Below are 124,504 nucleotides of genomic sequence, written 5' to 3' on the forward strand. Positions count from 1 at the left end.
CTTTGAATCACTCCATTCTACCTCACCCAATCGGACTTGAGCCTTATACACAGTAGATACTGTATAAATGGTGATTCAGTAAATGTTAAGCCCTGTTCTAGGCACTGAGGACCCAAAGAAATACAAGGTACCATTCCAGCTTTATAAGAACTCGCAGGCTAACAAGGAAGGAAGGAATTTACAATATTGTATTGCAGATATTTACAACAAGAACAAGAGGAAGACAATTCTTGACCATGTCCAGCATCCCTTAAATCAGAAACTCTCTATCTGTGTGTGTCTGTGTACATGTGCACATGCATGTTTGTGCATGTGCACAATAAACCCCTTTGGCAAGCATGTGAACCCATGGATCCTTTCTCATAATGTTTTTGAGTGCATAAAATACATAGGATTACGAAGGAAATCAGTGGTAGTGAATTACAATAGTTAGAATATTAATGTGATAATATAGCAGTAGATGTGCTTATTTGTTAATGTGTTCTATAACAAGATCCATCACGAACCTAATAACAATCATAACTTTCCTGATGAATGTAAACAGTATTTTGAGACATTTGTAATAAAAGCACAGATTTTAAAATGTCCATAGTTTCCACTGGAGACAAAATCACAGGTGCTAACACTGCTTAGTTTGTTGCTCACATTCATAATGGAGGGAAACACTAAATTTCAGTTAGAGGTGATTGAGATAAAGTTGAAACTTTTTTCCAAAGACATTTATGAACTCCCCTCTTTGAAGGTCCCCCACCCCACTTGGGGCCCAGGTTAATATTCCTTGATTGAAATAGCCCAATTGTTAGGGAGGGATAGCACCTTAGATGGCAGAGAGGCGGTGTGGCTTGGATTCAGAACTCGGCATGGTCTTTAACCTTTCCGAGCTTCAGTTTCCTCATGTGAGAAAGGAGAATAATATAACATCCTAACAAGGTTATGTGAACGACACAAGCTAAATATGCAGACATGTGGATAAGCCACTTGTACACGTGTGAGGTGGTTGTATTTGGTCACTGCTGTTGTTAGGGAGCCTGTCTCATCATTGCTATGGTGCTTCCAAACCTATTGCCCAGACATATGGATGGCTAATGGCTGGCAACTGGGGGACATGGATTTCTTACAACCTCTTCCTTCCACCTCTGTGGTCTTCATATTCCCTCTCTTGCCATTTCACCGTTGAAATTCCTGGTGAACCGTATTTTCCTGGAAAAAGGAGGGGACTTAGGATTCACTGGGTAATAACAGGAACCTGGTAGCTCATATTTGGGGTGAAGTAGGAAAGATGATTACAGTAAAAGACTTGGATTCTTTTCTGGTCTAGCCAGGGAAAGAATGAAGCTGGAGGGAAAGTGAAAATACTAAAAAATCTTCCTTTTTTTTTTTAAATAAGAAAAGAGAGGGAGAAAGGTAGGTCACTGACCACTTAGGGAGTCAAAATGGTTTGAGGGATTGGTCTAGAGAGCAGGGAAGTACTGACAGCGTAAGGGACAACTACTATTCGCATCACAGTCTGCATGTGGCTCAGTTCCTATTGAGCCACCTCCGTGGTAGCTAGCATGGTCTAAAGTGCCCTTTCACAAAGTGTGTTCTAAGTTTAACTGGATGTTCCCAAGTTTACTAGTCTCTGGAGTCACCCTTTCCTTTAATAATTAAACAAAATGGCTCACTTCTCCATCCCACGTACTGCGGAAAACTTATCTCCCACCCTAACGTTTCAGCAATTCCGGAAGAGAATGTTTATACCTTGCAGTTACTCCCCTAATTCCTGCCTCCAGTTCGCTTCCCACTCACCTCTACTGATCTCACAATTCCTGCAGCTGCTGCCTCTCTCTCTGTTTTGCCTGATGTGTAGAACTGTTCCTTCCTCTTTGATTCCCCAAGACACCATTAACTCAAGGCCAGTGACTGGAAAAGACTTAGCTAAAGGTTTTGGGATTGTGGCGGGGAACTACTTCACAGAATAGGAAACAGTTTAATTATGAATATTAGATATCAAAGTTCTATGCCCATCTCTACCCCAGGGAATGTCTCCTGGCCATCTTTCTCCATAGGCTCTACTGGCTGCATGTTTCATGAATTCTTCCAACTTTCTCTGGAGACTTCCTTCTCCTGTTTTCCTCTTCTCTGAATTCTGGACTCCTCCAAAAAATGAAAAATTCTGATAGTTTTACTTTACAAAGTAAATGGTTCTCCAATGGTCTGAATCGACTTACTAGGACAGCCCAAGGGACCTCACCTTTCCCAACCAAAAAGGCTCACTGAGGTATTAGAGTAAAAAGAAAGATTTTCTCTCTAAAAGGAATTATTCTGTTCTATTAGAGTCAAGCTACAGAAAGCACTTTTTCCTTGACATACAGTAAATTGCATGTATTTAAAATGTATAATATGATACATATTGATGATATTGTGACCATAATCAAAATAGTGGACATATCCATCACCACCAAGTGTCCTTTTGACCCTTTGTAATCCCTCTTTCCTGCCCCTCTCTCCCTCCTCCATGTTTGGGTAATTACTGATCTGCTTTATTTTTATATAATTTACTTGGTATTTTTTAGAATTTTATATAAAAGGAGCACTGGTACACTTTTTTGATCTAGCTTCTTTCATACAGTATACTGATTTTGAGACTCACTCATGTTGTTGCAAGTATCAAGTCTTCAGTCATTTTATTGCTGAGTATTCTGTTGTGTGAAAATACCACACTTGGTTCATCCGTTCACCTATTCATGGGTATTTGGGTTGTTTCCAGTTTTGGGTTATTAAAAATAAAGCAGCTATGAACATTGTGTATGTATAAGTCTTTATATGGATATGTATTTTCATTTCTTGTGGGTAAATATCTAGGAATGGAGTGGCGAGGTCATTTGGTCAAAATTTCTGGCAAAAGCTAAACTATTTTCCAAAGTTTTTTAGGTTCCACTTACAAATAAAATCATACAGTATTTCTCTTTCTCTGTCTGAGTTACAATGTTGATTTCTTAAAAGTACCTCAGTTGGTTGTCAATCCCTTAGGACTGATGTTAAGAAAGAGCTCTATCGGTCATTGTGTTGATGCTGCGTTGTGTCTAGTCAGTCAATTTGGGCAGTATCTCTTTAAGCTGTTAATTCTTTCTAGTCATTATCATGGGATGTCTCCTTTTAATTACGTTTTCTCTAATATTTTCCAAAAAGGTTTGTAATTTCCTACATAGGTATTCCACTCTTTTTTTCCCCTTAGATTTATTCTTAAGTAGTTTGTAGTTCTGTTGTGATTATAAGTTAAGTCCTTTTTAAAAAATTTAGTTCCTAATTATTTGGTTGCTGATGCAAAGAAATGCAATTGACTTTTATTGATCTTATATCCAATCACTTCACTAGACTATTAAAGTAGTTTTATTAAGTTTTTTACTTTGAAAAAATTTGAAATCCATAGAAAACTTATAAGAATTTTACAATGAACTCCCACTCTTCCTCCACCTAAATTCACTCATTGATAATATTTGCTACATTTATCTCCCTCTCTGTTTGCATGTATACTTAACATAAGAGATTATTATTCATATTCTACTTGTGTAGCATCATTTAAGAGTAAATTGCAGAGATAATGACCCTACATTCCTAAAAAATTCATCACATATGTATTGAGAACAAGGACAATCTCTTACACACCACAGTGCAACTATTAAATTTAGGAATCTCTTATTATTTCTAATTATTTAGATTATTTTGAACTTTATGTATAGGCAATCATATAATCCACAAAATAATGTCAGCTTTATTCCTTCCTTTCTACTCTTTTTGCTTTTAATTGTTTCCTTGTCTTGTGTCATCTAAAGCATCCAGTACAGAGTGGAAGTGAAGTGGTGGTAGTAAGCATTTTTGTCTTATTCCTGATTTCATAGCATATAACCAAACACATTTCCTCATTTAGAATAATTTTTTTGTGTTTTTTAGGAGTACCTTTTATCAGAGTAAACAAGTTCTCTTTTAATTACAGTTTACAAAGACTTTTCTCTTCCCATGAACAGGTGTTGGATTTTATCAAATTACATTACTATGTCTATTAATATACCTTAAATTTTTTCTTAATTGCTTACAATAATGAATAACATCTATTAATAATATTAAAGCATCCTGCAATCCTGGGACAGACCCATATTTGTCATGGTTTATTACCATGTTTATAACTGTTGGATTTAATTTGCTAATATTCTATTTAGAACTTCTGCATCTTTAGTTATAAGTAAAATGAGTTTATAACCTTTCTTTTTTGTACTGTCATCTTGTTTTTGTAGGGTTATACTATAGTCATAGAAAGACATTTTACTCTCTGGAAGAGTTCATTGAAAGTTTTGTAGAACTCACCTATAAAGACATTTGGGCGTTGCATTTTCTTTGGGGTAAGGTTTTAATTACTGCTTGAATTTTTTAATGATCAGACTATCCAGGCTTTCCATTTTTTTTCTTGAATCAAGTTGGTAGGTTAGATTTTTTTCAAGAATTTATCCATTTTGTCTTATTTTAAAAATATATTTGCAAAAAATTATTTAATTCATATGTAATTCATATAACATAAAATTCCCCTTTTAAAGTGTAAAATTCAATGGTTTTTAGAATATTAAGTTGTGCAACCCACCATTATCTAATCCCAGAATATTTTCATCACCCTAAAAACTTCATAATCATTAGTAGTGACTCCCATTTCTTCTAACCCCCAGCTCCTGGCAGACAGTAATCAATTTTCTGTCTCTACGGATTTGTTTATTCTGAATATCTCATATTATGGAATCACATAATATGCGCCCTTTTGTATCTGGCTTCTCTCACTTAGCATAATGTTTTCAAGGTTCATCCATACTGTAGCATTTTTAAATAAGATTTTGTGTGAACATATGATTTTGATTCTCTTAGGTATATACCTAGGGATGAAATTGCTGGGCCAAATAGTAATTCTATGTTTTAACTTTTTGAGAAATTTCCAAATTGTTTCCCAAAGTGGCTCTATCATTCTACATTCCTCACCAACACTTGTTAGTTTCAGTCTTTTTGATTATAGCCATCCTACTTGGTATAAAAACGACATGGCAGGCTGGATTTGACCTGCAGGCCTTGATTGGTGACCCTCGGTTTATGTTATATTTAGAAATCTGCTAAGGATTGTTTTGTATATATTTTATGTGTCCTTGAAAAGAATGTATGTCTTCTGATGGCTGTATATATTTATTGAACTTAATTGTATTGTTCAAATCTTCTATATCTTTGTCAATTTTTTTTTCCTGTTTGCTTGACCTAACAACAAAGAAATATATTTAAATCTCCTCTTAAATGTGGATTTGTCAGATTCTTCCAGTAGGTCTAACAATTTTTGCTTTAACTTCTAAAAGGCCAATTTATTAGCATTTTAATGTCTTCTTTATAAACTGAGTTTTTAACATTCTTGTAGTGACCCTCTTTGTCTAACCAATGCTTTTCATTTTAGCCTACATTGTCTGCTATTAATTCGCCAGCTTTCTTTTGGTAAGTATCTACTTGGTATATCCCTCTTTATCGTTTCGCATTCAACTCTCCTATTCTTATGCTTTAGATATACCTCTTCTGAATAGCATTTAGCAGTATTTTTGTTTGTTTGTTTAGTACATTTACATTTCTGTGATTATTAATAAGTATGTAAACTTCTTTCTACTATCTTAATTTTTATGGCTATTTTAATCTGTTTTTCCTCTGTTTTCTTTTATATTGATTTACTTTTTCTCCTATTTTCTCTTTTTGGGGGATATGAGGGGGTGGGAGGTTGAAAACTATATCTTTCCCCAAAGAAAGCAGATATTTCAGCATGCCTTAATGCGCTTTTGATTTCTCCTACCCCTGTAGCCCATCATGTTGACATTGTCTAGAATTTTGATTCTGTGTTATTATTGATAAACTTTCACTTATTTGACTACTTTCTACAGAAGTGTTTTCAAGGAGATCCTTTCTGTGGCAAACTGAGGGTTTATATGCCTGAAAATAATTTTATTTATGCCCTCATATTTGAGAGACAATTTGAATGGATGTAAAATTCTAGAGTCAAGAATTCTTCCCTTCAATTCATTAAATATATTACTCCATTGTTTTCTTATCTCGTTGTTGCCATTGAAAAGCCTAATGCCAATCTATTTCTTGTTCCTTTTTGGGTTTCAGGATTTTCTCTTTGTGTTGTCTGTGATATTCTATAATGTGGGGTGGACTTTCCTTTCTATCTGTTGTTTAACACTCTGTGGCTCTTTCAATGACCTAATTGTAAGAATTTGTATCTGTTTTTTCTTCAACTATTTCCTATTTGTGTTTATTTTCCTCTTCTTCTGGAATGCCTATTATCTAGATATTGGCACTTCTTTCACATTGTTTAACTTTTCTATTTGTTTTTATTTCCCTACCACTTACTGGGAGAGTTCCTCAATCTGATCTTCCAACTCAGCAATTCATTCCTCAGCTGTATCCATTCTAATAGAGGTATCCATCTGTTCTGTGTTTGTCTCTTATTTTCTTAACAGTATTTTTCAAAGAAGAAAAGTTTTTAATGTTGATGAACAGATGTCTAGTTAGTTTTGCCTGGTGAGCTTACATTCACCAAAGGGTTACCCACTACCGTGTCTTGGAGTGTGTATTGGGTTAGAGCCCAAGGCTGCAGCCTAGTGTGAGTCAGTACCAGTGAGTTCCTGGAGAAGAGAGAGGCAGATGGAGAGCCCTGGCTCCCCAAATCCACAGTTAAATATTCCTGTTACCCCCAGGTATCTCCCTTGGGCAAGATTTTAGGGGTTGGCCTTTAGTCTCTTAGGGAGAAGCAGTACTGGGGAGGAAACCTCTCACTGGGTTATCATGTACCAGCCCTTAGGATGGATGAGTGAATGCCTGAAGCTAGTCAAGCCTCACATACTTTCCCAGCCCTTTACCCAAGCAGGGCGTATACCCTGATCTTACTGCATGGGTCCCTATCTGAGATATTCCTGTCCCTAGTGAAGGACCAGGAAGCAGTTGTCTCAGGTCATATGCAGGGAGAGGCAGGAGCAGATTTTAAATCACTCTTCTCAAATCATCACCATTTTTCACCTATTAGAAACAGACATTTCATATGGTGCAATTGATACACATGGGTATGGTTGTTTCTGTTTGTGGCCGTGGTGATAAAAATGGGATTCTACTCTACACATCACTCCACCATTCTGTATCTAGCTTTTTTGGCTTAGCAACACATCATGGACATCCATTATGATTTATGCAAAATTTTTAATAGCTCCTTATAAGCCTAAATAAAAAAATACTCACCAGGTACCCCAGTGCTGATTAAAAAACACAGTACATTTTATAGTGAACTGTGGAGGGACGGGTCAGGTTTGGGCACAAAAATAAATCTGAGAGGGCAGAGGAAAGGAGATTGGCTTTTCAGGGAAACAGACAGGTCAGCCAATGTCCCAGGTCAAATCCATCTTCTTGGAGCCACCTGGCATTTCCTGTGACACCTAAAGCACTTAGTGTAAAGCAGTTACTGCTCACACCATGGCTGCTTGGCTCATTTTTTCCTTGGTGTGTGTGCTTAATCTGTGTTCTGTCTATCAGCACTTTGAGAGCTTCATAGTGCTGCCCTCCCTCTCCGCACCACTCACCCACGTCCTTTGCCTCCTGTGCTTGGTATATAGAAGGCAGCACTTACTGAGTCAAATTGGAAATCCATCTCTCCTCTCAAAGAGAGCCAGAACTATGTGTTCAGCCTCTGGGCCCCCAGTTCTAGCCTGTCTGAATATGAGTCTGCTTGTGAGGTCAAGGAATGCTTCTGGGGGGAGCACGGGGTGCACTGTCCTGGGATTGAAGCTTGGATCTGAACTGTTGGACAGTGTCTGGAGTTCTGCACAAAAGAGAATTGAATTGTGGATCAGCTGGGAGGTTATTGTGATAGCCCTGGTGCCCTGCGCCTCCAGGGGACTGGAACCCTGTGGGAGCACATAGCTGGCATTTTTTTGCTTGAGATTAGGAAGTCTTTTGCTTCCTCTGTGTGGAGGCTTGAATTCAATGGACTGTTGTGGTAGGATGGAGTCTTTTTTTTGGTAAAAATAAAACAGAGATTTGGCTCCAGTTGTTACGAGGTGGTGGGCAAATGAGCTCTCTCTCTGGTGTTTGGTGGAAAGCCAGTTTAAGAGCATGTGGTCACATTTTTGCCCAACATCATCAACAGCATAAGGAAGCTGTGATTCCAGCCTCAGAGGAGTGAGCTTTTATCTCGATGTGACTCTCCAAAGACCGTCTTTATGCAAGAAGTGTCAGAGCCCCATTTCATAGTAAGTTTCTTTTGACATTTTTGTTTTGATTGAAGATAAGTTTCTTATCATCACTCAAGAACTGACATCATCTGCAGAGAGTGGTATCCAGAGAGCCTTCCCAGGCCCGGGAGGTAATGAGTGGTGATGAGGTGACCAAGCTGGGAGGCAGGTCCCGGTGTTGTATTTCTTCCGGGGCTTCAGTCTGGCTCTCCCAGAAATGGGCTAGTCATCCCCCTGCCTCTTCCTCGTGTTGTGAAGGGCATGGGGAGAGCATGAGAGTGGAAGCTCGAAAGAGAGTTTAGGCTGCTCTTTTACCTTCTGCCACATTTTGTTTTCTCTGGGTCTTTTGTTAGCATATTCTTTGGAGCAGAACTTGTCTAGGGTTGTCTTAGGTTTCTCAGTTTACAGAAGAAACTGCAGGTAGACTGAGGAGGGTGGACTGGAATTAGATGTGCAGAATGGTTAAATGAATGTGTGAGTGAACACACAATTGGTTGGATGTGATGAGGAACCTTTGAATGACATAAGAAACATGTTCTGAGGACTGTTTCCTCCAGAAACTAAGTAGATCCTGGCTGCAAAGTAGTTAATATCCATAAGCAATGATAGTTTAAAAATATAGTCCAAAAATTTCTTCCTAACCAGACAAGTCATGGATGTAGGACTTAAAAGAAACGACATGGGAAGCGTGTCAGTGAGCTACGGAGCTTCAGAGACTTGGGCTAGAGTTAGGAATCAGATCCTTGTAACCTTTGTTTAACATTCTCCAGAATGTGGGCCAATCCACAAAACTGCCCTCATGTCAACTGGCCCAGCTGAAGGGCACGTGTACTTGAAGTTTCTACCATATTCATTCTTGCTTTAATAAAAGCATTTATAAGTCTAGGGTCTTCTTTTATAGTTTGGCTGGTCAGTGACTGTGTCTTCACTAAGAACCCTGGATAAGCATGATTATCATCCTTGGGAGGTCATGGGAAAAAAAGAGGATTTCTTTGTAAGAATCCAGAGAACTAAGACCAATGAAAGGAAGTCAGAAGGTGGCAGATTTCACCTCAGACATGACCAGCCAACAATGGAAAAGGCTACTTAAAAGGGTAACATACCACCTCCCCAGCTCTTGTCTTGCATGGAGTTGGGAGGAGGATATGATGTGCTGGGTTCTTTCCAGCTCTCAGAGAATATGCTTTTACCTCCTGGAGTCTCATGCCCGTAGCAATTAATCTCTGAACTGCTAAAATCCTTGTATTTTATCCCCCATCCTCAACCCCGTCAAACAACTTGTCCCGTTTCTCTCTACGGCCACAGAGCTTATCAGGCTACTCTCAGAACATCATCTATGAATTCCTCTTCCACATGGAGTGTGTGAGAGAGTGGGAGAGGACCAGGACCCATTATACTTTCAGTGAGTGAATCCATTTGACTATAGGCATCTCGAGCATGGCTCTCAACTTCTGCAGGTTGCAGAACGGCGAGGAGGGTTTAGGAAACACAGATTGTTAACTCTGTCTCCAGTGTTTTCAATCTGATAGGTCTGCAGCAGGGCCTGAGAAATGTGCATTTCTAAAAAGTTCCTGGGTAACGCTGCTGCCACTGGTCTAGGACCGCACTTTGAAAACCACTGCCCCAAAGGATAGAGACCCAAGCCAGCCTACTCTCAGTAAGGCCCAAATCTGGAGGGGCCAGATTATATAAGTATTAGGGCACATCCTCCTCCTTCATCCTTCTTTCCTGTTCTTTTATCAAGGCTCATTTCTCTCAGCCTCAGGGGCCTCAAAGAAAACCTTGGCCCAGACCAATGTGTCCGACATTCAAAGTCAGTTCCTCTGGGAAGCTTTCCGTGCACTCCCAGGATTAGATGCTGTGGCCCCTGTGCTTCCTCAGTAATGGTAACTCGTGTGACTTAATTAACCTGTCTCTCCCCAAGAGACCGTACGCTTCATGAGGGCAGGATTTAAGAGCATTAGGAAAGAGGTGAAGTGGCTAGGTGGAGGGGCAGTGGAAGGTCACCCCCAGGATTATGGAAGAGGGTGGAAGAACAGGGCTTTTTGTCCTGAAAGAAGTGCCTATTGAAGGGATGAGGAAGGAAGGAGGTGGCCTGGGACAGTCAAGAGGACTACCCCAGCTCCATCTGGCACCAACCAGAGGTCTACCTTTTCTATTTTTTCCAGCAATATAGGCATTTCATTTCTCCCCAGATTTTAAAACCTGCATTGGTTTTACTAGCTCTGAGCTATTTGCTACCTCTAAGCCTCAGCTATTGCACCCATAAAAAGAAAAGGTAAAGCCCCAGGGTGGGAGAGATTTGAGTTCGAAACTCAGCTCTCGGGGGAGGGTGTAGCTCAGTGGTAGGGTGCACACTTAGCATGCACGAGGTCCGGGGTTCAATCCTAGTACTCCATTTAAAAAAATTAAATTAAATTTATTACTTAAAGAAAAAAAACAAACCCAGTTCTCCTTCTGCTGTGTTTCCATGAGTACCTGACTTAGCTTCTGTAAGCTTCAGCCTTCCCAGGCATAAAGAAATTGTTTCTACTTCCTAATGTTGTTGGGAAGCTTCTGGAGTCAATGCCCATGTGCACTTTAGCACAGTGCCTGGCACGTATGAGGGCTCGATGTACATGGGCTGCCATTGTCATCACCATCTTCCCCATCCTCTTCACCACTGTCACCATTCCTGTCCCCCCAACCCAAGGTTTCTATGCGGTCCTAGTGGGACAAAGAACTTTATAACCATAGGGCACCATCTGAATGTCAAGGGCACCACATGCCCCAGCCCCTGCCCACGAGGCCTCAGTAACGTCCTCTTCATTGGAAACAGGGCCCGTGCCCTTCCTTCTACAGGACGCTGGAGCAGGCTCTACCCCTTCCAGTCCTTTGGTGACTCTTGATACAGTGACAAATGCATCTTTTGTCCTCTTCTGTTCCCAGGACTCCAACCAACCATAAAGAACTGTTACCCAGAGCATTGTTCCCGAGGAAGAAAAGAGCCACACACCCACCCACACCTGCTTCGTGCCAAGAATCTACAGTTGGGTTGCAAGGCAGCATATGTTGTCCTTTTGGAAAGATGAAAGTGAGACCAAGTGAAGAGCCAGCAGAAGTGTCTCAAGGCATCCCAAGGCAAGTGGGCAGCCAAACCCTGGTGGTCTCACTCCTCCCCGAGCCGCAACCTCCCCGGCCCTTTGCATTAGGTAGCTTCCTGTCCTTCTCTGTAAAATAGGATGAATAAAGAGATACTCAAGTTTCATGGTCGCAAAGGGTAGATCCTGGAGTTTAAACCCACTTACTTGACTGATGAGGCCCAGAGAGGGACAAACACTTTCCCAGGGTTACACAGTGATTTCTAACTGGACCCAAACCCACTCCAGTTAGGTCTTTTTGTTTAGAGAAACTGGGCTAATGCTATCTACAGTGTTTTTATTTTGTTTTTTGTTTTTTGTTTTTTTTTTTTAAGGGAAATGCTGTCCTGGATGTTCATTATAGCTTTTAAAACATTTTTTTCTGGGGGGAGGTAATTAGATTTATCTATTTTTTAATGGAGGTGCTGGGGATTGAACCCAGGATCTCATGCATGCTAAGCACATACTCCACCACCTAGCTATACCCTTCCACTCTCACCATGGCTTGATAAACTGTAAAAGGCCTCTCTCCCCCAAGTACTCATTTGCTCTTCTTATTAACTTCCATGCCTGAACTGATGCTCTGCTGTTGAGGGCAAGTGTCCTACAGAGGTTGAGAGTGCAGGAGCTGGAGCCAGCCTGATCTCAAATTTCAGCTTTGCTACTTACCTGCTGTGTGACCTTTGGAAGTTACTTGACCTCTTTGAGCCTCAGTTTCCTCATCTGTAAAATGGGAACTACTACTTACAAGAGGTTCTTGTGAATTAATGTCTTGACTTATTTGTAGGGTGCCTGACAAATAATATGCCCTCTATAAATACTTATTATAATTACCTCCAAGTGAGTTGCTTAAGAGAAAGATGGGAAGTCAGTTGATTAGGGGGTTCATGCTCTCTGACAAAGAGGCTAAAATGATAGAAAGAAAGCATGACTGAAAACCAACAAGGAATGCAGCCATTAGTAGATGCAAGTGAATTGTGGGTTTTCCTGTTATTAAAATGCTGGGATATTAGGATCCCTAATTCAGGTAAATGACACAAGAGATGAAGCACCTGTTTTGAAATTGTTTTATGATGGTGACTGTGCCAGCCTTTTTGAGAAGGGCAACACTTGACTTACACAGATGCTTGGATTCTGAGGAGGGAGTTGAGAGAGAGAAAACCAATGGGCTCCCAGGGGAATCGAGTGACAGGGGCATACCAGCTCCTGGCAGGAAGTAGGGTGTGCATGCAGAAGGAACATTGTGGGCCAGTAGAAATGCCACCACTTTCTACAGGAACTCTGGGCCAAGCAGTCTCTTGACAAAAAGCAACTCTGCTTTGAATGACCTTCAAAGCAAGTGCCCTGGGCCAGTCCCGAGGGTTCCTTTTTCCCCTCACTCCAGTTTCCTGGGTAACAGCAAATAGGAAGCCACAGAAGAAGGATGATAGCGTAATCTTCTTTGTTATATGACAAACCCATGAGGTCTTTAAAAAATAAATACCAACGGAAAGATGTAAGTACATTCTCTGTAAGGTAGCTTTGGTGATCCAGGGTAGTATTTGAAATAGACTTGGGAAGCTGCCCTGGTATCAGAAAGGAAGGCAAGAGTGCATGTGGAATCTGTTGCTGAACTGCTTTAAATGCTAGTGGGCAGCTCAGCAGCTCCTGTAGGCTCTCCTTGCAGGGCCTGGAGCTGGGCAGCATGTGAGTCACCCACTCCAGCATTCAGGAGGCTGAGGCTTGAGGAGGGTGGATGACATGACACAGGCTCTGGAAGAGAGGCTGTGCATGGAGTGGGAAGAAAGAAAGCTCTGGCATCTGTAAGAGCTGCACCTATGGTTGTCTCCCCATATCCTGCTGTGTGACCTTGGGCAAGTTACAGCACCCCTCTGAATGTCAGCATCCTCATCTATAACTTATCCCCCTTGTATTATTCCCCTTGAATGGTGTTACCAGGACCACATGAGAAAAGGTGTGAGAAGTGCAATCAATGTTGTTAGTGCTCTGTGAATGCAACTCTTTCTTCTTGTGGCATTATTAATGATTATTGGGCAACAAAATTTCTTTATGGCCAGCTGCCATTCAGGCAGTGCTAATAGCTCCCTTGAGGGATCTAAGTGATTCATGTGATCTTCACAATGACCCACTGAGGCAGACAAGAGAGCAGTTGTTATCAAGTGACAACTGAGACTCGGAGGGATGAAGCATCTTCCCTGAGATCATGTAGGTAACAGCTGGTAGACCCAGAACTAGCGCCAGCTCTCTGACTCCTAGTTTAGGGCTCTCCTTCTACAGCCTGCTCCTAGAGGGCTCAGTTATCTACTGCTCCATTAAAAAGCCACCCCAAAGATTTGTGGTTTAAAACAATAAGCTCATGATTCTGTGTTACAGCACTTTGGTCTGGGCTCAGCTGGGTGGTTGTGAAGGAAGACACGCTTCACCTATGTATCTCCTTATGACTTACTTCTGGTCACTAAATGGGTGAGATTTCTTTCCCAAACTAAGCAATTCTGTGACACTAGAATTATAGAATGTCCTATAATTTAACTCAGTTCTGACACCATCTACCAACCCCACAGGTTGAGGAGACCATCTCCCCACTTCCCCACTTCGGTGCCAATCACAAATCCAGGTTGTCACCTGTGCTTCTGACAAATTGACTGTAGATTGGAGTTTCCCATAACCCCCAACTCAAGTTTAATTAATTTGTGGGAGCAGCTCACAGAACTCAGGGAAACAGTTTACTTAGTTGCCTACCGGTTTATTATAAAAAGATGCAACTCAGGAATAGCCAGATGGAAAAGATGCATAGGGCAAGGTGTGTGATAAGGGGTGCAGAGCTTCCATGCCCTCTGTGGGTACACCTCCCTCGCAGCACCTCCACGTGTTCACCAAACTGGAAACTCTCTGAACCCCCATCCTTTTGGGTTTTCAAGGAGGCCTCAAAATACAGGCATGGTTGATTAAATCACTGAGCATTGGTGATTAATTCATCCCCTAGCCCCTGTCCCTTCCCCAGAGTTGGGCCAGAGGCTGCAGGAGGCTGAAATTCCAACCCTCCAATCACAGGATTGATTCCCCTGGCAACCAATCCTATCCTTATTAACATAGACTCAGGTGTGGTTGAAAGGGGCTTGTTATGAATAACAAGACATTCCCTTTTATCACCCTGGAGCTATTTCAGGAATTGGAGCTATTTGAGGACAAAAGACCAAGTATTATAATAGATTCTCCCGCTGCTTTTATCACTTAGGAAATTACAAGGGTTTTAGGAGCTAGGTGCCAGGAACAGGGACAAAGACCAAATACATATTTCTTATTGTAAATCACGATATACAGTGGTTCTGCAGATCTGAGCCAGATGTGCTAGTCTCGGTCAGGCTCACGCCTGCATCTCAGTCAGCTTTCTGGCTGGCTGGGGACTGGCTGGCCTAAGAGACTCAGCTGGAAAGGCTGTTTCTGCCCTGTTGTAGCCTCTTATCACCCAGTTGGCCAGCTGGAGCTTCTTCCCATGGCAGCAGTGGCAGGGGTCCTGAGAGCAGCCAGAGAGAGTAAGCCCTTCGTATGGAGGCACTTTTCAAGTTTTTCTCTTGTGGCACAGTTGCTATTGTCCAATTGGGCAAAGCAAAGTCATTGGCCAAGCCTAGGCCTTTGTGGATGGGAACTACCCAAGGGCATGGATACAGAGAGGCCTGTCCATGGTTACAACAATCTGCCATGTGTATGTACAGTGAGCAGGGGGAGAGGGTGAGTGCCAGGCCTCCAATCTTTATCCAACCTAGGATTCTGTGCCACGGGCTGGAGGTTGGTATTCTTACTCTGAGAAGTCTTCTTGGATTCCTAAATTGACATAATTCAAAATTTAGTTCCTCACTCTTTCCGCATCACAAAACGGTATAACTGCTCTTTAATTGTTTTAAGCTCTGCAAGGGCAGAGACCATGTCCATCTTTCCCACTACAGTGCTCCTAACATCTAGTACTAAGACTGGCATGCAGTTGGTGCTATATGAATACTTGGTCAATGGACATTTGTGTAATTTCTCCTTTGAGAATTACAGAGAGGTGTGTTCTCGTGTTTCATAATGGGGCTGTATCTGGCAGCCTGATACTCCAACCTGGGCTTCTCAGGGTTGGAATCTCTTGCCCACTATGAGTTGGTAAGGGTAGATAAAATAAAACATTAATAATAACAATAATAGCCATTTATTTAGTACTTGCAGTTGCTGCTTATTAAGTACTTACTGCATGCTAGGCTCTCGGCATTACCTAATCTGCCACACCTATCAGGAGTGTTCCTAGACTCAGCTAAACCTTCAAATTCAAAGACTGTTGCAGCCACACTTGGCCCCATTCTGCGTGCAAGGCTGTAAGACAGGAACCACAGCTCACCGGCTGGGCAAGTCTGGGTGCTCCTTTCTTGAGGGAGTCCGTGCAGCAATCCACAGATGGGAGGAAACAAGATCTCACTGGGCAGGTGCAAGATTCCTTCTGGCTTAAAAATCCTCCTGTCCCAGAGTCTCTTGTAACAACTCCATAGAAGGGGAGGGTATAGCTCAATTTGTAGAGCATGTGCTTAGCATGTACAATGTCCTGGGTTCAATCCCCAGTATCTCCATAAATAAATAAATAAGCTTCATTACCTCCCTCCCCGCAAAAAACAAACAACAACAACAAAAAACAACTCCATAGGAGCATCTTCCAGGGTTCCTGTAGGGGACAAGAGTCACCTCTCTCATGGAAGCCCAAAGCTATGGCGTTTCATTTAGTATTTACAGTTCTTCCAACTCAGAAGCAATCTACCAAGCAAGAATCATCTTTATCATGACACGTTGCTCAGAGATACTTTTGGCCCCCACCAAGTAAGCAGGGGAACAGAGCTAGAACATGAATCTAAGGCCAAATTCTAATGCAAAAAAGGAAAAGACAATTAATTCTCACCTGTTATTATCCCCACTTTACAGACAAGGAAACTTAGGCTCAGAGAAGTTCAGTAGGTGGCAGAGCAAGGATCGAACTCAGGTCCCAGGCTGCATTACTCTTTTAACTGTTAGCCTGTCCAGCATAATTAGGAGAACATCCTTTTATAAAAACAAAGTTAAATCATAAGTTACAAAGCAAAATGTATGTTGTGCTTAGATCATGTTCTGCTTTGGACTATGCCAGGTCAGAATTTCAGTAGCGCCAAATTGATGGAGCATCTGTAGAGCAAACTAGTAGAGGAACTGGGATAAAACCAAGAAGGCTTTACACGCCCCACCAGGGCTCTCCAAATCTTTTCAGTCATGCACTCCATTAGTAAAATAATTTTGCAAACATATTCCCAAATGCATGTATTTTAATTATTTGGAGATTATATACATGTAGGGATTCCATGCATGTGGAATGTTTAGAATAGGCAAATCCACAGAGAAGAAAGGAGGTTAGTGGTTGCTAGGGGCTGGGGAGAGGAGAGAGTAGGGAGTGACTGCTGAGGGTACAGGGCTTCTTTTTGGGATGATGAATTAGATAGTGATGATGGTTGTACAACCTTATGAATATACTAAAACCACCGAATTATATACATATTTTAAAAGGTGAATCTTTTGGTATATGAATTGTATCTCAATTTAAAAAATTATATACATTTAGTAATGCACTAAAATAATGTGTACTTTATAAAGAATAGTCTAAAAAAGTTATAGGGTAAGATTTTAAGTCATGAATAAAAGTTCTGCTATTGTCTTCCCTCACCGCAACCAATTGTCCCATGTTTTCCCGGGGGACCCACAGCTTTAAACCACCTTGAAATAGGCTGTGCCTCCAATTATAAGCCATTTATGGTTCTCAGTAAAATCTGTTTTTGCTGTCACACTGTTCTGAATTTCAGTAAATTTGCTAATCAGTCAATAAGGATAATAGTTAGTATATTTTGAATACTTAGTGCCAAGCACTGTTCTAAGTGCTCTGCTTATGTACACACATCTCATTCTATATGGCTCTATTATTACAGTCATTAGCCCCACTTTGCAGTTGAGGAGACCGAGGTTTAGGGCGGCTAAGTAACTTTTCCAGAGTCCAGGCTATTTCGTGGCTGAGCAGAGCTCCAAGCCAAGCAGCCTGACCTCGAGGCTGCATTCAGTGCCTACTGTGTGTACAACTGAGGACACACAAAGTCCCTGCACCCTGGGAGAGTGTCCTCTAATGGGAGACGGGGGAGTAAATATCAGACAAGTACTGACATTTTTAAGTTCTCTGAAGAATATTTCACAGCCAAGTTCTGTGTTTTCTCTCTTCTGGAATCTCTCGAGATGGAGGAATTAAGTCTGAGCTTTAAGTCAAATTTTGTGTAGGTAAACAAATAACAAAGCAACCCCACAAATTTTGTTTGCGTCTCTGAGCTGGGCCAGGGAACGTTTGGGGTGTCAGGGGTGCCAGGTATCCCGCCAAGACCAATTCTGGCAGAATTCACCAACCCTGAGCCATTGGGATTCAGTGGCTGGATGCCCAGCTTACGCCAGTGTTTGGAAGCCTGGATTCTTGGCTCATCCTCTTAGAACTGAAAAGGCCTCAAATCGTAGGGAGGCTTTTGGATTTGCTGCAGCACACTAATCGTTAGGCAAATCACATAATATTTGTAAGCTGTTCACGATATGGTAGAGACTTAATAAAATTGCTATGAATTCTGACTTAGGCTATTTGACATTTATTGACTAGGGGTTCTTGAGTTAGCCTTTCTGTATATGAATTATAAGCTCTCTTCCCAGTATAACCAATAAAAAATGAGCTCTTGATTAATCGGCATGAAAAGATTTTCATAATATATTATCCCATGGAAAAAAGTAGTTTCTAAAATTATACCAGGGTTCCATTTTTGTGTTGTTATTGGTATGTAGTTATCTGGAGAAAAATATAGGGAAGGGTAGATACCAACATGTTAATAGAGCTTATTTCTGTAGGAGTAAAGCTGATTTAAATGTTTTAAACTACTTGCCTGTATTTTCTAACATTTTTTTGTGATGCGTGTGCATTGCTTTTATAATGAGAAAAGTAACTTTTACCCAGAGATACTCCCTAACCTGTTTAAATTAGACAGGGGAAAGAGTGACACTGTGACAAAAATCACACTTCTGAAATTTTGACCTTTTAATTGTCTTGGCTACTTTCCATTCCTATTTGATTTCCTCCCCAAAGCAGCATATTTCAGACCTCTTTGTAAGCAGAGGAGGCACCACCTGCAGACTAGGTTCCAGGAATAATATCCTGCCAGAAACCTTATGATATTTTACTTGGGATTACAGATCCTTCTGGAAACAGGGGCCTGCACTCTGCCCCTGGTCCTCAGTATCTGGATCTTTAGCCTCCCAGCTGATGAGGACAGGAACGAGGCCCTGATGTGGCCTCCTTTGGGTTCTGCTTTTCTCCAGGCATCCCAGCCCCTGCTGCTGAGGTCAGAAGAGAAGAAAGGCCCCGGGCATAGCCGCTGTCCTCCCACCATGGGGCAGAACTGCCAGCGAGGATGGGTAAGATCTCTTCTAGCTTTTCTCTGACTTCACATGGTCACGTGCACCACTGCCCACTCAGCCCACTCTCCCTGGCAGGTGTTAAGTGAGGGTCCATTTTTTAGGAGGAAAGCCCCAGACCAATAGCACTGCAGGGACCTGTTATGAAACAAGACAGGAGCCCATCAGATCCAGCAACGAACTCTCTGTGCAGTTTAATTGTCACCTGGGCCTGACAGATCCTGACCAACAGGAGCCCAGAAGATCATTCATGTAACGCCTCTGGTTGATCACTTCTTAGACAGTCATGCTGCAAAGTCATGAATGTGTGATGAAAACGGGAGCGTGGCTTTTTCTCTCGAAGTGAAGCCTCCCTTGGCCAGATTTTACGTTGCCAGGTAAAAGCAGAAATCCATTCTTGCCTCTTACGGAGAGCTTTGCTTCTCCCCTGGATGCTGAAACACACCCTGGAAAATGTTTACAGGATAAGTTATATTCTTCTGAGTAGCTGGCTCATTTTAAATTAACCTGTGCTGCAGATGGCCCCCCTGGAGCAAAGACTACAATTGCTCCCTTTTTACAGTTTGGGAAATTGAGGCCCAGTGGGGTTTAAGTCCAATAACAAATGCAGGGCCAGTGCCCTGGGGATAGAAACTCTCTCAGAACAGCATCTCAGTCACTGCTGTGGCCTGGCTTGTTGGCTTTGTGAAGACTCTCCCCAGGTCAGTTCTTGGATCTCAAATTAGTTGCCAAAAAGCATCTAAAAGTGGGGAGGGAGTGCAAGCTCAAGGAGGATCTGCGCTGACCTCCAGGTGAGAGGCCTGGGCTCTGGGAGGGGGTGCAGTGAGGTGTGCAACTTCCCCTCAGTCCTGCAGGGTTTAAGATGCCCCTTTCATCATCTCTGAGAAGGGCTTTGCAAAGTGCAGCCCAGACACATTCTTCCTGCCCCCAGGCCACTGAGAGAACTGGATTCAATCCTGTTTCTAACACCCAAGTGGAAGCTCAATCTTAGTCTCTCTTGCAGAATCCAAGGCACCTATTTGGATATAGTGGGACTTTCTGTGGGTCCTGAACCTCTGACGCCTCACCCTTCTCTTTTCCTCCTTTATTCCACAACCATGGTGAGACAAGTTTTGCCAGCTCTGGGGAAGGAGGAGTCCCTCCGAACTAGGAGGTTTGTCTGGAATGTCATTGCCATCTCTCTTGGTCCCCACTGTCCCCTTCCTGTGCCCCTGCCCAGCTTTGCCAGCCCCAGGCAGAATGCCACTGAGCATTTAAAACAGGCCACCAGCCTCGGAGAGGTGGCACAAAGCAGCCAGTGTCACAGGCGCCACGTGGCAGTCAGCAGGCTTGGGCACTGGCACTTGGAGTTTAGGGTCAATCTGTGGGTCTAGGGCTGGTCCTCTGTTTTACCTGGGGGTCCAGAGAGAGGAACACCGACTTTGGGTCTCAGACACAAGCTGAAAACCAAGAAGTTGGAAATCTCAAGCAGCAGGGGTAAGCTGGAACCGTTGCCCTTTGCCTCCGTATAAGTCCATGATCTTTCCTGCTGCTGCTAACACTTCATGAGCAGTGCCCTGTGCTGGCCCCTGCCCTTTACATTGTCTCCTTTAATTTTCACAAAGGCCCAACAAAGTAGGTATCATTCCGATTTTACAGATGAGGAAACTGAGGCTTCGTGAGGTTAAATTACTTGCCTAATTTTGCACAGCTGGTCAGTGGCAGATCCAGGACAGAAACTCAGATGTCTGACTCCAAGCCTGTGCTCTTTCTACCTCCGTCAAACTCAAGGCTCAGGGCAAAGCTTGCCACTCTGACTGTAACTTCCTTAGGACAGTTATATTTCAAGTTGTTCCAAGCTTAGAAATGGTGTGCTCTGGATGTTGAATTGCTACTCTGAATCTAAGGAAGGACCCAAAATTATATGGTCCGTTCAGTTTCTTTCTCCTGGTCTCCCAGGCTATTCCAAGTCCCAGGCAGCATCTTTTTTTAACAGTTTTTTTTATTGAGTTATAGTCATTTTACAATGTTGTGTCAAATTCCAGTGTAGAGCACAATTTTTCAGTTATACATGAACATATATATATATTCATTGTCACATTTTTTTTCGCTGTGGGTTACCCAGACAGCATTTTTCACTGTGCCCTACTCCAGATTCTCATGTAGACCTGCCACTGAGGTTTCATTAGAGCACTTTAAGCAAGAAGTTTGCTTTCATTGGTATCAGTGTAAGACCTAGACTGTTTGAGCCTTGGGCATGTGGAAAACTCGCCTGGATTGTCCTCGTTACTTGATGCCTTTTCTTGCTTTCCTAAGCTTCCCTAGGACCATGATTTCTATGGGGCGTCTTTGATTTGGGGCCTGCTTAGAAGAGGGCATGGCTCTTAAGTTCATGAACAGCAAACATGTATTGAGCATCTGCTCTATGTGAGGCAAGACAAGACGTACTGAATAGTAGTGACTGCCCAACAGGGAGGATGCATGGGTTACCCAGGATTCTTACAGGGACTGGCTGCATGTCTCTGGGCTGCTATGCCACCTTCTAGAGACCTCATTCACCCTCCTTGTAGCGTGGGCTTTCCTCTTGCACTCTGTCGCTCTGAGTTCCCTTCCTTCACACCCACCGAGAACGGGTCCTAGGAGCAGCAAGAGAGGGCAAGCTCCAGCACAAGCGCTTTTCAAGCCACCGCTTGCGTCATGTTGCTACTGTCCTACTGGCCAAAGCAAGTCACACAGCCCATCCCAGAGTCACTGTGGGAAGAGACATGAGAGCATGGGTACAGAGCCGAGAGGTGAACTGTGGTGGCTGTTTCTTGCAAACAATTTAGTACACCCACCTTATCCCTTCAGCTGCCATCATGAAGAAATCCACGTGGGTCTCTCTCTTGATTGGTAGCTGCTCCCAAGACCTGTGAGGCATGGGAAGTTGTCAGAGGGTTATGGAAGGGTGGGATGCTAACCGAGGACGGTTCCTTCCATGCTCATCTGGGAAGCACTTCATTCTACAGTCTTGGGGACAAAGTAGGGCCAGTTGTTCAGCAAGGACAGACCCCTGTGCTCCCACAGCAACCCTACATGCCTCTGCAGCGGCTTGGCCAGCCCTGCGCTTTCGTTGTTGATTGACACATCTGTTTTCTCTGGTGGACTGTGGGCTCCCTGAGGACAGAGCCACTGTTGTTTTTCATCTTTGAATCTCTACCTCCTGGCACAGTGCCTGGCACATTCGTAAGCACCTAATAAATGTTGATGTGAATAAATTTGAGGATCAGACATTTCTGAGCTCTGTGCATTTCATCCAGAGGATCATTAATCATGGTAAAATTTGGTTAGCTATTTCAAGGTCACCTGTAATTACTTTTACTTTCTGAGTGTTATTGGTTAATTATAAGCACCAATATGTTGTGAATGCAAGTTGCTAAGATGCTTTTATAACACCTTATTTTGTCTTGTCTGTCTTTAAGGGTATAGCAGCTGAAAAGCCAATCCAGCCCCCGCTTACTGAAAGTAAGGTAAGAAACCTAAATGTTCTTTCCATTTCCTTCTGTAACATTTTCTGTAAAAGAGACATATTGTGTGGCGATTCTCTTTGGGAATTCTGATCATGGTGTTAGTGAGCCAAGCAGCCCTGCAGTGGGTTCCTGGGGTGAGGACTTACCCCTAACTGCTCCTGCTGGGCCCAGCCACCACTACAGGGCAGGGACTTTCTGAGGGGCCTTTGTTACCAGGCTCCCTTCTTAGACCTTTCTTGGAAGCAAAATGCAAGGTGTCAGAGCTAAACACAGGGCCCTCCTGCCTTGCAGCTGCGTGGCATGCGGGAGAGACTCTGGGAGAGGGAATGTCTTTTCCAACGTGCAGGAACAGGCATGCCAGGAACTCGGCGCCCATCCCTTCTGCACTGGAACATGGACAAGTTTCAGATCTTCCTAATGGCATTTCCCATATAGTTCCAAAACAGAATTTGTGATGGCCCCCCCCCCCACCCTCCCTCCCATTCCCTAAGCTGGTACTTTACTGTGTCTTTAAAATTGCAGGAGAGTGGAGCTTAGGTGGGTTGCTTCATGCTCTTTAAGAGCCAACTTGCTGGGAGAAAAGTACAGTAACTTTTGACTTCTGCATCTGGGTCCATTATCTGGTCCCAGGTGAGGCTCAAGGCTGAGTCTGCATTCACAGCTACCTCTGCCGTGATCCTCATCCCACTGATTGAACAGCGATATTCTTGATCTTTCAAAAAAGAATAAGGGTCTCCAGCCTCTGAGGACTTACAGCTGAGAAGTGAAGCTCAATATGCAAAAAAGAAAAAAGTTACAACTTAGGGTGACATGTGCCTTAAGAGCCAGATGAGAGAGGAATCAGCTCTGTCTGGGGTGAGAAGGAAGTTTGGATAGAAGAGGTGAGATTTGCTGAGGCTCTTGGTTGAAGAAGGACTTTATAAGGCCAGGAAGGACTTTCTAAGCAGAGAGAGCAAAGCCTGTGAAGGATGGAAAGAAACCTGGAGATAACCACTACATATAAAAATAGATAAAAATCAAATTTCTCTTGACACAACATTGTAAAATGACTATAACTCAATAAAAAAATGTTTAAAAAAATCAAATTTCTCTGTATACCCAGGGAACTATATTCAATATCTTGTAATGATCTTTAATGCAAAAGAATATGAAAACAAATATATGTATATATATGCAAGGCTGGGACATTATGCTGTACACTAGAAATTGACACATTGTAACTAACTATACTTCAATTAGAAAGAAAGAAGAAGAAAGAAAGAAAGAAAGAGAGAGAGAGAGGAAGGGAGGAAGGGAGGGAGGAAGGGAGGAAGCAGCCTGGAGAGGCTGACTGGTGTGATGCCAGTGAGGAAGACAGGAGGGCAGGCTGATGAAGTTGGGTAGGGCTGACATTGGATGTCTGGTTAGGCAACCCTCTCGACAGGGTCTAAAAGATCTTTAGGCTGAGGTGTCATGAGATTAAATTGTGTTCTGTCTGGCAGTGGCAAGATCTTGAACTTCTAGCCTCCAGAATTGTAAGAAAATAAATTTCTATTGCTTAAAAAAAACACCAAAAACCCAAAAAACTTTTAGTCAATATGGCAACTGAATAGGCCTAGGGCCACCTTTTGGTAAAGTGACTTTGTGGCTCATTAAGTGAACACTCCTGATATAGCTTAAGGGAAACCAGCCTTGCACCCAAGACCAGGAGCTGTGTTTCTCTTCCTCACTTGAGATGGAAACTAACAAATACAAGAATTATATTTAAATTAAAAAAAAAATCTGTTGCTTAAGCCATCTAGTCTGTGGTATTTCATTATGGCAAGCCTCGTAAACTAATACAATACCAAAAGAACCCCCAAAGTGGAAACAACCAGGTGTCTATCAACTTATAACTGAATAAGCAAACTGTGATATATCCACACAATGAAATATTACTCAGAAATAAAAAAGACTGAAGTATGTACTACAACATGAGTGAGCCCTAGAAACATTATGCTAAATGAAAGAAGCCAGTCACCAAAGATCACAGATTGTATCATTCCATTTATGTGAAGTGTGCAGAATATGCAAACCTGTAGAGACAGAAAATAGAGCAGTGGTTGCCCAGGGCTGGGGTGTGTGGGAGTTTGGGTGAGAAGTGGCAGCTGATGGGTATGGGGTTTCTGTTTGGGATGATGAAAATATTCTAAAATTGATTGTGGTGAGTACCTCACAACTCTGCGATTGTAGTAAATATCATTGAATTGCACACTTTAGGTGAATTATATGGTGTGTGAATTTTATCGCATTAAATTTTTACCCCTTAAAAAGCATTCCTTTTTTCATAGCTGAGAAGTATGAAGTATGGATATACGACAGTTTGTTTATCCACTCACTTGCTTGTGGACATTTGGGTTGTTTCTAGTTTTGGCTATTGCTAATAAAGTGCTATGAACATTTGTGTACAAAGCTTTGTAGGAACATATGCTTTCATTTCTTTTGGATAAATACCCAGGAATGGAATTCCTGGGTCATGGGGTAGGCATATACTGAATTTCGTTAGAAACAGCCAAACAGTTCCAAAGTAATTGTATCATTTTACATTCCTATCTATCTCATCCGTTTTCATGTCTAACATAGACATTTAGGTGTGTTTTATAACAAACCTAACATATTAGTACAGTAGTATGCATTGATAGTTGTAAATAAATATACATATTATTGAGATATTGGGATATATTATTTGATGTATGAGCAAAACATTTTTATTACAAGCTCTGTAGCCTGGGGTGAGGAGAGAGTAGATACTGTGCTATTTTTGTATTAGTTTCCTAGGGCCACCATAACAAATTACCGCAAATGTGGTGGCTTAAAATAACAGAAATATGATATCTTACAGTTCTGAAGGCCAGAAGTCTAAAACCAAGGTGTCAGCAGGGCCGTGCTCCTGCCACAGGCACTAGGGAACTTCTTGCACTCCTGGGGGCTCCAGGCATTCCTTGACTTGTGGCTGCAAACCCCTCTCTAATCTCTGTCTGTCTTCACTCTGCATTTTCCTTTTCCTTCCCTATGTCTTCTCTTCTGCCTCTTAATCAGGACAGTCCTTGGATTTAGGGCCCACCAGTAATCCAGGATGATCTTATCTAAGTTAAGGATCTTGAGATTACATAAGAAGACCCTTTTTCCAAATTAGGTCACATTCACAGGTTGTCGGGGTTAGGACATATCTTTCAGTGAGGGGGCGGGTGCACCATTCAACCACTATAGTCCTGTTCTAGCAGAACAAATGGGCAGGAGAGGACTGATTCAAGAGAGTTTAATTTGTTCTGTTGTGTTTGCTCTCAAGGCATATACAGGTATAGATACCTATATATGTTTGGTGACAGAGTAGATGTGGGGCATTTGGGGGGAGAGCTCAAAGATGGTCAGGTTTCTAGCTTGGGTGCAGGGAGATGGGTCTGCCTGGAATACTCTTTTCCCAGGAGAGAAGAGGAGACATGGGCATGGCATGCTCCTTCCTTTTTTTCTGGTTTCTGCTTAAATGTCACATCCTCAGAGAGGCCTCCCCTATCCATCCTATCTGAAATGATACTTATATGCTCAGTTAGGATTACAGTTGGCTGGTAGTAATGGAAAACCTCAAAACAGCACTTGGGTTAACACATTGGAATTTCATTTTTCTCTCAGGCTGTAGAAATCTGGAGGTAGTCAATGTGGGGCTGATATAGAGCACCTTGGTGACAGGGATGCAGGCTCTTTCTAGTTTATTCTGTGGTTTTGTGTGGCTGCCATTCCCAAGGTTATCTCATAAACAAGACGGTTCCTGGATCGCCAGCCCATCGTCTATACTTCATGCAGCAGGAGGGAGGGAGGAGGAATGGCAGAGGGAAAGCTGCACAATCTTAGGGATGGCTCCCGGAAGCTACCATAAGACACTGTCACTTTCCTCTTGTTACCGAATCGTACTTGGGCCCTCCTGCCCCCCTCGCTAATACTGACACTGGGTTGTAGTGAATGAAGTACAGCGTTTACTGTGGGGCACCAAGGAGCAGCCCATGCTCAGAAGACCTGAGCTCCCCAGTGGCTTTCTATCAAGGGTTTTTGAACATTAGGGGTGACAGTTGCTGGGTGTGTGATCAACTACTGGACATTCTTCTGATTGGTTGGTGGTGAAGTAACAGGGTGACGTTTCAGGAATTGTATTCATCAGCCTTCTGGTTCCAACCAGTCTAGAGTCTATGTGCACATGCCCGAGTGGTCAGCATGTAGTTACTGTCCTCCTCTGGTAGTTTCTGCAGAACCACTCAAAGATACGCATTTGCCTCAGATCGTGATCTGTGTCCCTTCAGGAGACTGTAGTTCTAATCATTAGCTGCCTGAGTCTGCTCTCTGGAGCTCAGGGATGGCCAAACAAGGAGGGGGAACATGCAGGGGCTTGTGTCTGGGAAAGCCCTGCAGGGTCCTGCTCAGTTTCAGTCCCCTCTTTTCTTTATATTCCTCAATCCTTAGGGGAACAGGTACAGGACAAGAAAGAGAATAAAGTTTGGGTAGAAAAGTTAATAATAAACTCTGCAGGGGAACTCGGTTTTAGGGGTACCCGGCTTCACTCTCTGGCCAGAACTTGGTCCCACGGCCACATAATTGCAGGGAAGGCTAGTCTTTATTCTGGGGGGCCCAGATTCAGTTTAAACTTAGAGTATTTATTAATTAGGACAAAGGGGAAATGGCAGTTGTAGGGTGTAGCCGTGTTGCCTACACGCTGCTGTATTTTTCCTCCTAGCATCCGACGTAAGGTACATTTAATTTGTGATTTGTTTACTGTCTGTCTCTCCCTACAGAATGTGGGCAGGGACTCTGTCTTGCTTACCTGCACATTTCCAGTGAACTAGGAAGTGCTGGGCACATTAAGTGCTTCTCAAATATTTGTTGAGTGAATAAATGACAAGTCGGGGAATCGAGAAGAAAGTAAATTGAAGAAGAAATGACTGTGATGGGGAACAAATTGAATTTCAGGTGCCCATAGGATCTAGGAGTTGATGTTTACAGGCAATTGGAAATATGGGTCTGGAGCTCAAGTGAGAGGTGGGGGCTGGTGCCCTTGAGAGTGATTCTTGGAGTAGGGCATACTGGCCTGGCGCCACAGAAGACTGAAAGTGGTGGGAACACTCAGCCAGCTCAGGTGAACTGACCAAACTAGACGCCCCCACCCCCACCCACTGGGAAGGGCAAGTGCTTCCATCCCTTATAGCTCCCCACTCTGTTATGGGGACTGGCCTCACCACTTGGTTTGAGAATGCCCTTTACAGGAGGGCTCTGCAGGGCCAGGATCCACATGCCATGTTTTACAAGTTAACCAAGAATAGCTTGGTACATTAGGGGAGAAGTTCCCAAACTCAGGTCCTTTGACCCATCTGGAAATAAGGACAACATGGTTAATGAATATCCCACCTTGTCAGAGCAGCAGGGTAATCCTGAGCCTGACTACCTGGGCTCAGATCCTAGCTCTTCCATCAGTAGCCATGTGACTTTGGAGAAGTCACTTAATCTCCTTGTGACTCAGTGCTCTCATCTATAAAATGGGGATAAAATTAGTATTTACCTCATTGGGTTGTTCCGTGGGTCACGCAGGCTAATATAAGTTAAGAATTTAGAACAATACCTGGTATGTACTAAGTTCTACCTAAGTACTACTATGATTATAAAACCAAAGGTATTTAGTTGAAAAAGCTACTCTTATTTTTGCTTCTCTGGGTTAAACATCTTTTCCTTTAGGAAATTATGGTGGCAGGAGATGGAAATTATGATTAAAAAAATCCTCTCTTAGCAAAATGAAAAGTCAGTGCCTAGGTTTTGTTTGTATATTTAATTTGCTGGTCTGTGAAATCCCGCAGCCTAGGAGCCCCACCGAGGTACTGACCTGGACTCTCCTACGTGAGTATTTCTCTCTCTGTTTTGGAGCCGATACTAAGGGGCAGCACTGAGGACCTTTGGTTGGACTGGTGAGGACAGATGTGTGTGGGCACTGGGGAGAACTATCCTAGGAAACTCAGGGTAACCAGTAGAGTGATTTAAGATTGCTCTGTTCCAACAAGATACTGGTTTTCTTTGGGGAAATAGCTGGCCTCAGATAAGGAGCAGGGCTGAAGCCAGGCAGGCCTCAGCAGTCTGGTTAACCCTTCTTCTTCCAAGCATTATTCTTTTTGCACAGGAGGCTTGTCAGGTTCAGAGGCAATGGAGTGAGGATGAGATGTCCAGGAAGTGACAGGGTTGGACCAGGCTTTCCTTGGCTTCCCTGAGGGGCTGTCATCCCCAAAGGGGAACAGAATCCTTCTTGAGAAGAGACTGAGCAAGGTGTCTCTTGGTGGTGGTGGTGGGGCGGGCGGGGTGGGTCAGGCCCTTTCTGAGCCAGGTAAATAGGTCAGGGTTGAGCAAGGGGCAGGCAGGCAGGGACTTTAATGATACCTGAGAGGATTGGGACTTGGGTGAAGCAAGAGAGGTGCCTCAGGTGCAAGATATGCGTGCAAAGCCTCTCTTGCCTTATCTCAGTTCCAGCCCTGATACCTGAGGCCTCTGGCCTGTAAATTCCAATTACCAGTTGAAAGTTTAAATACCTACAGCCATGTGCACCAGTGACCAGGTGGGCTGGGTGGGGCCTGGGGCGAGCTGCAGCACCCCTGCCTTGTTCGAAGGGGGCAGTGGTGCTCACTGTTAGCTGATTGTTGCCCGTGATAACATGGGCCCTGGGTGGCTAGACCTTAGGTGCCAGAAACTTGGATTTTAAAATGAAATCTCCCAATTTTCAAGTGTTAGCTCATATTTATAAAACATTAGGTGAGCCAAATAGGATGTTTTAGCCAGGTGGTTGCCAGTTTATAACCTTGGTTATGATGCTTTTGGAGGGCAGAACTTTGGGCAAATGAGAGAAGGACGGAGGCAGGCTGAGAATGTGATTTTATAACCTCAGCCACTCCTTACCAGCCTTCTCACGCAGGAAGCAGAACTGTCTGCAAAGCTGATGAGAAAGTCACAATGAACTTCCATCCCAGTGTGCTCTGGATCTGCAGAGCCACTAGGACCCTGAAGGAACCACCACTGGCAGCATCAAAAAGAGACTGCTAAAAATACTACCGTAGAAAGTCAGGGTCTAAATCAGTCATTCTCATTCCTGGTTATATACAGGACTCACCTGGGGAACTTTTTTTTTAAATAGAGGTACTGGGAATTGAACCCAGAACCTCACGCGTGCTAAGTGTATGCTCTACCACTGAGCTATACCCCAAACCTGCTGGGGAACTTTTAAAAGGATGTTTGTACTACATTCCAGATCAACTCAGCCATCACCTCCAGGGCTGGGGCCTGGGCATCAACATTTGTAAAAGCTCTCTGGGTGATTCTTTTGTGCAGCCAAGTTGAAAGTCAAAAATCTAAATAGTAGAAATGCTGGGTCATGCTCCTTTCCTGGTTCTTCTTTTCAGAATGTGCTGTGCACCACAGGGCCCCCCACTGTGTCAGGATGCCAAGATACTGCCCTGGTGTGGGCACTGGCCTTAATTTTTCTTATTCACTTTCTCTTTAAGATCTTAAACAAGCTCTAGAAACTCCACAACCCTCACTGATTGATTAAGTGGGGATAATGATATTTGCCCTTCTAGCCTCACCAGCCCGTTATCAGGAGAAATGAGGCAATAAATGAGAAACTACTCTGTAAACGGTCAACATTATGCAAGCACAGCTGTTACAAGTGTGCTGCCAGATGCTGGGGTACAGCTTTGATCCACTGCAGAGAAATTTTGGATTAACATTCCTAATGCCTTGGGTCCCACGTGAATTGTTACATTCTGACTTAGCTGTAGCCTGCATTCTCTTACCAGCAGGTGTGTTTGGTGGGTTGGCAGCCAGGCACTGTCTGACCTTCCACCCCCAGCCAAACTTGCACACAAGGAAGCCCAGTTAATGAACAGAGAAACCCAGGGGACTTCTGGGATAGTGGTGGACCATCGAGAAGATGCACGGAGACCTGTGGAACTAGACTTCCCATGGTCCAGGTCTTTGCTGCTCTTCCTTAGGGTCCAGGGAGTAATCAGCAGAGGGGCTTGGCTGGGGTCCACGAGCTACATGACAGCACAGAAGAGGTGGAATAATAAAGAAGTGCAAGGGGTGATAACTGGCATGACAGAGAGGGGATGAGGCCCAGTTCTGAGCCCAGTGGGGGACACAGCATGGGCTCTGGCCTCAGAAAGCTGTCTGATTGGGGCAGATAAGGCCGCCCCCTAGAAGACAGTCAATATCAGGCAGACTGTCATGACTCAGTGTTACTTATCTGAGACCCAGGCTGCGGCGAGGTGGTGGGGAAGGATGGACAGAGCACTGGGTGGGCATTAGAACTGGGTCTGAATCCCAAATTCCACCACAGCCGGACACTCGGCAAGATGGCCCACAGGCTGCCTCTCAGCTTCCTAGTCTGTAAAGAAGAGTCTTGTTCTAGATCTAGATGGACTCTGAGCACAGTCCGAGTTTGTTCTTCGGAGCGGCTGAGGCCTGGGAGACTCCCCCCAGATAGTATCATTATGAACCAGGAACAGACAGGTTTTCTGACATCCATCAGACACACTACCTACATGGCCATAAAGCAAAATTGGGTGAATGGGAACAATTTGGTTGTTCTCAAGTGTCATTTGAGTGAGTAGCCATGGTCAGGGAGGGCGTTATGGGGAGGGCAAGAGAGCTGGGCCTTCGGCGAGAGGGACTCTGGTCAGGAGGAGGCGAGTAGAGAGGGATGAGCAAGCAAGGAAATATGAGCTCAAACAGGATGGACTTGGTGTGGGTGAAGGACAGTGGGCAGTGGCCTCGCTGTAGAGGAGGAGATAAGTGGGGAAGAATGGAGACGGATTACAGAATGCCTCAGACACCAGGCAGAGATGTTTAAACTAGCTTCATCAGGAAGGAGGGGGCTATCAAGGGATTCGGGGCAGGGTTATGATGTAATCAGGCTGCTTTTTAGCAGGAATAATGTGGCCGGGGCCTCAGAATGACTTGGATGGCAGGAAGCCAGGAATCAGGAAGGACAGCTAGGACTGTTGTAATATTTCTGGCATGGGCTGATGAGGACTGAGGGTTGGGAGGATGCAGCGGGGCAGGCCTAGAGATACTTAGGCTTTGGGGCATGGCTGCGTTCAATAGGTGGGGAGGAGTGAGTCACCTTGAGAAACAATTCCTCAAAGGCCAGGAAAGAGAAAGCATTGGCAGCCTCCTTGCCTGCAAACAGAACATCTCAGGGTAGCCTTGCTATTGGTAGTGTAAGCTTCTCCCCTGGCTCCAGCTCAGATAATGTATCTCAGTCATAATGGGGGCTTGGTGATGATGCTAGCCGGGCCTGGGTTAAGGGGTATATATGCTCCTGATCACTGCACTGGGCTAAGTCCGCCTTCAAGTGTCAGGCCCTGTGCTGAGTGTGGGAGACAGAGCAACTAACAAAGCACAGCTCTTGATCCTTGCAAGTCTGGCAGAATCACATCTGCAGGACTCAAATGACACTTGAGAACAACCAAATCGTTCCCATTCACCCAATTTTGCTTTATGGCCTTGTAGGTAGTGTGTTTGATGGATGCCAGAAAACCTCTCTGTTCCTGGTTTATGATGATACTATCTGGGGGCAGATCCAGGTTCTGTGCGACTTGGAGCTTAAATAATTTGGGGGAACCTCTTTGGGAAATAATTCAAAACAGCAAATATAAAATTGCTAGGCCTTCTCAGGGCCCAGAATCTGGGGAATGCAAGCGAGAAGCCCTGAAGTGTAAACCTCATCAGCTTCCCAGTCAATCTTATGATAATACCTACCATTTATTAAGTGTATTAGCATAAGTAGGTATTTTATTTGTAGTGTTTCACAGCAACCAAGGGAGGTGGGTGGGCATTAGTATCTCCATGTCATAGATAGGGAAGCAGGGTCAAAGAGGTGATTCAGGATGCCACAGCCATAAAACCAACGGGTGGGGGCTCTGGTCTCAAGGGCCGCAACTGAGGTCCTCTTCAGTTGATAGCAAAAGTCACACCCCTGAGGTTCTTGAGGGGTTTTCTGGACCTAAACCATCCCCTCCTGATTCCACTGTACCTTTCTTCTGCCTGGTCAGTGGTCCCCAGTATCCAAGGCTAGGGTAGAGGGATTGAACTCTGGCCATCTCAGGGTACCACATGGTGCAGCTTTGGTCTCAGGATCATGGACTATTTAGACAGAGGGGCTATATACAACTTGAAGGACAGCAAACCCCAGGGGTGAGCACTGGCTTTGAAAACACACAGATCCAAGGTCTAATCCTGGATCTACAACTTTCTGGTTGTATAGCAAGACACATGGCTTCGGTAAGTCTTCATGTGCTTACCTGTTGAATCAGAGTAATAACCACTTCTTTGTATTTTGAAATGTATTATGCGTCCTCTTGTAAGGTAGTAAAGCTCCTGGTGGTGGTTGGCACACAGAAGCAATTAATCTAAGAATCTTATGGTTGCCATCAGTCTTAGTAGCAGCATAAATATGATTCCGCACTTCCCCTTCCGCTTTTAAAGACGAACGGTTTCCTAGGGATTCCTCTCAGCTCGACAAACTTCCTTCGGGAAGTGAAAAAGGTGGCACCTAGAAAGGGCACCTAAACTGTTCATCAGACTCCAGCGAGCTTGAGTGCCCAAAAGAAAGAGGAAGCCCGAAGGATGGGGCCAGGCTGGGGACTGCGGCTCAAGTCCCGCCCAGCTGGCGTGCGCCCTTCGCGAGGGCTGCAAGAACCGGTGACTCAGGGGCGGGCGCTGTGGGGCGTCGCTCTTGGTTTAGCAATACAAATCCGCCAGTCGGAGATTAGGCCTGGAGGCGCCGCAGCATGGGTGGGCCGAAGGGGGCGGGGTGGAATGAGGTGATGCCCTGTCGGCGAGGACCCAGGTGGGGCCCCGCGCTCGGCCCCCTGGGCCCGCGTAAGCTGGCTGGTGAGGGGACCCAGTGCGAGGACCGCGAAGCCTCCGGGATCTTGCTTCTGCCGGCACAGTCCCCGCTCGCTTTCCACGCCCACTTCTTCGAGCCACTTCCCGGCGTCTCCCCTTCCGCGGAACTCCCGGGGGCGAGCCCTCGTTTCCGAGGAAGGGGGCCGCCCCTTCTAGGCTGCCCAGTTCAACAGCAAGCCAGGCCCAGCTGTGCCTCCTCGCGCGCCCCGCGCCTCCCCGCCCAAGCAGGGCGCCACCACGCGTGACGGTGCGCGCGCGACAGAACCTCCCGCCCCCGCGCCGGCTTCCTACGTGGGGGACGTGCAGGGAGATGCCCGGCCGTGGGGGATTTCGCGGCTTCGCCCGCCCCCTTTGCGGCGCTGGCTGGAGCGGCGGCCAAGCCCCCCCGCCCCGGCCCAGCCGCCACCGCCACCGCCCGGCGCTGCAGAGGCGCGAGGCAGCCAATGGGCGCCGAGGAGGTGGGCCGGCTGGCGGCTGTCACCCTCCCGGGGACGGGAGCGCGGAGACTGGGAGCGCGCGAGCTGCCGCCGCGCCCCAGGTCGTGGGGGAGGAGCCGCCGGAGGAGGAGGAGGAGCCGCCGAGCAGCCGCCTGAGGACCACTGCTCGCCCAGGCTGCGGAGGACAGACGCCGGCCCTACGCCTGCCGCCCCGCGCCCCCGACCGCCAGCATGATCGCCGCGCAGCTCCTGGCCTATTACTTCACCGAGCTGAAAGATGACCAAGTCAAAAAGGTGAGCCCCTCGCCGGCGCCGCCGCCGCCGCCGCCCAGCCCTCTGCCCGCAACGTTGCATTCCGGCATCCGCTCGCCGCCGCAGTCGCTTCCATCCTCCCGCGCCCAGCCTCCCCCAGGCCAGCATTGGTTGGACTATAGGGCGGTGGGGAAAGCTTAGCCCTTTGATTTTCCCCGGGATTGTGTGTGTGTGTGTGTGTGTGTGTTTTCGGAGGGGAAGACCCCCGAGACTGGGCTGCTTGCTGCAGTGTCCTTGAAATGGGCTATGGATGTCAAATGGGCCTCCAGGCCATGCGGGGAGGTGGCTGTGTGGGGACTGGTGGGCTGGTCCACAGGGCCTGTTTGGTACGGTCCAAGCGCTGTGGGTGGAGGAGTGATCGCAGAGATGCTGGGGAGGTGAGCGCGCAGCAGGCGGGGGTGCTGGCTGGCGGCCAGGCATCCCATATTTGGGGTTCCCGGTGAAGGGCGTCGGGTGCCCGGGAAACCTGTCACCCCAGCTCTCCCAGCTTTTGCGGCTGCTCCTTAATCTGAGGACGGGGTGACCCGCATGGCGTCCCGGAACAGGGAGGGGCGCGGAGGCCACCGGAAACTTTGCTCACAGGCCTTAGGTCTGGGGCGGTATGTCTGAATGGAATTTTTTATTCCTCTACGTGACCACTCTCTTAAGCTGTAATTTCCAGGCAGCCCTGGGAGCTCAAATAAGGAACTGGTCTCTTGAGTCGGATGGAAGTATGCTTGTGGCATGTGTGTACTTGCACAAGGATGCATCTCCCTACCCTGAGGTGTTGCTGCCTTCGACTTCTGTCTGGCATAAAGTACTGTCTGCTGGCAGGTGTTAAAGGTGTATCTCTCCCTTATGGTAGGTTTGGCACTAAGTTTTTGAGGAACAACCTAAGCTGCAGGGAAAGACGCCCATTTTATCAGTGCCAACCCTGGCGCAGGCTCCTGACCCACCCATACCCAGCCTGGGTGACAGTATTGCTGGGGTAAGCTGGGGTGGCCAGCAAAGTCAACCTGACTTTGGAGTTCAAACAAGGGAGTGGTACCTACAGGTGAAAGTTAGGAACCACAGACCTGCAGCCACAGGATGTTTGGTGCTCTTCCTCTCCACCCAAGACAACCCCCTGCTCTGGCACAATAGGAAATAGGCCTGCTGAGGACAGTGACCTCATCAAGGTCATCTGGGGAGTTAGATGGAAAGCCAGGGCGGGACCCAGGTCTCCGCCTCCCTCCACTGGGAACTTGACCGAGGCTCCTCCTGGAAGTCAGCTGAGGGGGAGGTGCTGAGACAGAGGCCTTGAGGATGCTGCTTGGATCCTGGGTCCTGTGCTGAGTGGAGACCAGAGTGGGGTAGTAGAAGACAGGCCGGAGAATCTGCCATGGTCCCTCATGGCTACAAGTGACAGTGACTCTGGAGTTGTCAAACTGTGGAACTGGTGCTCACTCCCTTGGAGCACCCTGGAGCTTCCTTCTGGCCATGATCTCAGGGAGCTGTGCATGCCAACATGTGCATTTCATGAATTTTCTTCAATACTGTATATGACTGATGTTCTTCCCATTTCACAGTGGGGGTTTAAGGCCTGGATGAGTTCACTGCCTTCTCCTTGCACGTGATGCCCTCTGTAGCTCGAGACAACAGACCACTGAGATGGGGACCCGGATGACCTTGTAAGCCTCCAGCACCCACACTACTACCATCTGTGTGGTCGCCAGGGACCAAGTTGGGTTAAGGTTTGGACTGCCCTTAGTGGAACCTGTTTTTTCAGGCACACAGTGTCTAGCGTGGCCCCAGAGCCCTCCATTCCTCATGGTGGCCTGAGTCACATTCTATCCACTAGGCTCCTGTGGGCATTTTTGAGTGTGTGGCTCCTGAATCAGTTGATCCTCAAGTCCTTTCTCCTCTGAGATTGGCATTCTGAAATTCCCTCCCCGCCATCCCCTGGGCTCAGAACCTTGCTGGAGGAGGGTCTTGAGGCCAGGAGAGTGTCCAAGGTCAAGGAGAGTCTTAAAAACAAGATAGCTTTCTTGCACTTCATGGAGTTCTGCTGCTGCTTTCTGTGAGAGGACTGTGTGGATTCCTGGCAGGGTGTCACCTTGGCCTGCATCATGGGCTGCATGGCACTGCCATCTGTGAGTGTGATCTTCAGGGAGCTTCCTAGGCCTCCTGAGCACATAGTAGGCACTTGTTCTGATGGCCTAGTCTGTTTTCCTGGCCCCTACTTGTGCAGATACGAGGGGACTGCATCTGCTCTCCTGGGACTCAGGACTTATTAGAATTAGAGATCAGCCCTTCCTACCCACTACTTGCCCTGAGAAGGGATGGGTGGTGGTGTAGGACTCCAAGCCCTGTTCTTCCTGCGGAAACTGGGCCCTGCCTTCGACCTGATGAAGCCCCATTGAAGCCAGCCCCTCCCACCCCCCAACCTGTCTGCGCGGGCAGCCATGATGATTCAGCCCTCTAGCCCAAGCAGCCTCTGGGGCTCTGGACACAGCTCTGCATCCTCTTGATGACGGACGATTAATCTTCGTCTGCCTTCTAACCCTCTGGTCTGGGAATAGGAGTGGGGAAGATGGGGATGGTGCCAGAGGAGGTTTGTGGGGTTGCTTAGGACACAGAAGTGATCATGAAGGGGAATCATTTCTCTCCCCATTACCTATGAGACACCTCAGTAATTCAACCTCATAAATATGTCCTGGGTTGAAACAGGCCAAGAGTCTGGCTTCCTAGCATGGAGTCCCATTTTCCAGACTGTGTTGGCATAGTGTTGGTTGATGGCGCATAGTGTTGGTTGATGGCGTACTGTAAAAAGGATGCCCTGGTATTGACTGAAGTAAATACAAAACATAGATTTCCCTTTCACTCTTCTGGTGCTTTTGGGAGGAAAAATAGGCACACGTTACTTGTGAAAGATTCCACTCATCAGAATCCCAGATATCTGTTAATTCTACAGCTAGAGCCTGGGTCTTTTGACCTCCAAGTGACTTTTAACATGCCTCTTACCTCGCCTGTTCTTTCCACTTAGGTTAACCCTTAGGTGCCTGGAGGAGGGTGAAGAATTGCGTAGTGTTCTGTTCCTTGAGGAAAGGAAGATGGGTCTAGCAATGTCAGAACTTGGCCTCTAAAGAAAGACTAGATTTCCTTTCCTCCAGGGTTGTCAGAATGGTGAGCACATGCCAGTGGGTTTTCTGTAGGAGGGATCCTCATGACACTAAGGGATCCCCATAAGCAGGTGAGCAACAGGTGTGATTTGTCCAATGGCTGAACCTTCAGAGTCCTCGACTGCTCAGCCCAGCAAGGTAGAGGAGAGTATGCTTAGCAGTTAAAAGGCTACCAAGTTCTGTTTCCTTGGAGCTTGTGTCCTAGTGGCAAAAGCAAATATTTAAAAAATTGCCCGTTTCCTTTTTGCTCAGGGTTGAGAGAGAGAGATGAGCTTTGGAAAATTATGGAAAGTGTCTCGTGCACCTTTCCATCTGCTGTTATACAAATATCCAGTGAGAGCCTTACTCCGAGGTGAATCTTCATTTCATAATCCCTGTCCCCTCTACCTTGAATATTCCTTGGAGTTCTCCCCCAGGAGAATCCCTAACACTTCATTTGGTTTGATAATTTGGGACTGTCGTGAGCAAATAAACTGGGAAAGCGGGTGGGTATGCGGGACTCTCACATCTGGCCATGCTGCGCTGTCCTCCCACACGCCTCCTGTTTTCTGGAGAAGGCATGAGCAGCTCTCTCCTAAAAAGATGGATTTGTCTCCATGTGTGTCTGCAGTCAGGGATTCCTGCCTGATGGAATTAGCCACTGGAGTCAGCTTTGAACACACCTGAGGATGCCCTGGGGAGATATAGAGAGGCAGCCACATACCTCTGAGTCCAGGAAGCAGTCATGGCTACACAGCTGGCACCTGCATATTGATTTGAGAACCTTCAGAATCAAATCTGATCATGGGAACTTAGTTGTTTCTTCAGAAAATGTTTGAGTCGTTTATTATGTGCAACGTATTGTGCTAGGCTGGGGTGACAACTATAAGCCTGGTAGAAGTAGTTCCTGTTCTCATGGAGTGTAAATAATTATTTGCTGTCGTATGGTAAGTGCAAAGTGCGGAATGCTTTGAGAGCTGTAGGGGCCAGTGATCAGATTTTGGGTGGGAAATCACCAGCTTAGGAGTTGCTTAAAGCCAGGCTTTAGATGTACAAGAGGAAATAGTACACTTAGTGTGTAAGGGAGAGTCAAATGGATAGTTACCAACATGTAGCTTTGCTTTCTCTCTTTTTAATGGTTTGTTGTTGCTGATCATTCTCAGACCCCTTATGGGTGCTGTATCAGATATCAATTATGTGGGTAGGTATATACGTACGTATATGTCTATGTGTCTGTCTATATCTGACAATGCACACGAACATACTACATGCAGGTGTGTGTGTGTATGATTTCATCTGATCTTTTAACAACTTCAGTGAGGTCGTCAGGACAGGAAGTATTAGAAGTGCTGTCCCTGAGTGCCCCAGGGCAGCTCCCTCCCCCTGCAGCTCCTCTCCTGGACATCCTGCTGCTGGCCTTGTGTGCTGCAGACAGAAGGCAAAGAGATTTATTCCCCATTTAGAAACAGCCACTGGAGGCTCAGAGGAGATAAGTGACTTTCTCAGGGTCTTAGAGAATCTGGAATGATCCTGAGGGCTATTCTTACTCTCCCTGCCTCTTTCTTCTAGGAGAAAACCTCATCTTTGTTGATTTTAATGATTTAACTTGGAATCTCTATTTTAACTTGCTCCCCTACAAATCAGTACATCTGAGTTAATTTTTTATTGGAGGTACATAAAAAATTTTGAAGTTAACATAATGAACACTTGTGTATCCATTATTCAGCGGGAGAAAGTAACAGACATGATTACAATTACATGGCAGACACACTGAAACCCCTTCTGTGCCTATCTTCAGTCTCATTCGTGTCTCCTTCCAGAGGTGACCTCTGTCCTGAATTTGGTGTTTATCATTTCCTGCATGTTTTTATACTTTTATTACATATCATGTATCTATAGGCAGTTGTAGTGTTACTTTATATGGTTTTAACCTTTTGTAAATGGTATTATCCTATTTGTATCCTTTGGCAACTTACTTTTTTAAACTCAACGTTGTATATTTGGGAATTCTTCCATGTTGATCCATATACATCTGTTTCATAAATTTAAAATGCTCTATGCTCTTACATTGTGTGAATACACCAAACTAATTTACCTATTCTTTTGATAGGCATTTGGGTTTCTGATTTTTGAATTACAAACAGTGCTGCAGTCATCCTTCCGTGCACATGCAGGTTGCTATAGGCTCTGGGCTGTGTGTCTAGGGGCTGGAATTACTAGGTAGAGGAGTGTATGCATCTTCCTGTTTTCAAGATTTTGCCAGATTGCCGTCCTCCGTGGTCATGCCAGTTCCCACTCCTGTCAGAAGTTTGTACAGGTTCCCATGGCTCCACGCCAACCCTTGGTACAGCCAAACCTTTAACATTTTTAATAGATAATTTTTAAAGAGTCCGTTTCTTCCCAGCTATTTCCATTCACATTACAGCATTTGAGCTTGGCTTAAAATTAGCCATTTCCTTATCAAGCAGAGCCCTTGTTGCCGAGTGTTACTGAGTGAAGTTGACAACTTTCATCACGGGCAGTGCCCACCCTGTTGGCCGTTTGCACTGTGCCAAGGAGGCGAGGAGATGCAGAGACAGGCTCTCGAGAGCTCTCTGTGTCCCCTTGTGCTCCAGTGTGACTCTGTTAAACTTTCTGGGAATTAAAACACACACGTGCTTTTTGCCTGCACACCCTCTCTCTTCCTGGGTGGATCTGACCCAGGCAGGGCTGGCTTATCAGTCCCCTAAACATTTCTCTGTTAGAGAACACAGGCCGGCAACCTTGCTCAGACTCTTCCGTAAAAGGAGAGGGTGACTGTGCCCCCTGCAGCAGGGAAACTGAAATGTGAAGTCTACAGCCCAGCCCTTTGTAAGCAGAAGCCAAGCTTGCGGTGCCGGTGCCGGCAAGAGACAGGAAATGTCGGATCACAAATGTTCACCTGATTCCATGCTAGGTTACGGGCTCACGCTGAGGCCTTGAGGGTGCCTTGGAGGGAGTGGTGCATTGAATGCCTACTAGGGGCCTGTCTTTCCTAAAATAGATCTTATTTAATCATCAGTAGTAATAACACTAATCTGAAACCAACATGTAATGCCGTTCACATGTGCTGCACCGAAGGCCTTAAATCCCCATGCCACCCCTGTGCAGGTGAGCTCCCTTATGATCTCCACTTTTGAGTGAGGACCCTGAGGCTCAGAGAGTAAACAGAAGAGCCAGCATTCAGGCTCATTGATCTGCTGGCAGAGCCCTTGTTTTTTTTCTTTTTAATTGAAATAAAACTCACATACCATAAAACTTACCATTTTAAAGTGTACAAGTCCGTGGCATCTCGAACATTTACAAGGTTGTGCGACCGTCTCTACCATCTGATTCCAGAACATTTTCATCTCCCCCAAAAGAAACCTCTTACCCTTAAGCAGTCACTCCCTATCCCTCCCTCCACCCTGGGGTCTACTAATCTACTTCATTATTATTATTTTTTTTAACGGATTTGCTTCTTGTGGACATTTATATGAATGGCATTATACAACATGTGACCTTTGTGTCTGGTTTCTTTCACTTAGCATGTTTTCACGGTTCATCCATGCTGTAGCATGTATGAGTACTCCAGTTCTTTTTGTTGCTGAATAATATTCAGTTGTATCTACACACCACATTTTGTTTGTGCATTTCTCAGTTGATGGATATTTGGATTGTTTCCACTTTGAGACTGTTTTGATGCTGCTGCTGTGAACATTTGTATGCATGTTTTCCCTGTGTGGACATACGCTTTCATTTCTCTTGGGTGCATGTATAGGAGTGGAATTGCTGGGAGAGCCCCTGCTTCTGTCCACCTGAGGAAAGCGTCATCTCCATGTAGAAATGAGGAAACTGGGGCCCCCACGTGGTGAAGTGACTTGCCGACAACCACAGTGATAGGGACAGAAACACTGCCAGGTCCCCTGATTCAGAAACCTGTGTTCCTCCCATCATTCCTCATCCAACTCTCATTTTGCTGTTTAGGGAACAGATCTAAGGAGGCAAAGAGCTGCGGGCAGGGCAGAGCTGGGCACAGGACCCTCCAAGTTCCCCCAACTCCCATGTCCCTTTCTTCCCTGTCGTCCCCAGCTACCAGCACACCAGCTTGCACCTACTCATCCCTACCTCCCACCCCTCTACTCCCTAGCTGCTCAGTAATGACCAACTCCTTACGCTTGGGAAGGAAACTGACCCAAGAAAGTCTTTACCATGAAATATCAGGGATATTCTCTGAGTTTCAAATTTCTCCCTCTACCCTTTGTCGGCTTCCCCCCATCCTGTTTGCATTTAAAAGAGGACACTCAGGGAGGCCAACGCTTACCCTGCTAGAAGACCCCCTAATGCTCCCTGCGATGCCCACTTCTAGAGATTGTTCTAGCATTCTCTCCCAGCCTCTGCCTGGCCATACTGTAAGCAGCTGATTTCTTTGATTGTTTGGCACATGGGGTTAGCCTTTGGCCACGTTACTCAATCTGACCCCGTTTCTCTGATGTCCCCTGGTGCCTCGCAGGACCCTCTCTAGCTTGGTGGGGTGAGTTGAGTAGGAGACTCTTGTCCACCATTGTAACAAAGACACCACCATTACGAAGTTCTGTTCCATTTTCATAATACTTTTACATTCTTGATTTAGTTGAGCCCTTCTGCAAGTTTGGATGTAGGTATTTCTTCTTGCAGCTTACATGTGGGGCAGGAGAGCCTCAGGAAGTAGAACTGATGTGATCTTGGTGGCCAGAAAGCAGTAGGGCAGGGATGGGGACACAGTGTCTGACACCAGTGGGCAGCTGTCACTGTGTGTGCAGATCCAGGACTTCAGATTTTCAAAGCAGTGCATTGCAGTGACCTCCCAGCAGAAATCGTTATCTGAAGCTCCCATGATGGGGATGCGGTTGGAGTGCTAGGGCTGTGCTGTCCAGAGCAGTAGCCACCCGCCACGTGTGGCTATTGAGCACTTGAAATGTGGCAAATTTGGCTTGAGATGTGCTGTTGAACAAAAAATACAGGATTTTGAAGACTTGTATGACAAAAAGGTATATAAAATAGCTCTATTGATAATTTCAAAAGTATTGATTACATGTGGAATTATTTTGGATATATTCGGTTAGATCAAATGTTATTAAAATTAATTTTACCTGTTTTTTTTTAAAAAATGTGGCTACTAGAAGATTTTAAATTAAGTAGGTGGCTTGCATTAATTCCTGCTGGAAGCACTCTGCTGGTCCATGAATTTTGTGGCTCAGAAGTTTGGGCAGAGGTACTCTGCATTTAAAGAAGTGGGTTCCTGGGGTTCTTTGGGCCTCAGTTTCCTCATCTGTAAAGCCAGGGGGCTGGAATCTGTTACCTCTAGAAGATCCCCCTAGCTTGAGCAGTGTTGTTAGGGGGGAATCGAGCTCTCTGGGCCTCAGTATCCTTATCTGTCAGATGGGGTAAACGGCTTCTGCTGTGCTATCTGCCCACTTATCAAATCAGAGAGTGGATGTGGAAACACTTGGAAAGCATACAGAACTGTACAGATGCCAGATGTTATCATTGTTGTTCACCCAGAACACACCTGTAGGCTCCTGCAGAGGCCTGGTCGGGGAGTGTGGCTTCCTGAGTAACAGAGGGTAAGGCGGCTAGAGCGCCGAGCCAGGGCAGGGATCCTGGGTACCACTCTGCTTTGCCACCACTGGATTCTGAAAAACCTGTGTTCTGAGGAATCCACATTGTCACAGATCTCCTGTGCCTACCATGTACGAAGACAAGAGGGCAGTTTTCATTATTACTCTTTTACTGATGGAAAAACACAGAGATAGAAATGACTTACCCAAGGTTATAGCAGGAATTTGTGCGGCTGAAGGAGGCCTGAGGATCCTTTGCTTATCAGCCAGGTCTGCTCCCACCACTGCGGTAATTGCAAGCCATGGCTGTGGGGTCTGGTTGTCTCTTAGTGAAAGCAGGGCTGTCCGTACTTCAGATCCTCTCTTCCCTCCTATCTGGAGTCACCTGGAACATTGGGATGTGTGAGTTTGGAGGCTGGCCCCGGCCCAAGCCATTGACCATGAGGCCCGGAGTGAAGCCTGTTGTTCTTGCCCTGCCACATTCCAGGGCTGTTCTGTTCCCCTTGAGGGACCAGGTACCTCCATTAGTTTTTGCTAGTTTAGTGTGACAGCTTTCTTCTCGTCCTGGGCAACGGCTTGGTCTCCCACCAGCAGAAAGCACCTCTTAGCAGGAGCCAAGGTCACCAGGAGGACCTTGAGCATGACCTCATGGCCTTATGCCATCCTCCTAGGAAAAGGAGTCTGGGGAAGTAGGGAAGGAGCATGGGAGTAGGGGTCTTAAGCCAGAGCCACCCTGGGTGCTGGGTGCTTAGGCCTTTCTGCATGGTCCCAGTTCCTCCCCTGTAAAATGGGGCTGATCATGCCCACCCTGCAAGTGTGCAGACTGGATTGGGGCAGGTGGAAATGCCTGGCAGGGCCCTCCTGATTTGTTGTGACTAAATAAAAGTGTTGTATGAACAATTCGTGGTACTTAATAGGTGCCCAGTCCACGCTCACTGAAACAGAACAGATCAGAAGCATAAATAAAATAATAGATGAGGCACTGAGAGCTGTGTCTGAACCTTGAAAAAGAGACTGGGGAAAGGGAACCTCTCCTTACAGTGTTTCATCCTGCCGAAGGGGCCCGTTACACTTCAGGGATGTTCACACACACAGCTTTCACCCGGAGGCCTCTAAAGTGGAATTTATTTTCCTACCTTTCCTCTGGTGACTTTCGGGTATTTGGTGGCCTCTGGGAGCCTTGAATAGTGGAGACTCCTGATTATCTGTAGGGCTTTTGTGCCTCACTGGGCCTTGAGATACAGATGTCAGGAGAGGAAATGGGGATCAGAGAGCATGTGGAGCACTTCATCCCTCATGGAGGGCTGTTGGCTCCACGCAGCAGGTCACCTTGAAGCTGAAGTGGGGGGCCTAGTGCTGGAGAAGGGCTGGGTTATTCAGGGAAGAGGAGTCTCCAGCCTTATCTGAGCTAGCAAACCCTTCTGGGAAGACCTCCCGGGCTAGGCGTCACTAGAGGCCTCCCTGCCTGCCCAGCAGAGGAGCCACTAGGTAGGCCCAGCCGAGAAGCCACCCGAGGACACTAAGGGGATACAAGGGGCCTGAAAGCATGGCCGCTACACCCCTGGCCCTCATGGTCTAGCTGGAGGCTTGGACCGTGCCTGGAGAGGACTGTCACACTGCACTGTGTCCACCGGGGTAGATCGCTTCCCACAGAGTGAACACAGCTGGCCGAGGGGATGCGGAGGAGAGGAGCAGCTGACGTTTGGGCGGGCAGATCATGGTATGCCCTTCGGAGGAGGTGAGTGTGGAGAAAGGAGCTGGGCGCAGAGGGGCGTTTACCGGCCTAGCCTGCTGGGCGGAGGTGGATCTGTGAGGAAGGGCCATCAGGGCTGCAGAACCTCTGTCGGGGCCCCAGCTGCCTGAAGGCCAGAGGATGCCAGGAGCAGATGGTTCCTGTAGGGAACACACAGGGTCCAAAGCGTCTCCCCTTGTGGCCAGTGTCTTCCCTGCTCAGAAATCAGCTGCCAAAAGCAGGACGGAATGGTAGGTTCCTCCGGCCGTCACCCGCAGCATTGAGGTGGGGCTGGGCAGGCAGGAAGAGGGGTGGGGATGTGCAGGAGGAGGGCTTGGACTGGCACACACCACGGCGGAGGGTCTCACTGGGCCAGGACCTTTGGGCTCACTGTGGCCTTTGAACTTCCTTCCCAGGATTGTGTGAAAGGGGAAATGAGCAATTCAGATAGCCTGTAGCTGCTGGAGGGTGAGCGAGGCCTCCAGAAACATCAGGCTGGAGTGATGTGTTTTCTGCAAAGCAAGGGAGCCAGGCTGCTTCTGCAGTGGATGGAGCTATAGGCATTAATGCCACCCATGTTCCCACTTCTCCCTGCTCTCAGAAGCCCCAGGCCTGGGTTCTCCTTGGGCTGAGCAAGAAAGGTACAGAGGAAGCAGCATAGGAACTTGGTATCCATCCTGGTTTTCTTGCTGACCAGCTGTCACCTTGGCCAGTCGAGTAACCTCTCTGGCCTCTCATTTTTCCTTGGGGCATTGGATGGTTGGCACCTGCCCTGCTTCTCTGGACAGGATAGTTTAAGGACCAGCATGTGAAAATGCTGTACAAAGTAGAGGCCTTTATAGATCAGAGGCAGGTGAACATACCCACATTACAGATGGAAAGACTGAGGTGCCTGCAGGGTGGCAAAGCTGGAGTCTGACGTGGGTGTCTGCATCGCCCTGTCCGTGCCCCATCGCTGAGCCATGCAGGGTCCTAAGAAAATCTGAATGTGGCTATTAGTGTAAGTCTTAGAGGCAGTTTCCAGAGGAAACAGGAAGGTGGAGTTAAGGTTTCAAGGGAGAAAGTGTTTATAATATGATTCCATTTTTGTGAAATGAAATAAAAAAGTCAAGCCCTGTACGTATGGATGTGTGGGTAGGAAAACTGTCCTAGAACATAAAACTCTATTAGCAGAGGTTTCTCTAGGAAGACTGAGGGAAGAGCTCAAACTTGTGACTTTTATTCGTTTATGAATTGTTTGAATTTTTTAATAATAAGTGCATATTGCTTATTGTTACTACGACTTAGTTAAAAAAAAAAAAAAAAAAACAACAGCCTGCTAAAACAGTCCAAATGTTTCAGAGGACTTTTGCCAGAATCTTTCATTTGCTATGGTTTCGGGCAAATGGCCAACTACCTTTAGTTTTCTCTTTACAAAATGAGTCAATAACGTTGCATAATCAATGCATTTCTCTAGGTATTTAGGTAAAAGGAATTAGGGACACATGATTATGAATTAGACAGGGAAGTGAGGGAGATGGATTCCCTTTTGTTCATTTAGATGGGAGGGTGGGAAATGTTTTGGGCACATTATTAAAATTCTTCCAGTAGTTCTCTGAGGTAAAAGTATTATTATCCCCATTTCAAAGTAAGGAAGGCATGACTCAGAGAGGTTGGGTAACTTGTCCAAAGTCACACAGCTAATAAATGGCAGATTCTAGGTTTGAACAGTTCTCTTCATCCACATCCTTGTGTTCTTTTCACCGTATGAGAAAGAATGGAAATTCATAAGGAGAAGCCCAAGATGAGAGCTTAGAAGACCTGGAATCTAGATCTAGCTGCCACTTACAAACCATGTGACTTTGTGTGAGTCATGGGCCTCAATTTCCTTGACTATAAAATGGAGATAATGTTATCTTTCCTGCCTGCTTCCCTGAGTGGTTGTGCCGGGAGAAGGGAACTAACACATTGAGCACCCGCTGCATGCCAGGCACCTGGCATCCACAAGCTCCTTTCTTCTCTTTCTGTGACATCCAGATGGGATCATGTGTCTGAAATCCTGTGTATGAACGGCAGAGCCTTCTGCAAACATGAGCTCTTACTAAAATCATCTTAACCACCCAGGGCTGTTCTTCCCTGAGTCAGTCTCCCTAAGAAAGAGAAGTGGTTCCCGATGTTGAAATCTCTGCCCTGCCCTTAAGCAAGAATCCTTCTTAACCCTTTACTGCCAGCTCCCCAGTTTCCTTTGCACGTTAAGTGGGAAGTCCATTTTAAAGGCTTGTGCTGGGCAGCTTCAGTCCCACCTGTCGTTCTGCCTCGTCCTTGATCCTCATGAAAGAGCAGACGAGAGAAGGAGGGGAAATTTTCCACAGCTGTGCCCTCTTCCACAGATGGTCAGGATGCCCAGGTCACCAGTGGTTATGGTGCCTCCTGCCACGACTGCTCTGTGCACTCGGGCATGTCCAGTCTTGAATTGTTTTTTTGGTGCGTGTTCTGTTGGGAGCAGGAGGTGGGGCTGGGGTCGGCCACAGAAATGTTTGCATTTAAACTCATGTAGGACTTGGTGAGGAGGTCTGACATCTCCTGCCTCTGGAGCTGCTGAGACTTTCCAGGCCCTTTTGGTTTGCAGACAGCCCAGGACCAGTATTTGTGCAGTGTTAGGGCACCAGTGCCTGCCTTGTGCAGCCACCCTTGTGAGAAGGGCCCTCCCCCTCAGGTGATGGTGAGAGATACCCTAGGGGCTGGACAGGGCCCTTGTAAGTCTCAGCTCAGAGTCTGCAAGACCCAGCTCAGCGTATGGTGTCTGAGGTCCTGGCACCTCCCCATTCCCTTCCCAATCTGACCCGAGTGCTGCATGCTTACGTCAGACACCGTGTGCGAAAGTGAGCCCTTGGGGACCCCCAGGGGTGTTCCTATAATGGACTCCTGGGAGTCCCTGTCTCTGTCTATGACAGATGTTGTAAAGGCTGAGGCTTGCAGCTTGAAACCCACCAGAACACGTGCTGTGCCCTTCTGTCACCAAGAGGTAGGGCTGGGGGTTGAAGGCACAGGGGGCTTCTTTGGGCACCAGTGTTCAGCCAGAGCAGCAGAGTTTGGAGGCAAGTCCTATGAGAAGAGGAGGATTGTGGAAGTGTGAGTGTGAGAGAGGGAGGGAGGGAGAGGGGAGAGGAGAATATCTGAAGTTGCTGCAGAGCAGAGACAGAAATAGAAAAGCTGAAAGGACCACAGACTTTGGTGGTCCCCCCAAACCAAAAGTGGTCCTTTTCCAAGCCTGCATCCCTCCTCCTGCTCCCCCCTCCTGGGCTTCTGGGCCCACCTGCTGCAGGAAGAGCGTCTCTTGTCCTGGGTTCTTGCAAAGATCTGGAGCAAACGGGCAGAGGAACCCTTCCTTTCTCCCTCCCTCCTACCCACCACTCATTCTTAGCTTCTTTCCCAACCAGGCAGGGGCATCGGTCAGCTATGTTTGCTGCATATGGTAAAGAAATGTGTTTCTCTTTTTATTTCCCTACCACAATTCCAAATCAGGATGATTATGACTGTTAGTAGAAGAAAATAATACTGTGTATGTAGGAAAAAAGACTTAAGAGAGTATACCTCCAGAATGCCTCCGGAGAATATATCCCCAGGAACGTACCTCCTGAACGAGAGGAAAGAGGCCCCTTGTGCAGCGAGGTGCTGGTGCTCTGAGCCCCTGGGAGATGCTACACGTGTCTCTCGTGCTTTGCTGCAGTGCGTCCTGGGCCGCTTAAAGGGCCACAGTCTACGTGGTGCGGGCCTGCTGAGTCTTGCACCAGGTGCTCGCCTGGCCGGGCAGTGTGGTGGGTGCCTGGCTAGTTCAGCTTCAGGATCTGCGCTGGTTCAGAGGTCCCTCCTGAGCTCCAGAGGACCAGGAGGGTGCCCCTTGGCTTATTCTCCTGCACCTGAGATCCAGGAGGCCTCGAAGTCAGTTCCAGCTCTGCCCTAAGCTGTACCCTCTTTCGGGCCCCAGTTTCCACATCTCTTCTGAGGGGGTTTGTAGCACGTGGTGCTTCATGAACCTGAACCACAGGGGGACAGCCCTCCTTCCTCAACACTCGGAGGCCAGGGTGTCTTCTGTGCTGCTGGCCTGCTTTCTTGCTTGAGGTTCCAGGCTCTCTTTGGGTTTGACTTGGTTGTCCTAAAATGTTGGGGTTCTGGGATTGCTGTCCTTGTGCTGAGATGCACCTTGAGTTAGGAGGCAGGATCGCTCTGGAACCATTCTTTTCTTAGAAGCTTCTCCCTGTCCAGCTAGAAAGCGTCAGCTGCTTTGCTTGGGCCTGACCTCTGAAGAGTAGGGGGACCGGCCTTCCCCAAGGGATGGGGACAGTTGCAGGAAGAGCATTGGACTCACAGATGTGAGACCCGACACCCCCAACTGTGTGCTTTGAACTAATCACTTAGCTTTTTGGGGCCTCAGTTTCTGTATCTATAAAATGGAGATTAAGATTATTTCCCTGACAGGGTCGTTTTGAAGGTTAAATGACCTACTGGATGTGAAAGCACTTGATATACTGTAAACCATAATGTAATTATACAGCATTATTCTAGCATCCGGCAGTCATTGAATTCCTCTTTTGTGCCAGGCAAGTGGGTAGTTCCAAAGATCTATTCAACATGTTTCCTTTCCCTGGGGAACTCGTGAGTTATCAGAGGAGATAGCCATGCCAGTAAACAGATCATGGTGACATAGGGTGAGGAGTGTGGTCGTGGAAACACGTCCAAGGTGCTGGAGCAGCCCTGTGATGGTGACTGCCTGCTCTGCTCCTGCTCACCCGTCCCCTCCCCAACACACAGCCTGATCTTTCTGAAACGTGTCTCATTGTTGAATACTCACTAGAGTCACATTCAGAGTCTAAATTTGTTCTCCTGGTTTTTAAGGCTCTGCACAGTTTAGCTCTTGACGGTCTTAGGCTGTGTGCTCCTTCCTCGCGCAGACCACCCTCCCTCGTCTTTGGCCTTCGCACACCCTCTTGCTTATGCCTGGATGTGCTCTCTGACATTGCCCCTCCTGGAAGCCTTCTCTGACTTGTGCTCAGTAGAGCCCCATGTGCTTCTGTGGCTGCTCACACTGAGGCTGTATCGTGACTGCCTCTCCCCGACCAGCATGTGGGAGCCATGGCAGCAAGGGCTGCTGATTGGTGCTGCCAACCTGGGGGTAAAACAGAGCATGTCTCCTCCTAGGGCCGTGATCTAGCCATTTGTTTCAGCTCTCAGTGGTTTCTGATTGCCCTTCTCTGTGTTGCTTTATCATGAAGGGGAAAGGAAAAGGGGGTTGCAGTGGAAGAGATGGGGGTGGGGGCAGGGTTGTCTCTGGCTGCAGAGGACCCTGGGGGACTCCTTCCAGTGCCCTAATGGTCCATGAGGCAGGAGACTGGCAAGGTCTATGGAAACTGGATCCAGAGGCTGCCCAGGACTAAAATATGCAGGAATGACCTAGGACTAGGGATTCTGTGTCCTTGAACAGGACATTTCCAGCCACCCTAAAAACTAAGCACGAGATGCCATTCTCAGAAGCAAATCAGTATCAAAGGTCTTTTCAACGTCATGGTCATAAATCTGTCTCTCCATCCGCTGGGAGCTTGCTGTGTGTGACGCTGCATGTGAGGCACTGGGAGGTCGAGGTGAATGGGGCAGACACTGTCGGTGTGACAGGTGTGGAACACAGTGGTCCAGGCTAGACCATGTGACCAGTTCTGAGGGAGGCGTTATCTGCAGCCTGAGGGACATCTGCAGGAGGAAGTGACATTTGATTTGAACCTTGAAGAGGAAGTGAGATTTGAGTAGCTAGGAAGAGAAGGAAGGGCATTTCAGTAGGAAAGCCTGGGCATCTCCCAGGAATGCTAGAGGTGGCTTGACTGGAGTTCTGAGAGCCTGGAGCCACACCTGCAGAGCATAAGCACCTTAGACATGGGAGGCATTGCAAGGTTTTGAGCAGGGGAATGAAGTGACCAGGGTCCAATTTAAGAAGGAAAATGTGGCAATGGTGTAGAGGATGGATTGGAAAGGAGAGAAGTTGAAGATGGAAAACCATTACTTTGAATGCATCAGGAACCTGGAATGCAGGCACATGGTTTCCAGGCTTCCTAAGGCAAGGATGACAGAAAGAATGATTGGTGAGACAGAGAGACGTCCACAAGGTCAGGCGCCACGAGGACGATGTCCAGCCTAGAGTCAGACACATAGTAGGTGCCCAGTAACTACTCTTTGAGAGAGTAATTGGGAAGATACTCTGGAGCAAGAAACCTCCAGTGACAACAAGGGGGCCTGAGGTTAGGAGCCCGGGATCTTTGAGGAGAGTGGGGACCCAGGAGGAGGAGCAGGTCAGTTCAGTCCTGTTGAGGAGGGCATGGTCTGACCTGGGAGTGTGGGCACGTTGGCCCTGGCGTACAGGCATGGGAACTTGGGCTGTCCCATGCCTTCTGGGGGTTATGGGGTTAAGATCTCTGTGCCCTGGGACTGCCACCCCATGTTCTGAAGGGCTCCAGCCCTTTGACCACCATTCCCACCTACCTAGAAGTCAGGCCCAAGGAAACCCACCTGCACCACTCTCTCACCACAGTAATGACAGCAGATGCTGATTGAGCACTTTCTGTGTTCTAAGGGCTTCTCCACCTCTTTGATTTCACAACATTCTGTGAGTTAGGTTCTGTTTATTACCTCAGTTTTTCAGTTGAGGAAACTGAAATTCACATAGCTATTAAGTGATGGAGCTGGGATTCAAACTCCAGGTGGATGGCGTCAGTGGATGGCCCTTGTTCTTACTTACTCTCTGTGTCTCTGCCATCCATGTGAGGATGAGCCAAGAGGAGGGAGTCGTGTGGAGGCTTAAGGTGCCTCCGGCATGTACTTGGGGATCGAAGGGCAGCATCCGTGTAGTATTCGGGGGCTGGAAGGGACCGTGGAGGTGCATTTTACAGGTTCATTTTACAGGGGAGGAACCTAGGCTCAGAGCATTTGCAAGCCTGCCCTGAGCGACATGGTTGATGGCAGTTGAATGACCTCCCATCATGTGATGTGCCAGCATGGGTGTTCCAGTGCCCATCGAGCTGGACTGTCTCAAGCAGGCAGGCACCTCACCCTGCCCTGTCCTCTCCCAGCCAGACTGGAGCTGAAACAACCTTCCTCAGCCTTGGCCTCACTGTCTTTCCTTCTCATCCTTCCCCCAGATTGACAAGTATCTCTATGCCATGCGGCTCTCTGATGAAACTCTCTTAGACATCATGACTCGTTTCAAAAAGGAGATGAAGAATGGCCTCTCCCGGGATTTTAATCCAACAGCCACAGTCAAGATGTTGCCAACGTTTGTAAGGTCCATTCCCGATGGTTCCGGTGAGTTTCTGTATTACCCAGAGATTGGGCTCTGAGGGCTAAATGCTCTGTGAAACCCTCCTTCCAGCTTTCATTTATTCATCATTCCATACATCTGTTGTCCCATCCATCCATTCGTCTGTCCATCCATCCATCTCTCCACCCATCCATCCAGTGTGTGTCTACCGAGATTCCACCATGTGCTAGGCGCTGGGGGTCCCATGGCTGGACTGGGCTGACCTGCCTTCATTGGCCTGAGTGGCTAATGACTTGTAATAAGAAACATGGTGTTTATGGATCTCACAGATGTTGTGTGAGTTACTCCAGTACATGAAAGGCTCCAGAACAAATAAAGAATCTCTCCATCAGGGCACCAAGGCCTCCCTTTAATGCCCCAGGTAAGTAGCAATCCTAGTGGCCACAGAGGTCTCAGACTCAGATGGGAGATTCAGGTCCCCATTTGAATAAATTTCATATATGCTAACTCAAAGTGGAGAAATGGTGAAGGAAGGTAGAATTGGGGAAAAAAAAAAAATTATCCTGTCTGTCTGTATCTATGTGGTTCATGCCCTACAATGGGAATTTGGGGGCTCCCTGAGGATTGTCAGTAGCCCCTCCCCAGAGGAGTGGCCTCCGTCCCTGCAGTGGGCAGAGTGGAGGCTGAGGGGGCACAGCCTGGCCTTGGCCTGCTCAGTGGAGGTCGTTCTGTCTGGCTGACCCCAGCTTGGTGTACACACAGCAATCCCTCTCCGAGCCCTGTTCTGTGCTCTAGGCTGGCGTTTACCTGCTGCATGTAAGGGAGGGAGAGAGACACTGAGAAAGTCAAGTTTCTCTTGGGGTTGAGAGTACACACCCCATACACACTCCTGCTGTTTCTTCCCTGCTCCGGAGGCTCTTTTAAAGCTGTGACTTGGGGCGTCTGGTATGTAGTCTGCACAGTGGACGTCAGGGAAGGTGCAGCTGTCGCAGCTGATGTTTACGGAAGATGGGCAGGTGCGCGGCTTGCAGGAGCCGACTGGGCGCAGTGGGACCATCCTACTGTGCCTGCAGCCGGCCTTTAAGGTCCTGATGAGATTGGGACGCCAAGGGAGGGCATTTGCTCTGTGGCCGCAGGTACACACACGTTGTGGCATTTATATCTCTGATGTTTCTTGACTGTTTAAAATTGACCCCACTTTTATCCTTTTGTTTTCCTTGAGGTCTTGGTCACTAGAAGTTTAGTGGTTTTTTTTTTTTTTTTTTTTTTTTTTTATAACTACTGAAGAGATTCTGGTCATCAGAGTAACCAGACTGTGGTGTCCCCTGGGTTTTGCTCTGATGTCTCCGGCTTTGTAGTTTGCTCCTGCTTTTTCCCCAGCCCTGGATGGCACCCGCATACAGGAGTGTTTGCGTCTTTATAGGAGTTCTGCAGGAGAGGTGTGACTGTGCCAGCTGTCCGCTGAGAGAAGAGAAAGGGGAAGTGGAGGAGGGGACCATGGGCAGCCCCCAAGGACCCCTGCTCTGGCTTTGCTTAGAGGCCTGAGAAGGATACCCAATCCTGTGTGATGGGCCCAGGGCTGACACATCCCATGAGAGATGCCTTCCCTTTCCTCCTGAACCCTGCGCGCCAGCCAGCTCCCCTTCCCAGGACTGTGTGTCAGCAGCGGTGCCCTCCCTCACGCTTTCACATATCGTTGCCAGGGCTGAGGGGCTCAAAGTGTGATCCACATACACTAGTAATTAGCCATTTGTGCCCATTTTGCTGCTCTTCAGACAGGACCCCAAACTCATACTCATTTGGGAAAAACAGCATTCTGCCGTCCCCTCTTAGAGATTCAAAGCAGACACTAACATACTAAAGGCCCTGAGCAGTTCTGCAGGAAAGGAACCTGTTTAACCCAGCCTTTTCCCCAAACCTATCTGACTTCTCCCCTCAACATCTATTACTTATATTTCATCTATTTCTAGACACTTTGTAATTTGAGTGCTCTGAACATCAGCCATGCGTTGTACAGTAGTTGCATCTTTGTCATCAGCAGCATTTTCTCTCTTCGTATTACATAAAATAATGAAGTGTCCACCATCAGTGGTGTCTTAAATGTGATGACATATGTGGTAACACGCCCATGTTGGGAAACACCGTCCTAGGGTTTGTGGAACTGGAGCCGGCAGCCTGGGCCCCGTGTCTCCTCCTGAGCCTCTCTCTTCTGTGCAGATGGGGCCAAATGTTTAGGGCCTCTCAGAAGCACAGAGCAGTGCTGAGAACGGGAGGAGGAGGGGGAGGTGCAACCAAAGCCCTGAACCACGGGGCCTCACCCTCCTGTGCATGAGGGCTTGGGTCTGCAGCCCTGCACTCAGAGCCCTTCCCCACCCCGCCCACCTCTGCCCTCCCCAGTGACTGATTCTTCCACCCTGTGTTAGTTTCCAGGGCTGCTGTAACAAAGTGCCACGAGCTGGGTGGCTTTAAACAGCAAGAGTAAATTGTCTCACAGTTCTGGAAGCTAGAAGTCCAAGTCAAGGTGTCAGCAGGCTGTGCACCCTCTGAGATGCTGGGTAGACGCTTTCCTCATGTCTTCTGGCTTCCGGTGGCAGCTGTCAATCCTTGGCCCTCCTTGGCTTGCAGCTGCATCTCTCCAGTCTCTGCCTGTGTCGTCACATGGCCGTTACCTCCTGTAGGTAGGATACCTGTCAGATTAGGACCCAAACTCATGACCCCCTCTTAACTTGGTGACACCTACAAAGACCCTATTTCCAAATGAGGTCACATTCACAGGTACTGAGGGTTAGGACTTCTACATATCTTTTGCGGGGTGCAGTGCAACCCATAATACACTCTACAGCCCTTCTCCCTATGATTTCTCCTAATATTCATAGGTGGGCTCAGATCATGTGCCCTGGAGCCTACACTCCCCTTGGAATGGTCCCTGCAGCCCCACACAGACATTGACATTGATGCCAAGGCCTCGGATACCTGACTCCGGTCCAGTCCCTGCCCCTTTGTGACAGAAGTGCCTCCTCCTCCATCTCCCCTGCATTCGTTTGTCAGCCAGGAGCCTAGAGGTCCCCTGGAGTAGTCAGAATGTGGGTTTCCTTCATAGTAAACCATGGTGCTATTCCCTTTTTGGAATGTTAATTACTGCTTCAACAGTATAATTAGTCAGTGACAGAATTAGTGGTAATCCCAAACCACCAAAGGATAAATTGGACTCACCGAAGTGGAGAGATGCCCTTGCTTGTTAAGTGGTGATGGCGCTTCCAGGTCAGAGGGAGAAACAAGCCTTTCCTGCTGACCTTGTCTCTGGTGGACCAGACTCAAAGTTTTGAAACTTTACTGATTTTTTGGAAATGTATCAGCCCATTTTTATTAATTTTTTCCCCTTTGGACATTTTTTTATGGACAGTGGTTTTCCTTTAATTGCTCTTCAGTGATTTATACATTAGATTTTTTTTTTTTAAACCCTAAAGTGGCTTTTGGCTGCTGCATATTCTTTTTGAAATAGGAAAGGTATGAATAATAAATTAAGGAGGAAGAAATTGAAACCTTTTTAATCTGATGACTCAGCTAAACAGAAGCCCCTCCTCAAAGCTGCCCAGGCTCCCGGGGACAGCTGCCCGCCTGCATCTAGCCTCCCTCAGAAGACCCAGTTTGCTCTGCGTCTCACTGGTGAAGCCTCCTCTTTTTTCTCCTCTTCTCATTTATCACTAAGGGTATTGTAAATACCAATTAGATTGTAAGCTTCTTGAGGGTAAACTGAGTGAACATTTCCTTGTTTCTGCTTCATGGTTCCTAGCACATTCTTTACCCAAAGAATAAGTTAAAAAGCGTTTGACTGCAGTGCGGTCACGGTTAATTTGGGGCCCAAAATATACATAGTGCTACTGTCCAGACAAAGGAAGGAAAAGACTTCCTTTTCCCACAGCATTTGGGCTAGTCTCTGTCTGTTTCCGGAAACACTGTCTGGGAAGATGGTTGGATTATCTCGAAAATTCTCTCCATCTGAGAGATCCCCTGAATGTCCAGCATTTTGGTTGGGTTTTTGCCGGTTTAGACACTCATTGAGTAGCTGGACTGCAGACGGGAGGAAAGCTTTGTATCTCATGCACAAAATTAAGTCATGGAGCAGGGCAAAGGTAGGCATTTCATGAAAGCAGAGTTTTTGTTTGCCCTGTATTCCAGCGCAGGCCTGGGCTCAAGAGAGACATCTGTCCTCGTGTTTGTTTTACCTTATTTGCCGGTAATAATGGCTGTCATTAGAAGGTGGAGAGTTGCCAGGGGCCCTTCAAATGTTTTGTTTAATGAGCCTGTCTAGAAGGGCAGTTCTCCTGGCTTCAGTGGAAATGGGAACTGTGGGAAGAAGTCTCAGCAGGGACAGGCAGGAAGGTTGAGGCCAAAGATTTGAAGAGGAGGTTAGAGGGAAGCCAACTGCTGCAAAAAGAGGCTGAACTTGAAATTAAAGGGAAAAAAATAAAATGGAACCCCAGAACACTGGATTCATCTCTGGCTCCATGGCTTATTATCTGTGCAACTTTGGAGAGATCACTTAACTTCTTTCTCTAAGCCTCCATTTTCTCATCTGTAGAATGAGCGTGACAGTCCTGCCCTCCCTCACAAAGCTGTCAAGAGAATCAGATGAAAGTGCTTTGGATCATTATTGTGACTTAATAACTAACTTTGTAAGAATTCTTTGGGAAGGCCTTTCCCAACTTATGCGGCCAGTCAGAAGAACCCTGCCCATCAGACCTAAATGTGTAGGTCTGGCCCTGGAGGAAAGACTCTGTGTTTCAGACTTCACTGGCATCCCTGTTATGTTATGGAGAAGGAGGCAGAAAAAAAGAGGGAAGCAAAGGCAGGCAGTCTCACCCCCAACCTCACTACCCCACAAAATGTGGATAAGCCCACAGACTGCCGCTCTAGTGCCTCTGCAGTGGGGTGGCTGGACGCCACAGCTCTGAATGGGGAAAGCAGCTGAGATCTAAGGGGAAGATAGATCCTTTACGGAGGGCAAGTTGGTATTTGGGGGACTCGTTCCCTAAGAGTGTTGAACTCAGGAGACTTCTGGTTATAGCTGAAAGAAATCTAACTCAAAGTTGTATAAGAAGAAAAAGGAAAATTCTAAGTTCACATAACTGGGAAATCTAGTCATAAGTTGGCTTCTGTAATCAGGGACTCATCTGTCTCTTATTCTGTCAGTCTTTGTGTTGACTTCATTCATAGGCGATCTCTCCTTTATGTTGGCAGAGGCAGCCCCGGCAGCCCTAGCTGACATCTCAACTCAGAATTAGAGATTCCAGAGCTGGTTTTGGAGAGGGCAGTGATTGGCTGATGTGGGTTACATGCTCATCCTAAACCAATCATGATGGCCGAAGTGGGGGACTCTGGATGCCCCTGAATCACACATTGGTTCCCTTGGAGCTGGAGCAGGGAGTTCAGCCCCACCTCCAACTTCAGAAGAAAAACAGGAGGTGTAGTTATCTAAAGAGATGCTAGACAGCAAACAAAGTTTACCGGAAGTCTTGTTGCCCTTACCAGAAGTCATTCCTTGGTGCTCTTTGCCTGGCAGAGGATAGGACTGAACAGACCATGCATTTGACCCAGGTAGTCCTTACTGAACTAGCAGCAAAAATGCGCTGATTTGCCTGACATGTGCAGGACTCAGTACTTGGGGAGGGAGGTAAGCATGTTAAATTTTCCTTGCCCTCAAACTGCTTATCATCCAACTGAGGGACATAAGGCATATATACATAAAAAATAATGGGCAGCACAGTATTTGCAAGTACATGAGTGACTAAGAGAAGGGAAGGGCCCTGGCCTGGCCACAGATGTGACCACGAGCAAGTTGTTCACCTGGCTTGGTTGGAGCTTCCTCATCCATAAACCGAGAAGGTGAGTTAATATTTGTCCCATGTTTCCTGAACTGCAAATGTGATTTACAGAAGAGATGCCAACTGCCATTTCCTTTAGCAATCACAAACTCACCTTTAGAACCAGGGTCACTGCTCAGGGAAGGATCAGGAGCTGCACTGGGCTTGACAGTGACCCCTTGTAGAATGCCTTGAGGGAAAGGCCCCCCTCAAATCCATCAATTGCCACTAGCAGATGTGTGGAGTGTCCACTATTTAGCATTGTCCTGACACCTCAAGGCCACCTTTTCTGGTCTCCTTCTCTGACCTTAACTCCCTGGGATCCTATTGACCTGTGCTTGTTAAAAAAAAAACCAGAGCGGTAGAGAGCTGGGGTGGACAGATCACAGCGGGAGGCTTGGATGGGGCAGGGGTCTTGCCTAGCTGCAGAAGCATGGGCCAGCCCCATGCACCCTGAGGCCAGGTTCCTTCCGGACCTAGAGGCATCTGAGACCATTTTCACTTCTCTTGCCTGAAAAACTTCAGACCTGGGTCCTGCAAAGGTGCTGCTTGAAACCTGACCCCTTCCTGCATGAAGGGCTGAAAGCTCTTACCTGTTCTGTGGTGACACTGACACCAGTAAGCAGGAGATCCCCCGCCATCACCTGGAACTTGAGCACAGGAACCTGCTTTTACTTAGGCCTTTGATTCAACTGAAAATGAGACTTCCGACCAGGCTGGCAACTGAAAAATTCCTCTTATTTTAATTCTTCTTCTTCTCCTCCTCCTTCTCCTTACTCTTCCTCTCCTCCTCCTCCTGTTGATGTACACCAATCTCTTTTTTTTATTAAGTTGTGATTAAAAAGCCAGTGTAAAACATGAGATAAATAAAAAATTTTAAAATTAAAACAGTAAATAAATTAACAAGTAAAAATGTTGAAACGAAATTAAAAGCAGCCATAATTTCATCCTAGCACGGTATTTGCTTTTGTGCCCTTTATTTCCCTGTGCACAAGTGGTTTCTCAGTGTTTACCAGACTTGAGTTTTCAAAGAAAGCAAAACAAAATTAAAGCTGCAAGGAGTCACGGGCATTGAAGAGCCCCAAAAGAGAAATGTAGCTGTTCCTGTTGTGCTGAAGTCTCACTCTGTTGCCATCCTTGGGGATCCTTGTCCCCAAGGTCTGTCCAGGAGGCAGTTTTATACAACAGTTAGGAATTTGGGCTTTGGATTCAAATCCTGGCTCTGCCACTCACTGGCTATGTGCTTGTGCAAGTTACCTAACCTCTTCCAGCCTTTACTTGCTCATCTGTAGAATAGGGATCATAATCATACCTACTTTGTAGGGTGGAGAGGGCTAAAACTAAAGAGAGGCATTTGAAAGCATTTAGTGACTAGAGTACAGAAAAGCTCAACGAATGATGGTAAAATAAAGTACTTTTTGATGTTATGGTAATTCATCCTCATGAGAGGAGCCACCTTATACCGAATTCTTTTTTTCTTCTTTTTATAAACCTGGTGGTAGTCTAAGCACCATGGAGGTTAGGATTCTGAGGGGAGCCTAAATAAAACCCTCAACAGATTTGGACAGCTTACAAGTCAGGGTCAGAATTTCCCACAAACCTGTGACACTTGCTTCCCATCATTCTCCCTTGGTCTCTTTCCTTTGGACACAGGAGCAGTTTAAAACTAGCGGCATCATGTGGTATATCCAGATGGTGGAATATAATTTGATCATAAAAAGGAATGAGGTACTGGTACCTGCTACAACATAGGCAAGCCTTTAAAACATTGTGGTAGATGAAAGAAGCCAGCCACAGTGGACCACATGTTGTATGGGCCCATTGATATGAAATGTCCAGAGTAGGGAAGCCTCTAGAGATGGGCAGTAGATTAGTGGTCGTTGGTTGTCAAGGGGGTTTGGGAGGAAATGAGGAATGACTGCTAATGATAGTTTCTTTTTAGGATGATGAAAAATTCCTAAAATTATGTAGTGCTGATGGTTGCACAACTCTGTCAATGTACTAAAACCTTTAAACTGTACACTTTAAAATGGATGAATTGTGTGATAGATGAATTATTTCTCAATAAATCTATTATTTAAAAAAAAACAACCAACCAGTGGTGTAGCTGCTTCCTGTTTAATGAACAGTAGGCAGAGCTGCCTTAAATGAATGAATAGGGCAACCACCCTTGTGATCAAGCAGCATCAAGCATTTATTGAGCCATCCTGGGTGCCTCAGGCAGATGCAGAGAAACCTAAGTTGTGGTTCTTCTCTCGAGAAACTTGAGAGGATAAGAATAGAAATTCAGTGTGAGAAGTCTTTGCTTCATTCATTGATTCCTTTATCACCCTCATTAGTCCAAGTATTTGTTGTGTTCTTACTATATGCCAAGCACCATTCTAAGTTCCAGAAATAGAGCAGCGTGTCAGAGCTTACAGTTTGGTGGAATCAAATACAAAGATGTGTCAGCTTTATAAAAGAGAAGCTTAAAAAAAAAATTTCTTAAAGAACATAAAAAAAAAAAAAAAAAACAAAACTCAAGGGACTCAGAATAGCCAAAACAATCTTGAAAAAGAAGAACAAAATTGGAGGACTCTCACTTCCTAGTTTCAGGATTTACTACAAAGTGACAGTAGCCAAGACAGTGTGGTATTGGTTTAAGAATAGACATACAGATCAGTGGATCAGAATTGAGAGTTCAGTATGTGAATCACATCTCCATAAAACTGAGACTTTAGAAATAAATCCATATATTCATGGTCACACGGGTGCCAAGACTTCTCAGTGAGGGAAAGAGTAGTCTTTTCAACAAATTGTGCTGGGACTTAACAGTGGATATCCATGTGCAAAAGAATGAATTTGGACCTCTACCTCATACCATATGCAAAAATTCACTCAAAATGGGTCAAATACCTAAATGTAAGACCTAAAACTGTAAAATTTTTAGATGGAAACATAGATATGAATCTTTGTGACCTAGGATTTGGCAACAGATTCTTAGATATGACACCGAAAGCACTAACAACAAAAGAAAAAAATAGATAAATTGCACTTCATCAAAATTAAAAACTTTTATGCTTCAAAAGTCACCATCAAGAAAATGAAAAAACAACCCACAGAATGGGAGAAAATACTTGAAAGTCATATGTCTGATAGGGACTTATGTCTAGAATATGAAGAACACTTACAACTCAACAATAAAAAGTCAAATAAATATTTTTTTAAATGAGCCAGGGATCTGAATAGACACATCTCCACAGAAGGTATAACACATGGCCAATAAGCACATGGAAGGGTGCTCATTGTCATTAGTCATCAGAGAAATGAAAATCAAAATTAAAAAGACATACTAATGGGTGTTAAAGATATGAAGAAATTGGAACCTTCGTGTGTTACTGGTGGAAATGTGAAATGGTGCGGCTCCTTGGAAAACTGGCAGTTCCTCAAAAAGTTAAAAATGGGTTATCATTTTTAGTAGAAGTAGAAGCAATTCTACTTCTAAGTATAAACCCAACGGAAATAAAAAAAATACGTCCATACAAAAACCTGTGCACGAATATTCATAGTAGCATTATTCATACTAGCCAAAACAATCCAAATGTCCATCAGCAGACAAAGGGGTAAATGAAATGAGGTATATCTGTACGGTGGAATAGTATTTGGCCATAAAAAGAATGAAGTACTGATACATACTACAGCATGATGAACCTTAAATGTATTTTGCTAAGTATAAGAATCCAGTCACAAAAGGCCATATACTATATGATTCCATTTATATGAAAATGTACAGAAAAGGCATATCTGTGTAGACAGTACATTAGTGGCTGCTTAGGGCTATGGGGATGAGAGACTTGAGAGGTGATGGTTACAGGTACAGGATTTCTCTTTGAGGTGATGAAAATATCCTAAAGCTAGTTTATGGCAGTGTTTGCTTAAAGTACTAAAAACCATTGAATTGTACACTTTAAATGGCTGGATCGGCTGTTGTGTGAATTGTATCTCAATAACACTGTTAACCAAAAAATATAATAAAGATGCTTCCCTAGGAGAGTGAGATGCCCCAAGCAGACATGTATTTACTGCTGTACGACTGAGGGCTTAGTGGACCACTGGGGCTGAGGATGGTAAGGGGTGGCTGTCACTGCTGGCAGGACGTACATTGGGTCAGTGAGAATGTGACCTCAGAAGTAAAATGAGCAGATTTTAACCAATTTAGGGGGAGCATGTGCGAGGGTAACTAATGAGAAATAAGATAAAGAATGTTAGATGGTGGCTTAATGGTTTGGAATCTTGCCCACAGCCACCTCCCTTGGTGCTTTATGGTGGTCCTAGCATATCCAGTCCCATCATTTTTCTCTGTCCCTCTGAGGTCCACTCCAATCATCGCACACATTGGTCCTGAGGAATGTAGCCATATCAGGCCAGTTTACTCTTATGTGGCCAAGAGGGACTCCTGTTAAAAACATCCTCTGGGTGGAAACAACGCATGTATCCAGTGACAGATGAGTGGATAAACACGTGTGTTGTACACATAACCGTGGAATATCATCCAGCCTCAAAAAGGTGAACTGCTGACACAGGCCAAGACATGGATGAGCCTCTGAGACTGTGTGCATAGTGAAATAAGCCAGACACATAAGGACAAATGTGTATGATTCTGCTTACATGAACTATCTAGAATAGGCAAATTCATAGAGATAGAGTAGTGGTTGCCTGGGACTGCGGACAGGGGAAATGGGACGTTACTGCTTAATGGTTATAGAGTTTCTGTTTGGGACGATGAAAAATGTTGGAAATAGTGGTGATGGTTGCATAACATTGTGACTGTACTTAATGTCAGTGAGTTGTACCCTTACAAATGGTTGCAGTGGTTAACTTTGTTATGTATATTTTCCCACAATTTAAAAAAGATCCCCTGGGGAATCAGTGGAGCTCTGGACAAGCTGGAATCGGTATCTGAGCTGACAGGGAAAGAACCCAAGGCATGAGATGAACCTCAGATGTAGGGATTTCTCTGAGTTGAAACACTGTTTTTATTTTTACTTTTTGGCTAACAGTGCCATTTGTGAAAAAGCATAAGGAATTAGAGAAAGATGGATGAAGCTTTGTATTTAAGTCTGTGCTTCTATTCTTCTGCAGTTGGGAGTGAGAGCCCAACTGTAGGAAGCTGTCTGCCTAGGACACCCGGCTGGGAGAGGGTTCCTCTTGCCCAGTCTTCCAGTGGGGGCAGCGGTCTGATGGGGTCTGCAGGACTCCTGCTTTCTGGCTGAAAGCACAGTGCTGTGGGAGAGGCAAGAGGGCCCGACCCTGTTGAGAAGCGACAAGGCTTGGGGCCTTCCTAAGGGGAACATGAATCTGATGCAATGCTGTTGTCTACCTAAACAGAAAAGGGAGATTTCATTGCCCTGGATCTTGGAGGGTCTTCCTTTCGAATTCTGCGGGTGCAAGTGAATCATGAGCAAAACCAGAATGTTCACATGGAGTCTGAGATTTACGACACCCCGGAGAGCATCATGCACGGCAGTGGAAGCCAGGTGGGTCCCTGCTCCCTTCCCATCAGCCCCAGTGGGTCTGGCGTCAGGCCCTAGCGCACCTCCAGGAACCAGACCCAAAGCACTGGTGTGCTGAGCCCCTGGAGGGGTCGTCATAGGTGCGTGTGGAGAAGGGGTGACTGCCTGAAGGGACCCCACTGTCTGGGCAACCTGGTAAATGGGAGGGAGCTGCTGGGACAGTGGCAGGTGAAGGCTGAGAAGAGGGGACCCAGCAGGGAAGTGCACTCATTCCCTAAGGATCCTGGGATTGGTTCCCCCACAGAGGGGTAGCAGAGCCCTTGGGTGAATGACTTTTTCCAAGTCATTGTCCTCCTCACCCCATTCACCAAAGGCCCAGGCCTCATATGTTGTGGCTGTCACCCTGTGGGGCAGCAGGAATTTGAATTCACAGCCCCAGGGCTAACGAAGGGCTCCTGGCTTAATAGTCTCCCATGAGCTCTTGGCACAGAAAGCAGGGAGGGCAGGGCCTTGCCTGGAATGTCGCTGTCCCTTCCTCTCACACTAACCCTGCCAATGGGAGGGCTGCCTTCCTTAGCTGGCTGAGGCCCGTGGGCAAGCTTGGAAAGGCCTGTCCACCCACTGCACCCTGCATCTGGCTGCGGTGAGTGGTGGCTGCAGGTCCACTGAGGACCCTGTGATCAGAGGGTAGGCAGCCCCTCATCAGGCTTCAGTCACTTCTGGCTCTGTGTGTGGGAGCTGCTACTCACCCTTTCCTGTGGGTGTTTGGGCCCCTCCCATCTGTAGCTTGCCTCCTGAGTCATGGCTGCTGTCAGGATATGTGTTCAGAGGTTGCCAAATATTTGTTTTAGGGAGGGTGTGTTCACGACAAGGTTCATGACTAAGTTCTCCAGAAAGCACGCTTGTTCTGGGCTGGACTTTGAGATGACACCCAGAGTCTTCTCCTCTTGACTCCACTTAGTTCCTAAATTAAGGTGGGTGAGACCTGAGGCAAGCTCTCTGCCTTTTCCTTATATGAGAGAAAAGGGCTAATCTGGGCCTTTAACCTGCTCTCAGGGGCTTGGGTTCAGAGCTTTTGAGACCATCTCACAGGGAGCACTGAGGAGAGCACTGTCACTAGGACAGATGAGCCACTTCTCAGCCAGCCAGTGAAACGGGTACATCACTTTTTGGATGGTCCTGCCTGGAGGTCCCCCCCTTATGCCTCCATTGTTGGGCTGCAGAGACTGGCTCATTCATCCAGTGTGTGCTTAAAGGCTGCCAGCGGGCAGGTCTCCTCATCCTGCCCAGTGGTCTCTGCGCTGCTCCTTTTCGCAGGTGGCAGCAGCCTCTGGTTGGCATCCTGCTCTTTCCATTTGGTGACAAGTACTGAGCTGTCACTCTGTTCCCCCTTAGTCCTTGGGTTGAGCCACTTCTGTTTGCTGCCTTCACCATCAGGATTCTCTCCCTGTGCTGCAGGCATTCCTGTGTGCTTTGGCCTGATTTTTTAGGAGCAGAGTTGTAAATTAAGGGGTTGCTCCCCCCAAGGGGCACACTTGCTACGTGACTTCCCCAGTAATTTCCTTGTTTCTGCTGCCCCAGGCCCTCATCTCTCCTAGCCTCTGTTCCCATCTTTCCAGCCCTAGGATCACTTTGTTTCCTGCTGTTTCTTCCTCTGCCCCTTTTAAGCAGTCTGCAAAGAAAAGATGATGATGATGATGATAACGATACTGTTGCATTATAATAGCAAATACGTACATAGAGCTTGTTATGTGTCAGTCACTGATCTAAGCACTTCCTATGGATTAACTCATTTAATCATCACAGTTACCCTATGGGGTAGGTATTATTATTATTATTCCCGTTTCACAGCTGAGAAAATTGAGGCTTGGATGTTAAGTAACCAGCCCCTTGGGTCTTATGGTGCATAAGTAATAGAGCTGGGATTTGAACCCAGGCAGTCTGGCTCCAGATGTTAGAGTTTTAGCAGTGTGGAACATGCTTAGGCTATGTTTTGTCTTTGTTTTTAATTAATTAATTTATATTTTTATTAAAATTTTTTGATGGTGTGGAAATATGAGGGCTATGGGCAAGGAGGAATGTCCAAGGGATTGAAGGAGGAGAGGATTGGCAATTGGAAAACAGGGATGAAACAGGAACCTTTCATACAGAAGTTTGGTATGAGGTTAGCAGTTAGTGTCGGGGGCCCATTTTTCTGAGCTCTCTTATCGACCTATAGAGCATGCTGGTAAACCAAGAGCCCCATTTTGCCCATGACGCAACTCAGACTCGCAGACTGCTTCTGTCATGTGCAGGAATTTTAGATAGATTTTTAAACCTTTTATTTGAAATAACGTTAAACCTACAGAAATGTTTAAAGATAAGCACAAAGAGCTTTTTATACCTTTTATCCAGATTTCCCAATTGTTAACTATTTGCTTTATCCTTCTCTCTCTCTCTGCACACACACACACACACACACACACACACACACACACACACACACAGTATCCCAAAAGTTTCAGTGCAATTTTAAGCTCTAATAATTTCAAAAGCATACATGCAACTTTCTTAAAACATCGCTTACTTAGTTTTGTGGATTTTGACTAATAAATGTTTAGGTTTTTGTTTCAGTCATTGTTTGCCATTTTAAATTAGAGAGGGTGAGTCTGCGTGGGGGGAGGTTTAAAATAATGACCATGTTGTCAGGAAAGGAAAAGAACTTTTTTTAAACACTAAAAATTTGAGTCCAGAGAGCTGGGTAACTTCCCTTTCTGGTTGGTCACAGACATAGGTTAGTGGTGCAGCAGGGAGGGGAGGCTTCCTGTCTCCTCGACAAGCTTGTCGCCCCTGGGTGGCGGGCATTCCACAAACAGCACTTCTGAACTGAGCACGTGGGGTGGGTGTGTTTGGCTCACATCCCTGTGAATCCGCTTCTGCTTCCGAGGTCCCCCTCCGCTTCCTTCCACACGGCAGCAGCCGCCTCTCCTGAGGGCCTGGAGCTGCTGATCACAGATGACATGGGGTGTGCTGCCGGCCTTACTGATGGTTTATAGCGCTCAGAATATAGGTTGCGGGAAGCTTAGCTGGGCTTCTCCGGGGAGGGTGGTCATGCTTCTTGGCCAGAAAGTCAGACTGCAGAGCTGGCTCAGGGACATCTAGGGAAGATGGGGGGTACGAGTCATGACTCCTGGCCCCTCTCAGGGATACCCTGCGAAGTGGCCGTGAAGGCAGCAGTGCAGAGATTGCCTCCCCCAGCCTGGCCAGCCCTGACCCTGCCCTTGGCTGAACTCCTCCTACAAAGTTTATTTGACATTTTGTTTTGTGTTCCCCTCTCCTCTTAGTCTGTCAGGGACCCCTGACAGATTGGCCAGAGTGAGTGAACCGTGGCCTTGGTAAAGCTGCCTCCTCTTCTCCCCTTGAACTACAACTGTTTGGGGAGAGAGAGTGGGTGTTACTTGTGGTTTGGGTTTTTTGTTTTTGTTTTTCAAAATTCAATCTGGAGTCAGAAAGCTGTGGATTCTGACAGATGGTCCTTCTGCCCTTCCCGCAGTCGGGCCCTGGTCTGGTCCCTTATTCTTCCACAGCCCCCTCCCCTGTCTCTGTTCTGTCTCCAAATCCCTTTATTTTAAAAAATTTTGGAGGGGGGAGCGAATTGGGTTTATTTATTTAATTATTTAATTATTATTCTTTTTTAATGGAGGTACTGGGTATTGAACCTAGGACTTCGTGTCTGCTATGCATGCACCCTACCGCAGAACTATACCCCCCACCTCCCCAAATCCCTTTAGACAGGGAGAGAAGAGGAGGAAACAGGAGGGGATCTGCCCTCTCCTTAGTCACCTGGGAGGGCCCTGCCCCATGGGCTTCACCCTTTCTTGTGGGCTATCTCCTTGACACGTTTGTTAAAATCAAACCCAAATAAAACTATAAGTTTAATATGGAAAAAAAAAAAAATACCCTGCAAAAAAGCCTTCAGCAGATGGCCTTGTCTGGGAACATGGGCTGGGATTACTTCCTGCGACTGTGTGGGTTGGCCCTGCCAGCACTGCCTTCTTCTGGGCTTCAAGAAGCTTCATTAGCTTTGTCAGTCCCATACAAGGGAGGTCGAGTGTTAGGACAGCCATGTGAGAAAAAAAAAAAAAACGGGGTTACCTAGACAGTGGCATAGGTTCCAGAGGAGTGTATATATATATACACTTTGGTTACGTTAATCGAGGTATAGAACTAAAGAAAAGGGAAGTTCTTTTTTTTTTTTTTTAACATTTTTTATTGATTTATAATCATTTTACAATGTTGTGTCAAATTCCAGTGTTCAGCACAATTTTTCAGTTATTCATGGACATATACACACTCATTGTCACATTTTTTTCTCTGTGAGTTATCATAACATTTTGTGTATATTTCCCTGTGCTATACAGTGTAGTCTATTCTACAATTTTGAAATCCCAGTCTATCCCTTCCCACCCTCCACCCCCCTGGTAACCACAAGTCTGTATTCTCTGTCTGTGAGTCTATTTCTGTCCTTTATTTACGCTTTGTTTTTGTTTGTTTGTTTGTTTTTGTTGAAAAGGGAAGTTCTTAGTTCAGCGAAGCTTTCCTCTTGGTCAGAACACATATGAAGTACTATATTCAGTTCAGGATACATTTCAGAGAAGAGGGGCCGTATTAGATCCAAAACGGTCACCTTCCAGGTGCTGAGCTGCTGTCATTGATAGCACTCACGCAGAGGCTAGGGAAACAGTGTTCTGGGTTCTTTCTCATGGGTTCTAAGATGTGTATGCATATCCTGGCAACATGTTGTGGAACAGGCAAGCTTAAATTACAATCCCGTAACAATCCCGTAATCCTGAAAATAAATTGTGGTGTGTTCACACCATAGAATACTGGGCAGCAGTGAGGATGGACAGTCTAAAAGGCACACAACAACGGGAATGACTGGACTCACACACATAATGTAGAGGAAAAGAGGGCAGACACCAGAAAGTGCACACTGTCATTCCATTTACACATAGTGGACAGGCAGGCAAAGCTAACTGAGAGTGTTAGAAGTCAGAGGGGCTGGCGATTGCCCTTGCGGGGCTGGGCGGCTGCAGCGGTGACTGCACTAGGTGGGTGTCTGGGTGTTGATAACGTTGTGTTTCTTGATCTGGGTGCTGGTAACACAGGTGTGTGCAGCTTGTGAGCGTCCCGTGAACCTACACTTAGGATATGTACACTTCTTTGTATGTATATTGTACTTGAGTAAAAAGTAAAAATATGATAGCCTGAAGATTGTTCAATCACTCAAGTGGCTCGAGGCTGCGGAATTGCCCGTGGAGCTTCTGGAACCGACAGAGTGAGGAAGATAGAGACAGAGATACAGGGAAGGGGCCAGATGGCCACTCCACCTGGGTGGCTGCAGGTGATCCATGGCCTGTGTGTCATGGAGGATGAGCTGATTTTTCTCTTATTTTTACACGTCCTCGGTACCCTGATAATGCAGCTTAGTGACCACTGAGAGGCCAGTTCTGTGTGAAGGTTTTAAATGCCTCCTAAGCTGCACTGGCTCAGGATGCAGGCTCTTCTCAAGGGGCTCTTCTCTGCCCAGCACCCTGTGTGGGTGCCGTGTGGGTGGCGGGCAGCTGGGCAGCTGGGCGGCTGTGCTCCTTTCCGTGTGGGGGGAAGAGGGGGTCACTCACGTTTTTTCCTGAAATGCTGCGTCCCCTTCCTCCCTCCTGACTGCTGCCTTGTGCTTCCTCCAGCTTTTCGATCATGTCGCTGACTGCCTGGGAGACTTCATGGAGAAAAAAAAAATCAAGGACAAGAAATTACCTGTGGGATTCACGTTCTCTTTCCCTTGTCGGCAATCCAAAATAGATGAGGTAAGAATTCTGGGAGTATCAGGCTCCACAGAAGCCTCAGAGGGGGAAAGCTAATGAATCCTTTTTCTTGATTACTTTTTCCTTTTGCTTACAGGATGGCCTGCATGTCTTGTATTTTTTTTTTTAAGAAACGTTTGTAAAAATTAATGTAAGGTCATGAAAGCATGTTTGTTTTCAATTATTTATTTATGTATTTTTGGAGATGAATCATGGTATTTGTGGCTGTCGGGTAGAGAGAACCATTTCTTAAACTCAAGTAAGTGAAGGAAAACAAAGGTTTAGTGACCTTTCACAAGGTCTGTTGTTGGTACTAAGTTTCCCTTGGCTTTTTTGGGGGGAGGAGGGTAGTGAGGTTTATTTATTTATTTATCTTATTATTATTTTTTAATGGAGGTGCTGGGGATTGAACCCAGGACCTCATGCACGCTAAGCATGCACACTACTACTGAGCTATACCCTCCCCGCTAAGGTTCCCTTGGCTTTTGAGAACTGAAGCTTGACAGTCACACTCCCTGGGCACAGGCAGGGTGAGACACCCGTCCTCCCACAGGGAGAGAGGAGAGATGGCCTGAGAATGAAGGGAGAGTGCTGGCTGTTGCCAGCTTGTTCATCAGCGGCTGTGGACCGAGTGCCATCCTGTGTAGGCTGGGCGAGGCATGGTCTGCCCTCTAGACAGTACAGTCTTCCAGGAAGGAAGGCATTGCAGAGGCAGAGAAGGAACGTCCTCAGGGGCACAAGAGCCCCTCAGGACAAAGCAGATGGGCCTGGCAGAGCAGGAGCCGAAGACAGGGGCCCCCACCCACTGCCCTTGACTCCAGCCCAGGGAGGGCTTCCTAACCTGGGCAGGCTGCCTGCCAGGAAGCCAGTGGATCACAGGCTCTAATTACCCATCTGAAGGCCTGTGCCCACTCCTCAGTGCTGCCTGGGACCTTCAGGACTGTCCAAATCTAGACCAGCTGCCTTTTTCCACAGATGAGCAAAGTGGCCCTCAGAGGAGTTGGGGAACCTGCCCGCAAGGAAATGGTCCAAGGTGTGGAAGTAGGATCGGTCTATTGATTTCCAGCCCACACTCTTTACACACCACGTTCTCTGAGGCTTTTGGGGGCCTGGGCCATTCTGGAGGCCACAGGGCCTGAACGGCAGCTCCTCCTAACCCTGCCGTAGTTGTAGTGACTTCCTGTATTTGGAGAAAAATAGTCAAGTAAAACAGTTATTTTTCTTTTCTAGTATCTTTGATTGAAAAAGAGATACAGGGGAGGAAGGTAAAGCTCAGTGGTAGAGTGTGTGCTTAGCATGTATGAGGTCCTAGGTTCAATCCCTGGTACCACCACTAAAAATACTAAATAAACCTAATTACACTCCCCCACAAAAAAATTTTAAAAATTAAAAAAAAATACAGAATATGTAAAACTACTGAAATAACATAAAGGTGTAAAGCAAAATATAAAATCCCTACCCTTCTGTATCCCCAAGTGAATAACCATGGGATGTCTGTCCTTAATGTTTCTCCATTAATAGACAAACAGAAATGGAACATATTTTGTAAACAGCAAAGTCACTGCTTACAAATGGGGGTTAAGTTCCAAAGTTGGGGAAGAGGCATGAATCACATATAGTTAATATTATCCTTTAATCTCTAGGACTTGGCTCTTAGAAGTTCAGTAGCCAGGAATTATCTTAGCATTTTGTTTCTCTTCCCAATTTGGCTCTAACGAAAGTTCCTTGGGGCTATCGAAGCCAGAAAGGTCTGGTTTGTTTGTTTGTTTGTTTGTTTGTTTGTTTGTTTTCCAGAAAGGTCTGGTATGAAAGTGCAGAAATGTGATGAGGTCATAATAGGATTTCTCCTGTTCTCTTTGTAAATGAAGTCTGGCTGCGCGCTTGGCCTGTTAGATTCGCATGCTGTGTGACGCTGCCGCCCTGGCCAACCACTTAGTGTATTACTGCAGTGTGAGCTGCAGGGCTTTTTTTTCCCCCATGGCAGCCGCCAGAGAAATCCATCGTGTAGATGGATAAACAAGAGAGAGGACAGTCTGGCTCTGCACCTCGGTGTGATCTGGAGTGAGCCTCTTGTCCCCTCTGGGCCTCTGCTTTGTTCTTGAATGGACTCCCCAGAGACCTGGGGATTTGGAGGCCTCCCAGGCCTCTTCTAACCCCATATTCTCTCCTTTGCAGGCCATCCTGATCACCTGGACAAAGAGATTTAAAGCGAGTGGAGTGGAGGGAACAGATGTAGTGAAGCTGCTTGAAAAAGCCATCAAAAAGCGAGGGGTAATTTTCCCCTAGCCACTTGCCTTGGCCACTTGGAGGTGGGGGAGTGTGGGGACCAGTAGTGCATGGCCCGAGGCATCACACAGTGGGGGTTCTTGAAGACCTAGGGAGGTGAGCGGTAAGGGTTCACAGTCCGGAAGGTTGAGGGTAGTTCAAAGCAGAGCTCTCCAAAGTGCTGCCCCAGAGAGCCAAGCCCGTGGGCAGGGAATAGCCTCCTTCCGACAGGAGGGGTGGCCTGTGCAGGGAGCCAGTGAGGTCACGTGCTGCCTGCCAGGGTTGGATCAGGCACAGTCGACACATGGATGCAGTGGACTGGTTTGCAGAGGGCTGTGGCTCTGTAAGGAAAACCCACTCTGAAAAGAATCTTAAGCCAGATAATGAAGGGAGCCTTGTCATTTTTATAATTTAATCACTGCGCTCTGATCCAGTGAATTTGAGTGCCAGCAGTTGTGAAACCGGCACCACCCATGGGGGCTGTGGTGGCTGTGGAAACAGGAGCCCTCCCGCCTCTCTGTCTTTAAGGTTGGTGATCTCTGCTCCACGTGTCAGTGGATGGTGACACCCTGTTATCTCTCCCCAGGATTATGATGCTAACATTGTGGCTGTGGTGAATGACACAGTGGGGACCATGATGACCTGTGGCTATGATGACCAGCACTGTGAAGTCGGCCTTATCATTGGTAACGTCCACCCCTGTGCTCGTCCCTTCCTAAATCCAGTGTTTCCAGAAGGCACGGCCTCGCCTCCTCTCTTATGACTTCGTGTGGTCACAGCTTCTGGTCTGGTCTCTCTCTCCAAGGCACCGGCACCAACGCGTGCTACATGGAGGAACTGAGGCACATTGACCTGGTGGAAGGCGACGAGGGGAGGATGTGCATCAACACTGAGTGGGGGGCCTTCGGGGACGACGGGGCTCTGGAGGACATCCGCACCGAGTTTGACCGGGAGATAGACCGGGGATCGCTCAACCCCGGAAAGCAGCTGTGAGTCCCACCTTTCCTTACCAGTCATATAGGTCTTAGGGGACACTTAATGGAAGATTTGGGGTGGGAGATGAGAGGGGCAGGAAGCCAGGTGATTGCAAAAAGAAAAGCCCTTCAAGTGTGCGTTATCTGTCGCTCCTTTGGAGAGATACACAGTCCTGGAGTCTGTAGCTTTAAAAGCACATTTTAAATGCTTTCTCTTTGTTTAATTACACTCTAATTGTGTCCTTGTAAAATAGTTTGAAGACTAAAATACAGAAGCATTAGCATAAAGCTGAGGTTTAAAAACATACACTGTCATCGCTAATGTTGCTGCTCAGGGTGGGAGGGGCCACTTGGCGTGCAGGCCGACAGGCCGAGCAGGGAGAGTGTCTGTTCATTCAGCACACGTGTCTTGTGCACTGATGATGTGCCAGCTCTGTGCGAGGCTCCAGGGATACAGAGTAACACCTTCACTTCCAGGATTTATGATCTAGTTAGGGGAAGGAAGTCACACGTACAAATATCTGTCGTGCAGAGGAGTGGGTGAAGCCATCTGAGTCCTGCAGACCTTAGGGTGATTCCATGTCACGTATGAGCAGGTGGGTCAGAGCTGATAAAGACTCGGACTTAACTGGGCAAATTGTCCTTGGCCTTAGAGAGCTCTGGCTGCAAAAGTATAAGTGACATTATTCAGGCTGGTGTGGGTGTCACTTTGAGCTCCTTACTTCCTAAAGTGCCTGCTCATATTTCTCTGAGATGCGGGCAACATGCATCTGATTGACCTCCCCACTGCCCTATCCTGGAGCTGGATAATGTCGGCTTGCTGAGAAATGCTCACCAACCTTGTTGGCTTAACAGCCCTTATCCTATGTTAGAGAGACACTATGCCAGGGAGTTCATTCATCATTTTGAAACTTGTCACCCAAAAGATCCTCCAGGCTGGCCGATTGGGCTTTCCACCTGAAGAGTTAATGGAATTGCATGAATAGCCAGTCCCCCTCCACTGGGAGTGGTGAAGGTGAATATATGAGGTTTCTCACTGAGAGAATCCTGGATTCTTAGACCCAGCATTGAACATCTCCTTTACATCCTGAGACTGAAGCACCAGCTTGGTAACAAAGAGCCCCAGCTCCGAAGTTCTCATAGCCGAAGGACTTTTTCCCCTCAATACATTGACCTAAAGCCCAATTCTAAAACCTGCCCCTAGCTGACATAAAGCTATTTACTCTGCCTATTTACACACGTCACTGCAGATCTGTGGATATGTTTGATATAGGACTGCCTCAAGCACCTCTGGGGTTATTCTGTAATACGTAGCATATGTAGCATATTGTATCTAAAATCCTCAAATCTCCACACTCCCAAGTGCATGTGAGTCCAGGGGTTTCAGATAAGAAATCAACCTGTAGTTACTATCAATCACTTAATCAGAAGTCCTCCTTCTCAGCAGAACAGGTAGGGCAGTTACCCGTGATAAATGAACAGATATGGCCCAGACCCTCATCTCTTTCCTTAGCCTCAGTGTAGGGATCCTACTGGGCTTGTGTGGAAACCTGGATTTCTCTGCCATCCATTTTGATGTATTTCTGAATTTCTCTAAAGGGCTGAGCTATGTCCCCAGGCTGAATTGTGACCTGGGCTCACAGATGGCTTGTAATAAACGTTTTCGGAGTGGTGGATGGATAGGGGTGGGATGCATGGACGGATGGATGGAGGATGGATGGTGGCTGGGAGGTGGCTGGGAAATGTGTGGGTGGATAGACAGGTGAATGGATTTAAAGAGTGAGAAGGGTGAAGTAAAGTCCATCTCCAATATGCTTCCCCGCTTACTGATTACCAAAGGTCGGGTCTTGGGAAGAATAACTCCAAAGAGATGACAGATTCTTGAGTTGCATCGTGTATTCCTAGAAACAGGCTGTTGGTTTGAATTTTTTGCTGAAGCGAAGTTCACTGTTCTCCCAGGCTTCTGCCTGAGTTTTGGGGTCTTGCCTATGTCTTTTGTGCAATGCCAAGCTCCTCCTAGCCCCTTTGTTCTCCTTGTACCAGGGAAAGGTATTTGCTCCATTTGACTCATGGGGGAATTAAGGCACTGGAACCCTGGGAAAGGACAAAGCTGGCCCACAACTCCGTTGAGGTTTTATCTGGCTTAAGTTTGGGGTTTTCCATCCTGTTTGAAAGTATAAGTTTTTCATAGTGAACTAACAGAATGTCTAAGAACAAAATCACTGAGGATGGTCTAGAGGAATGTTTTTCATTAGAATTACATAGAGGCCTTTAAAAAACATACAGTTGCCCAGGCATCCTCCCACTCAACCCACTTTTCCTTCCCAGTTCTGATTCTGTTGGCCTGGGCTGAGGCCTGTCCTCTGGAGCCTAAAAGTTCCTCAAGTGATTCCAGTTTTTAATGAGGATTGAAAACATAGGCATGTTAGACTTGTGCAAAGGCTCTCAGTGCCCAGGTGGGCTCTAGGCCACTATGCACTTACTGATGCGTTTTGATTGAAGTTCACATTTACTGAGTACTGACTGTATACAGCTGACAGGAAGGGTATCTGTGCAGCAGCTCTGTGGCTCCTGCCTCCATTGGCAGTTGCTGCTTCCGGACTGTGAGGGAAGGACCCCCACCCTTGCCCCTGAATCAGCAGGTCTCTCTAAAAAGGATCAATCATCGGCTTCCTTCCTGCCGCCCTCCGTCCTGGGCCTTTGATGTTCTGGTCCCTTACCTGTCTCCTACTGGAGATGTCGGTCCCACCTTCTTTCATTTTTAATTTCCTTTCTCCCTCTCCTGTTTTCTGGGCTCTTCGTTTTCTCTGTTGTGTCTGGAATTTTGAATCCTATTTTCCTGCGATTCCTTATCACATCTTTCAAAATGAAAGAGACACTGCCCCAGAAAACAGCAGCAGCAGTGATGGTAACAGCGGGGAGGCTTGGCCTGGAGCACGCTTTGGCCGGAATGGTGCTGTAGTAGCTGCGCCTCTTTTCAAGTCAGCCCTCTAGCCCCTTTTCTTACTGTTGCTCTGCCCTCTCCATAGACACTCTCAGCAGCTCTAATCCTCCCTCATTAGGTGGCCCAGGCCTCTCCCTCCTCTGTCCCTGGGCTGCCCATGGGAGCAGACCCTGGCTGCCAAGGAAACTCCTGATCGGCGTTCAAGTCCTTGCTCCCCTGTCTGAGTACGGTCCCCTGCCCACCCTTCCCAGCTCCCCCAGGCCTTGTGGGTCTCAGCCCTGCCTGTGCCCACCAGCAAGCAATGAGCTGCAGCACCACGGTGCCACCCACTGGCCTGTGGTCCTAGGCATCTGACGGCTGAGAGGCAGATCACGACTTGCTTGGTTTCACTTGAGGCTCATGAGATGTGCTGTTTCCTCCTTCTGCTGCTCCAACAGGGACTCTAGGGACTGAGAAAGGACTGACACCTGGCCTCGGGCTTCCTTTATCTGGAAAGGGGGGGCGGTGGCAGTATCTACATGTCTGAGACACCATTGTGTGGAAAGGGGAGCAGATCATTCTGAGTGTCTCCAGAAGGCAGAGTGAGAAGCAATGGGTAGAGGGGTACCAGGAGGCTAACTTTAGCTCATCCTCGTTGGGGAAGAACCTTCCTATTGTCACACTTGCCCCACTTGGGGGCCGGCTGCCTAGAGGGAGTAAGCTGGAGGTAGAAGAGCAGAGGCTGGGTTAGGGTGGGGCTGGTGGCTGCAAGCATGACAGTAATTGGTCACATTTAATGACACTGTCCATGAGAGAGGCAGAGCAGCACAATGGCTAGAGCATAGAATCTGGGGCTGGATTTAACTGGGTAAAAAATGTGGTTTTGCCACTTATTAGCTCTATGACATTGGGGAAGTTATATAACCTCCCTGTGCCTCAGCTTTCTCATCTGTGGAATGGGGGTAATGACAGTATCTGTCTCATAGGGTTGTAATGAGGATGAAATAAATTAATACATGTAAAGTGTTTAGTTAAGTATGAAACACATAGCAAGCATTCATCGTTAGCTGGACACTGCAGCACTTCACTTGTACCAACCCCTGTCCTCCATACCACAGCCTCACAGGTAGGCCCTGCCATGATCCCCATTATGCAAGTAAAGAAATCGAGGCCCGGAGAAGCGGGTGGCAGAGTAGTGGCAGAGCCAGGGTTGAGCCCACGCAGTCTGGCTCCTGCCTTCTCTGAGATTCCAGCTCGGGCTGCACAGAAGCTGTTCCCACAGGTGCTTGGGGCAGCCACCAGGCAGGGCAGCTGGGACTCAGAAAGTTGCTCTCCTGCCAGGGATCCTCGACACAGCCTTGGCGGGGGCGGTCCTGTCTGGTCCTGTCCTGAACAGAACAATGAGAACTGTGTTTCTCTGCACCCAGTGTTGGGGCGAGGGGGCCACGTGCTCAGGTCCCAGCAGCATCCCTGGCTCCCGGGCCTGGCTCTGAATGAACAGATTGTTTTACTGTGTCACAGCCAGCTCGGGGTGTGCCAGCTGGGCTCCCTCAGAGGAGAGGCTGGCCGCCCGGGCGTGGAGCTGCCTCTGATCTGTCCTGCGCAGGGCTTCCTCCTGTCTCTGGTCAGCTAGGATCCGGGCCTGGATCTGGCTCAGATACAGTCTCGAGCCCCAGTCCCTGGTGGCTTCTCTGCAGTGCTGGGCTCAACATGGCTGCTGCAGTCACAGAGCCCACACTGCCCACCACACCTCCCAGGGGAGGCAGGAGAGCGGATCTGTGGGATTGGCCTGTGGCTAAATGTGGCCAGAGCAGTAGGATAAGCTGATTGGCTTTAAGCTACTCAGAACCTTCTCCTGGAGTGTAGGGTGAGGTCAGTGAGGAAGGAGAACATGGATGCCAAGGGAGTGACCAGCCACAGAAGTCCCATGTTCCTCATGCTGTATTTCAACCCCATCAGCTCCCTTGGGGAAGACCCTTTCTGAGCTGGGAAATGGAGAGAAAACTTCCTGGCCACTTTCACACAGGGGCTAGAGAGCTCCCTGATAGAATGATGAAGAGGAAAGCCCTTTAACAAGTACAGCATGAGGTTTTATAAGAGATGATCATATTCTCCTCATTTCTGTGTGGGGTCTTCTCTTCAATCCTGATCTAAATCCTGATGTTTTCCCTGCCTCCAGGCAGCCTTCCATGCCTGCCCCCACCCCATGGTGCTCTCCCATTTCCTACCTGAGGATAGGGGTTGGGTCTGGATCACCCCTGTTCCCTGGCTGTCTGCTCATTGTTTAATCTCACAAGTGCGTGGTCTTGTCGTGAGCTTGTGGTGGTGGGGGGGGGCGATTTTTGTGTCTTCCCCACCCTTCATGCGTTGCCCCAGTGGTGGGTACGGAGGGAGGACCTGACAAGCACCTGGGCACTTTTCTCCTGCAGGTTTGAGAAGATGGTCAGTGGCATGTACATGGGCGAGCTGGTCCGACTGATCCTGGTCAAGATGGCCAAGGAGGGCCTCTTATTTGAAGGGCGGATCACCCCGGAGCTGCTCACCAGAGGGAAGTTTAACACCAGTGATGTGTCAGCCATCGAAAAGTAGGTGCATCCCCTCAGGCTTTCTTTGGGGTTGGGGTAGGGGGGGCAGAGAAGAACAATGGGTCCCTCATTACCCTCTGAATCCTGGTTTGAGTGTCAGGGCTCTCTGGGTCGGTCTCCGCTGTCTTTGCTGACCCACCCTGGGCTGCTGTCCCTGCACGCCCCTGGTGGCAGCTCATTAAAGAGCCATCTAGTGCAGATTAAAAAAAAAAAAAGCCATCTAGTTAGTAGCAAATGCTTTGTGGATGGTTTAGTTACAAAAGCTGCCTCTTCGCCTTCAATCTCCACCCCCACCACACACATACACACACTCACTCACTCACTCACTCACTCAGGATAAGATTGGAGTCCAGGGAGTAGATGATCCTAGGGGTGGACAGGAGCCGACTGAGCCCAGGCCTGGGGCAATCTCCCTTGGAATATCAGGACCTTCTCCAGACGATGTTCAGGGGAACTCTAGGGACTTCAAGATAATTAGGTGTCCCCTGATGAAAGGGTTCTGTGGCCAGTAGGATTGGGAAATAACTGCATATTTACCCTCCATTTAGAGTTGTACAGTACTCATTAGCATATTAAAGAAAACTCAGTTCACATTGGTTAACTGGTCATTTCCCAAAATTCTTCTCTGCCTGAAACACCCCACCCTGCCTCCTTTCCGACATTCTCTCACCTGTTCACAGCCACAGGTGTTTCCTGGCACAAGTCTGAGAAACACTGATTAATCAATGAGACAGGACAGATAGACATAGAAGGACAGAGTCCAGCCCACAACCTGACTGCTACCCATCTGAGCTAAGGACCTTTCTCAGCATCAGAAACCCAGACTTTTCTGCCTCGACTGTTATTTGCATGCCTTCACCCTGAGAGGGAAGAAGGTGAACTTGCTTTTGGGGTAGTTTGATGTACTTGGGTGGCTCCAAGTCTAAAGGACTCCTGTCCTGTGGCAGTTCCAGGCTTGGTTCGTGGTTCAGGAGACTCCTTGTAGCCATGTGAGGCCACCTGCTTAAAGCAGGGCTAGCTTGGTGCTACAAACAACCTTCCATGTCTGCACAGGACGGTCATCCCACTGCCTCTCCTGTGGTCCTGGAAATTCAGACAGAGCCAGTGGCATTATAGCTCTGGCCACTGGGGGAAGATGCTGATTTAAGTAGAAAGGGGTTTATCTGGACTTACTCTTATTTTGCATCTGAATCCTGGCATTTGTCCTAGGATCTCTCTTCTTCAGCAGCGATTGGTACAAAGCTACAGGGAGTCACGTTACTGAGTTTCCAACCATATCTCTTCTCAAGTCTCCTGGTCAGCTGCTGGGAAGGGAGGGAGCAGGAGACTCGTGGCTTGTCTTCAGAATCATTGACAAAGTCAGGAAATGCCTGCCTTTCTCTACGCCTGTTTTTGATGTTGGCTCTTTGGTTACCAAGAAATAAAACCCATTTGAACTTGCTCAAGAAAGCATATATATTGGAATAAAGCCTATCTCAAAAAAGCCTATTAAAAACATCCTAAAAGGGCAGATGTTGGAAGCATTCTCTTTAAAATCAGGAGTAAGACAGTATTACCTTTTTTATTTAACATTGTCTTGGAGCCTTGGCTAATGTTTTGTTTGTTTGTTTTTAAAAAGAAAGTAAAAGAAATTAAAGGCATAAGAATAAAAAAAAAAAGAGGAGATAAAATTATCATTATTTGCAGATAGTAATTGTCTGGAACACCAAAAGATATCTAGACAAATGATTAGAATAACAGGAGAGGTTAGGAACATGTCTGGAGATAAGATACAAAAATTAATTGTATTCCTATGTATTGGCAATAATTAAAACATGTATATATTTAAAAATAAATCTTTATTTTATTTTAGAGTATTTTTAGATTTACAAAAAAATTGCAAAGATAGTACATATCCCTCACCTAGTTTCCCCATTGTTAACATCTTACCTTAATATGGTACATTAAAAAAAAAGAAGATATAAATATATATATATTCTTTTAAAAAATACATCTATGATAGTAATAAAAATAAAATTATAAAGTACCCTGTAATGAATCCAACAAAAGATATACAAAGCATGTATGCAGCAAATTAAAATTTGACTGAAGAACATCAAGGAGGAATGTGTAGAAATCCAGGGTCAACTCAGACCCCAAGAGCAGGAACTTCCCCCAGGTCTCCCGGCTGCTGAGCCCTGGGGTGGAAGCAGCTATTTCTCCATCTGTTCAGAGACTGAGTGGTCTGGCCTGTCCTCTTCTCTCCTCGTGCCTGACATGTCATAACCCAGCCTAGTGCAGTTTTTCCTCCTGCTGCCTGGGACTCCTTATGGAGGAGACCTCTCCTCACGCTCTTCTCAGGCATTTGACTGCCTTAATCCCATGCCACACACCTGGTGAATGGAGTTCACCTTTCCAGGACCTTCAAACTTCAGGGCTTTGCACTGCCTGCTGTGGTCCATAACTCACAAGTATTGGCCTCTAACCTCGCAGGAATAAGGAAGGCCTCCACAATGCCAAAGAAATCCTGACGCGCCTGGGAGTGGAGCCATCTGATGATGACTGTATCGCAGTGCAGCACGTGTGCACCATTGTCTCGTTTCGCTCTGCCAACCTGGTGGCTGCGACGCTGGGCGCCATCCTGAACCGCCTCCGAGATAACAAGGGCACCCCCAGGCTGCGGACCACGGTTGGTGTCGACGGGTCTCTTTACAAGACGCACCCACAGTGAGTCTGCCCTTTGCTATAATTGGCACTCAGTACCCATCTGGGCTAAGGACCTTCTCCAGAGGTCAGACTTTTGCACCCAGTGAAGGTTTTTGGCAGACAAGACAATGCCTAGTTCTGGGCAGAAAGAGTTGCCCAGTCGGGAAGTATCTGGCCCTCAGCTGATTCTCGTTGGTGTTGCTTCTGCACTGCACTGTCATCTCTCCTTGTTCATAAGTCTTGCCTGAGATTTCCATAGCTGCCAGGAGCACTGGGTGGAATGTGTCTGTATCTTATATTCTCTTCTTGTCTGCATTTCATCAGGGGCCTTCATCCTGTCTAGTGCTTGGGTCATAGGTGCAGTGCTCACGTTCCTGCTGTAGAAGCTCCTGTGAGTTTCTAAAGTCCTCCAAACACTCAGATACTACTTTCTTTTTTTTTTTAAATGGGCAACTTGTTGACACTTTCTATCTGAGGGCCAGAGAAAGATGTAAGTTGTAAGTAGTCCGCATAGATGCTGCCTTTTTGTCTGTTGGATGCCTTGGTTGGAAAAGCCTTCTGTGGCCACTTAAGAGCATGGCTTATACCTTTAAAAAAGGCTAAAGGTGAATTCTAAGTCTTTATGTACCGAGTTTTAATAATAACCACCTGTGACCTGATTTTTTGTGCAGGAACTCAGATATTTCTCCCACTGTATATGGTAACGTGCATGTGAAGTGGCTTTGTGCATACTGTATCTTCATACCCAATTCTAGTGTCAGTTAAATGAAGATTGACTTAAACTGAAATAGTTCTGTGTTGCTGAGGGGAGGGGTTTTAGCTAGTTAGCGGTCAAATTTTGTTTCTTTGTATTCTTATAGTATTTGTAAAATTCTTGATAATGAAAGCCACCTTAGTTTCTTGGCTAATTTTTGGGCAAGGAAGTTTAGGGACTTACATTAAAATTTTTTTTCTACAAGTGGGAAAATACACATAATGTAAAATTTAGCATCTTAACCATTTTTTGATTGTACAGTTCAGATTTAAGTACATTCACACTGTTGTGCTGCCATCACCACCAGCCATCTCTAGAACTCTTTATCTACAACATTACATTAAAAAAATAACTTTGACTAAATGCTCATTATTTTAGAAGTAACATTTTTGGTATAGAAACGTCAGATGGTTCAAAAAGTTACAAAAAAAATAGAAGTCATTTTTAATCCCACCCCCTGGAGTTGACCACTGTTAACATGTTGGGGTTCCATTTTCCCTGTTTCCTTTGGCAGGCAGCCTTCTATACTTACAACAGACCACAAACTTGGAAAAAATTTTGTCTCACTGAGTCCTGTCTTAAAATCCTCTTCTAACCACTAAAACATATCCAGACTCTTGGGGGCTGGGGGAAAGGGCCAAGTGAAAATTAAAAAAAAAAAAAACAAACAAAAATAAGAGAGGTCCTTCCTTACCGCCAGCTATTAATCTAACTATTTAATGAACTGATCAAGTTCCTACCACATCACCGTCAACCGGATGCTGTCATCCTCACTAACTCTGAGGTCACCTAGTATGGAAGTGGGGGAGCTCACCCTTGTCTCCTGCTCTGTCTGACTTCCAAACACTGGGCTCTTTCTTGACCGATGTGCTGTATTATCTCCTTATCATGGTAGAAGACAGAAGTTTTTGGACCCTGAATTTTATGTATTCGATACTCATATGATAATGAGAAGCCTCTCTCTGCGTGTGGCTGTGGGCGATTTCTGTTTTCTCTTTGCAGTTGTCTGCATTGGCTAACTTTTCTACAGTGGATGTGTGTGTCTTGAGTAAGAAGAGCAAGTGTAGAAAATGGGATTAATGTGTGGGAGAAGAAAGGGTTCCAAAGGTCCCGACAGTCTGGCTCAGTCTGGCTGTTGTGCCCTCCCCCCCGCCCCCCGCCAGGTATTCTCGGCGTTTCCACAAGACTCTGAGGCGCTTGGTGCCCGACTGCGACGTGCGTTTCCTCCTCTCGGAGAGTGGCAGCGGCAAGGGGGCCGCTATGGTGACCGCAGTGGCCTACCGCCTGGCTGAGCAGCACCGGCAGATCCAGGAGACCTTGGCCCACTTCCATCTTACCAAGGACATGCTGCTGGAGGTGAAAAAGAGGATGCGGGCCGAGATGGAATTGGGGCTGAGGAAGCAGACGCATGACAAGGCTGTAGTCAAGATGCTGCCCTCCTTTGTCCGGAGCACTCCAGACGGGACTGGTGAGGACCTCTGTTGGGTACTAACATGCCCCTCTTGCTTCTCGTGCCAGTGACCAAGTCACGGTGGGGCTGCAGGGAGGCTGGCTTCTCCAGTGGTTGCGTTTACACTGGGGTTGCATGATTTTGGCAAGAGCTAGAAACGCACTCAAACCTCTCTTCCATTTTTCCCACTGACTTGCACGTGTGTGACTCAGGGCAGTTGACTTCCCGTGGTCTGGCCTCCCAGGCAGGTGTCATCTCTAAAACCACAGCCCTGCTCAGAATTAGAAAGTGTTCTTAAAAGAACAGAGCTGGGCAAATCTCGAGGCCCTCAGATTGTTTTAGGTTTTCTGATAAACACAGTAAACCAGTGCCCCCTTCCTAGGTCCTGGCAGGGGCTGTGGAGGCACAGAGGCTGGGATTTTCACACCCAGGCAGATTGGAGCTTGGCATCCAATCCCTTACTGCTGACCCTGCTGGTCCTGTTGGAGCTTAGCACAGTAGGGACATTGATGAATGTTTGTGATATGAGTGTGTCCTACATGGAAGTCAGTTATTACATTATAAACCACCCTTAAACTTAGTGGCTTGAAACAACAACCATTTGTTATAGCTCATAGGCCTGTGGGCCAGCAATTTATTGTTGTTCACCCGGGCCAGTCTCAGCTGGTCTTTGCTGGGCTTATTCATGTGTCTGTAGTTGCTGGTGGGTCAGTTGGCATGGGGGGCACCCTCACATGTCCAGCCGTGGTCTCTCTGTCAGCTGGCATGCAGAAGTGCCTGGCCATGTGTCTTGTCCTCCAGTGGGCTGCCAGGCTTGCTCACGTGGTACCAGCAGGGTCCACAAGGGAGAGGGAGACTTCAGAGCCTCTCGGAGGCCTAGGCTGGGATGGCTTAGCTCTGCTTCTGCCACACTCTCTTGGCCAAAGCAAGTTATAAGGCCAGGCCAGATCCAAGGGGAGGGGAAAATTGAGGTCCTCTTTTGGTGGGAAGAACTGCAAAGTCCCTTCGCAAAGACGCATGTGTATGGGGAGGGGAATGATTGTGGCCATTTTCACAAACGCTCTGCATATTGACACATATGATTAATTTTTTTAATCTTTTTTATTTTATTTTTGGTGGGGGGAGATAATTAAGTTTATTTATTTAATTTTTTTTTTAATGGAGGTACTGGTGATTGAACCCAGGATCTTGTGCATGCTAAGCACACACTCTTACCACTGAGCTATACCCTCCCCCTCTCGTGATTAATTTTTATGAGATTCCCTAACATCAGGTCATTGTTGCCAAGCTTTTCAGTAACCTGGTAAAGTTTATTCGTTTATTGTGACGAACGGTTCATCCATGGGGCCTTTTGTCCTTCTAGTGTGGTGCAAAGGCTGTGGTGGTCAGTGAGTTAGTGCTCACCCCTCTCTGAGCCTGAGCTGTGTGCTGAATATGTGTCAGCTTCTCCCCTATATTTGAGATGGGACTTCCTCCCTGGGAAGTCTGAAGTCTTGGGGTTACTGGCTCCCAAGAAGTAACTAGTTCTTCTTGACTTTATGTCCTTGACCACAACAGAGCATGGTGACTTCTTGGCCCTGGATCTTGGAGGAACGAATTTCCGTGTCCTGCTGGTGAAAATTCGTAGTGGGAAAAAGAGAACGGTGGAAATGCACAACAAGATCTACGCCATTCCCACTGAAATCATGCAGGGCACTGGGGAAGAGGTGAGACGGTTTTGCTTTTACACCACCGTGGCGTGTGTGCATTGCACACGGGGCCAGTGGCATCAGTGAAGCTGCATATGACAGGTGCCGCTGTGCAGTTGTATCCCTGTGGCCTGGAAGCTTCAGGTACATTTAGCCATGCTGGGCTTAGGATGCTTAAGGGCTGTGAAGATCCTGGAGAGGGGGACTTGCTCTGCACGTGTCAAGCTGTGTGTGTGCGTGTGTACTTGGACGTGCACCTGAAAGTGTGAGACCAGAGGGTGCGTGGGTAATCCCTTCTTTTCTTCTGAAGCTGTTTGATCACATCGTTTCCTGCATCTCTGACTTCCTGGACTACATGGGCATCAAGGGCCCCAGAATGCCTCTGGGCTTCACGTTCTCGTTTCCCTGCAAGCAGACGAGCTTGGATGCGGTGAGTCTCCTTCCTCCAGGCATCTGGCATCTGGCAGCACTGACTGTCCCTTGGCCAGGTTGGCTGGCTCTTGAGGCCTCCTCCAGCCTCTGTATCATCCTTCGATTCTGGAATGGTGTAGATGTCACAGTGGGTTGACCCAAGCTTTATGGCACACCCTCCAGTACATCTTAAGTCTCTACCTTCTCTTGTCATCTAAGGCATTCACCTCATCTGGGAAGCCTTCTGGTCCTCCCGGCAAAAAGCATTTCACCCTCTCACTGTTCCCTGTTCCTTGTAATGTTGTCTGATCATAGCTTTTAACACAGTTTCCAGCCATCTTTAGTATCTTTCTTTTCTGAGATGTTGTATGCTCCTTGAGCAAAGACCTGTGTTCCCCACAGGCCCTAGAATGAACAGCGTGTGGTCAGAGGAGATGCTTAATAAATGTCTCTTCAATAAATTGGTAGAAACTGGATGGTCAGGGCTGGAGCACCTGCTGAGGGCTGAGAGCAGGGAATCCATTTCCTGCTCTCAGGGAGCCCCGTCCTGTGGAGGATCTCAGCCCTGACACCAGCAGCTCCAGCACCACACTGGGTGCTGCCAGTGGGCATGGGGGATGTTCCACGCAGAGGGAACCGACTGTGCAGTCGTTCGGGCAAGACCAAGCCTGTTGTGCTAGAAGAGCCAAGGGTGCCTCTGTGTTTCACAGGGAGAGGTATGGCCCTGGAATTGGCATCACATCACACATGGGTTTAAGGCATATGATTGGCACCACAAGGGAGGCTGGGTTGGGTCACCTGCCTCTGGAAGCCAGTTAATCCAGTCACGGTGCTGACATGGGGCTTTTTCCCTCTTAAGCCCTTTTAGATCTCAGCAGGTGGATCCACATAAACTTTTTTGTAGTTCTTAAAGGTCTAGTGATTTTTAAAAGCAGTTCACGTATACTACCATTACTGTCATCATAGTACACACCCAGCACGTGTACAACTACAGTCCAGTCAAACCTGAAGTTTACTTCAGGGAGTCACAGTGTTACTAAAATGTGCATTTCTCCGTTTGTATTGCTGGCAAACTATTCTTCAGGAGAACTAGATGGTTATACCAGGGGCGGCACCATTAATCTTCTGTGCCTCAGTGTCTCCATCTGTGAAGTGGGGATTGTAAACCAGACTGTTGTGAGGACAGTGAGGTGGGCAGGCCCTCAGCGGACTATTCGTGTTTTATTGGTTTTTGCCTCAGATGTCAGATGTTCCAGCATCATCTCACTATAAATTCTTTTATTCTTTTTCTTTTCTTTTTTTTTTTATTTGAGGTACTGGGGATTGAACCTAGGACCTTGCACATGCTAAGCACATGCTCAACCACTGAGCTGTACCCTCCCCCCTCACTATAAATTCTTAGCTGATGTTTACTCAGGAAGAAAGGGGTGGAAATTTGTATTCTGCCTGGAAGGATTAATTACACTGGACTGTCCTACTGCCCTTCCTATTTCAGGGAATCTTGATCACCTGGACGAAAGGTTTTAAGGCAACTGACTGTGTGGGACACGATGTAGCCACCTTACTGAGGGATGCGGTCAAAAGGAGAGAGGTAACTATTAAAAGGATACTTTAAAAAATCTTTACCGTTTTTTTCGGGTTATAAAAATTGTATTGCTTGCCATAAAGAACTCAGACAATAGAGACACTTGTGACAAGGGTAATAACGTATCCCCAACTGCTCGCAATAAAAGGGAGGGGGAGTTTTGTGTTATTAAAGGATAGTTTAAGGAAGGTAAAATCAAGACTCTTCCAGAACGAGAGAGGGAAAAGCAGCCCCCGGTACTGTCGGCCGGCCTTGGTGTTCTGGTGAACACGTAGTGCCATGGAGTCCAGCGTCAACACAGCTCCTCTGCCACGGAGATGGAATCAGAGGAGAGAGCTCCACAGTCAGGGCAGAACTCTGCGCTCCCTGAGAGATCGCCCTGCTTCCTGACATCATCCAGTCCAGAGCAAAGCCCCACTTCTTTGAACCTTCCCTGAAACCATCAGCACAGGCTCAAATCCTACAGTTGTGCTTTCTAACACTTTCTGAGATGCCCCATGGGATTTGTTTGCCTGTGAAACAACCAGCCAGTCAGTAAGCCAAGCTTTGTTCCTCTGTGTGTGCGTTTCTGGTGGTCTTTAGCTGGAGAACACTGACAAAACATCAAATGAAAAACTCTGATTTTGACTTGCTCATTAATTAATGAGTGAATCAGTAAGAAGTTTAAAAAAAAAATCAGTTCCAGTTGCTCCAGTTCAGGAGAACAGACAAATACACAGGAAGGCGAGAATGAATGGGTATGAAAGAGGGGCCACTTGCACCTGAAGAGCAAGTGGACAACAGCTAGTGGTCACTGAAAGGAAACCTGGTAACCTCTTTTCACCCATTTTACAGCCCTTAATGTTAGTGTTCTACCAACGCTTTAAACTCCCAAGAGAAAGAGCTGTTTGGTCATCGTCCCTTGTCTTTTCTCCATTCTGCAGTGCCCTCTGGGCAGCCTCTCCAATACTCAGTGCCGTCTGTGAAATGGGTAGAATACTTCCTTTCTTCAAATCTCCAGCTTCAAATACATCATTGATAGTCAATGTTCAGTGAAGGAGCATTTCATTATCTTTCACAGGGTGGGAAACTTTCAGATGATGCCCCATGGCTTTCTGACGGCAATGCAGCAGAGTGAACCTGCAGAATCCCAGCCGGGCAGCACTGTCCCTCCCGTAAAGCTAAACCTGTGTCCCTTTCTTTCCAAAGGAATTCGACCTAGACGTAGTGGCTGTGGTCAACGACACGGTGGGCACCATGATGACCTGCGCTTATGAGGAGCCCACCTGCGAGGTTGGACTCATCGTAGGTGGGTGTCCTAGAGGGTCTTTCTTGGGGGCACGGAAGGCTGGGCTTTCCTGTTTTGTGGGAACCTGAGCCAGCAGCTCAGCCCTCAGTGCAAGACAGGACACCTGTCAGTACTGTCCCCTCACCACCTCCAGAGTTTCATCCTGGACAGAGGCGAGACAGGGGTTTCCTCTCCCCAACACCTGCCCAACAAGGCTTCACATTGACTTTAACCAGCCTGTTGGGAACGGAGCTCTCCAGGACCGGCTCAGGTGGACAGGGTGGGAGTGCCTGGAGCTGGCCTGGTCTGCAGGGCTTGTAGGGAGCGGCTCCGGGCAGGTGTTGCAGGTTGGGGGCTTGCAGCTGGGAAGGAAGCAGAGCCTCCTCCTCTCCTGGCTGTGGAGAAGGGCCCCAGGGCAGCCTGGGTGCCATTTGCCCTTTAGCTGCCACTGTTTGTGGGTGGTCCCAGCTGCTGAAGTGGGAGCCAGAAGGGTCATCTGTTAGCTTAGGATTCCCTTATAATCCACGTAACACTGGGGTCTGGGCCTTGAGAGCACATGATTCCTAAAGCATATAGATTTGGGCTGCAAGAAAACCGTTTGACTGATCCTGCTCCTGGTGTCAGGGATGCTGGGAAAAGGCCTGGTTTCTTAGCCAACACTTGCAGACCCTCCCTGGGCCGGCAGGGGCAGCACCCTGCTGCGCGGGCCTTTTTGCCAAGTGTCTGGGAGATCAGAAAGGAGAAGGCCCCAGCAGGCTGCCTTCCTGGTGCTGGGAAGACCTTTTCATTTGTTAAACCACTTTTGGCTCCCGTGGGAACTACAGAGCATTTCCGGGCATAAGGTTGTTTGGGGCCGGCTTTGGGCCTCTTTCTTCCTTTCTTTTGCAAAGCTTTCTTTCTCCACCTGGCCCCTCCCCTTTTCTGCTTATGAATGGGCTTAGGTGTGAAATTCAAAGCTAGAGTGACCCAGCACTTTCTTCCAGGTCTGGCCTCACCTTCCTGTCCCGGAGGTCAGGCTGGCCTAGTGCTGGGGTGGGGGTGGAGGCGGGGAGGAGGGGAGAGGGAAGGCGGGGTGCTCCAGCTGCCCCAGCTATGTACAAAGCCAGGCTTTCCTTCCCTCATCAATTGATCTCTGCTCAGAACTCCCATGGGCGAAAAATATGGTTTACATGTTTTGGCTTTCTTTGCACCCCCTTCCATTTCTGGGGCTCCTTTTCTTCCAGTTTTACACTTTGGGTGAAAGGGAACTGAGAATACCAAAATAATCCAGTTATGTTACCTGAAAGCTGGCATCACCGTTTGGTGGGTGCTGAAAGATAGCCACGCCAAAGATCAGAAGGAAGGATTTATTGGAGCAAGTAAGGAGAACACCAGAGAACTTTCTCAAAGCCATGCGTCCCCAACAGCAAAATTGGGGAAGTTTTAAGCTAAGGGTATATGCATATTCATGAAGGGGCTTGAGCAGAGGAGAATTCAGCATAGAATTGGGGCGGGGTTGGACTAAGTCCAAGCTTTAGTGGACTGAAGTCAGAAAAGATCAACAGCGTCATCCCTTAGGGTCCAGTTGATCTGGTGTTTGAGCTCCTGAGGGGAGTTTAAACTCCACAAAATAGCTCAAGAAGGTGCTTCAGGCTAATCTTTACCACTGAAACAAAACTGAGCCTTTACAACTAATTTATTATCTGTTGCTATTGTTATTTCTCTTGCTTGATTACAGTGTATTCTTTTGTTCCCTTAAGATCATTATTACTGAGACCTGTTTCAGGGCAAGCCTTGTGGCCAGGCTTAGATCAAAAAATGCCCACAAAATAGCTTCTCTTCTGTCAATCAAAGTCATGCCTGTTTCTCTTTCTCCAGGGACCTCTACCCTATCTGCTTACAGTTACACATTCAGGAGCATCTACAAAATCTACTTGTTTCTTTAAAGGGCATAAAAGGACCAAAGCCCATTTGGTCTAGCCATAGTGGTGTCCTTGTTTCCCTTAATGGTGTTGAAAGTCCATCTACCTTTGCATCCTACCCCAGGGTGGGTCCATGATGCTCCGGGGCCTTGCTGGTAGAAGTGTGGTCCATGGGCCAGAGCATCAGCATCACCTATGGACGTGTGAGAAACGCTAAGTCTCAGGCTCCACTCCAGACCTCCTGGATCAGCTCCCCAGGGGATTCAAGTGTATATTAAAATATCTGCAGTTTTGAAATTTCCAGTCCATTCACTGAGACAAGGCCAATAACAACAAGCTTGAATGTCTGACAATTGAAACTGCTGTGCAAGTTTTGGAACATTTCATCTCAGCGTCTGTTACCTGACTTGTAGATGAGAACAGCAAATCGTATGTGGTCCCACCCTAGTCCTTGGGGGACCGCAGTCTGAGTAGCCCTGCCCCGGGGACGTCAGGGTTGGAAATCAGAGGCTCCTGAGCCCCTAGAAGCTGTTTGACAGATTGTGTGTGTACAGTGTGTGAGTGCACCCAGAGCAATGTCCCCTTTTCTCAGGAGAGCCATCAGAATTTCAAAGAGATCTGTGATAACCCAAATGGCGAGGAACCATCGCTTTAGAAGGGCACCCTTGAAATAGTTCAGGACATTGTCCTTCCCTGAACTAACTGGGCATCATTCTGGAGCACAGGAGAGATGATTCAGGCAGAGCCCATGACCATGATAAGAAAAGATAAGTAGACATACATGGCATGATAGTAAACAGCCCCTCCACAGAGTATTTTATACAGATGGATGTGTATACATGCAGTATGTGTACATGGAGAGAGAGGGGAAAAGAGAAATAGAGAAATACCTCCCAGTGTGAATGCTGCCTGCGCTTCCACCACTGAAGACACATCCCTTGTTGTAAGCCCATCTGCCGTGAAAGTAGACATAGCCCTGCCTGGGCAGGTGAACACAGGAGGCTCCTGGTATTGATGTCTGAGTATAAAGTAAGTTAGTCAAATGCTCTGGGCAGTTTTAACTCTGACTCTTATATTTTGAAGTTTTCCTGGAAGACATTGGGAAAGCTATTTGTCCATTTTAAAAGCATACCCCTATCCATGGAATCCCGGGCCTAGTTGCAAGCCCCCCTCCCCACTAAGCCTGGCCAGTCACCCCCCGCCTCATGTATTTCAGGGACCGGCAGCAATGCCTGCTACATGGAAGAAATGAAGAACGTCGAGACGCTAGAAGGGAACGAGGGGCGAATGTGCATCAACATGGAGTGGGGTGCCTTCGGGGACAACGGGTGTCTGGATGATATCAGAACAATCTATGACAAACTGGTGGATGAATATTCTCTAAATGTTGGGAAACAAAGGTAATTCCGTCTGGTGGAGGAGACAGGATGGGCAGGGCATGTGGCCACGTTCTGCCTGTTACAGTGGGAGAAGTTTCCAGTAAGAGTGGGGTCAGGACACAGGCCTGGAGGCTGGTCCCACAGGGTCACTCCTGGACTTGGCTTTTGGCCCAAGGAGAGTGGAGAACTTAGGGGTGAAGGGTGGTGGCAGCAACACATGGTACAAGATGGCCCAGGGTTGATGTTCTGTCTAGGTGCCTTCTCTGGGGACGGGGTGGCAGCAGCCACACCACTTCCCTCAGTGACCGCCTGTATCCTAGAACATTCTGGCCTTCCCCTTGCTCTGTGTTTCTTCCCCATCAGTCTGGTAGGAACCTCTTGGTCAGCAAGTTTTTGCCTTGTTTAGTGGAAGCAGAACACACTTGACCTGCAGTTGTTAATGGGAAAGGGAAATTAGGGTATTGCCAGTGAGAGAGGGGATGGGAGTTGGGGCAGGGGGGCGGGGGCTTCAGGTCAGGGGTGAGACAGGCCCCACCGCAAGTCACTCTTCCCACAGCAGACCTCCTGCACCACCTAGTGGCTGTTTGGAGCTTTACAGCTCCAGTCTCTGGGATCCTCCCTGAGATGGCAGTGTCCCCCCTTCCAGCATAGAGACACATGACCCCTTTTCTCACACTCCTAGGAATCAGGCTGTCCTCTGTCATAAACAAAACAAGGTGGTCTAAGCTGTGTCCCCAGGAGCAGAATGAAGAGCTGGGGTATGACCTCCGAAACCTAAGTTATTCTCCAGTTGACCTGAAGATGATGCCTTTTCCAAATACCACCTATGCTTAAAGTTTGTCTTTAAATCAGCTTATGTTCTTAAGTTTAATGAAGGAAGGAAAGCAGGAAAACCAACATTACCATAATAGATGGTAATCATAAAATGGATGTAGTGAAGGACAGTGTTCTTCAATCCCAGCTGCTGTTGTCTACCAGACGCTCTACAGGAGGGCTGCCTTGTGTTAGAAGGCAGATCAGCAGGGGTTGGAAGGGTTTAAAACCACATCAGAACCAAGCTGAGACGGTCTCCTTGATGGAGAGAGACTGGTCTGCACTGGGGATTGATGGTAACAGTGCTGTTTCACGTCTTTTTTGTGGACCACCTGAAATCTTCTGGAGTATCCAGATTCCAGTGGACTCTCTCCAGCTTAGGGACACTGGGATTGGGTGTGTGCGTGGAAGCATTTAAATCCCTTGCCATTTCTGGAGGCCCTTGAGCATGGAGAGGACAGGAATTAAAAGCCCCAAGAACAGGGGCCCCCCAGGGGTATGCTGGCCGCATGCGCCCTCCAGCCTGTGTGGCTTTATCATTCTGTAGGTGCTTGACTAACACTCTGGGCTTTGGCAAAACCTTCCAAAAATTTGGTGGGAACTTTTCCTTTGTCTTCTTGTCCCTTGAAGACTCAGTCCAGTCATCTGCTGAGTCTACAGATATATAATTGAGCACTTGACTGAGAGCCAGGTCCTGGGACTCACAGCTGAGCAAGACACACGTCCTCTGTCCTCTTGAGGCTTTTGCTGCAGGGGTGCGGGGAGGCAGAGGACCCGTGTGTGTTGTGAAGGAGGGAGGGTGCATGGGAACTGCTAGGCAGATGAAACCCCATCCGGGGAGGACAGGCCTCTGGGAGAAGTGATATATGAGCTGAGAGCTAGAGTAGGATTTCGCCAGGCAAAGGCAGGGAGTCAGGTGAGGAAGAGGACTGTCAGCGGTGATGCAGAGTGCTGCTGGTTTCATGTCTGATCCCAGGAGGGTTGGGGATTCCTCATCCTTCCTGGTCTCGCTCTCTGCCTCCGTGAGGAGCATGGAGCGGGGTGCATAGGTCAGTGATGCCCATGAGGGACAGTTAGGGCACCCGGGGTTACGACTGAAGGCTTCATATAGACACCCAGCCCCCTCTTCCCTGTTCAGGTACGAGAAGATGATCAGTGGTATGTACCTGGGTGAAATCGTCCGCAACATCTTAATTGACTTCACCAAGAAGGGATTCCTCTTCCGAGGGCAGATCTCTGAGCCGCTGAAAACTCGGGGCATCTTTCAGACCAAGTATCTATCTCAGATTGAGAGGTGAGTGGGGAAGGCCTTCCCTGTAGAGGTGGACCTGCCGGCAGGGGTCATGATGAGGGCAGGTAGGCAGCCTAGGGGACTTTCTGGCCATTTGTGAGGTTCTCTTCCTCCTCTGGAGTACTAGGCCCTGAGCAGTTTCAATCTGAAATCCCATAATTTCACTATAAATTATTTCATTTTATTCATCCTTATGTTAGGGCATTATATTGATTTCTCTGAAATTATGCATGTAAATAGGTTGCATTTTAGGGTAGTAAAAGTACATCACATATATTGTATTGAAGGGGCGTTGAGTCCTCAAGAGCCAGGCACCGCTGGCCTGGTCTGAGCCTCATTTCCTCTGCGAGGCAGCGTGCCCCACAGCGAGCTGCTCTGTCTTTCTCCTGTTTCTCTCACGAGGAGAGAGAATGTCATCTCTGCCTTTGCCATCTTCCACAATGAGCTGTGAGAGAGGGTGGAAAAGTGCTCAGCAAAAGCAAAAGCCACCTTCATTTTTTTTTTCTTTTTCCCCTTAACGGAAGCGCCGGGAATTGAACCCCAGACCTTGTGCACATCCACATCAAGCGTGTGCTCTACCGCTGAGCTACCCCCTAACCCCAGCCACTTCATTTTAGAAGTCATGGCAGCAATGCTGATGGTGGCTCCGGGGCCTGCTCCTCATTTTCCCCCAGGCCTGGTCTGTAACTGGCAGGTAAACTCACTGGCCACCAGAACCCACACAGGGACGTGCTGGCTGCCAACAGCGGCCCCGCAGCCCTGACCCTGGCGGTCTTCAGCAGGTGGACCAGTAGCATTTCACAGTCGCGGGGAAGGGAGGCGCTGTGATTGGAAAACAAGTTCCCGGCTTCCATCTCTCCTCATCCTAAGTTTCTCCCAAGAGCCAAGTGTGGAAAATAGGACCCATGTAAGAACGAGAAGAAAATGTCAGCGACTATTTCTTGCTAACATTTTTTATTGTGGTGGATATACGTGACCGTAACATTTACCACTGTAACCGTTTTGAACTATGCAGTGGCATGAAGTACATTCACATTGTTGATCAGCCGTCACCACCATCCATCTCCAGAACTTTCTCGTCATCCCAGACTGAAACTCTGTCCCCATTAAACACTAACTCCCCATTCCTCCCTTCCCTCAGCCCCTGGCCACCACCCTTCTACCTTCTGTCTCTATGAATTTGACTACTCTAGTGACCTCATGTAAGTGAAATCATATAGCATTTGTCTTTCCACATCTGGCTTATTGCACTTTGCATAGTGTCTGCAAGTTTCATCCATGTTGTAGCATGTGTCAGAATTTCCTTCCTTTTTAAGGCTGAATAATTCTTTGTATGTATAGAGCACATTTTGTTTATCCATTCACCCATCCATGGACACTTGGATTGCTTCCACCTTTGGCTGTTGTGAACAGTGCTATAAACATCAGTGTACAAATACATGACTGAGTCCCTGCTTTTGATTCTTTCGGGTATATATATACCCGGAAGTGGAATTGCTGAATCACATAATTACTTTATCTTTTTTGGGAGGGGAGGAACTGCCATACCATTTTCCACAGTGGCTGCATCATTTTACATCCCACCAGCAGTACATACAAGGGCTCCAACTTCTCCACATCCTCTTCAACACTCGTTATTTTCTGTTTTTGTTTCTCTTTTAATAATAGCCATCCCAATGGGTGTGAAGTGCTGGGGAAGGTCTTTTTAATCATAATAGCAAAGAGAGAAATCATAAAGAAAAAAAAGCCAAATTTAGCTACATAGTTTCTATAAATTAGAAAAAAAAAACAGTCATCAAACTTAAAAAGACAAACAGCAAACTAAGGAAAACATTTGTATTATGTGTGACAAGATGCATAGCATGGCATCGTGGGTGAGAGCTTTGGCAGATCTGGTCTTGAGACCTCTCCACCCCACTGGCTGTGAGCTTTGGGTGAGTTACTCAATCTCTCCCAGCCTCAGTTTTCGCATCTTCAAAATGGGAATAATCATGCAGTGGATTGGTTAGCTATTAGAAGGAAGAAATGAGGTAATGGATGTAAAGCACTTGTCACACAGGAAGTCCTCAAAAAAGGCTAACCTCTCTCATCACTGTCATTGTCACCATCATCAGTCATTGTCAGCTCTTTGAATTTAATAAGGAGACAACTATCCTAGGAGAACAAGAGTCTTGGTATAATAGGTTGTTCATGTGGCCAGTAAACAAAACAAAAAACTCATCCTCACTAATAGAGAAGAACGCAGATTAAACCACAGTGTGATGCCGTTCTGATGTTATTAAAACCAGTCCTTTCCACTGGGGACAAGCTGGGCCAGATTCTCGGCTGGAGAAGAGAGTAAATTGATACAGCTTTCTGAAGGGCACTTGGCAATATGTATCAAAAGCCCTTTGACCCAGAAATGCATCCTAAGGGAAAAATCAAGAGTTGCGCCCAAAGACTTAGAAACAGGACCCGCATCAGCGTGTTTATAGTAGCAGGGAATTGCAAACAACTTAAATTTCTCTAAACTGCCCGAATAAATGATGTTCATCCCCAGAGTGGAATACCTTGGCAGCTGTTTTCCAGCCCTATTCTCAGATAAGGAGGTGGGAAATCGCTCAGATGTATGAAGTAGGAAAAGAGCAAGAAAAAAAACCACAGACAAAGGACAAGCCCATTCACACATCCGTAAGAATGGCGACCTTCTTTAATGCTATCCAAGAAAAATAGGTTGAAAGGAAATATATTTAAACGTTAATAGCATTTTCCCTGGTGTTGGGATTGTAGTTTTGATTTCACAATTTTTATTTTTCTAGTTTGCCAGTTTTTCTACAACTTAACATGTAATACTTTGGGGATCATTAAAAAAAATGGACAAATGTTATTTTGAAGAGGAAAAAACCACGACTCTAATAAGTACGGTAGTTCGGGGCCGGCTCCTTTGGAGTCGGCTCCTGGGCTGCGCGCGTGGGCCCCGCTTCATCCAGCCTCCTGGCTTTCGTCCCCCACAGCGACCGGTTAGCGCTGCTGCAGGTCCGGGCCATCCTCCAGCAGCTGGGGCTGAACAGCACCTGCGACGACAGTATCCTCGTGAAGACCGTGTGCGGGGTGGTGTCCAGGAGGGCCGCAGCAGCTGTGTGGCGCGGGCATGGCCGCCGTGGTGGACAAGATCCGCGAGAACAGAGGGCTGGACCACCTCAACGTGACCGTGGGGGTGGACGGAACGCTCTACAAACTTCATCCGCAGTGAGTGGGGCTGCCGGTGGGGGTGGGCAGGGCTTCCTGGCATCTGTGCTTGTGGGACATGGGGTTGTGATTCCCAGCAGGACACAGCCAACCCGAAGGCTGCGCAGTCAGCGCGGGGCTTGTCTGGGAGGAGGAAGTGAGCTGCTCTGAAGTTTCCCTGGGATCCCTGGGGAGGCCAGGAATGGCTTCACTTGGTCAGCTCACATCCGTAGCCTGGCATGTCCTGCTCTCCGCTCCTTCCAGGCCCCTCTTAGGTCAGGCAGAGTCCAGGTGGGGAGCAGGAGAGGAGGTAAGGCTGGGCATGGGCTCACCCATCAGCCTGGCCAGGAGGCTGCGTTTGGTAAGTGGGAGAGGGAGCCAAGGAAAGGGGAGGAAGGCCCACTGTCTGGTTCCCCTGCTAAATCAGGTCGTCAGGAGCCCTGAAGGCAGGAGCAGCTTTGGCCCTGGGCTTTGTAGCAGGGCGGGGATGGGGAGTGACCTCCTGTGGTCAGGTACCCGACACCTCATGGTATGGGCCCATCTGCTCTTTGATCCACTGCATGTCCCAAAGCTTGGCGCATATGAACAGAGTGACCATATTATTTATTGTCAAAACTGAGGTACTTTTTCCAGTCAAGAGAGTGCTACTAATTATCACGCTGGGATCATCCCAGGTAAACTGGGCCATAGTATCACCCTACTTAAAAGCAGACTCACCCATCTCAGCATGGGCATTGCCTGCTTACCTCATGGCTGTGGCTTGGGATGGAACCATCTGTCCTGCTCCATCCCCACCTCTGTCTCTCCACCTTCCTAGCTGTCCTCATTGTCACCGTGGTTTAGAGCTAGGCTTTGGAGCCAATCACGGACATGCTTGGATTTAATCCTGGCACCACCATTTAGAAGCTGGGCTCAACTGATCCATCTCTGCCGAGTCTTCTCTTCTTCATGGGATAATAACCACAGGCAGGACGAATGCTATGTACATAAAGTGTGGGGCACCTAGTCGGTACTCAGCAAAGGGCAGTCAGTATCACCTCTAGGTGCCCCACTGCCCTGAGCATCCTCAGCCTGGCCCTATCTAATTTTCAGCACAAATTGCAAGGACCTAGAGTCACCTCTCATTTTGATGTTATGCTTCACTGGGGCGCGGGAGGGGGCTCCCTCCCTTGGCTTTAGGTGCAGATGGGCTGGGGTCTCAGAGGGCTGCAGCTGAGGGTGGGTGATGTTCTTTTCCACACAGCCTGCTGAGCTGACCCAGTGCCGGACCAGCTAGGTCAGCCTCAGGGGTCCACGGCCAGGCCCCAGCACCCCTTCTTGGTTTTCAGTGCCCTAGGAGTCTCAGGCTTTGAGGATGGGAGCTGTCTGGGTATGCTTTTCATGCCGTGGCCCTCATAAGCTGTTCAGAGAAGCTTGTTTTGGATTCTCCGTTGTGCCTCCCTGCTGCAAATTGTAATGGGATTGGCTGTAAACCCACTTTCCTCCCAGCCGTTCTCCGTAAGCCGCAGCTGCTTCTAAGCAGCCCCTGCCCCGTCTTGCTTCCCTCCTTGTTGTTAGGGTCCTTCAGCGTCATCAGGGGGGTCCAGCATCTTTCGTATTCCCCTACTTACCCTTCTCCTCTGTTTTTTTGTCTTTTTTAGCTTCTCCAGAATCATGCACCAAACCGTAAAGGAACTGTCACCAAAGTGTAACGTGTCCTTCCTCTTATCCGAAGATGGGAGCGGCAAGGGAGCCGCCCTCATCACGGCAGTGGGTGTTCGGCTCCGGGACGAAACGGGCAGCTAAGAGTCCTAGCCCCCGAGCCTGCTGCCCTTCCAGCACTTCTCTCTTCAAGCAGCGACCCCCTGTTCTGCCCAGTGAGCTGTGCCGGGAGACGCCGGCGACAGGGCCCGCACCACCGCCGCGGGGAGGAAGATAAAAGCCAACTAATGGCGCATAACGTAGGGTAAAAATAGAGTGTGTGCTGTTGATAATCTCTCTCACCTCCGGATCCCTCCTCACCTGCCCTACCACTTTGCATGATTTGATTTCAACCTGGTCGTACGTTCCCCATGTGTAAAGTTTAGTGGCGTTTGTTTCTAATTTATGCATTACGTCCAACAGTTATTTATTGGCCCAAGATGAAAAGTCACATCCTCTGACAGGCCTTATGGGCCTTCACAGCCTGTCCTTGGGGATGTGTCCCCTGTGTGAAATGTATTATCACCAGCAGACACTGCCGGGACTCCTCCCACGGGTGCATTAGCGCCGCTTCCTCCCGGCCCAGCACCCACTGCTGTCCAGTGTCCCGAGGTTCCCATCAGGGTGTGTCAGTGCCACTGAATTGTGTGTCCGTGGAGCTGGTCATAGCTACATTGTGACAGTCTTGCATTCTGTCTGTCTTGGGGGGAGGTGGGCAGTCCTGTGGGAAAGTGTCTTGTCTCCATTCGGGTAAAAGAAACCAATCAAGAAACAGTATGCTCATTGGAATTTCCCATCGCTTTTGTGAGCCATGTTGTATGACCTAGTAAACTTTGTACCAATTCAAAGACCCGAGTGATGCTTCGTGGCTGGGGAGCAGGGAGGATGTCTGGGGATGTGGCAAAAACCAAACCCTGGGGGGTTTTGTGGCCTCCTGGGTCAGGGCAGAGTTTGAAATGAAGCCTGTGTTCTTCAGCACCCAGTCTTTTTTGGGCATGAGGACTTCTGTACTCTTTCTGCTGAGGGTCATTGAAGTAGCCTCTCCCCTGCCTTCTAGCACCTGCCCTCCCACTTCCTGCTCTAGCCGCAGGCCCTTACCCTGGGGAGGGACTCCTGAGCCCCCACCTCGTCACCTTTCAGAAGGTAAAGCCAGCCGACAGCCTGGCTTCCTCACTTGTAGTTGAACAAGAAAAAGTCAGCTTGGCTTGCAGGGGCTGTTTGGGTTTAATGAGAGGACAGGGCAACCTTGGCCCTCCCTCCTGCCATCCCCGAGCAGGTCCTACCCTCATCACCCTCTCCACCAGCTCCAAGCCACTGGATGAATAGGCCCCCCCTGTCCTAAGCGGATAGTCTTGCAGCAGCTCAGGGTAGCAGAGTTGCCGCCCTCTCCCCAACCCCCGTTGTAAATGAAACCCTTCTGTAGGAAACTGGCCCTTGTCTGACCCTTTCATCCCTGCCTCACCTCAGCCTTGAGGGTGCTGTTCCTCTCTGTGGCTGCCTGTTTGGATTCTCCGCCAGCCCGTCGGTGGACCCACATCAGTCCGCACTCTGGTGCCCTGTGATTGAGGTGCCACGTGAGTCTCCCACATCTCCCTTTTTATTAATATGGAGGTGCTGGGGATTGAACCCAGGACCTAGCACATGCTGAGCATGCACTCTACCACTGAGCTACACCCACCCCTCCATCTCCCATATCTCTTGGTGGCTTTCCCTAGGACTGACTGCACGCTCACTTGGTTTGGTGAGAACAGAGTCCCTTTATTTGGCCCTGCCGGTGCCTATGGCACAGTGATTTTGTGGAAAACTCTGGGTGTGCACTGACAGCGTTATGTGGTTCTTTTGGAGAGGCACTGAGGCATGAAGGGTGAGTCAGCAAGCAGGGTGACTGGGCCAGGCCTAGGGCTTTCCAGGAGCCTGGACAGTTGGCGTTCTCTGCCTGGCACCTTCTTGCTTCAGAAGTAAGGGTGAGAGCTGCGTTGTTGGCTTGCAGGAGGCATTCGTGTAAAACGGCTGTCTTAGTAGTGATACAAGCATGGCTGCTGTTTCTGAAGCACTTCATCTGCGTTTGGCCTGCCAGTTCATAGGCATCACTCCCATCCTCACAGCATCCCTGAGAGGTAGTTTTGTCATTGAAAGAGGAAGAGGCTGAGGGTCATGGTGACTTGTATGAGGCCACCCAGCTGAGGCTCCTTTTGACTCTTAACCACCACCTACGCTGGGGCAGATCTAGGTTCTTAGATGCTGAGGCAGAGAAGCCCTGGATTGACTCACAGGCTTTGCAAAATAAGAAGCTTCCTCTCTTGTGTCTTTAGCCTGATAATGAATCACTGTCATGGCTGGGTGCTGTCCACAGATGTGTTTTGTTTGGTTTACCCAACATTTATAAAAATGTGAGCCAAAGTTAACAAGTCTGGAAGTTTCATAAATTTGGATTTCTGGTTTCTTTTGAAAGATTTAGAGGCTCTGGCAACAATGGGATCCCAGCTACATGACAACATTTTTCCAGAGCTGATCAGCTACTGTCTCTTTGGGTGCCTAGGCCCTCCAGTTTGCCACAGTCCCCACCATTCCCTATTGCCCCAAACACTGGAAGTCAGTTACCTTTTATCATTACATTTACATTTTTTCTTCTATATTGGATCCAATTTACTCATATGTCTTATGCCCCAGGAAGGCACTTGAACTTGCAACTCCTATATTTGGTAAATGTGAGTTCCCACTGTCTTCTCTGACTCTTAATGGATCCCCTGAAGCACTGTCTGAGAGGGGTGGCTGGGAAAGTCAGCATCTCTGCAGAGTTCCTGGCCCCATCTTGTTTTTCCATTGATGTACTGAAGGGTGAGGCATGGGCCAAACTTTCAGGTGTGGTCCTCTCGACTGGCTACTTCTCAAGGGTACTAAGTCTCACCCTGCAGGCAGGTACAAGGCTTCAGGGTTCAGTAGACACTCCATCTTGGGGACATTCAGCCTGCCCACTGGCAGCTTCAGAGGGGACCACATCCCCAGCCATGAACAAAGTCTCCTTAGTGTGACACCTCTTGACCCTCCTGGAGAGGGAGAGAGTATGAGTCAGCTCAATCTTGTCCTCCTCGGTTGGTGTGGCCCATGGGCAGCATCGGAAAGCAAGCCGGAATCCAGAGCGAAACCTGGTGGGTAGAGGGTCACCTTGAGCACCAGAGTGAGGGCGACAATTATGAGAACTGTCCTAGGGCTGCCGCCACCTCCAGGAGCCGCTCTCTCCTCCAGAGCAGAGTCACTCCCTCACTCCTAAGAGCTCAGAGTCTCTGGAGACACCCTTTCTTTAGTGGTTTTGGGTTTTGGAAGTAGCTGGAACTAAGTCCAAGGATTGAAGTGGGTGAATAAGCTGAATGAGACCATTTGTTATTACAAACAAAAATAAGCCTAGTACAATTATAAAGACAACACATTTTCTTGTTTGACTTATTAGCTGGCTTCTAAAAGAGTTTTCCAAGAGGAATCTTTAAAAATTGGGGCTTCGGCAATGTTGGGTGGACTAAGGATGCTCTCCCAAGGGGACAGTTTTGAAAGAAAATACACACGAGGAACTACTTAGTTTCAGTACATTTGCTTAAAAAATAAACAGTTCTCCCCATGGCAGCACCAAGGGCTCACAGGTAAATGAGAGATCAGAAGAAGCAGATAGTGAGTGGAAGAAATGAGAAAGAGCAGGTAGAAAGAGAACACTGGCCTGTCAGGAGCAGAAACAGATGAGACCCTGTGTGATGCAGAGGGAGGGAAAGAACCGAATGGTCTATTCCCAGGAGACGCAGAGTTCCATGTTTTGGAAGAGCAGGCCTGACTTCGGTTCCTCATCCTGCAGCTCTAAAGATTCCACAGTGTGGCTCAATAAATGCCTTCATTATGCGAGCTTACTGGCCTCTGCCCTTTACATCCAGCACGTCCAACCAAGCTCCCCACCCCGGCTGCCGCCCAGTGGTCCACATCTCAGTTCCTGACAACTGAGAACCCACAACTCCACTCTTCCACTAGTTCAGGCCAAGAAGCTGGGGTCACCCCTGACTTTGTCTCCATCACATTCTCTTGGCTCTACTTTAGCAATATCTAGACTGACCACTTCTCACACGTCTAAAGCCATCCCCTCTCACCTGGATCACTGCAGTCGCCTCGCCGTCTGCCCGCTGCTCCCCTTGGCCTGATGTGGTCCCATTCCAGTGCAGCTATGAGACTGACTCTTTCACAAGGAAAGTCAGCCCCGCAGGGCTGCTCACGTCTGAGAACCAGCCCAAGTCCTCGCCTGGCCCTCCGGGCCTGGCCTTGGTTGTTCCCGCCGCCCGGAGCTCTTGCCCAGGCAGCTGCAGGGCCCACTCGGTCCTCAAGTCTTTGCTCAGGACTTCTCAGTAAGGCCCACCCTGCCTATCCTGTAAAATTGCAGCCCTTACGCCCAGTTCTTCCAGTTCTTCCCCCAGCCCTTCCTGTCCTCCCTTACCCAGCTCTAGTCTCTCTTTTTCCCACAGGATTTATCACCGAATACACTCTGTAGTTCACTTACTCATCATGTTTGCCTATTGTCTCTCGCTGCCTCCCCACTAGCAGGTCAGCTCCCTGAGGAAAGGGATCGCTATTTTTATTCACTGGGGTATCCCCAGTGCCTGGAACAGCGCCGGACACACAGAGCCACTTGGTGAACTGTTCTGAAGGAAGGAAGATTCTGCCGGGAGCACCAGTCCTACTTTAGAGCTAGTGTCGTCAAATCCTGCATGATCAGAAGTTATCCCAGGAACTTGTAGAGCCCTGGGGTGTTGTTCAGACTCCCAGGGACCGTGTCATTGGGTAGCAGGAGAGTGACCAATGCACAAACACAGACGGCTCAGGGCCCCTCCCTGAGGTGACAGTCCCTGTCTCCAAGTTCTCATCCTACAAGCTGCTTGCAAGAGAAATGTGTGATGTGGGGTGAGATTACAGGCCTTGGAGACACATGGAATCTTTGCTGTATGAGTTTAGGAGTGTCTTCCTTTCTGAGGCTCAGTTTCCTCATCTGCCAAATGGGTATAATACTTCCCTCATATTATCTACTTTCCTCTCAGGAGACAATGGAGGGTTCTGGCACCCATTAAACACTCAAAAAAAAAAAAAAAAAAATCAGTTTTCTCACTTTCTTCTGGCCTGTCCCAGGTGAGTGTGAGCAACAAAGACCCTACTGGTATTATGAGTGGCCTGGACACATGGGCAAGGAGGTAATAAAAGGCATGAATAAAGAGACCCAGGGCCAACCTCACCCACATTTGTTGAGGCCAGGACTCAGAGGCCACTTCTCATCTCTTCTTACCTGGCCCCACCTTCAAGGTTCTCTGAGGCTGAAGCAGGACTCCTGGGTGCTGGGGCTCCTGCCTGGCCCACCACTTCCCATCTCTGCCAGTGCCCCAGAGCAAATACAGCCCCTCTCTGGGACGCCACTTCTCCAGGAGTACAAGGGATGGGAGAACCCAGCTGGGTGGAGTGAGAATGTGGCTCCTTCCTCTCTGGCTGTCTCTGCCAAGGTCATTTCCTAGCTGCCCTGAAAGCCCCTCCAGGGCAGAAAATGCCCTGTGGTCTTCCCAGGGGGCAGCCTGCTCCTCCTCCAGTCTTGCCCCAGACCTCTGACTGAGTGCTATTTACTGCTGGGTTTCCACTGAGCCCAAGGAAAGTCCTCAGTTCTTCCTCATTGCAGGAAGCTCTTACAAATGTCAGTCCCTCCTGCCTTCATCTGGCTCTTTCCTTCCTCTCTGGCTGGACTTCTGCCTCTCTCTGCCTCTCCCCTCCATCCATCTCTGTCCCTCCCTTCTCTCTTCTCCTTGTCCCAGATGCAGTGCCCAGAAGAAGGAGCAGGAACAGGCCAACAGTGGGAGATGTGGCCCAGGGAATGGGGCAAGGCTTTGGGCAGGAGGTGGGGCTCAAGGTCGGCCCGAAACAGAGGGAGGCTTGTGCTGTAGGCTCCCTGTAAGAATGGTTATCCCCTGCTGGGGTGGGAGGCACAGCCTCAAGCTGTGCAGGGGAGCCCAGATGGGGAGGGCTCGGGGGAGGGCTCACCTGTGGTTGAGGCAGCAGTAGATGATGGGGTTGTACATGGTGGAGCTCATGGCCAGCCAGAAGAGCGCCAGGTAGACCTGCTGGATGAACTTGTGGCAGTAGATGTCCTCCTGGAAGCTGCCCAGGATGAAGTAGAGGTGGTAGGGCAGCCAGCAGACGGCAAACGTCACCACCACCAGCACCATGGTCTTCACGAACTGGTCCAGGAGAGACTCAGGTCACTCCCCGCCTGGAAGCCCTAAGCCCCAGTCTTCCCAAGGGTGAGGCACCCCTCTTGCCAGCCTGAGAAGCCCTCAGTAAGCAGGCCCCATCCCCCTCTACAGCCTCAGTCCCCTAGAGCATCTTCTACACAGACACTCCTAGGCCCTCCACCTCGGGGATTTTGCTCAGGCTGGTCCCTCTGCCCACATTGCTATCTCTCCTTTGAAGGCCTCACTCCTCAAAGCCCAGCTCGTCTAAAAGGCGTCCCGGATCCCTTTTAGAGCAGAGCAGCTCACCTCCCTGGAGAGTGAATGAGTTTTCGCTCCTGACCCCATCCTTAGGGGAGACCCATGCCAGTTATGGGTTCCCAGGCCCCCAGTCTTCCTGCAGTCTGTCTGCCACAGCCCTTCTAGCCATAGGTAGTGAGGCTTCAACTGGGGACCCCAGTCTCTGCCCAGGGGCCAGCTCCCTGACCTTTCCCTATTCATGGCCTGGTCTCTGCAGATACCCCCGAGCATGACCCAGTGTCCCAGGAGGCACGGAGGGCAAGCCAGGGATGGCAAATGGAGATCAGCTCTCCATATCCAACCGCCTCCCTGAATCGCCCTGTGGAAAATACCTAATGGCAGATGAGAAGCCAAGACTTTGACCTGCCTCGTGATGTGATTAGCCCATTACCTCCCCTGGTCGTCTAACAGGAAGGGGGAATGGCAAAGATGAGCTTTGACTGGGAAAGAGTGGAGAAGGTCTGGAACAGAGATGCCAAATCAGGATCCTTGGGAGACCCTGAGTGGCAGCGGGGAGGGAGACACATTTTGGTTGGACGCTGAAGACAAATGATGTAGCTGGACCACAATCCAGTCTCCACGATCTCTGAGGTCTGCAGTGCCAGCATTTGAGAATTCTCCTGTGATTCTATCCAGGAGTCTCCTGTAGTTCTGTGGGGCGTCTTAAATTCGACATTCTGATTATTCAGAAAGTCTAAGATTTTCAGATTCTATCATTCTAAGATTCTTGGAAGTACCTGAAATTCTGTGGAGCTTTAGGGTTTCCTAATTCTCCTAAAATTCTGGGAATTTCCATTTTGCTTTGTATTTGGCCAAAGACCAAAGGCAAGTTCGCTGGCCCAGAAAGATGGAAAGAAGGCTCTGGCCAGGGACTTAAGACAAGGGCAAGTTACAGGTGAATTCTATCAAGGACAAGGCGGAAACAGCATCTCCGGAGGCAGGGCCAGACTTCCTTCCCCGCCCCCAGAGTTCACCTTCTTCTTGGCCTGCAGGTGGCGCAGGTTGGCGCCGTGAGCCTGGTGCACGGGAACAGTGCGTCTCCAGAGCGTGAGGCCGATGACACTGTAGGCGACGAACATCACCACGAGAGGAAGGAAGTAAATGAGGGCGATCACCGCGAGATGGTACCTGGAGGGAGAGTCGAGGGCCTGGGCACGGGGCGGCCCGGGGGCGACTCCAGCATCCGCCAGAGCCTAGTCACTGGGACTTGGCCGGCGCCCCTGAGCTGCCCCAGGTGGGCCACCCTGGGCCACATCCCAAGGCCTTGGTTTGATTTAAAGGAAAGGAAAGGAAGAAAAGAAAAAAGAAAAAAAGAAAGAAAAGAAAAGAAAAGAAAAGAAAAGAAAAGAAAAGAAAAGAAAAGAAAAGGCAACACTGGCTAGCATATGTGCCCAAAGAGGGCTTCCCCTGCTGCAAAAGGGACACTCTAGCGTTAGCTTTGAGTCTTTCCAAGTGGCACACAAGTTACCAAACAAGGAAATAAATAGGAAACGAAAAAGTTAACCAAGTAATGCATTCATTTAAAATTTAAAATGCCATTAAGCACAATTAAAAAAATTTTTTTTAAATCTAGGCTATCAGCCCCCCCAAAAAAAGTGACCTTAGGCAAGTCAGATCGTTTCCTCAGTCTCGGTTTCCCCATTTGTAAGGAGGAGGTAATCTCTACCATCCTTCTTAAGTATGAGTAACACCTCCCAGTTGCCGCATTCTTTCCTTGGGATGGCAGTGCAGGATAGGAATTCACTCTGGGCTAGGTTCCCACCCAGAAGTGAGTGCCAAGGACCCTCAGGGACTGTCTTCTAGGGTCTGCCAAAATCAGGGATGCCTCCTCTCCCAGCCTGGACTGCCTTTTTTGTATTTTGATTTTGGGAGCGTATGTGCATTTTCCTGGAGAGGGCATCTGTCATTTCATCAGATTCCTGTATATACAGGATGTGAACCTGTAAGGATGGAGCCCGCAGTCTAAATCCCAGAAGTTCCCTCACCCAGGAATGATCATTCTCACACAAGAAACCAGGCTTTCCCCAAATCCTCCCAGAATTCGAAGTAACCCCAAAGTACAGCCTTCCTAGCCTATCTCTGCCCTCCTGTTTTCCCCTGTTGCCTAAATCAGGGTTGTAGCTCACCATTCCCCAAAATCTGGTGCTTGATACCCTAAATTCTGACTGTTCCCCACCTGAGGGAGAAAAACCCACTCTTAAGGTGAGGAAACACCGCCCCCCAGTGGCCAGTCACGAAACGTTCCGCTCTCCACGCGTTCCCTGAGTCAGGGGCGGGGGCGCGTCCCTACGTCCACCGCCATTGGAGCAGTGAGTCCCGAGAACGCGGGTGCAGGGTAGGGGCAGAGCCCCAGGGCAGGGTCTGCCCTCGAAACTCAGCAGTCCTTGGGAAGAAGCTTCTCAGAGAAATGGCGCCTTCCCTTAAGGCCACAGCGCGGTGCTTAGGACAGGCGGAGACCAGGTAGGGGCGGGCGCCAGGGGAGCGGTGTTAACCGAGGCGGGGGGTGGGGTGGGGGTGGGGGGTGGCTGTCGTGATCTGGCCTCTCCGAGCCTGCACATCCTCATGCCTGGGGCAGCCGGGCCTTTGTTGGACTAAATCTGCCACCTCCAGCTTTGTTTTCGTTTGTCCGCTGTTTACCACATACTGGGTGCCGGTTCTGTGGCAGGCACGGTGCTAAGTGCGACAGGTACATTTTCTCATGTATGCTCACAACAGCCCTTGAGGAAGATTCTCTTACTAATTCCATTTGAGGGAGAAGGAGCCAAAGGTTAAGTGACCAGCAAGGCCCTCCAGCCAGCAGGGGACAGAGCAGGACTCCAACATGACTACTGACTCCAGAACCTCAAGCAGTTCTTTACTGTCTACTACCAACCACGCCCTGCTTGGGGATGACAAGCCACACCCTGAGAACTGGGCAAACTGAAGCCCAGAGAGGGAAAGGACTTACCCAGAGTCATACAGCAGCTGGACCATGCTTGAGTTCTTCTGCTTTCTCCCCCCGTCCCCCAGCCCATGGTGCTCACCTGAGCACCAGGCTGGCACCAGACTCCTGAAAACGTCTCAGGCTCATCCCCTACCCCTTCTTTCTGCCTCAATACCCCGACCTTCTGTGGCCTGAGCATTTACGATGCCCTCCCCCAAACACACATTCCCAAACACGTACCCATGTGCACACACCCTTCCACAAACACACTCAGATACTTACACACATACACAGACACACATGCATGTCACATGTGCACACATACCTGTCCTCATTTAGGGAGACACACACCCTTTTTTAAGTAGCAGAGTGGCGAGGAGACTGGGCTCTGAAGCAGGACTGCCTAAATTTAAAGCCTTGATTTACCACTTACTAGCTGTGTGGTTTTAGAGACATTATGTAGTTTTTTAATACCTCAGTTTTCTCATCCAAAAAATAGGAATAATAATACATCCATACCCCTATGTTGTTAGAATTAAATGGGTTCATGTATGCAAAGTACTTAGACCAAGCCTGACACTTAGTAAATGCTGTTACTTTTAGTTTATACTGTACTCACGTAATCCCAGATTCACTCTCAGACCCATGTGCACACCCACGTGTACACACTGTACATATGTGCATGCACACACACACACCGCCTCGCCCACCCCCAGGTCTTACAAAAGGAGTGTCTTGCCACCGCTGTCTTCGGGCCAGGCCACCACGCACTTGGTGGCACCCTGGTCCATGGTGATGGTGGAGTAGAAGCACTGGGGGAAGGCAAGGGCCAGGGCCACCAGCCAGATGCCAGCAATAACTGCTCTAGTGCCGGGCGCTGAGAGCCGTGGCTGGAAGGGGTGGACGATGGCCATGTACCTGTGAGCAGAGGGCCGTGTGAGCAGTGGGCGCCCTCGCGTCAGACCTGCCCCACCTCCTCTCCCCCACCCCAGGCCCACGTCTCCTAGTCCTCTTCCTCACACCCTGCTGGTGACCTGCAGAGAGCCAGCTAGGCTGTGACCCTCCCACAGCCATATGGGACACTAGTGCCCTAAGCCCCAGCCCACCCTCACCTTTCCGCCACCCGGCCTCCCTCTGAGCGTGGACATGCTCTCAGGTGGCCACAGGAGGGCAATGTGGCCACACCGGAAGTCCAGCCCGGGCCGTCGGCCTGAGGCTCAGCCCCGTCGAGCTCCTCAGCCACAGTCCCTCTCATGTTCAGAACCGTAACAGAGCCCGACAGTCTCCTGGACAAAGCCCAGAGCGGCTGCCCGCCAGCCTTCTGTGGTGGAGGAAATGCTCTACATATGCACACGTGGCTGTGAGCACTGGAAGTGTGGCTAATATGATTGAGGAACTGAATTTTTAATTTAAATTAATTTAAACATAAACATGCACATATGGCTGTGGTTATATTTTTGGACAATGTGGGCCCAGACCTTTAAACTCAGCGTTCAGGGCCCTCTGCATGTGGCTAATGCACTGTCCAGCCTCTTGTGTCACCACTTCCTGTCCCTTCCCTGGCTCACACTGGCCGCGGAACAACCCTGCCAACCCTCTACGAGTTGTTTTCTCCCCCTCGACCTGGAATTCCTCGTTCCTCTATGGATTCAGCCAAGTCTACATAAAAGTCCAGCTCCTCGGTGAGGTCGGCCAGGAGCAGGCTGGTCTCCTCAGCTCCTGCCTCTCCCTGAGGGAACCTGTGGGGTTGTGTCCTGCCTTTGGCACCTCCAGGCCTGGTAAGTAGTTGTTACCTCCAGCTTCCACAGCTGCGGGGGGCCAGGGGGAGACCCAGCTTGGAAGAGGCACTGCTGGCTTTGAACCCAGGGTGTGTAGCTCCCGCCTGCTCCCAGGACCCCCACCCGCTGTGGGACTGTCCTGAGACCTAGTGGGCTGAGGCCTCATGCGTCTAGGGCCCTGAAGGAGGAAGGGGGAGCTGTGAGTAGCCGCCTGCTTCCCTAAAGTCAAGGGAACCCAAAACGCAGGGCCGCACCTCAGCCCCCACACTGCCTCTACCTGCTGTGTTTCCTGGGGTTTTGGTTTCCTCCTCGGAAGGAGGGTGTGGGGCTCAAGGGGGCCCTCATGTGTCCTGGACCCACTGGCCATCCCGGGAAGCCCACGGACCCCTCCTCAGAGTAAAGCTTTTATATGCATAAATTAAAATACACAGGATTACAAATGCAATCAGTGATCCTAAGTACAGTTATCCAGATGTAAAATAAATGGGGGACATAGTGTCATACACTCTCCCTTATCAGCCTCTTAGCAAGATCTAGCAGCAGGTTTGGGAACCGTGGTAATTTTGAAGCACTAGCGACAAGTGTGGGTGATGCTTTGAGATTTCTGTGTGAGTATCTGTGATTTCTGTTGGTGACGTAGTCCAGGCACTGCTGGTGTCCCAGCGAAGCGTGGTGTGCTGCCTACATTTGTAGTTGTGATTTTCACCCCCCCGGGGGACTCAGGTTCCCTTGCTGCCCTGGGAGGTGGGGCGGGGAAGAGGAGCTTTCTTTCTTACGCTAATTGTAGAGCGGCAGGCCTGTTACTTTGGATTCCGACTGATGTGGAAATGAGTCCTGGCTCCACCGCTTTCCAGCAGGAGGGTCTTAAGCGAACCACCTGAGCTCTTTGGGCTTCTGTTTCCACCTCCGTGAAATGGGATGATCATAATTTGGGCCATTAGGGTTGTTGTACAGAGAAATGAGATGCTTGACAAGTGCCTGCAGGCAGAGGAGCCCGGGATTGGAGAGTGTGGTCAGTCCTATTTATGTCTTTCTTTTAAATTCACCAGAAATGGCTTTGGTCCTCCATGACCCCCAGGTCTTCCTCCCTGGGATTAATCTGAACCTTGTGGCCTCATGTTTTCTTTAGCCCTTGCCCTGGGCAGGGAATTTCATGTCTTGAGGTCTTAGGCATCACGTGAATGGGACTCTGTGCCCTGTGAGTGTTTCCACCCCGTCTAGGTGAGGACAGCCCCTTCCCTGCTCCTCACACACACAGGCGTGCTCCTGCACCTCTGCCTGGAACGTTCTTCCCCCAGACCCTGCGGGGCTCACTCTCTCGCCTCCTTCCTGCCTTTGCTCAAATCCCACCCTCACAATAAGGCCAACCTTGACACCCTAACACTGCGCCCTGGCCCACCTCAACACACACACCCTAGCACCTTGAGGCCCTTTCCCCTTCCTAATATTTTCCCATAGCTCTCATGACCTCAAAATACAATATAAAATTTATTTATTCTTGTGATTATTATTTAAGTTCTCACCAGGGCAGACATCTTTATCTGTTCCCCTCCCCCCACACAATGCCCAGAACAGTGTTTGTACACAGCAGGCAATGAACATAAGAATTAATGAAGAAATGAAGGGACGGGTCTCCATCACTACCACCCTGACCTGAGCCACCATCCTCCCTCACCTGGATTACTGTTCAGCTGCCTCCTGCCTGATCTCCTGGCTCCCACCGTACCCTCTACAGTCCATACTCCCCTGCCCCTCAGCATTTAAAATGGAAGGCCCATGAGGCTGTGATTTCGGGGGCTATTAGTGGGACTTTCAGAAATATCTAGGGTGTGTTAAGGTGCTCTTGGTGGGGGGTTGGGGGCTGTGGTTGGATCATGGAGGATGTGGTCCAGGGCTGACAGCCAGGAGGTCTGGGCTCCAGGCTCCTGGCCCTGCCCCAACTTGCTGGCTGACCTGAGGTGATCCTGTCCATCTCTATCCTCAGTTTCCCTGGTGCAAAATTAGAAGCTTGGCCTAGATGCATGGTTTTCAGACTTTCTTTTCATTTTTAATTAGTAGAAATACATTTCTCAAGTGAAAGCTGCAGGGAAACTTCATAGTAAAATAGCCAAGAGCAGAGACTCGAGCTGCTGTGGGTGAGAGGTGGCTGGGCCAGTGGGGCTGGGATAGAGATTGCGGGGGTCATTGGGGAACTGCGACGCCCACACCTCATCAAACCTTCCTGAGGAGGAGTTTGTGTCTCTGAGAGTCCTGCCTCCCACACACACCTGCTGTCTTCCCGCTGTCCCTTTTTGTTTGTTGTCTCTCTCAGCCACACTTCTGGGGACACACAGTCCCCTTCCATGTCCAAAGAAGACTCTAGATCTGCCCACTGATCCCTCCTCTGCCCCCCCCCCCCGGCCCCCTCAGCAGAGGGTCACAACCTGCGCCCCAGACAGCAGCATTGGGAAAGTAATTGGCTCATTGTAATTATATGATAACTACATGCAGTGTTAAATTTACCCCTCATGTAATCTATCTAGGAGTGGGAAAACAATATAAACAGTTTCCTTTTAGTGAAAGGTGCTGCAACAAAGAGCAACTCCAGAGAACACTCCAGAAGGTCCCTAAAACACTATCACTCTTCCCCTGTGGCCTTGAACAACCATCTAGTGTGAAGTTCTTCCTTGTGTCTAGCCTTAACCTGGCTTGCTTCAGTTTCATAGTCCCCTGTCTTCCAGATGCATAGTTTAGGATATGATCAGGTTGGGAGGCAATGCATTCCCTGGGTTCTGCCCTTAACTTGCTGTGTGACTGCAGGCAAGTTACCACCCCTGTCTGAACCTCAGCCAAGTGAGCCGACTCCCCTCAGCTGCTCTGCTACCCCACTGCCCCCTCTTGCCTGTCGGCGGCGATGGCAGTCATGGAGTAGATGCTGACAAACATGGCTGTGATGGGGAAGAGGTTCTGGAAGTAGCAGAAGGCACGGCCAAAGTACCAGATGTTGTGGCTGGCGTAGACGAAGTTGAAGGCGGCATTGAAGGCGGCCATGCAGAGGTCGGCCAGGGCCAGGTTGACAATGAAGTAGTTGGTGACTGTACGCATCCTCTGATGGGCCAGGATGATCCATATGACTGTGGCGTTGCCTGTCACAGCCACCAGCACCAGAGCCAGGTAGGCTGCGGCCCACAGTGCCAGCTGCCAGCCGGGCATGGAGAAGGCTGTGAGGCCCGTGATGTTGCTCTCCAGGCCGGATGAGATGTTGGCTGTCAGTCACCACAGCACAGGCCCCCATGGCTGCCTCTGGGTTGGGGACAAGGGCCCTGGTGCCCTTCTGGGATATGTAGAAGAGAAATCCCCTTTGGTGAGTATGTGGGAGAGGGAGGAGTAGGTGCAAAGCCAGGCGCGTCCGGGGAGCCGGGGCTCACTCCCAAGTCTCAGGCAAAGATGAGCTAGGCTGAGCAGAGAGCCGGGTCCAGAGCCACTGGCATTTCAGATTCCCTTGTCTCCGTCAGACTTCTCCAATGTCACGTGGAAATCTAGACTCCAAGACAGAGTTTCAGAGCAGGAAACATCCTTGTAAATCATCAGTCAGCCCTTTCACTGCAGAAATGGAAAAACAGATTCCAAGAGGGGACCAGAGCAGGTCACGCAGTAAGTTAGGACCCAAACCCAGGTCCCTCCTAATGTAACTCGGGATGTTCTCGATCAGACGCACGCACAGCAGTGCAGCAGTCTTTGGATTCCGCAGGTCAGCTGCACAGCAGGCTGTCCCTCCGGGCATTGGGGTGCAGGCCGGGCTGCGTGTGTCCCCACTGCTCTCGGGGTGGGGCGGGGTGTGCGGGACGGCGAGGGCCTTGGCTGAGGTGCTGCCTGCTCCCGAGGTGGGGCTTTGCCTCCTGCCCCTTGTCCCACCCGGGGCGTGGATGACCCGGCCTTGTCTCTTGAAGAAAGATTTAGGACTGGCTGTTGAGATGGGGAGAGACCCGGGGACATGGGGAGTGGCAGGGGTGGGGCCTGGCACAGCGGGCACCGGCCTGGGTGGGGTGTTTACATTCAGCCAGGCGGAGCTACGTCTAGAATGTGATTAAGGGCGCGCACTTAGGAGCCTTGTGGACTCCAGGCAAGTCCAAGCCTTCCGAGCTCTGGCTTCCCCATCTGGAAAGCAGAGGCACAATACGGTGCACGTTTGCAGTATATCTGTGAGTTTTGAATGAGATAACGTACATGAAGTCTATTGAGCATAGAGGCTGGCACAGAAAAAGCGTGTAGGGGAGTTGTAGCCCCATGGGAGGCCCCTGGACAGCTCAGGGTTCCACGGGTGAGAGAAACAGACACAAAGCATTTCTGACAAGTTCTCCGGTGATGCTGATGCTGCTGGTCCAGGGACCTCACTTGGAGAACAACTGTCTTAGGACAAAGACAGGGCAGGGCCTCTCCCCTGAACCCCAGAAAGCCCTGGGAGGCTGCCACAGGCTCTACTATTGGTCAGTGACTGCATACACATGTGTGGGGCTGTGTCAGAGTGACTGTGTGTGGCAGACGCATGTCAGTGCACACACACTCGTGCACCTGTGCACACCTGTGGGCATGTGGACCCTCAAGGCAGAGCAGGCTCAGAAGAGCAGGGCCCCTCACTAAAGGCTCTCAGTCACCAGCATCAGTGGCCCTGCTGTGCTGCTGTGCTAAGTGTGTGCATGGTCCCCGGGGAATCCAGCCCGGTTCCTTGGGGAGGGGCTGCTTCCAGGCCCCTACTCCTCCCGTGGGTGTGTGTACTGTGGGGTTCTGGGCCTTCTGCCCTCCTAGAGTTGGCTTCAGACACAGCTGGCTCCAGCCCTGGCCAGGCCTCTCTGGAGCAGGCCACCAGCCTCTGTTCGGACCTCTGTCTCTTGCCAAAGGGCCTCTGCCTTTGATCTCTGTTAGTAGCAGCAGCCGCTCAACTTTGGGGCTTATTTTACTCATACTTCCCTGGCCAGGGTTTTGCAGGTAGGACATGTAGAATTAAGGTCATAAACACAAGGCAACCATTTTTGCGTTTTTCCCTCCTACTCCAGGCAGTTGGATTTTGTTGAATTTCAGGTGTGAGCAGAGTGCAAGGCTGGGACACCCGAGAGTGTCACCCGTAACAGAAGCCCAGAATAGGGGCCATTCCGGCTCCCCCATCGTCCCGCCACCTCCATTGTGTACATGAGGATTATGTTTTAAAGCTATTAGATCCAAGAGTTTTGTTTCCCCCTTAACTCATGTGCTCTTGCAACTTTCCAGCTATGTGCTTGTAGGAGAGAGTAGGGGCCTCCCTGGACAGAGGGGCTACCGATCAGCCTTGGTGCTCAGAGCTGACCTGCTGAGTCCATTGCTAGACAATGGCCTTGAAGGCTAGTCTTTGTTAAAAGAGAAGAATACATTCTGGGCTCCTTCAGCTCCTTAGGGACACATCAGGACTCCAGTTTGCTCATGGAGGAGGGGTATGGGAATGTCCCTTCGCCAGGCAGTGGAGGGAAAGGCTGCCCATCCATTTGGGCTGGAAGGGCTGAGCTGATGGTGTGGGTTGGATACCGTGGGGAGGTGACCCTGAGCCCGACTTTAGAGTGCAGAATGCTTTTATGAAGGAGCGCGTTGGGACCAGCGCCTGGGGAAGGGAAGGGGAAGAAGCGGGAGTGGGCGGCGGAGGAGGAAGTTGAGCGGATGGTTCGACAACAGCCTTGGCCAGCCTTACAGGTCAGGTCAGCCTGAGCTAGAATGGCTGGTTAGAGTTGCCCTGTGTAGGGCGGAGGTGGCCAGACCTTTACACTTCCACACGGGTCACTGGATGTAGGCAGCTGCCGAGAAGGGGCAGGACCTGGGACGAGGCAGCTCTCTGCAGCTGAGGCCCAGGTGAACATGGCTGGACACCGTCTGCCCACAGACTCCTGGCAGCTCCAAGAGGGTCTGGGAAGTGCAGGACAGTGTCCACCGCGCTGAACAGCAGCCTCCCCGATTACTTAGGGCCGGAGCACACGAGTGCCTGGTGTGATTTGTGCCATCGTGGTCTTGAAGCTAGGGGGCTGCAGACTAAAGCTGGAGAGGAACTGTTTTTGGGGGGAGCAGCTGCAGGGTGAGGGGAAGCAGTTGGGAGAGGAAAGGGGCCCCAGGAAGCGTTGTGGACTGAGTGCCCCCAACAGTGCCCCAGAGACTTCTTTAGAAGTCGCCTCACTGTGTCTCTGGCTGGGCTTGGGCCACTTAGTCATGGCTTTGGCGGGTCTGTGGGTCATCTAGTCACCTGGACTGGGCAAAGTGAGCCCAAGGACAACGCTTTCTAGTTGGATGATGAATCCAGTTTGAAGGATCAGCCTTCATTCTGAGACTATGCCCTTCTTGCTTTTTGGGTTAAAATGTCCTTCTTCTCATGAAATAATGGTGATACAGGCGGTAGCCACTGTCCTGATTTTTCTTTTTCTGTAATGTTTCTTACTCAGTGGAATAGCATTGTTGGTGAGCTGTATGGCTCCCTCAGTTAGGTTTTGATATTTTATTGGTTCATGAAATTCAAGGACGCAAGAGCCCCGATCTAGTTCCTCATTTGGAGAAGAGGAGGGGGAGCCCCCGAGAGGGGTGGGCTTGCCCCAGGTCCTATGGGCCGTGCTGTGAGAGGGGCCCCCTTCCCTGACGACTCCCCTCGTCCTGCACAGCCTACACTGGTCTGTCCACCTCCGTGCTCTCGAGGCCCATCAAAGCCACCTCTCGTCACCTCCCTGTTACATGGAGGGGAGCTCCCCAGGGCCTGGATTATGTCTTGTTTGTGTCCGATGTCTAGGAGAGTAGCCTGCATGTCATATGTGCCCTATAGATGTTGGTTGAATGAAATGATGCATAAAATTTAAAACATGACTCGGCGGTGAGGGATGAGGAGCTGTATATATAGTATACACCATCTGTCTGTCTGTATGAAATATATATACATCTAGGTGTGAAAGCCTTAAGCGAATGGGACTGGCACTAATGGTGGGATTTTAGGGAACTTGGAGTGGGCGGTCTGAAGCCTGGCACATTGGCACACAGTAGGTGCTCAGATGAATAAATGAATAACAAATGATAAATAAAATTTAAAATATCGCCCTGTTAGGGGTGAAGGGAGTAGCATTCTTATTTTCACGGGACCTAAAGCTTAAACTAAAAGAACACGTCTGTGTAGGTCAGCCAGGGCTTTTGAAGGATGTCTGGGTCTCCATAGCATTACAGGATCTATTCCTCACAGACAGTCCCCCTTTGTCCACAGACCAGAGGGTCCCAGGCCGGCCCCTTTAGGAGATACTCTCTGGGCTTCCCACCCCCTGGCCTGAGCGTCAGTGGCCCAGAATCTAGGACTTCAGCTGGGAGAGGGAGAGCTGCCTTCTGCCAAGAGCATGGGCTGCAGCTGACACCTTTTTTAAACAGTGCGTGTGTAGTGTGGCAGTGAAAGCCTGAAATTTATCTAGCTGGAGAAGAGAGGCCTCAAGTGTTTACATCTGCCCTGGTCCTGGTGTACACAGAGCTTATAAGCTCTTAACACAAACGGGTTCATTTCCCAACATCAGGCTCCTGCACAAATCTGCCCATCTATGGAAGGTGGAGGAGGAAGTGGGCACGGCTCATCCTGGGAGGGGGCAACCCAACACCCGCTTGCTGGTTAGGTGACGGGTCATCCCAGAGGCAGGCTGGGAGTTGCAGACAGAAGGGACATGGTGTCTGCCCCGGGTGCTGGCAAATGTGGCAGCAAGCGCTGTGGTGTGGGTGAGCTGAGAAAAGGGGGTGACAGAGCGTTGGGGCTTCTGCTGAAAGGCCTGAGCCCTGGGCCCTGTGGTGGGTCTCTCAACTGGGCAGATGGTCCAAGGATCAGTGCAGAGTTAGGAGAAAGGTCTAATCTCTACCTTCATGAAGTTCCTGGCCATGCTGGGGAGCAGGTCCCTGCACAGCAGAGAGAACTCACCATACTCATTTGTCAGATAGGTGATACCCTGAGCTTTAAGCTTCAGAGGAGGGAGGGCCTTTGAGGGTGGGGGTAGTGGGGGGCGGCTGCCACGGAGTGGCTCCCGGAAGTCCTGGAGGAGGGGACTTGGGAATGAGCCCAGATCTGACAGAAAGGTCAGACCAGCCTGGATGGAGCTGAGGGTCCCTGCAGGAAAGGGACAAGAGAGTAGCAAGTATAAATCTCAGCTCACAAACCCAGGGGGGCAGGAAAGGTACCATTTCCTTATTATCTAAAAATCAACTTAATCTTGACTCTGAGCCCCTGTCTTGTTGAGCTGGCAGGGAAGTCCAAACTTACTACTCCTGGGGCCCACTGCCCACCCCACCCCAGGCTGTCCACAGTTCAGGGCTTCTGGGGTGGGGCCTTCACTGGTCATTAATCCACACAGGTCGTTGCAGTGGTGCCTCACTTGCCTGATTCTGCAAGGTCCTTAAAGTCAGGGGACTGTTGTGACCTGGGCTCAGCCGGGGATTGGGTCCTGGAGATCCATCTTTCCACAGAGCCCACCACCTCTGTCCCCTCATTATGGTCCTTCCTCCTAGGGCCCTGCCAGGGCGAGGAACTGAATACTCACTTCTCCTGGCCCACAGTCCTCTCTCCTTCCCACACTCTCAAGGAAGTCCTGCTTCTGTAGAATCTCAGCCTCTTCTTCCAAACCCCACCACCCTTCATGCTGTTTCATGGTATTTCTGATAAGGCTCAGAACACTAACAACCAAAACCCATTCTGCTTTCCCCAAGAGCATGGAGACCTTTAATCTTCAGACCTTCGTGGGAAGTGAAGAAAATACTAACCTTCCATTCTTTACGCGTGCCAAGAAAGGTAGGAGAAAATAAAGCTAAGTTTCCATGTGAAAACAATTGAGATATTGATCTGATCTAGAGATGAGGCTGGAAAGGGAGAGTGGAGGCTGACGGGGAGAGCCTTGCATGTCCTTTCTGGAACACCTTGTCTCAAGTCACCCTACCCATCCTTCAAGGCCCTGTCAAGGGTCTTGGGGATACACCAGCATGTGCTCTTCGGGCCACAAGGCCTTTTTGACCATTGATCTTGACCCTGGGGTAGTTCATCTGAGATCGTTTGCACAGTGTTCCCCCCCCCCCCCCCCCGCCCATCTCATAGCAGGAGAGCAGAGCCTGACGCTCTTACAGGCTGGGCTTTACCAGGAGTTACAGCTGACAGCCCCTCATGATGCCAACGTGGGTTGCTCAGGCTTAGTTCCACTAAAATGACAGGGACGAATAAAGGCGTTATGTGCCTTCAGCTCATGTTAGAATCCCATCTAGTCCTCATCATGTCTTGTTATAAGACAGTTCTCACTTGGCCAGGTGTGTGCCTGGATCCGTATGCCCTCCTGTCCATCTGCACTGGGTCCAGGTCACCGTTACCGTTAACTTTCCTACAACAGTCTCCTCACTCCCTCCTGTACTGCCTGCCCGTCTCCACTCCGTCCTCTATCACAGTGATTTTTTCTTTCAACTAATGAGGATACAGTGCTCTTTTAAAAACACAAATCTGACCATGTACTTCTTCCTTGAAACCCTTCAATGACTCCCCATTGCTCTCCGGGTTAAGGGGAAAATAACCCCATTCCGTTCCTGGGTGTGACTGCTCACTATCCCTCAGGTCCATTTCCCCTTCTCCCTTTTAGCAGTAGAGCCTCCCTGAGTTTTAGCTGTCACCTGGCTGCCCAGCTAATGACTACATGTCCAAGCCTCCCTTCCAAGCTAGATGTGGCCACATGACTCAGGTCTGGCCAGTAGGATGTGGGCAGAAGTGATATATATGTGTGTCTGTGTGTGTACAACTTCAAGATCTCATCTTTAAGGAGGGAGCTGGTTGCTTTTCCTTCTTTCTTTCTTTTTTTATTTCGTTACTTTTCACTTGGCGACAACAGGGGTGGCCATCTTGAGTCCAGAGAGGGCAGCCCCACATTGTAGATGGCAGAGCCCAGGCCTGTGACATAGAAAAGAAAAAGGAAACAAAACAAAGGAAAGCTTCTCTCTTATTGAGGCACTGTATTTTGGGCTCTATTACAGCACTTAACCCTCCATAATACCCGAGACTTCAAGAACTTTCTAGATGCTCACTCAGGTGAACAATCTTTGTTCTTCTATACTCCAGTAGCATTTCTGTGCTTTCCTTCCTGTTAACATCTTGACCCATCACATCTGTTCAGAGTGTGTTTTTCCTTCCAAGCTAAGAAATTCATGAGGACTGGACTCATGTCTATCTTGATTATGGCCATATCTTCCCTTCCCTCCATTATGATTGGCACGTTGTATATGCTCAGTGGTATTTGCTGATTAAATAAATGAATGACTGGGCAAGTGAATGAACACATTGAAACAGCTTGGGTGTAATATTAGGGATACTTTTTGCTTTAAGCAGCAGTGATTTGAACAAATAGGGGCTTATTTTTTTCACATGACCAGGAATCTAGAGGTCAGTGATTCCATGCTAAACACAGCTCAACAGTTTCAAAGCTCTTTGGGAATTTTTTTAAAACGTTTTTTATTGATTTATAATCATTTTACAATGTTGTGTCAAATTCCAGTGTTCAGCACAATTTTTCAGTCATACATGGACATATACACACTTATTGTCACATTTTTTTCTCTGTGAGCTACCATAACATTTTGTGTATATTTCCCTGTGCTATACAGTATAATCCTGTTTATCTATTCTGCAATTTTGAAATCCCAGTCTATCCCTTCCCACCCTCCGCCCCCCTGGCAACCACAAGTCTGTATTCTCTGTCTATGAGTCTATTTCTGTCCTGTATTTACGCTTTGTTTTTGTTTTTTTGTTTGTTTGTTTTTGTTTTTGTTTTTTAGATTCCACATATGAGTGATCTCATATGGTATTTTTCTTTCTCTTTCTGGCTTACTTCACTTAGAATGATATTCTCCAGGAGCATCCATGTTGCTGCAAATGGCATTATGTTGTTGGTTTTTATGGCTGAGTAGTATTCCATTGTATAAATATACCACATCTTCTTTATCCAGTCACCTGTTGATGGATATTTAGGCTGTTTCCATGTTTTGGCTATTGTAAATAGTGCTGCTATGAGCATTGGGGTGCAGGTGTCATCCTGAAGTAGGGTTCCTTCTGGATACAAGCCCAGGAGTGGGATTCCTGGGTCATACAGTAAGTCTATTCCTAGTCTTTTGAGGAATCTCCACAGTGTTTTCCATAGTGGCTGCACCAAACTGCATTCCCACCAGCAGTGTAAGAGGGTTCCCCTTTCTCCACAGCCTCTCCAGCATTTGTCATTTGTGGATTTTTGAATGACGGCCATTCTGACTGGTGTGAGGTGATACCTCATTGTAGTTTTGATTTGCATTTCTCTGATAATTAGTGATATTGAGCATTTTTTCATGTGCCTTTTGATCATTTATATGTCTTCCTTGGAGAATTGCTTGTTTAGGTCTTCTGCCCATTTTTGGATTGGGTTGTTTATTTTTTTCTTATTGAGTCGTATGGGCTGCTTATATATTCTGGAGATCAAGCCTTTGTCGGTTTCATTTGCAAAAATTTTCTCCCATTCCGTAGGTTGTCTTTTTGTTTTACCTACTCTTTGGGAATTTTGATTTTTCTTAGCCTTTGCCTCATGGCCGCAACAGCTCCAAGTATCACATCCTTACATGACAGCATTCCTCTTCCAGGAAGGGAGTGGGAAGTAAAAGAACTCCCCTTCTAGGTCTTTCTCTTTTGTCAGGGAGGGAAATCTTTCCCAGGACCCTCCCAGCAGATGTCCCTTATATCTTATTGACCAGAATGATGTCACATAACCACTTTTAGCTACGTGGGATGTTGGGAGAGGGAACATCTTCCTTCTTCAGGACCCAGCTGGGTTTTGGCACTGTGGTACTCACTGGGGCTTTGGGAAGAAGCTAATTCTAAGAGCCCTTGCTCTTCCTTGTCCATGTGTTCCCATTTGGGAAGTCCAGGACCATGGGGTATCATGCTGTGGTCACAAATAAATGATCATGCATTGTTCGTAATGCTTGCTGGAGAATGTCACTTTCTATCTCGTGAAATTCTCTCCTTGACACTGGCCTGCCCAGGAGATGGAGCTCTACCAGTGAGCTCACCTGTTCCAGTACAGTCCATTGACTGTTATCTCTGTGGTCACAGCAGTAGCTGTGCACCAACCATGTGCCCACGAGCCAGGTGACTGAACAAGTTATATAATCTCTTTGTGCCTCATCTTCTTCATTTGTAAAACAGGGTTAGTTATATTATCTCACAGGATTGTCGTGAGAATTAAATTAGCTGATGCGTGCAAAGTGCTTAGAGCAGTACCTAGCACGCAGGGCTAAATAAGGACTTGCTGCTGTTATTTTATTATATCCCCATTTCATACATGAGAATATATTCTCATAAAGGTGAAATAACTTGTCTAAGTTCATGCAGCTGGGGAAGCCAGCAGTCAAGCCTGATCTGTCTGACTCCAGAGCCCATGCCCTTTGTTCTCTTCCTACCACGGGGCTTCTCTGCATTGACAAGTTTCTCCTAAATGGGTAGGGTGTCTTGCACAGACACTACGTTTTAATCCCTGTAGGGCCCGAATGGAATGCTACCTCTTCGCCGAGGCCTCCCAGGGCACTGGCTCTCTACTCCTCACGGGCACTTGGCAAGCCTTCTGGAGAATGTAAGAGCTGCCTCTTGTCTCTTCTCTCAGGGGCAGAGAATGTCAGTCTTGCCCACTGATGTGGTCATCAACACAGAGACAGTCAGCCCTGCAGGGACACCTAGTCCTGATAAGGACCCTGATGCCCAGGCAAAGCACTCACTCCAGGTCAGACAGCCAATACCTGCAGAGCTGTGCCTGGAGCTCTGGCCTTCAAACTCCCCATCCAGTGCCCTTTCCTCTGCTCAGGGCTCTCTCCACAATGTGGGCACTTTGCGGACAGCAGCTCATCCAAAGGAGACCCTTACTCACGCTGGGCTGAGCATGGGGCTCACCTGGGAGATGCTGGCCTGATCACTGAGAGAGATCATCTCTGATTTCTAACTTCTATGCCCAGTTCCTTCCTGGGGCAGTCCATCCCCTGCAGGTGTGCTCACTGCTGCCTGAGTGCCTGTAATACACAAATGATGACGCTAGAGGGCAATATCCCTACTTTAAGCCTTGTGACCACAAGGGCTTCATGCAGCCTCTCAATCGATGATGAGGATGATGATATTGGTAATGACGATAAAGACCACAGCCAAGGTCGAGATTTATTGAGCCAAACCTCCTGGTAATAAGCATGCCTCATCTCTAATCAGCAGGTCTTCCTCTGCACATCCCTTTCTCCTGCTGTGTTCTATATCTCAGAAAATGGACCACATCCACCCAGTCATCCAAGCCTGAAACCTGGGCATCACCATCAGCTTCTTCCACCCTCCCTCTCTCCCCACCAGCACTACTTCTGACCACTCTACACCTTAAACCTTAGCCCATCCACTTCTCTCCTTTCTCACTGCTTGTCCTTCCCCTGCAATGCCCCATTCAATTTACAGAACCACAAACTCTTGCCTTAAGCCTTGGTGTAGGCAAGTGATTCCCAAATTTTGCCGCACATTAGAATCATCTGGGGAGCTCTGACAATGCCTGATGCCACGTCACACCTCAGACCAATTACGACAGGAGGTATGGGGTCTGGGGATGGGAGCCTGCATCGGTGCTTTTTAAAGATCCCCAGGTGATTTCAGTTTGTGGCCAAGCTTAGGAACTAATCTTCCCTTGTTCTGAGACCCTCTTCCACACCCTTTCACCTGGGCAACTTCCACTTAACCTGGCAGGCCTCTCTTTAACACTGCTGCCTCCTGGAAGCCTTCCTGGAACACACAGATCTAAGCAGCTGCTCCCCCCAACATTGACACCATACTGAGTAGTTATTGCTTTTTCAAAGGTCTGCCTTCCCCCGTCGCCACCACCTCCTTCCTCACTGAGTGGAAACAAATGGAACTAATCTTTACAACAACTCGAGAAGTGTATTTTATTATCTTATGATTTTTAATGTGGCCCTAGGTTTTTAATTTTGCAGTTTATCCATTTACCGGGTTTGAAGCATGAAGAAAAATATTTTCTCTTTAAATGTGGATGTAGATATAAAGACATTTGTTCTTAGTACTCTTAAGGCCAGCTTTTGCCTGTTTTCTGTTTGAAATTCCCAAGCTGTGGCTAGTATTTGACCAGGGACCTTGGGACTCTGGACTGCCCCGTATTAATACCGAATTTAAAGCTGATTTGTAGATTGTGTTTAGATTATGATTGTTTCCTCTCAATTTATTGATGTTACTTCTCTGTCTCTCACATTCAAGAGCTAAAAATGAAAAGTCTAATGTTTCATACTCTTTTAAGGAACCTGGTCTCTCTGCTGAAAGGTGGTAGCTTTTTCTCTTTCCTCTGTGGAATTCAGGAGTTTGCCAATTTATACCATGTGTAAAAAGTGTATCAGTTTTAAATGTGGTAGTCAGTGAGTCCTTTCAGTTTGAAAACTCAAGTTTTTCCTAACAGGGAAATTTTCTTCTATGATTTATTTCTTCTCATACTATGTAAGAATGTCTTCAGGTGTAGCAGAAAACTTTAGTAAAGAATGACTTGAATAAATAGGTGCTTATTTTCCTCACTTAACAGGAAGGTCCTGGGTAGGCAGTTGCTGGCTTGAGTTTGGTTGGTTGACAGTGTCAGAGTTTGGGTTGGTATCTCTTCATTCTCTTGGCTTCTCCCTTATGGTCACAGGATGGCTGCTGCAGCTCCAGGCACCATGTTTATATTCAGGGTAAAAAGAAAACAGGAAAAAGTGCAGCACCAAATGCATATGCATTTTATATCAGAAAAAAATAAAAATATTTTTTGGATGCTTATGTCTCATGGACCAGAAGGTGTCGTGTTGCAAGGGAAGCTGGTAGTAAGTGTGTTTCACGTGTCAGCCTCCATGGAGGAGTCAGAGGGGAGGGGGGAGGCTGGGAACGGGGTTGAGTTAGTCGGCCGACAGCATCTGCCACATTTCTTCATCTTGGATCCAGCCTCCACAGCTCTTATCTTTTTCTTCTGATTTCCACCTCTTTGTGTTTTTGCTCTGAGTTGTGAGATGCTTCTCTCCCTTGGTCTTCCAGACCTCTGACTCAGTTCCCAGCACTGTCTCTATTGAATTGTTATATTTGAATGTTACACTTTTTAGTTTGCAAGAATCTTTTTATGTGTGCTCCATCCACATCTTCCTGAGAGTCCCCATAACCTTTTTTTTTTCTTTCTTTGAAGTCCTCTTCTGTCTTTCTTGCTAGCTCTAATTTACACATTCACCTAGGGCTTCCTCCCTTCTATTACTGAGTCCGCTTCAACAGGTGTGATTTTTCTTTACTTGCTCATCTGTTTTTCCCTCTTGGTCCCCATAGAGGTCAGGCTGCTGACGTGTCTAGGGCAGAGCTAAGCCAGTAAGTGATGGGAGACATAACAGTTTCT

At 48.0% G+C, this 124,504-nt stretch overlaps 2 protein-coding genes and 2 long non-coding RNA genes across 5 annotated transcripts; 1 reads left to right on the forward strand and 3 right to left on the reverse strand.

The window, feature by feature from the left end:
• Positions 1 to 18,873: 18,873 nt before the first annotated feature.
• Positions 18,874 to 33,620, reverse strand: LOC106729169. The gene is made up of 3 exons (XR_001365514.2): positions 32,703 to 33,620; positions 21,691 to 21,762; positions 18,874 to 19,320 (listed from the first exon to the last, which is right to left on the reverse strand). It is a non-coding gene; the product is annotated as an uncharacterized LOC106729169 (long non-coding RNA).
• A 357-nt stretch (positions 33,621 to 33,977) lies between these two features.
• Positions 33,978 to 98,690, forward strand: HK1 (hexokinase 1). The gene is given in 19 exon segments (XM_032491540.1): positions 33,978 to 34,040; positions 51,670 to 51,832; positions 63,020 to 63,168; positions 68,868 to 68,987; positions 71,160 to 71,255; positions 71,836 to 71,935; positions 72,055 to 72,238; positions 77,576 to 77,731; positions 80,204 to 80,437; positions 82,334 to 82,638; positions 84,178 to 84,326; positions 84,619 to 84,738; positions 86,215 to 86,310; positions 87,493 to 87,592; positions 90,689 to 90,872; positions 92,803 to 92,958; positions 95,949 to 96,066; positions 96,068 to 96,183; positions 97,803 to 98,690. Coding segments are annotated over 19 exon segments (2,754 nt in total). The 3' UTR covers positions 97,948 to 98,690.
• On the reverse strand, positions 41,767 to 44,826 carry LOC116667195. Of its 2 annotated transcripts, XR_004324007.1 has the most exons (3): positions 44,554 to 44,826; positions 42,981 to 43,159; positions 41,767 to 42,157 (listed from the first exon to the last, which is right to left on the reverse strand). It is a non-coding gene; the product is annotated as an uncharacterized LOC116667195 (long non-coding RNA). The 2 variants fall into 2 exon arrangements; XR_004324006.1 differs by lacking the exon at positions 44,554 to 44,826 and having other exon boundaries at positions 42,981 to 43,236.
• An 889-nt stretch (positions 98,691 to 99,579) lies between the features above and the next one.
• Positions 99,580 to 113,037, reverse strand: TACR2 (tachykinin receptor 2). Its single transcript, XM_006181172.3, is given in 6 exon segments — positions 99,580 to 100,988; positions 103,891 to 104,087; positions 105,353 to 105,506; positions 108,025 to 108,219; positions 111,961 to 112,325; positions 112,327 to 113,037. Coding segments are annotated over 6 exon segments (1,155 nt in total). The 5' UTR covers positions 112,354 to 113,037; the 3' UTR covers positions 99,580 to 100,771.
• Positions 113,038 to 124,504: the final 11,467 nt, after the last annotated feature.

This window comes from Camelus ferus, chromosome 11, assembly GCF_009834535.1.
Source record: "Camelus ferus isolate YT-003-E chromosome 11, BCGSAC_Cfer_1.0, whole genome shotgun sequence".
Classification (NCBI taxonomy): domain Eukaryota; kingdom Metazoa; phylum Chordata; class Mammalia; order Artiodactyla; family Camelidae; genus Camelus; species Camelus ferus.